This window comes from Telopea speciosissima, chromosome 2 (assembly GCF_018873765.1).
Source record: "Telopea speciosissima isolate NSW1024214 ecotype Mountain lineage chromosome 2, Tspe_v1, whole genome shotgun sequence".
NCBI lineage: Eukaryota > Viridiplantae > Streptophyta > Magnoliopsida > Proteales > Proteaceae > Telopea > Telopea speciosissima.
This window is the reverse complement of record NC_057917.1, coordinates 58,169,164-58,280,816: the sequence shown is the minus strand read 5'-3', so window position 1 is coordinate 58,280,816 and position 111,653 is coordinate 58,169,164. Positions and strand designations below refer to the sequence as shown.

General features: G+C 41.2%; 4 protein-coding genes across 7 annotated transcripts in view; 2 read left to right on the top strand and 2 right to left on the bottom strand.

Moving 5' to 3' along the window:
• Positions 1-1,265: 1,265 nt before the first annotated feature.
• On the bottom strand, positions 1,266-14,233 carry LOC122650921 (probable disease resistance protein At1g61300). The gene is made up of 4 exons (XM_043844282.1): positions 13,942-14,233; positions 2,413-2,856; positions 2,119-2,318; positions 1,266-1,850 (listed from the first exon to the last, which is right to left on the bottom strand). Exons 1-4 carry the CDS (start codon positions 14,231-14,233, stop codon positions 1,266-1,268), a joined length of 1,521 nt encoding a protein of 506 aa, XP_043700217.1.
• Positions 14,234-28,190: 13,957 nt separating this feature from the next.
• LOC122651441 (multicopper oxidase LPR1-like) lies at positions 28,191-32,671 on the top strand. Its single transcript, XM_043844824.1, has 3 exons — positions 28,191-28,425; positions 30,180-31,634; positions 32,585-32,671. Exons 1-3 carry the CDS (start codon positions 28,219-28,221, stop codon positions 32,636-32,638), a joined length of 1,716 nt encoding a protein of 571 aa, XP_043700759.1. The 5' UTR covers positions 28,191-28,218; the 3' UTR covers positions 32,639-32,671.
• A 2,667-nt stretch (positions 32,672-35,338) lies between these two features.
• LOC122651442 (pyridoxal kinase-like) lies at positions 35,339-100,156 on the bottom strand. Of its 2 annotated transcripts, XM_043844825.1 has the most exons (13): positions 100,125-100,156; positions 99,902-100,004; positions 99,456-99,549; positions 99,190-99,294; positions 92,223-92,306; positions 91,109-91,182; positions 88,924-88,988; positions 87,897-87,960; positions 71,685-71,750; positions 64,786-64,842; positions 38,702-38,746; positions 38,525-38,578; positions 35,339-35,479 (listed from the first exon to the last, which is right to left on the bottom strand). In XM_043844825.1, the coding sequence occupies exons 2-13, from the start codon at positions 99,977-99,979 to the stop codon at positions 35,339-35,341; spliced, it is 927 nt and encodes a 308-aa protein (XP_043700760.1). In that variant the 5' UTR covers positions 99,980-100,004; positions 100,125-100,156. The 2 variants fall into 2 exon arrangements, with proteins under 2 accessions (XP_043700760.1, XP_043700762.1); XM_043844827.1 differs by lacking the exons at positions 99,902-100,004; positions 100,125-100,156 and having other exon boundaries at positions 99,397-99,522.
• Positions 100,157-108,017: 7,861 nt separating this feature from the next.
• LOC122652806 (uncharacterized lipoprotein syc1174_c-like) overlaps positions 108,018-111,653 on the top strand; it is a 15,586-nt gene continuing 11,950 nt past the window's right edge. For 2 of the 3 annotated variants that reach the window (XM_043846668.1, XM_043846665.1), the window contains exons 1-5: positions 108,018-108,182; positions 108,367-108,501; positions 108,863-108,979; positions 109,089-109,220; positions 109,699-109,875. In XM_043846668.1, the coding sequence (XP_043702603.1) occupies positions 108,033-108,182; positions 108,367-108,501; positions 108,863-108,979; positions 109,089-109,220; positions 109,699-109,875 (711 nt within the window). In that variant the 5' untranslated portion in view covers positions 108,018-108,032. The remainder of the gene's footprint in view (positions 108,183-108,366; positions 108,502-108,862; positions 108,980-109,088; positions 109,221-109,698; positions 109,876-111,653) is intronic. The other variant, XM_043846667.1, reaches the window with a different exon arrangement.

Here is a 111,653-nt window from a genome sequence, read left to right as displayed (position 1 = left end):
TCATCAAAAACTCCCATGGTGGCATCAAAACTAAAGTTTATGAACCTGATATGAAGAAAATGTCTTTCAATTCTATTTATTCTGGATCTCCTCTTCGGATCTCTCGAAAAAGAAAAAGTAAAATTTTTGTCCAGTTTGGTGCACTCTGTCCAATAAAAACTTGTTAACTGTAAGATTGCACTCAAAATCTATCTTTAGTGATGTTCCAACCTAATTGAAACGGTTTGGCATATTTTTTGGTTTCTTGTCATTTCTCAAAATGGATTTGTATCAGAAAGAAGGTTGAGTAATTACAGAACAGATCAGGTGGTTCTGAAACAAGACACTCGACTTTAACAGGTTCAGGTTTTGGTGGAGGTAGGGATGATGGGGGCTCTTCCTGCACTTCTGGGGTTTTCTTATACTCTTAAGGGCATGACCGGTCATTTTGGGAGCAGCAATTAGATTGTTAACAACCTGCTAATAGTTTTAACAGGTGGTTCTGAAACAAGACACTCCACTTTAATAGCTTCAGGCTTTGGTCAACTCAAAATCCAAAATTGACCCAACATGCAGAGAAGCAGTATTTATGAACCAGGGGATTTAGTATTAAAACATGCCAACTGATCGATCTATGTTGATTAACCTAAATCTACTTATAAATCTTGGTTGTTTGAGGTGTCACAGCATATAAATTATAAATATACAATATAATGCCTCATTGACTCAAGGTAGACAAAGGAAAGCAAAAAAATAAAAATGAAATAACCAAAAGGTTTTCTTGTACTCTCTGCATCTTTGACATTTGGGAAAAAAATTTATTTAAGCTAAAACTTTGGAGTGTGAGCAAGAGAGACCCTAGAGGTTTACTTTTCTATAAAATTTCAGCTGCATTGGACTTGCCTCATGGAAGAAAAATATATATATGCTCAATAAATAAGTAAAGCTGAGAAGAGAGAGGGGGGAATGTAATTTATTGTTTAACAAGAATGAAGTACAATGAGATGTCTCTCCCAAGAGTTAAAAAAAATACAAAAAACGAATCACCCAATACACAAAGTAAAGTAACAGAGATGGAGTGAGGGGAGCACAGAACAGAGCAAGGACCTCAACCCAGAATTGGTTTCTCTCATGTGGAGCTCACAGAGAAGCTTGAATTTCCTCTTCAACGACCTTATCACCTACCATCCACTGTCCCTCCTCATCGATAACAAGTAACCCATCTGTGTTTCGTATTTGAAGAGGATCCTTCTTTAACCTTGGACAGTTTGTCATCCTCACTTCTCTTATAAGAGGGCAATGCAAGGCAAGATGTGGTTGCTACACAAGTCAGCTAGTGTTGGTAGGTCAAGTAGAACTAAAGACATCAGTTTTGGGAAGGGTGAGATGACTACTCCTCCATTATCAATATTACTCTTCCCTTCCAACTCCTCCCCAATTTCTTCCTCTGCTTCAATTATTACTTCCATTCTTTCACAACCAGAAACTAACATTGTCTCCAAGTTGTAGAGACATGGCATTCCCTTGGTGAAGACCATCTTCAATCTATTGCAATACTGTATATGTATCCATGATAGTTGACCAAAGCAATTTAGTGGTGGAAGACCAACATATAACTTTTCCAATTTGGGTAATCTTTCCAGGATTAATTCCTTAATAGAGGATGACCCTTGGTAGATGTCCTCTTCATCAAACACCTTCTCCAACTCCTCACAACCCATTATCATAACAGTCTCTTTAACATCAATAGGCACACATGTCAGACCTGGACAACCCACAATACTTAATAATTGTAGATTTTGAGATTCATTGAGAGCTAGTAGATTGTCTTGTTTCATTACTCTGCAATGCCTCAGCTCCAAGTCCTTCATCTTCTTGGCCAAAGGTTTGAACCAATCAGAAATAATGATATCTTGGAAGCAAATGGAAAGAGATGTTAAATTGGTCAAGTGAGACAACTCCCCCACATCAATGATGGAGGGTTGATGACTATCACTAGACCCACTTCTTCTCTCCTCCTCCTCCTCCTCAACCCTTTGTCCATCCCATTTTTCATCTTCATCACTACTCACCCACCCTCCATTTTATTTTACTCGCTCCAAGTCTCAAGTCCTCCAATTTGTGCAAACAAGAAATTACCCCCACTGGAATAGAAACGTTGGTCCTTTCCAAATCCAAGTACCTTAAATTGCTTTCACTTCCCACACATTCAGATCCAAGGATTTGCTGATCTAACTTTTCACAAAAATTTAAATCTAAAATTTGGAGTTGAAGCATTCCAAGTTCAGGCAACGCTCTCAAACTTGCACACCTTTGTAGCCTAAGCACCCGAAGATTGCCTAAACATGACAAGGAATTTGGAAGAAGTTCCAATTTATATGAGTGAGAAAGATCAAGTACGCTAAGATGATCCATGTGTTGCAAGAAATTTACTCCTCAATAGCAAAGTGGTTAGTTTTCGGCATGTCTCTCCCAACACTGGCAACTCCTTTATTATGGTATCTATTAGAGAAATCGTTGTTGTATCTACCCACTCAAGAGGCTGTGGTGCCTCTTTAACTGATTTACCAGTCCTTATCAAGAACTTGGGGCTACTATCCAAGTACTCTGAAGAAGTAATCCAATGTGCAAGCTCTCGCATCATATCATGCATCCTCGCACTACCTTTATACTCTCTATCTTCCAACATGTTAGCAATTTTCAAGCTCTCAATCAGATCCTCAACTTTATTCCTTGCAGCTTTCAAACTCCCTAATTTATCTGCTAATCCTTCTCTAATGCAATAATTTAAAATCTCATATTCCCCTATGTTATTGTTTTCAGGGAAACAAGCATAATAAAGAAATAGACTCCTAAGCATATCATTCTTCAATCTATCTGATACATCCAATATTCACAGGGCCAATCAACGATCGCCACGTGTCATAGACGACCCGCCCCATAGCCAAGGGGAACGAACCGGAGTCCCACACCATTCGGGCGGCCACTACTCGCGCGGCCACACATCCGGGCGCGGCCTCACCCAGCGCGGCCTCCTCACCGGGCGCGGCCTCCTCACAGCCTCACCCGGTGCGGCCTCACCCGAGCGCGGCCTCCTCACGGCCTCACCTAGGCGCGGCCTCACCCAGCGCGGCCTCCTCACGCCTCACCAGGCGCGGCCTCCTCACAGCCTCACCCGGCGCGGCCTCACCCAGCGCTGCCTCCTCACGGCCTCACCTAGGCGCGGCCTCACCCGGCGGCCTCCTCACGCCTCACCAGCGCGGCCTCACCCGGAGCGGCCTCCTCACGGCCTCACCTAGGCGCGGCCTCACCCAGCGCGGCCTCCTCACGCCTCACCAGCGCGGCCTCACCAGCGCGGCCTCCTCACCGGCGCGGCCTCACCCGCGACATCATGGGCACTGAGGTGGGGGCCACCCATCTACCACCCCGATCGTATCGCTAAGACTCATGTCACTACCAGGACTCTAGACCCTTAGAGGTCACGCTCATCCGACGGATTCAAGCACCAAGGGCGTTATCACCACACGCGGATATCTATCCACCAAGGATCCTGATGCCACCAGACACTCCTCCCGCGGGAGATGGCCAATCGAGATAGAGCCCCGCTACCCAGGGCCTCTATCCACTCAACGGCGCAATCGTCAATCAAACGGGGACTCTCCACACCGCCATATGTTACTATAAAAGGCAAGGTACACAACCCCATAGGGGACATCTAAACTCATACTGAATAATCACTATTCATCCGTTTGCGCCAGGGAGATCTAACTTTGGCATCGGAGAGCCCTAGGCCGGACCACACCGGTTCTCTCTGTGACCCCTTTGGTCCACTTGCAGGTGACGGCACTCGCAGACCGCTCGATGATTTCTTGACGCACAGCATTGGTGCCGTCTGTGGGAACGACGCTAGCCATTACAACTACTAGCTCGCTTCCATACTCATTCAATGGCACGAAGGAAGACTACCACCACCAACAACGGAGCAAGGAATGGATCACCACCCCGAGTGCTCTCGCCGCAGAGCCAACGACCAGGACCATGTCCCTCTCGGAGGAGGAGATCCCCTTAATGACCAGTTCGTGATCGCGAGCCCAACAATGACGAGGCCAACGATGTGGTGGTGGAGGTGACACCACCCCAATGCTCCACCCATGTGGGTCGATCAACGACTCGCAACGATAGATCCTCGATGAACAACGACTCTTTCAAGAATACCTGACGCAGCGTGCGACATCTCACCATCGGAGGACTTCACTCAAGCAGAAGGGTGGAGTCCATACCTCCACAAGAGCCAAACCCTAGGAGATCATCTCCCGTGGCGCGAGATCAAAGAGACTTGCGCGACAGCAACCCCCACTCCGCAGGGGAGCCTTCCCAGCATCCCGAGAGAACAAGAGACCTCTCGCCACGGTCGAACGTGGGAGGACGCCAACACCCAAGGCGAGGTGTCTAGCCCGCAGAGATCGGTCCGGAGGTCTCGTGTTCGACGGACGATCGGAAGAAAGTCACATACCACGACGAGCTGGACCTACAGAGAAGAAAGCCCTCACCTTCACGACAGGTTCATCACGGCATGACCATTCACCATCCCGCCAACACTCAAGGCGGGAGGGGACATCCGAGAGAGAACGTGAACGGGAGTCGCAGTACGTCCGGCTAGGCGTGGGGGCGAGACACGGACGAGGAGCTCGATCAAAGACTCCGCGACCTGAATGAGAAGTCGGAAGGGTTGAAGAAGCGGACCAAAGGCGAGACACATTCCATACCGGACAACACCCCTTCTCGCAGAGATCATGTCACCCACACTACCTTCCAGGTTTCGACTACCCACCTTTGAACTCTACAAAGTGGTACCATCCGACCCTAATGACCACATCAACTACTTTAATGGCATGATGACGCTGTATGGGGGTCGACGTGGTCTCCTGTCGGGCATTCCCGGCGCCCTCAAGGGAGCAGCCACATCATGGTTCTCCAGGCTACGACCGAGATCTATAGGCTTGTTCGCAGAGCTATGCGGCATTCGTCACCCGCTTCCTAAGCAGCGTCAAGCGAAGAAGACCACCGTCAATCTACTAAACGTGGTACGAACCCGGGAATCTCTCGGGGAATACGTTACCGGAGTTCACCAAGGAGTCCCTGGAGGTTCGAGACTTGGATGACCGGACACAGATATACAGCCCTAGCGGGAGGTATTAGGGACCTGGACTTGATCAAGGACCTGCACGTCATGAGACCAGGACTATGAAAGAGCTCCTGGAGCGGTGCAACGAGTTTGCAAATATGGCCGAGGTACTACAAGCTAGAACAAAAATAATCGAGGCCAAGCCACAGACAACAAGAGGTCGCACCGATGACCGCAATGAGAGTAAGAGGTCGAGGACAGGAGCGCCGACAAGAGAAGAGCGACCGCCCATCTAGGAGGACAGATACGCCCGTGAGAGAAGCTAGAGGGCAAGCACCCCGAGTTCACACCACCGAACACCACCAGGTCCCGGATACTCATGTAGATCCAGGACCGTGACCTACTCCATTGGCCACGACCCATGCTAGCAGCGCGCAGAGAAGCGAAACCCTAACAAATATTGTCTCTTCCACAAAGAGAATGGGCACGACACGAGGAGTGCTATCAATTGAAGAGAGATAGAACAACCGGTAAAAGCAGAAGCTTGAACAAGTATGTGAAGGGGAGACGTGACAACCGCTCAGGCCAAGGAGATAGAGGTCGCGACGGAGACAGAGTGGAGTCGAGACGAGAAGAAAGAAGAACGGATCGAGAGAGAGACCGCCCAAGGGACCTCCTATCCTCACCATACTTGGAGGACCAGGGCAAGAGTCCACCGAGAAAAGCTAAAGCTCATGCCAGGTTTGTGGGAGTGGCGAGAAGCCCAAAGAAGATAGCCAAGACCGAGGCGGTGATCTCCTTCTCGGATGAAGACCTGGAAGGACTAAACTTCCCGCATGAAGATGCCCTGGTAGTACAGAGAAGGTAGCCAATCGACCTGCATACACAGGGTACTGATAGACACAGGCGTCCGTTGGCGTACTCTCCTTGGGCCTATCGACAATCGAGTTCGGGGCGACCAGCTCAAACCGAGAGGCCCACTTATCTCCATGGATTCTCGGTGCCACCGCCTCCATCGAGGTACCATAGAGCTACCCGTCACCTTCGGGTACACCCTCAACAAGTAACCATCATGGTAAATTTCATGGTAGTCAAGTCCATGGTGTCCTTCAACGGCCTCTTAGGGCGACCATCACGATGACCCTTAGAGGAGTCATATCACCACTTCACCTGAAGATGAAGTTCCCCACCGAGAACGGGGTAGGCGAAGTCCGAGGAGATCGAAGAAAGCAAGGGAGTGCTACGCCACCTTCATGAAAAAGAATAATGGCAACACCCGTGGAATGGCACTCGCCTAGAGAGCATGATCGGTGACCAGAGAGATGAACTGACAGAGAGAAGGGGAAGGCCGTGGAAGACCTCATCCCATGGCCACTCAGCCAGATGACCCCTCCAAGGTCGTTCAGTCGGCTCGGCTAAGCAAGGAACGAAAGAAGAGCTTGGACACCTCCTCCAAGCGAACATAGATGTCTTCGCATGGTCGACCTCCGACATGCCAGGAATACCACGTTCCATAGCGGAACACCGACTACATGTTGACCCAACCAGAAGCCCGTTCAACGTGGCGGTGTAACTTCGCCCTCGACCGACAAGCAAATTAAGGAGGAGGTCGAGAAGTTAAGCCGATCGTGGTTCATTAGAAAGGAGAAGTTCCCAACCTGGCTCGCCAACGTGGTCATGGTACCAAAGCCAAGTGGGAAGTGGAGGATGTGTGTCGACTACACCGACCTAAACAAGGCATGCCCAAAAGATGAATACCCACTGCCCGGATCGACCCATCGATCGACGCCACCGCCGGCCATGAGATGCTGAGTTTCATGGACGCCTACTCCGGATACAACAGATCCTCATGTATGAGGATGATGAGTCTTACACCGCATTCCGGACGGACAAAGAGAACTACCGCTACAACGTCATGCCGTTCGGGTTAAAGAATGCAGGGCCACCTATCGAGAATGGTCAACAAGATGTTCGAGGAGCAGATCGGGGCGCAACATGGAAGTATATGTGGATGACATGCTCGTGAAAAGCGCCCACACCAACCAACACCGATCGACCTAGAGGAAGCATTCACGATCGATCGAGGAGGAACCGGATGAAGCTAAACCCCGCAAAGTGCGCCTTTGGTGTAACGTCGGGAAAATTCCTGGGTTCATGGTCTCAATCCGTGGAATAGAAGCCAACCCATCCAAGATCAAGGCCATCCAAGAGATGGCACCTCCTCGAACGGTCGGGAAGTGCAGAGGTTGAATGGAAGGGTTGCCGCCCTTTCCAGGTTTGTGTCACGATCGGTGATAAGTGCTTACCATTCTTCAAAACATTGAAGAACCTCCGAAGCCCTAAGGACTTCACATGGACGGAAGAGTGCCAAAAGGCGTTCGGAGAATTGAAGGAGTACCTAGAGAGCCCACCCTTGCTTGGGCGACCGGTACCTAACGAAGAGTTGCAGCTCTCGGCCGCCACCCCGTGCGGGTCAGTAGATCGCTAAAGGAAGAAGACAAAGTCCAGAGGCCGATCTACTACGTCGGCCATGTCCCGATCGATGCGAGACCAGTACACTAGGATCGAGAAGGTAGCCTATGCATTGGTAATGGCAGCCAGGAAGCTACGACCATACTTCCAAGCCCATACCATCACAATCCTCACGCACCTACCCTTGAAGAAGATATTGCACAAGCCGGACGTCTCCTGACGATTGATAGCATGGGCGGTGGAGTTAAGTGAGCATGACATCGAGTTCCAACCAAGGACAGCCATCAAAGGCCAGGCTCTTGCGATTTCATTGCGAGTGTACCCATCCGAGATCGAGTCACAAATAGGGGAGCCCAAAGAGAAGGATCACGGATCGTGGGACATGTTCGTGGACGGGTCGAGCAATGCGGCAGAAGCGGCGCCGCTCATATTAACCAGCCCCGAGAGATTTCGTATCCAATATGCTCTCCGATTCACCTTCCAAGCATCCAATAATGAAGCGAGTACGAGGCATTACTAGCTTGGACTCCGGGTGGCCAAAGCCATCCAAGTCACACACCTATCCACCCGGAGCGACTCCCACTCGTGGTGAATCGGTGAATGGGGAGTATGAGGCAAAAGATGAGAGGATGGCATCATACCTAGCACGCGCTCAAGCATTGATCGAGGGTTTTGAGAAGTTTGAGATGGTTCAAGTTCCCGTGGAGGAGAAAGCCGCGCGATGCCCTATCCAGGCTAGCCAATGAGGAACTCCGAAATTTGGCTAGCGTAGTCTATGTTGAGATCTGCATGAGCCAACGTATAAGGAAAAGCAGGTTAACGAGATCACGGAGGGACCTAGCTGGATGGACCCTCTACTCAACTACCTCGAACGATGTCTTACCGTAAGACAAGGCCGAAGCAAGGAAGATCGGGATGAGAGCTGCAAAGTACACCGTTCTAGACGGGCATCGTACAAGCGGGGGCAACAAAGACCACTACTCCGGTGCCTAGGACCCAAGGGGGCAGAGTACGCCCTAGCCGAAGTCCATGAGGGGATATGTGGAAGCCACATGGGGGACGAGCCCTAGCCTACAAAATCCTCCGCCAGGGGACTATACGGCCACGAATGCAAGAGGAGGCCATCCAATATGCCAAGAAGTGCGAGCAATGTCGTTGTTCGCCCCGCACTCCATCTACCCACCACCAAGCGACATCAATCCTCAACCCCATACCTTTTGCCATGTGGGGACTAGACATCTTAGGCAACTTCACCGTAGCACCAGGAAACAGAAAGTACCTGGTCGTCGCGATCGACTACTTCACCAAGTGGGTTAAGCTAAACCCTTGGCCAAGATAACGAGAGACAGAGATGGAGAAGTTCATCCGCGACGACGTCATCTACGAGTTCGGGTACCACGGATCCTCGTCTCAGATAATGGAAAACAATTCAACAACCCTAAATTCCAAGCATTCTGTCACCGCTACAACATCGACTATCGGCTCGTGTCGGTAGCATATCCACAGCCAATGGTCGTGGAGGTCACCAACGTAACGCTACCGGAAGGAGTCAAGAAAAGGCTAGAAGGAGCCAAAGGCAAGTGGGTAGAAGAACTACCAAGCGTCCGTGGGCATACCGGAACTACAAGACGGACGCCCACAGAGAGAGCCCATTCCGCCTAGCATATGGCATCAAGCATTGGCGCCGGTAGAGGTCTCAGCTATGTCCCATAGGGTTCTGCACTTCAATGAACGCACCTATGTCGACGATCGCGGCAAACCTAGACTTTATAGATGAGGTCCGCGAAAGAGCACTACTAAGGAACGCCGCCACCAAGAACGCATCGCCAGTGTACTATAACGCCAGGGTCAAGGAAAGGCTATTCCACCAGGGAGATTTAGTACTATGGAGGGCAAGTGCATCGCAGCCACGGAAGGCGGGAAGCTGTCACCCAACTCGGGAAGGACCCTACATAGTCTCCAAGCAAATACGCCAGGGACTTACCGCTTGAAGACTCCGGGCAAGAAGGTAGACCGTGCACTGGAACTCGGAACATCCAAGAAGTACTACCAGAGAGAAGCATAGTAGTAGTGGTAGTGATAATGAAGCGATGAGCGAGGGAGTAGCAGAGACGACATCAAGGACAATGTGAATTTCAGTCAAAATAAAGAAATGCTGCAAAAATACTTGTCTTCTCCTACCACTCAATCGAATCACGGCCACTACATTAAGGCAACATGCCAACATCGAGGCTTCGTGCCTAAGGCAACATGCCAACATTGAGGCTTTATGCCTAAGGCGATATGCCAACACTGAGGCTTCGTGCCTAAGGCGATATGCCAACACTGAGGCTTCGTGCCTAAGGCGATATGCCAACATCGAGGCTTCGTGCCTAAGGCGATATGCCAACACCGAGGCTTCGTGCCTAAGGCAACATGCCAACATTGAGGCTTTATGCCTAAGGCGATATGCCAACACCGAGGCTTCGTGCCTAAGGCAACATGCCAACATTGAGGCTTTATGCCTAAGGCGACATGCCAACATTGAGGCTTCATGCCTAAGGCGACATGCCAACCAACACCGAGGCTTCATGCCTAAGGCGATATGCCAACACCGAGGCTTCGTGCCTAAGGCGATATGCCAACACCGAGGCTTCGTGCCTAAGGCGACATGCCAATATTGAGGCTTTATGCCTAAGGCAACATGCCAACATTGAGGCTTTATGCCTAAGGCGATATGCCAACACCGAGGCTTCATGCCTAAGGCGATATGCCAACATTGAGGCTTTATGCCTAAGACAACATGCCAACACCGAGGCTTTATGCCTAAGGCGACATGCCAACATTGAGGCTTCATGCCTAAGGCGACATGCCAACACCGAGGCGTCGCCTAAGCCAACATGCCAACACCAAGCTTCATGCCTAAGGCGCCATGCCACCGCTGAGGCTCTACGCCTAAGGCGTTAACCCCAAGGTCGAGGATCACCAAGGCATGACGTCACTACCAAAATCCGAGGACTATCAAGGGTCGAGAGCATCAACGCGCAAACAATCACTAAGAGACAAGGCAATCAAAGAAAAGCAAAAGCGATCACATAGAAAAGTCATAGTAGTTACAACTCAAGTTCAAAAAAAAAAAAAAAGGAAAAAGGTTGAGACGTCTACAGGATCGGGACGACCGTAAGGTCAAGGGATCACAGAGTGGTGGGTCACCTCCGACCCAGCTAAAGACATCATGTCCGCCTCGAGGACGCACAAGCCCACCCCTCGGGCAGGGCAGCCTCCACCTCTAACACCGGAGCGCTCTCACCACGCCTACACCGGAAGTGCCACACCCACAGCGCCTCAAGTCCGGACGCGTATCCACCGCATAGATCGACCGACCAATCGGATGACATATACATTCAAATACCAACATGTCAATCAAGTACAAAAGACAATACTATTACCAGGACTCGCTTCGAGAGACAGAAGGCCTTGAGTCCAACTCGGGACGTGGAACGGATCGCGACCCAGGCACGGCTGAGGGAGTCACCCTCAAAATCACTCACCAAGCCCCGATTAACCCTCTTGAGGTCAATAACTTCCCTAACATCCGTAATGGGCATCGGGGACACGGGACCGTGGCAAAAAGAAGCGATCCCTTCAATACTTCACGTGACTAGTGATCCCCGTGAGAAGCTCCACAGAGGCATAGGACCCCTTGAGCACGCGGCGAGCAAAGTGATAGCATCCATGGTTCCCCTTCTTCAACGATAAAAGTGGGAGAACAGGGGAACAAGGCGCACGCCCTAGGCGGGCGAAGAAGACATAGAAACCCAAGATCACCCTCCAAGAGTTGGGCAACACCGCCCAGGGGTGAGGTGCCAATGCTCTAACACCAACTCGACAAAGCGAGGGATAGGAAGGCGAAGGCCCCGGAGGAAAAATGAACGGTAGAGGCGAGATCTCCCCAAGACGATGAGAGAAGGCATACTCGCTAGGCCCGGGGCACGCAACATGACCTCGGCGGGAATATGAAACTCCTCACGGAGGGAAACCAAGTCGAGGGTGACAAGATGCTAGCAACGGGCCTAACCTATCGCCAGGACCGGCTGAGGATGCCGCCCGAGGGTCGACGATCCCTACGGGGACCGGAGACACTAGAAGGTCCCACTCGTCCATCGATCACTAGGGAGGGGATAGAGGGCGAGTACCCACCGAAGAAGGCGATCCGGGGAACGCTCCTCTGAAGATCCAACCCCGATCGGCAGGCCAAGGTCACCCGGAACATGAAGGACAAGAGGGGAACGAACTACTTACTCGAGAAAGCAATCTCCCGGCGGCAAGAAAATGAAAGGAATGTCACCCGCAAAATATAAACAAGCAGATCCATCACATACAAGAGAAAGAACAGGAAGAAGAGCGAGGGTCCATCACACCCACGCCGCGCCACCATAGGCGCGGCATCACCGGCAAGGCGCGGCCACACCCAAGCATGGCCACCTAGGCGCGGCCAGCCAGCGGCCACCCTCGCAAGGCGCAGCCACACCCACAGCCCGGCCACACCCGCAGCGTGGCCTCACCGAGGCGCGGCACCCGCAGTGCGGCCTCACCACGGCCACATCCGCAGGCGCAGCCTCACCGCGGCCACGCCGCGCAGTGTGCGTCACCTCGGCCACACCAGCGAGCGCGCCTCACCGCGGCCACACCCGCTCGGGCGCGGCCTCACCGCGGTCACACCCACGGCGCGGCCTCACCGCGCCACACCGCAAGCGCGCCTCGAGGAGACACCCTACAAAAAAAAAAAAAAAAAAGGGGTGGGGATCGATTTACCTCGAAAAAAGTGACCGCATGAAAGGACAAGCACACGGCGATGACGTAGCCACACCACGAGGCACAATCAAGGGATAGAGGTCACAAGAGCCAAGGCACTCAAGTCAAGCACCACTCAAGCTTTCCAAGCAAACCAAGGCACCAAGGGCACCAAGAGAACACAACCCAAACACAAGGACCCAAAATCAAGCAAAGTGGATACTAGTGGAGGTGACCCAAAAACAAGCACATGGTGGGCACCAAAAAGAGGACAAAAGACAAAAAGGGGGAATTAAAGGAGAACATAAGGGGAGACAAAAAGTAAGAAAGAGAAATGAGAAGTGAAAGAAGAAGGGAGAGGAAGGAACATATACCCACAAAAAACAAAAAGAAAAAGTGTAGGAGGTAAGGTTTGAACCCCCAACCTCTCCTACCTCATTAGTGGATTTACGGGCAAACCCCACAGGGAAAGTTTATTCGCAGCGGACCCCTCACTATGCAAAGACACCTACTCTCTTGGACATCCTATCCCAAGAGAGTGGGGGCAAATGATACATCCAATATTCACAGGGCCAATCAACGATCGCCACGTGTCATAGACGACCCGCCCATAGCCAAGGGGAACGATCGAGTCCCAAGACCATTCGGGGCGGCCACTACTCGGCGCGGCCACACATCCGGCGTGGCCTCACCTGGCACGGCCTCCTCACCGGGCGCGCCTCCTCACGCCTCACCACCAGCGCCTCCTCACGGCCTCACCTAGGCGCGGCCTCCTCACGGCCTCACCTAGGCACGGCCTCCTCACGGCCTCACCTAGGCACGGCCTCACCCAGCGCGCCTCCTCACCAGGGGCGCGGCCTCCTCACGCCTCACCAGGCGCGGCCTCCTCACGCCTCACCCAGCGCGCGCCTCCTCACGGCCTCACCTAGGCGCGGCCTCACCCAGCGCGGCCTCCTCACCGGGGCGCGCCTCACCCAGTGCGGCCTCACACAGCGCGGCCTCCTCACGGCCTCACCTAGGCGCGGCCTCACCCAGCGCGGCCTCCTCACGCCTCACCCAGCGCGGCCTCCTCACCGGGCGCGGCCTCACCTTGCCCAAGATCATGGGCACCAAGTGGGGGCCACCCATCTACGACCCCGATCGTATCGCTAAGACTCATGTCACTACCAGGACTCTAGACCCTTAGAGGTCACGTCATCCGCACGATTCAAGCACCAAGGACGTTATCACCACACGTGGATATCTATCCACCAAGGATCCCGATGCCACCAGACACTCCCTCCCGCGGGAGATGGCCAATCGGATAGAGCCCCGTTACCCAGGGCCTCTATCCACTCAACGGCACAATCGTCAATCAAACGGGGACTCTCCACACCGCCATATGCTACTATAAAAGGCAAAGGTACACAACCCCATAGGGGACATCTAAACTCATACTGAATAATCACTATTCATCCTGCTTGCGCCAGAGATCTAACTTTGGCATCGGAGAGCCCTAGGCCGGACCACACCGGTTCTCTCGTGACCCCTTTGGTCCACTTGCAGTGACGGCACTCGCAGGACCGCTCGACAATTTCTTGACGCAACACTATCAAAACTGAACTTTAAAGGAACTAGTACTTCATCTATCATACCTCGGAGCTCTGTCGTTGATTGCTCTATTTCCCTTGCAGTATTCTTCCACACCCCAACTCCATGTTGATTTGTCATTGCACGAGCAACAGTGACAATTGCGAGGGGAAGACCCTTACACCTTTCAACAATTTTTCTAACAGAACATTTTATATTATCGGCAGCAACATGTTCACCAACTACTTCAACGAAGAGGCCCCAAGACTCGGCTTCTGATAATTGCTGAACTTTTATTCTTTTCCAAGAACCCATATCTTGAATCCGGCTTGATGAGAGAATTGAAGCTATTGATGAATCAAAGAAAGGGAGTCAATGAAGAACATCAAAGAAAATTGAAGAACAATGGCTATGACTTTGTGAACTAGAGGCTTTATTGAAGTGATTTTTCGATTTGTTATTTTTTTTATCTTCCCTTGAGTGATTTAAATCAATAATAATAATAATAATAAAGACTTCTCAAGTTGTTATTTTATAATGCATCAAGAAAAAAATATAATAAAACTTATATGATTCTATCATGGGATCTAAAAGATAAGAGCCGCTCCTTCCATGACTTCAAGTTTGAGATTTATGTAATATTCTCAAAGAAATATAAAAATAAAATAAAAAATAAGACTAGTACCAAATACCAATAACGATTTCTACCCAAAAAAACAAAAAACCAATTACGCCAAAAGCCATCAATTGCTCCCCCTTGAAAGCCAAATATAGCACATCGTTGCTTCCTGAATTGAAATGGGATCCATGGAATCGGATCCAAATCTGTCGATTCCTAGTCAATTTCTTTATAATCTATCCTGAATAGTACCGATTCGTGGGCTGATTCTTGATTTCTGAATCAATTTGATTTTTATAATAAAATAGCTTAGATTTTCGATTGCTGAATCGATTCAGGCGGATTCGATTCCCAATTACTGAACCGATTCAGATCGATTCAGATCCAATTCGAATCAAAATCCTCTCTGACCGATTCCGTTCCTCTTTTCAAGTTTTAACTTTGAAAACCTCGACTAAAAGGAATGGGGGAGGGGAGGTCAAAAGGAATGCCTTATGGCACAAATGTGAAAAAGAGTCGATCTGTTGACCACCTAGGGCTTGCTCTCTACTATTTCTAATTACTTACTAAAGCAATTTATGTTTTTTTTATTTCATTTATTCATAGAATAGTGATGTGACCGTGCGACACCGCCATATGCGACTTCGACATGGGTAATACTTTTAGCAAAATTTTTTGATAAGTAATTATATTAAAAAAACATAAAAAAGAAAAATTAAATATACAAAAAACCAAGAAGCCACGTTGAACCCCTTTAAAATATGCTTAAAGAGTGAAATGAGAGGCCCCTAATAAAAATAGAACATGCCCCACATCAACAAAAGAGTCAAAAATAAGAAAATTACAACCGATGATAGATACAGAAATCAACATCTCCTTAACCAATTTATAAAGTTCCTTTGCGAAGTCAAGTCTTCCTTTTTGCATTGTTGGTGATACCCCCTATGTATGACTTTTTTTTTTAAAAGACCATGAAATTATTTAAATCTCTGGTTTTCACAATTTAATGTTTGTAAAAAGTCCTTCAACAAGAATGTGTGGGACCAAACCCCCTTGTTTTTGCTGGCTTGGAGGAGAGCCGAATTGGAATGTGTGCACATGACAGATCCATAGTTGAAAAAATGTTTTTTCGACTTTGATTCACCTATTTTAAAAACTGATTGAATCGGGCGAATCATGTTTTTCTTTTTTATTATTTTTTTAATTATATATTCCTTTTTATCTTTCTTCAACTGAGGAAATAGGTAACACAGTAAGAACAAAAAAAGAAGCGAATATTGAAAATAAAAAATAACAATTATAGGGTTTTGTTTAATTGTAGATCCAACTTATGGTCTATGAATAGTACATGACCCAATAAAAGTAAAACCAGACTAGACGAGTTTCACATGACTCAAGCAAAAACACCAAGTCAATAAAAACTCATAATGACTCAGACCTAATCTGGACATTTCTTATACTTGGGTGAGTTATCATGACTCATGACCAGGTTTCATATTTTTTTTTTTTTTACTCAGACTCGAGTGACTCGTTCAAGTCAAACCCTAGTTTTCAAACTGTTGTGATGAGACCCATGCTTATTTGAATCTCGAAACAAAAGCCACAAAAACCACAAGCCAAAGGCCAAAAGCCTAAGAATCCATTCACTAGATATTAACAATAGACAAATAACACATCATACTTCCATGTGGCACTATACTAACACACTGTGTGGTTATCCATAGATATCATATGAACTTGCTCATACTGATGAAAAACCTTTTTCCCTCTATTATTCTACATTTGGATAATTTCTAAAGTCAATAATTCCAAAATAAAAAATATTTCCCAACTTATTATTTTTTAATTTTTTAATAAAATATAAATAAACCTTCTGAGATTCCATCATGGGATCATAAGACTTTCATTATCTTAAGTTGAGGATTTAAATAATTCATGTCCTTTCAACAAAAAATAAAAAATCACACAAGGCCGTCACCTGCAATGCCACTAATTCATGTATTTTTTTGCAAATAAATATATGTATTTTCTTAATGCATAGCATATAGCAATCTTTCATCAATGGTTCTCAATTGTTGTTTCCAAATTAGAATGCAAGGGATGACTTGTTGGATTGGGTTCTTCTCTTGGAGGGTATCACCCAATGAGTGCTGAATGAGGTATTCAACGGTTGGGTTGTGCCGGACATATCCCTACGTACGTGTGTTCAATCAGTCGTTAAGATGTGTATGGCACAGTCTAACCGTTGGATGCCTCATTGAACAATCATTGGGTGATGCCCTCCAAAGAGAGGAGCCGAATCCTGACTTGTTTAGGTTATGCCAACTGAGCATGTATGGTAAACCAACACCGTATACCTAATTAACAGGTATGAGGCTGCAGCAAGAAGATAGATATGAAATCATTAAAAAATAACAAAGTGGAGTGGGTATGCAAAAAGACACCCAATTACCTACCACTGTATTCCTTTTCTAGCAAAACTCAAGACCCCGGGCGGCCCTCACTTTTCTTAATGAAAATAAAATAGACTGGAGATTAAGAGTGTGACATCCCATTTGTAATATTAAATGGCGGAGACAGAACCTAACTATTTGTTCATTGATATGATTTCTGCAAACAACCGCTAGCTTGTTTGATTGGTGGCTTGTCGAGTGCATTCCCCTCTTTCCCCCCCCCCCAGGTCAGGAGGTCAAGGTATCGATTCTGCTAGATTGTATATTATATCAAAAAGGCATCTTCTTACTAAACCCAACCTCCTATACTTTAATAGGTAGGGACTGCAACAGGGTTGGGTGGCCGAGTTTTCTAAAACTCCAATCAGGGGCCATGGTCTGATATTTAAAGTTTATAATATATATAGTATATCAATATATATTTTACAGTATAACTTAAAGTCCGGCCGGCCTACCCCGAGGCCTCAACCCTGACCCGACCTAACCCTGACTCAGGGCAAGAAATTTTCAGAACTGACCCGCCCTCAGGGTCAGAAATCTCAGCTCAGAACCTGTTCAGACACAGGGCAGGTTCGGGCCAACAAGGCCAAACTTGCACCCCTATTAACAAGTATAAGGTGACAAGCTTGCATAAGAGCTTACCTTTTGTAATATGATCTCCAAATGTCAAGTAATTATTTGAGATTTTTTGATAATGTTAATTTTGTTTGGAAAACTTGGATAGTTAGAGAAATGGTAAAGAAATTCTCTAAGTGATGTGCGATACAATTGAGATCAAAAAAACAAATTTGACATGTGGTGTATCAATAGAATTCTCTTTGATCATACGATATTTTCATTTTTTTTTTTTCTTTTAATATTTTTTTAACCCTCTCCTTGTAAGACTAGAGATTTAGGGAGCGTGGGGATGAATGAATATTGTTTTCAATAGATTTAGGCAGCGTTTGGTATGCATTCTAAGCGGATTTCACATTCTCAGATGATAAAATAGTTGTTTTTATTGTTTGGGAATGCGTAATCGACCTAGAATGCATACCAAACACAGCTATAGGTTTTTTTTTTTGCCTTTCCCAGATGGCGAGGACACATGTTTCTCTGGGCCATGCAAGGTATCTTTGGAGCAGATTTATAGCTGAGGCTTAAATTTTGTGGACTTGCTTATACATAAAACCTTTTTTCTTCTCTATAATTCAACTAATTCAGCAAAAAATAAAAAAAAAAATAACGATTATGGAGGTTTATATATAAGGTTTAGCATCTTTTTTTTTTTTCTTTTTTCATGTACTGTTCACCTGCTTGGGCCAAGCGTACGCATGCTATAATGGGACATTATGTCCACAGGTTTTAACATTACATAGTTTTTTGTCTAATTTTATTGAGAATGGATCTAATATATGGGCTAAAAAAAACACTCTTTGAGTTTTATTTTTTATTTTTTGGTAAACTCTCTTGGAGTTTTATTAACAGGTACTTCGGCCTTCATACTGATTAAGGACCATTTAATTGAGATTTTTGAATTTTTACCAAAAGAATAAAAAAAATGAGATTTTTGAATAATGGAACCAATGGTATCGTTTAATAATTAATTGGTCATGGTTTCCATATATATAACTATATGATGGATTAGTTAATTGGTCAGTTCTATTCATGGCCTCAAGAGTCGGAACCAATTTCGATCCAGATTCCAGACCGGTTAACTGGAATCTGACCACCTTTTAGTTTCTATTTCTATTTGTTTTATTTAATTTTTAATTCTCTCCTCATAAGGTTATATGTGTTTTGAAGATGAGTTTTGACCGTGAATAGATAAATATAAGATAGGAGCAGCCAGAAGTCAAATTTCAAGACCTAATTCCATTAAGGGTGCATCTGTTTGTAATCATATTTTTTTATCCTTGGAAACATGAGGTGTCAATTATTTAAGGTGTCTAAATATGTAATTTTAACAGCCCTATCCTGTCATCAAGCGTCGTGGCTTCGCCCTCGATACTCTCACTGGCTCGCACACAGCTCCTTCCCTACCCCGACACTCGTCTCCCTCTCTCTCTGAGTCTCTCTGCTCTCTCATGTTTTTGCTCCCTGGAATTCTTCTCACTTTCTCTGTCTACATCCATGGTCCTCTTGCTCTATACCTCTATTTCATCGTATCCTTCGCCTCATCTCTCTGACCTCTCTCTGTCTCTCTCTCTCTCTCTCTGTGGTTATTGGGAAAGAATATTTGTCCCTGTACCTAGAGTCCAGATCGAGGTGGCCAGGGGGCCGGTACACAGCACAGATAGGAGACCCATAGTCCAGGGAGAGACTATGGCGGAACACCGCCAAGGATGCCTCCAACGCCTACGACTGTGCTGCTCATGCCATGCGAGGCCTCAAGGTCCATACCAACTTCGTCTACCCGGCCTCCTAGGCACTCGCAAAACGTATCTTCGTCCGACTAATCTAATAACGAGCAATGAGCAAGTACCTATGGACTATCCGGTCATGTCTGAAAAATGCTACAAGAGTTAATTCAGATCCCTGAGCTTCTTGATATCTGCAGAGCGCTTGAACTCCACCGCGATTGAAATCGTAGCTAGGTTTGCATTCAGAAATAGGAACAGATGAAACTGTGTACTTTGGTGTGGAGTTTTTTTATTCCCGAGTTCATTTTTTTTTATTTTTTCTGTTCGTATCCTCCCTTATAGTTCTACCTCAGTGCTGGCTTCTATTGTCAGATGCAAGATCGATAGGGGAAATCAATCTCCTAAATTGATTCGAGGAGATCGAATACCATGAGGCCCCATTGATGGGTGGAGGAAGCCTGGGCCCGGTGGCCCACGGGATCGGTTTCTTATTTCCAAACCCTTGTAGTCCTTCTTTGATGGTTATTTCAGTTCAAAAAAGAAAAAGAAAAACTTTCAGTAATCCATGAATCTAGTACTTAACCAGTATAGTGAGTATGAATTAGTGTTGCCAAGACTTCTCATGTGTAAGAGGAATGCAATTTTATCTGGTTTGACTTTAGGGTTCATCTTCCCCAAATGGTTTAGGGTTTGAAAAATCTTAAACCATTTGGGGAAGATAAAGGTAATTTGGTTATTTTATTCTTTAATTTTGGTGGATTTTTATTAGAAGGGCATTTTAGTTATTAGATTCCCTGAAACTAACGTCTAACCCAAATTAACAGACTGGACCAAAGTGCTATTGTTTTGAAAGTAGGGGTAATTTGCAATTAGAAAAGGTTTAAGGAGCATTTGAACAAATGGGCATTTTCAGGAGGGCATTTGTTATAAACCCATAATTTAACATATAGAAAAGGGAAATTCTCTATGGTCTATGGTATCTGTTGATGGCAAACGTATTGTGCCTAGTAATAGAGTGATTGGGGAGATTCCAAACACAAGATATCTAGGAAATGGTCTTGATTAGCTATGTGAAGTATTCTAGACTCATTTAATCATAAGGCTTCCCATGCAATGTTATTTTTCTCTTTGAATAATCCATTTCTTTTTTATAAGGAGTATAATTTTACAACATAATTTCAGCCCAATCCGACCAATCATGTTGCAGATATTTGTGTCATCCATAGATTCTATAATGAACTTCTAGAATGTACTTTTTCCTTCCTATTTCATGGGTTTACCTACTCTCAAGGGCATCTTGTGGCCTTGTGGGGGGACATAGCCATCATGTTAGGGAGAATATTAAGAAGTGGAAGCAGCAAAAAGTTCTTTGAAAATCCCACATGGGCCTTCCTATCAAATCCATATAATTGTATCACATAGAAGATAATGTGAGAATAATGATGGGTAAAAAGATAAGATATGGGCTGGCCCATCTACACTTTACACTTCTCAAAGGCTAGTCTTAGAAGATGAACTACTAACAATTGTAGAATGCCATGAGCATAGCAGGGTTTAGAAACCCGGAATCGGGACTCGAAATGTGAGTGAAGGAAAAGTACATTCATCTAGGGTCATAAATACTCTGCCCCTACAGTATGAAGTCGATAGTACACTACCACCACCCCAACGAGTCAGCTTAGTTGGCAAAAGACCAACTCCTCAAATAAGAGGTCATGAGTTCAAACCACATTGGGGCCTATCCCGGACCAGGATCCTCTGCAGTACCGCTGGGGGGCGCACACCCGACGGTACTGCAAAGGATTTTTATCTAGCCTATCCCCATCTCCTATCCCCCCACCCTATTAAAGCTCTCCAATTCCAAAAAGATAGTACACTACCACTATTCAATACCATCCACACATCATCCAAACCTAATCCCTTGACCGTGGTTAAAGGTATACCGCCTCTTAAAATTTCTATGGAGAAGAAAAAAAGCATTCAATATATTCTTTCTTAGACAGAATTTCCCTTCACCCATGATTCTTTCACCCACTTTTTTTCTTTACCAAAAGCAGATTTTTAAGGCTCTTAATCATTTAGTTAAGGAAGAAGACCCAAAAGATAAAGGGATATAATTCCATTGATTAAAGTCATCACAAAGCTAATTAAGGAATACTTTATAGCTAGAATTCATGGGCAAAAGCTTTTTCTCCTTGAGCAAACACAATATTCTTTACTGCTTGATAGTCAGGATGAGGTCCACCATAATCTAAATGGACTCTACAACAACACCTCATAATGCACCACTTACTTACTAACTTGGCCCAGCCCAAACAGGTTGGTTGGTGATGAAAATGTCAACTTCATAGATTTCTATGAGCCTTACGATGAGCCTTACATTCCAATCATTTATCTGAAAAATAATTTTTGGGTCGGTGTCCATGTGCGTGGGGTCAATGAAAGCATGTGCGTTAGCATCATGGAAGTGGAATTTTCATCTTTCATGGGGGGCAGGACAGTCATTTTGCCCTCTCTATATCTGGGTGTGGGTGATACAATCCCCCACAAAGAACGTTTCTCCATAATTTTTTATTTTTATCCTTCACCCAAGGTTTTAGTATCGGTCTTCGTTGATACCGATATTAATCTAGATACAGATTGGCCTAATTTGAATGCACGCATCCACCTATTTTTATTTTTTCTTTTTTTTGGTATCATGTTGGTAATAGGTCGGCCACCGCTCTGACTGCATGCAGCAGTTAACCTCCATCACAGTGGTCAACTGGCTTGAGACGTCAAAGTTTACAGTTCACCCCAGCTCGTGACCACTGAGCCAACCCCTTGGGAAGAAATCCTCTCCAACAAGCATCTGATGGATGGAGGAATTCGGGGTGCGTGCTAAGATGCTCCCAGCCATTGGATGCACACTAGAGAGAATCCGGGTCTAACCTCTTGGGTTATGAGATCCTTTCTTGAAGTGTATCAAATCTCAAAATAAAATGATATGGCAATTGCAACTCAACCAACTTAATACAAAGGAAAATGAGTAAACATGGAAGGAGAGGAGACCCTAGTACTATAATGAGATTGAGTTGAAGACTTATTAGGTACTTGACCGATATGCTAAAACCTCCAAAGTTGATGGAACACGTTGAATCAATCCCTTTAACCTATTAGGTTGGTCCAATCTAGTGTATGTACACTAGGTCGAGCCCCATTAGACACATAACAAGACCTAGGGTCACGAGTTTTGATTAACAATGAGACTAAAATCCCTAGTGAGAAGCAATTGGGGATATTGATTACTAAAACAATGCCATCTACTCATTATGTGAGGGAGTGTATAAGAAGAAATTTTCACTTCGGCATAGGATACCATATGAGTGTCCATGACTTTTCGTGGATTTCATAGTAGTTTCAGCAGAGATTCCTACTGGATATTCTGATATATTTAATCAAACACCATGCATGCATGCATGGTGTACAATTTGTCTGCCTGCCACTCTTTATGAGTGCGCATCGTTTTCATTTTCCTTCTTCTTCTTTCTTCATTCTTCTCTTTTTGGGTTTCGTCGTTTCCTTTTTGCCTTTTTATCAGATTCCTTAGACCAGTTCTCCTACATCTTTTCCAATTCTTCTTTTGTATGTAAAGATGAGCTTGAGAGATTCCCCCCCCCCCCCCCTTCCTTTTTATGAGATCGCTGGGCTACCATTTTAAAACATGGCAATAGTCTTATCGAGTTGGGTGTAGTTTCAATCCAAGATTAATTATGTGAGAATCGTTTGAGGTGGCACGGTCATGTCCAACGAAGGTCTAGAAATGTCCTAATAAAAAGAAGTGATTTGATTCAGATTGAAAACCTAAATTAATCATAGGAGAATTACAAATGAGTGGCGTCCATTCATTCTTAGGGTTAACCTCATTCCACTCTTATTCAAAATGGAATCTTAATATAATTTCCAAATAACAAATAGAAATTATTTATATTAAAAAATTATGAAAAATTACGTAGATCCACTAGATAAGAAAAAGTATTACAAAACAAGTAAGTTTCTTTTCTTATCTAATAGATCTAGAAAATTGACCTTATTTATCTCTAACTAAAAAATTCTTATCTAATAGTCGATCGAGAGATAGAGAGAGATGAATGGATGTGATAATGTTGTTATCTATTTTGTTGCTAGTGATGGAGCTCCAAACACCCTCATGCGTTGCTGCCTATGATTATATATTGCCTTCACTTTTAGAACATGAAAAATGAAGTCGGAGTATATGGGTTTTTCAGTAAAATCCCAGGGTATAAATATTTATTGTTTCTCACATCGGCAAATAATATTCACCTAGGGCCCCATTGCAACCACAACGGTGTTCTTGATATTGTGAAGATTTTACACGTATCAATTCTTCGATCTTGGATGACTTTATATACTTAGGTAGGCGTTTTTTACCTAACAACTTCAGTTTTTAGGGGCACGAGCACATCATTTTGTCCTTAACACGTGAAGGGGACTGTTGGGAGTAAGAAGTATTGGGAATTGCATGTCCAAGATTAGTAAACCGACCAGCCTTCAAGTTAGGCCGATATATGTACTTGGGAGGCATCTCCATTAGTGAACTTAAGCTTTTAAGTAGGAAACAGGAAAGCTACTACAGGTTATTCGTGGTAGTCGAAACAAGGAAGTAGAGAAGAACCGAGTTTCAGATTGTCTTCTAAACCCAAAATCTATTTTAAGAATACATACCAAACACTGCCTTAGTTTTTTACTTGATTGTTTTTTTCCCATAGATATCAGCAACAAATACTTCAGCTTCACCGGGATTCTAGTGGAATCCACCCCTACAAGAGATTTCAAATGGAATGCCAATATGGCAAGAGAGGTGGGTGGTTCTTTTCCAAGTCCACTTGGTCCAATTTCTAAAAACACTGATTACCATAACTCATAGAGAAATATTTATGCAATATGATCTTGTTAATTAAAATTATGGAAAAAAAGAACCCAATGGGAGGCGAAATATGACCTAGCAGTGTGGCCCATGCACATAGACAGAATGGGAGGCGAAATGACCGCCCTGCCCCAGTAATGCAAAAAATCTCATCCCTATTGATTCTATTGCGCATATTGTGATTCGCCCCAGCACTGGTGCAAGGACCACGCTGCCAGGCAGAGAACCCTCTCTCTAAACTAATAATATTCATAAGGGATAGGGTTTCCCACGCTGACAATGTGAGAAAGAATCTACACACTTCAACAATAGTTGTCTTGAAAAAATATCATTCATATGGGACTCACATATTCAAAATAAGAGCGAGAATAATAAAAAAACTCATGTGAGAGAATAATAATAAAAAAAGGTGGCTATCATTCACATGAGGTTATATATTCATAGTAAGAGAGAGGGAGAGAGAATAACTAAAGCCCCATGTAGGAGAGAAATTGATTCACTCATGAGTTTACAAAATTACTGTCAAACCCCTCCTGAAATTAAAAATGGGATGCTAATATATATTCATACATTCACTGACCCCAATGCTGATGTAGGACTTACACAACCAAACTGCAATCTCTTGTCCTATTCTTAAATCTTATCTTAAGTACGTAGTTTATTTTCTAGACCAACACATTACGTAATTACCCCTCGTCAAATCACCCAAAAAAAATAAGAAAAATACCCACCACAAAACAGACTAGCGGACTGCAATGGTTAGAAACTAACTATTCAACCCGTGATTGTCTGATTGATAAAACACTGCCCTTTTTGTTTTCTTGCGTTTTTGGGGAAACACAGAAACCTCACTTTAGTCCAAATCAGATAACGATGCTTCCTTCCAATTCTCACCAGCCTATGGTCCACACTACATACTTTTTTTTGTTTTTTGTTTGGTAAAGTCCACACTACATACTCAAACCGCCATTCCTCTGGGATCAGGGTTTTAAAACCCTCCAACGGATTACCGATTCGGATCGGAATCAGCTGGAATCGGTCCAATTAACCCTTGAAACAACTTGAAAAGATAGAAATAGAGGAATCTCGCCGTGAATATTCCGATTCAGAGCGGCAATATCAGTCTTAGTCGATTTACATACGAATTGACCGATTCCCCATCTGATTCACCGATTTTTGAAATCCTGTTTGATGTATATATTATAAAAAACACAAAGTGAAAACAATATTTTGAGCCATCTAAAAAGGGTCCTCTGGCAATCTCTCTCTGCATATATCTTTTTCTTCACATGATATGATTCCCTGTCTTTTCATATATACTAATCTAGCGTTGGGTTCCTCTGTAGCGCGACAGGGAATGTAGCGCACATTCAACGGCCCACAATGCTTAGGCACGTGACCCAACACCCCTCCATGTGTTTGTTTTCTACGGGTGAAGAAAAACTTTCGCCTATTTCCTTTATGGGAAAAAGAAGGATGTCAAGTTGTGACACGTACGCCTGACACAAGATGGATGAAATGATATGATTGCCCCACCCATGTTGGAAGCCTCTACGTGTGTTCTCATTGGCCCTGCTCTTGTGCAGGCCACACAGCTCGGTAGTGATCCCCTTCCTTTCTTTATTTGTATTAAACTTTGAATATGTAAGGTAAAATTAGCAAATATTATGCAAAAAAGATATTTTCTTTGACTAGTTCACTTGATTATACCATGGGGTAGGGTGATTTGGCCATTCCTAAAGTTTGGATATGTATAGAATCTTCTGGATTGGTTAAGTACTGTAAAATTCCAACTCCAAATTCAATCATTTACTTTTACATATATATTCCTTACTTGTCCAAACATTAAATACACTTTTCTAATAATTCTTCAATCTTTTAATACTTTAGCATGCAGTTGACTCCTTTTGAATTAAAACTTGACATATGAATAACCTACCACATAGCAGAAAATAGAAGTTTGTTCATTTACTTTTATAGAGGTGCCATAGAGAGAAACTACACTCTTATCAGACAAAATACCAAAGAAAGACAATTTGGGGGGTGTTTAAACTTTAAAGGAAAGAAAGACTATTTTTTAAGGCACTTATTTTTTTGATAATGGGAATGGAAGCCCAGAAACCTGATTGGATGGCCTCTCTTAATTAGCGTGGGCATCTTAGCCTTCTTATAGTGATGGATCCATTTTATGATTTTATGGAAGGGAGAAGATTCCCCACGATGCCAAAATGGGAAGAATTTGCATGCCACACTAACGAATATTGTTGTGACAAAGGTATCATCCACATGGGGCTCGCATATTCCAAATAGGAGACAGAAAATAATAAAAATACATGTGAAAGAGAAATTGCAATATTACTCGAGTGTCATGGGATCGGGCACCTCTCTTGTGAGCCTAGTGCCTAGGGAGTGCCAATGAGGCATCCAACGACACTAGGCTGTTGGGCATACAGGGATGTGAGCCTACGTGGGGCCCAACGCACATCCCGACGTGCCCAACAGCCCAGTGTCGTTGGATGACTCACTGGGCACTCCTTGGGCGTTGAAATCGCAGGAGAGGAGCCGAAACCAGCATCGTGGGAAAGTTTTATCTCTTGTGTAGAGACAGGGTCCCCATGACACCAATGTGGGGAGGAATATGCATGTCAGACCAATAGTTGTCCTGATAAAGGTATTACCATATGAGTTTGCATACTAAGCTAGTTACTAGGATAATTGAGTTTCCATACTAATATAGTTACTAGGATAATTGAGATAATTGATTCTCTCTTATCAATAACATAATCTTAGGAGTAATTCTTGGTGATTGACCCATGTAATCGGATGTAATCCTTTGTGTATATTGATACCTCAATATCAATGGAAAGTATCCCATTCAATCCAATATCCTTTGTGTTATATGATTGATATGGTATCAGTCTAACAGAATTTGGGCATGATTCTCTCTTATCAATAACATAATCTTAGGAGTAATTCTTGGTGATTGACCCATGTAATCTGATGTAATCTTTTGTGTATATTGATACCTCAATATCAATGGAAAGTACCTCATTCAATCCAATATCCATTGTGTTATAGGATTGATAATAGCGCACACATATTTAGTTAATAAATTATGGGAAAATTTTCCCTTGTTCAAGGTAAAGGGTTCCCACAATGTCAGTGGGGAGGGAACATCACACCAATGGCTGTTCTGAAAAAGTTATCATCCGCATGGGGTCTACATATATATTTAGATTTAGACTAAAAGAGAGAAAATAAGAAGAAAAAAAAAATCTAGGGAAAAGTATTATGGCGATACGCCCATGTGGGAAGGAAATCGGTATACTAAGACACATAAAAATGGAACCCACTCACTCTCTCCCCTCCGAAATGCCCCTTGTTTGAAGATTTGATATATAGAATCCTCTTACACCCGAATTAGTAGTCGATCGGGTGTTGAAGGGAACTCATGATCTCTCCCAAAAATCTATGTAGAGGGAAGTTGCAAACTGGCGTTGTGGAGAGGTTTTTCCTTTATCAATGGGAGAGGTTTTCGATGACGCGAATGTAAAAAAGAATCTGCACGTCACACCAATGACTGTTTTGAAAAAAGCATCATCCACGTGGAGGATGACCGACTAGATTATTTTTCAGAAATAAAGTTTAGTGTTGTGATGGGCTTTAAGATACCCAATACTTGATCCCTGGTTGGCCATTGAGGTAACCAAAGGTACTGGGAAACTAGTTTAGTGTTGCACAATAAAAGGAGAAAGAAAGAAAGAAAGAAAGATAGATAGAACTCACCTACTTATTCCTTTTCCACTCTTCCAGAATAATATCTTCCTAATCTTTCTTTTTCGTGGAATTTAGTTGTCTACAACTCTCCAAGACATATTTTCTCAGGTTTCTCTTCCTATCCTATTCTCTCTACACTCCAAGCCTCAAACGAAAAGAAGATTTTAGCTGAGAAACTAGCCATGGAGGTCTTTCTGTTTCTTTTCTTATCTTTAACTCTCTGGGGACCTGCAAACAGTGCGTGGTCTGATGACAAATTGATAAGCCCCTCTAGGTTGGAAATGTTTGTTGATGTGCTTCTTGACATGCCCAGAGTCCAAGGCTTCGACATTAGAAATGGTGTTCCTGTCCCCAAAACCCTCAAGATCGGCATGTACCCCAAAAGATGGGTGAGCAAACAAATCTTTCTGATTCTTGCTTCTTCTTCTTTTTCTTCTCTCTTATTGCTTCAATCTTCAAACATGTTTGATATTTTAATTTCATCTGGTCTTGGTTTCAAGTTCAAAAAAAAAAAAAGCTTTAACATGAGAACTCTGGTGTGGAGACCAAGAAGCATGAGATGAGCCTAGGGTTGTGTGTTGCTTTGTTCTATATGTCATGGAATCAGAATTGTTTAAAATATGCAATCACATGTGCACCCTGGCTTGTTTCAGTATCATTACTTGGCCTTTTTAATTTAGCTCTCTTTACTTTATTAGTGGAAAGCTAATGAAAAGTGACTTTTACCATGATGGCTTGTCTCATCTTTCTATTCCCTTTTTCTCTGATAGGGGGAGAAGGAGAAGGAGGAGAAGGAGGTATTAATTAAAATTCTCTGCAGCAGTATAGGCGGGGCGGCGGTGCATATCCGGCGGCACAGTAGAGGTTATTTGTTTCACCTGGCCTCTGCTGCGTCATCGGATGTTGCACCGCCAGATCCTGGGCAGCTTCCTTCAGTAGTTCAGTCCATCTCAGTTATGGCTTAGCTTTTGTATCAAAGATTTAAATTTTGCTGTGAAGGGTATAGGACCATAGTGGCTACTTGCTACTGCTTTTGCTTCTTTTCATCTCTGGCAGAGAACTAGTTTTCCATTACTTAGTAGCCTTGGTGACATAGAGCCAAGCAGGGCAGCAGAATGGGGGATTGAATTGCCATATTGGGATCTTACCACTGCACCACACATTTGGTTTGGCTAAGGCTGTCGATTAGATGGTTCTTAATCAAATCCGGTCCTAAGGGGTCAATCCTAGAACCGATTTGGACTATCCGGTTCTGGTTCGTTAACGGTTCTAGACCCTCAAACAAATCCAACATTCCTAGTAAATACCGCATAATCTTATTTAAGTATTAACTAGGATTAAATATGTATCTTAAATAGTCCTAGCGGTTCTGGGTCCAATTGGTTCCTTGTTGGTCTTTTGGTTCTAAAACTATTGTCGAGTTAAGAGTGGATTGAAGACCGAGTTGATAAGGGTTGTGTGGTTAGGAACAGTAGATGGATTTGTCCTTCCCAATCTAACCTGACTCAATCCATGTTTTCTTGCTCTTCTTATCCTCGGTTTATGTGGTGCTTTAGTGGTCAATATTCTTCACCCAAATTAGTTTGACTAAAATGTTGAAGAAGTGATTAACTTTGACTGGTAAATCGAAAAGAGAGAAAATAGGATAGGAAAGAAAGGGACTTCTTTTTTTTGTCATTCAAAGTTTTACTTAGTTGGATTCTCTTGTGATTCATAAATGTACTGGTACAAGTAGTTAAAGAATTAACCATTACTACTAATTTCTCTACTTAGCTATTAATTAACTACATCTCAAATAACTGTATTCCTATAACCAAGGACTCGGTTACATCTCACTCACTCAGTCTTTCCTTTCCTTTCCTTTCCTTTCCTTTCCCTTATCTCACCCTCATCCACTTCAACTGTATATCTCAGTTTCTTATCATTGATTGAGTTCTCTCTTATCACAACTATCTCTTACCCTTATCAACATCTAAGTGTACATACAGTGTAGTAACCTAAGATCAAGGAGTGAATCAACTCCATTCTCTTTTATAAATTCATAATCATACGGCAATACAAGACACATGCTTGAATACTCAAGTTATCCAGTCTTCTAATCTCAACTAACACTAAACAGTTTTACTTTCGGTTTTGCTTGTAGAAATTTCACATGGACTTACCTGCGACAAGAGTATTTGCCTACGGTACTACCAAGTTCACAGCAACGGTGCCTGGCCCGACAATCGAGGCTCTTCAGGGTATCAAAACCCATGTGACGTGGCAGAATCACCTTCCTCTAAAACACATCTTACCATGGGACCCCACCATCCCAACTGCCATACCCAACAACAAAGGTGTCCCTACGGTCGTCCACCTTCATGGTGGTATTGGTGAGCCTCAGAGCGATGGCAGTTCGAAAGCTTGGTTCACAGCTGGATTTAGAGATACGGGCCCCACCTGGTCCAAAAAGACTTATCGATACCACAATCTTCAACAACCGGGAAATCTATGGTACCATGATCATGCGATGGGGTTGACTAGAGTCAACCTTTTGGCTGGTCTGATTGGGGCCTACATCATCCGTCACCCTAAAATTGAAGCCCCACTTGGACTCCCTCAAGGAAATGAATTCGATCGTCCGTTAGTAGTCTTTGATCGTAGCTTCCGCACAGATGGCTCTCTGTACATGAACTCCACTGGAAACAACCCCTCCATACACCCACAGTGGCAACCGGAGTATTTCGGCGATATGATCATTGTGAACGGCAAAGCTTGGCCTCGTATGACGGTACGCCGTAGGAAGTACCGATTCCGTATTATCAATGCTAGCAATGCCCGATTCTTTAGATTCTTCCTCACCAATGGTATGAGATTTATCCACGTAGGATCTGATTCGGCGTATCTAGCACGACCAGTCATGGTGAAGAAGCTTCTCTTGGGCCCATCTGAAATTGCTGATGTCATTATTGACTTTTCAAATTCAACATCAGAGTGGGTAATCTTAGCCAATGATGCAGCATATCCATATCCATCAGGTGATCCGACGGATGAGATCAATGGGAAAGTAATGAAGTTTGTGATCAAAGGGCAGCGTGAGGTTGATATGTACCGTGTACCAGCGGAGTTGATCAAATATCCTGCTCCTGATGTATCCAGTGCTTCGACCACACGATACATCGTGATGTATGAGTACACGAGCAGCATCGATGAACCAACACATCTGTATATTAACGGTAGATCATATGAGGAGCCTGCAACTGAGATGCCAAGAGCTGGGTCCACTGAGATTTGGAACGTGATCAATCTGACGGAGGATAATCATCCGTTGCATATACATCTGGGATTGTTTGTAGTATTGAATCAGACGGAGCTGGTGAATGTTGACGAGTTTAGAGAGTGCATGATGAAGATGAATGATGCGGTCAAGTGCCAAGTGAGGAAGTATGCACGTGGCAAGCAGATAAGGGTGCCAACGCATGAGAGGGGATGGAAGAATGTGTTCAAGATGACACCAGGTTGTCTGACGAGGATCCTAATTAGATTCTCATATATCCATTCAAATGCATCTTATCCGTTCGATGCGACAGCAGAACCAGGCTACGTGTACCATTGCCATGTAAGTTCCTTGGTTCCTTTTTTTTTCTTTCACCAAAAACGTCCCCAGTCAGATGGGTTTGACCATCCAGATCATGGTTTTAAATCGGGAATCTGATCAGTGAATCGGTCGATTTCCACCACTCCTAATCATTGTTTCTTGAATTGGAATCGGTTCAGCGAAATCAACCGAATCCTGATCATTTTCTTTATAATTGATTTTTATCACCTCAAATCCGGTGCAACTGAAAGGTGCATCGGGCGGTGCACCTTATCGGGCGGATGTCCGACACGAGGCAGCTCGGACTTTCAACGATCTGAAACCAACATAGTCAATGAGCTCAAATCGTTAGATGTCCGAACTGCTATGTGTCATACATCTACACTAGCACTGCCACACTGCGGAGCTATAGGAAATTGGAGAGAATAATTTTCCGCATGTGCACCGTCCGATGGACCTTTTAGGTGCAATGGGCAGTGCACCGGACTTAAGAAGACAAAGAGCCCTTTATAATCCATCTTGAATCGGACTGATTCATGGGCCGAATCTCGATTCCTAAATCGATTCTGTTTTCACCATAATTTGGCTAGATTCTGATCTGAATCCTCTTTGATCGATTCCCAATTCTAAAAACCTTGATCTAGATCCCAGACCATGGTTTTAGGTATTAGTATAATCATGTCGGACATGATCGACACCAATGCTTAATCAATACAAATCTGCCGATACCATACTAAAACCCAATTCCTTTGTCATTTAAGGGGCAAAAGCCGCAAAATGGTAGGATAATGACCTATCAGTATTGGTGTCGGTGCGACCGATACCAATGCCGATACCGTGAATTAAAACCATGTCCTAGAAATCACATGAATTGATTACTAAACTAACATTAGGAATAAGAATACAAATAGGTATTGTTCTTTGAAAAACACTGGGGATTTAAGATATTTTCTCTTTCTCCTCATCAGCAGATACTGGATCATGAAGACAATGTGATGATGCGGCCTCTGAAGATCATCAGTTGAGTAGTTAGGTTAGGTAAATACCATGCATAGATATAGCCCGGAAAAGGGCCAAAAAACAAAAAAGAGTAATAGTATCATCAAACAGGCCGCCTTATTTATGAGTTTGGTTTCTCTGCACGTACGTGTGAGAAGCAACTACCTGTTCTAATTTTGCTATTTACAAGGAGAGGAGGATTATTTATGAAAATAAAAGAAACATATGATTGGCTTTGAGATGTACGTTCACCTGTATATACGTACAAATGATCCATGTTCCTTATGAGTTTATATGCTTTTTTTTTGGTTTAGGAGAAAGGAGGGTTCATGGACTAAGGTTGTCCCAACAGGGAGGAGGAGAAAAAGTGGCTCTTGTGTGGACAATGGTAATTCAATTCAAAATTGGATTTACAGTCATATAGAGGATACTATCATTATCACAGAACCATGAGCTTAATTAGTCATCTTTAGGGCTTGTAATGGGAAGGGTAGTAATATCAATTGATGAGCAACAAAGTCCATATCATGGAATTTGGCCTTGATTTTTTTTATATTTTTTTTGATAGGTAATTTGGCCTTGATTCCTTGACAAACTATGATATTTGTAAGATTATAAAGATCTATATAATTCAAGAGAGAACGATGGACATACAGCTCGTCTATATAGACATCATACACACCAAGAGGAGGAGAAGGGGTTTCGATTGATTATGAATTATATAAGGGGAGCCCATACATTAAATGAAGAAAGAGGAGAAAAAGATGTGAGAGAGCATGTATTAGGAGTTTTGAAGGTATCCTTCATTTTAGTTCAATTAGTTAGATGATACAAAGGACTCACATAACCCACATACAACACTTGCATAGTGGTTACAATAACTAATAGTAATGGATAATAACTTGTAATAACTACTAAGCTCAACACCCACCTTCCTACTAACTCGACATAACGAGCATTTTAATTTCATATATTACTACATATATAACCATCATAGTATCCTTACGTAAGTACTCCCCGATGCCCATGTATCTTAGCTACGCACCTAACAATCCTTCCCCTTCGAAATTGTCCTCATACTCAAGGACAAACCAAAGTGGTTGTTGTTAGAATGGCTAGATCATATAGGAAAATCTATTCAAATGATCAAAGGATCTTTTCCCCTAGGAATTATTCTTAGAAAAGCATGTGCACTAGAATAGCAGAACAGCATGAACTCACGCTCACCTTCCATTCCAATAAAACACTGATAATCCACCAAGTCTTGAAATCCCAACAACAACATTTGTAGGAGCTCCACCAAGAACCTTAAATGCAGATGCTTTTGCAAGGCAAACTCTGCCAACAGTTGGAACAAGGCCAATTAAAATCACGCCAAACCACACAAGTGAGTCATTCTGTGGATCTCTAGGAAGAGATTTCAATTCATCATTAATGTCGTTGAAATGGGGTAGCTCAAGTTGGTCCAGTTTGGGTAGCACTGGAATGGAGTGTCCAGTCCGAATAGACTCATTTTGACTGTTGTCGCCAACTACCAACTGGTCAAGGCTGAAGAACATCTGCTCAAGGTGGGTGAACATCATTCATAACTTCTCCTATTCAATGACAAGGGATATCAACTTTGCCTCCAACCTACTAAGCCTCTACTCCACCGCTCTAATAGTCTAACACCAAGTTGATACACACATCAATTGGGTACGTTTTCCTATCTTTATGAAGGGAAAATTCGAGCAAGAAAAAGAGAAATAATAGGAAAGATTAGTTAGGCTTAATTGAGGAAGCCTCGCCTCAATCTCTACGGAAAAAATTTAGAAGTTTTCAAGCTATCCTTTCCTTCATTGTAGTTCAATAAATAAGATAATACAAAACACTCCACCTCCCTACTAACTCGACTTAACTAACACCTTAATTCCTGACAACAAAAAAAACAAAAAAAAAAAAAAAAACACTTTAATTCCATATATTATGTTCCTACATAAATAACCCTCATATTATCCTTACGTAACTACTCCCCAATGCCCACGTATCTTAGCTACTAGGGACGTAACACCGTATGTATGATATAATTATGTACAATTAAATACTATATATATATATATATATATACATGGTTAGGCCGAACCTGAACCGACCACAGGCCTGGAAATTTTCCGATCTGCCACAGCCCAGGCCCTGTCGGGTTCAGGCGGGCTTGTGCAGGCTCGGACTCTCCAGTTAAACTTGAACCTCTAATAATAAACCATCCCGATTAGATGAAAATTTAAATTTCCCCAATAAGAAGAAATTTTTTCTTGGTCATTTTTTTTTTTAAAAAAAGAAAAAGAAAAATTTTCTTCTTAATATTGAAAACAAAAAAAGAGCAAGAAAATTTTTCTTATTTCCATTAATGGGAAAATTTTAATTTTCTTCTTAAAAAAGTAATAATAAGAAAATCCAAAGGCAGTCAAATTATTAACTTATAATAATTAATCACTCATCATTCCCTTTGTTTCCTATAAAAGTTTTGACAAAAAAAAGTCCCAACCTGACATTGATCACTAAGTAATTTTAAACCAGCACTTCTGGTCTCATGACTTAAGGATGATACTTGTTCGAGCTGTCCCGTACAACTTCATGAGAAAAAAGGGGGGGGGGGGGGATGAAGGAGATGAGCACCAGAAATGCATTGATGTGGAGTTCAGGCTTCCCCTCAGATGAGTGAGAAAAAAAACAAAAAAAAAGCTACCTCAATTATATATCTCTGCCTTGTAATTAACTTGTGGACTACGAATATCATCCTGGCTTTGAATTAACCTGATGTCTAAACTGCTTGATTGAGGATCAAATCCTGCGCTTTTGTAATCACTCACTGTCCTTTGCAACAGGGCCTGCAGTAAGTTAGTGATGATTATTAAAGTCTCAATAATGTTAGTTAAATAAAAGATGAGATCACACAGAACAACAATGTGCTATTTATGGGCAAGGGTTAAATAGCCAGCTGTCAAGCAAAGCATGGCCGAATACACTGCATATTGACCAGAATGACACCTGACAGTTTCATTGTCACCCAAAACAGATGTCACCCATGCTTGGTACAAAACTTGGCTGAGAGATTCTTGAATGGTAGAAATATGTAGATTGGGCTCACATATTTTGTGCCTATTTCAAGTAGAAGTCAGACCAAACTAGCAGATTTTCCATCACTTATTGAACTAGCAGATTAATCTTGACCTCGATAGCAAATATCACTCATCACATTGCAGTATTGAGCACAAACAACTGGCAAAGAGAATTATATGGAACCTTGATGTGCAGAAAATAAAGAGGAAAAATGAGTTTAGTAGAAGCAACATCTACTTACCAAAATTATCAAAAAAACAAATCCCTACCTGGCAATATTAACAGTCTACAAGAAACACCAAAGGCATCTTAATTCATAAGAAATCGAACATTGCACCAAACAGGTATCTGACAGTTCCTAATGCAGCTAAGATTTTCAATTGGGCCTAAGAAGACTATTTTGGCCCATGGATGTGTTTTATGGGTGTTGGGATTTTCTTATATTTGGGTTTATTGATGTAATGAGACTCTTTACAAGCCTCTGTTTGGGGTCTTAATTTTGTATATGTGATTAAGTATATTGATAAGATTGATTTGGTGTCTTAATTTTGTATATGGGATTTAAGTATATTGATAAGATTGTGTAGCTTGTTTTATTTTATTTTATAATTGTTCCAGATAGCTATCATTAGAAGTGGGCCGAGTCTGGCCTCAAGTTAGGATTAGGGAGTATTTTATTCTTTCTAAAGGTCTTATTTTATTGGTTTTGGATTATTACTTTAGGAAGTTTAGAATTTAGATTGAATAGAATTCTGGTTAGCAAGAAATCGCTGCTTGATTGTGTAGCCCCTGCACCATCGCAGGGGCCAATGAGAATGCACAGAGGCATCAGCACGGATGGGATTTTTTTTTTCAGGAGAGTCTGGGTGGTAATTTTGTGCGCTCCTGTTTTTGGGCGTAGGAGCCACGCAACCAAGCAGCGTTCTTTTCCCTTGTTCTTCTTTAAAGATTGTAAATCCATTCCCCCATGGAATTATTGAATGGAATACCGTTTTTTTTTTTGACAAGGTCGAGCGTGAGCCTTCCTCCCCCCCTCTATTGAGATCTTCTCTCTCTCTCTCTCTCCCCGCCTCCCTCTTCCCACGATCTCTTCTCTCTCCTCTCTGTTCTCTTTCCTCTGTCTTCCCCCTCTCATGATTCTGTTTTCCTGTTCTCTTTTTTTCCCCCCATCACATTGCGAACTCTCTCCTCTCATACGTGCGGCTTGCAGATCTCTCCTCCTCTTCTTCCTTCTACTTCTTCCCCCCCCCCCTCTTCTCCCCAACAATCAATCTCCCCTTACCCTTCTTGTATTCTCCCTTGTGATATTCTGTTTCTGGCACTGTTGGACAGCTATAAGTACTGGAACCAAGCTTCTCTGCTGTCAGAACTTTCTTTGAAACAGGTTTGTTCTTCATATTCTGTCAAGGCGTTTGCAAGGCTTTCACATTTACATCCTGGGAACTTGTACTGGAACCAAGCTTCTCTGCTGTCAGAACTTTCTTTGAAACAGGTTTGTTCTTCATATTCTGTCAAGGCATTTGCAAGGCTATCACATTTACATCCTGGGAACTTGTTTGCATCTGAGATTCAAACCCTTTGGATTCTCAGTTTGCATTAGTTCTGCCCCAAATGTTAAGGTATTATATGACCATTAATGGTAAGGTTTGCAATGGTATTTGAAAAAACTCAGGGTACCTGCGGGTGCCCACCCGGGTACCACATAAAATTATGAAGCCCCATAAATGTCTGTCGAGGGCTGGCTGGGAGGGTATGGTATTCAAATATTAAAAAGATCAGTTATGGCATTTCTGATACCCCACAAGAGCTTGTCCCATTGCCATCCATTTACCATGATTATATTAGGATTCCCAACCCAAATGAGCCCAAAATAAACGAAACAGAACCAGATCTAAGATCCAGAATTAGAAGAATAAAGGTAAAACAATCCAAGAACAGTTAGGCTCGTCTAGTGGAACTGCTAACTATAGTCTGATCTCTTTTAGTGTTGCTTGTCAGGTGGACCTACCAGTGGCTCTGGGCCCAACAAGCCAATTGACACTCTAACCTAAAATGGGGTCATCATCAATCCTTTTCTAAGATCTCTTGTGGAGTCTTTTTAATTACCATAAAGTGAGCAGCCATTACAGATTTTGCTAGTAAGGGGATCACTTCCCTGATGCCAAAAATGAAGGCAAAGCAGCAAGGATATAGCAGTCACTTTGAAGGGCACATATTCTTTACTATCAGTCCCGCAAAGGGGAGCTAGTGATTCAGTCAAAATTCTGCTACGGTTTTATGAAATTGAAACGTCGTTTTAATAGGAAAAGGAGTAAGAGCAACATGTTCTAAATTTAATGATGAAGGGTGGTGGTTTAAGGCTTGAAGCTCAAAGTTACAAGAGGTTTTAAATATTCAGCAAGCAATCACAAAAAACAGATCAAAGGTTATAGTTTGACTACAACTGAAAATTTTCAAAAGGGATTGAAGTAAAAGATGGGGCTGCTAGGGTACATAAGTTCTCTTAGCTAGCCTTGAAGGTAGCTTGAATTTCTCGAAACCGAGACCTACAAGTTTTGGGCTTTAAGCTCTGGGTATTAGGGTTTGAAGTTTCAAGTGAACCTCACAATTGCTTGAGAATCAATAATAGCAAACCCTGAATAAATAGAGAATTGGAAGGCAGAACAACAGCCACTTAACAGTAAACTATTAGCACTCAAATTGATTCATCATACACTAATGACATATGTATATAAACATATAAAATTCTGAATCCTTTTATGGTCATGTAAGTCAACACTACAAAGTAAAACCAGAAAAAATAGAAGACATACCTGCAAGCTAGATACTGCAAGTTCTGATGCTTTATCAAGGTTGTCTGGATATTTCTGAAAAGCCAAAATAAAATGCAATGAGAATATAAGCTTGCAAACAAGATATTTCACATTTTCAATATTAATGATTAGACTATGGCATGGTCAAGGCTGACAAGAAAATCAGAGAAGCCTTACATTGCTCCATCCCAGTAATAGTGCAGTAATTAGATCCCCTGTTCCCTACAATTATATCAGCAATATCCATCAGTAGAAAAGCACAATACCAACATTTTGCAAAAAAGATGAGCGACAAACATGAGAGATGACTCCTACTCCAATACACTTTTCCTATATATCAAGGAGAACATTAGCAAGTCAAAGTAGAAATACAAACGCATCTCATACATCACTTCAATCGATGGAGATATAAAATAGCAACAAAAATATGAGAAAGGTGATTAAAGTGGCACCCTAGGTGCAATGGCAGTTTCTTCTGTAGCTAATATCTGCCTAGGTGATAAACACAGTCCTTGCCAATTTTTTAGGTGACCACATAGGCTACCATGTAGTCATACAGGCATTTTTTTCCAGGGAAATTTCCAGGCATAAGAAAAGGTAATATTAATTAGTCATATATAAATCACTAAATGTTAAGGTGATTCTTACCCCCAAAAAAAAAAAATTTGTTAAGGGTGATTATACAAATTTGTAGGTTCATAACCTTGCACAGAAAACTATTTAATTTTCTGTTTCACTAATTGATGACTTGAAACCTATTTAATCATTTCATTAAGGCTCCGTTTGTTTCGACGTAAAATGCCTAGAAGTAAAATAAAGTACGGAGATATTTATTATTTTTTTTACTGTTTTTAGGCATAAAATAGTGGATCCCACTGTAGAACTACACACATTTTATTTACTTGTGATGAAACAATATCTATAGTTAAAATAAGTTTTTACTTCCATCTATTTTACATCGAAACAAATGGAGCCTTGGTAAATAGGTGAATTATTATTATTACAAAGGTCTGTTATTTTTTCGAATGTCACAAAGCAGCTTTTTTTCCACTTAGACAGAAGATATGTCTATTTTGACTGTTGGATTGAGAGGACATGGTCTAGATTAGCCACATATCATATTTCAGAGTCTAATTCAATCAAATACCCCCTTTGTATTGGCACACATCCTGTGTATGTCCATGCATGTGTACCAATATCTAGACATGACTATGCACTCTCCCAACTTTAAGCGGGAACGGACAGTTTAGATTAACAAAAATGTAAAAATGAATGGCTCAGATTTATCTTGTAATGTTCGGAAACAATTGTTACATGGAAAATTACCCTAATAAATATTTATTTTTCTAAAACTAAATGACCTCATTAGCAACATCCATAAGCATTTGATCTCAAGGTTATAATGCAAGATATGGATATTGAGGTATGACCATAAATGCATATCATCATCCACGACTATAATAATACAGTTGGAAAACCTGAGTTAGGATTAGAAACATGATGGGAGATTAACAAAGGGAATCGGAGAAGAGAATTTCCCCAACACACACTGAATGATGTGTGGTTGATCTGACATGCCAACAAAATGGAAAAGAGAAGATATTATATAGTAAATGAGGATTTTAATGGAGAGTACTAGGGTTGGTGGAAGAGGGCGGGTCTTGGTGCAACGGTAACGTTGCTCCATTGTGACCAAGTAGTCGTGGGTTCCAGTCTGGAAACAGCCTTTGCAAAAGCAAGGGTAAGGCTGCGTACATTATGAACTTCCCCAGACCCGCAGTGGCGGAAGCCTCGTGCACTGGGTACGCCCTACTAGGTTTGGTGGAGTATGGTGCAAGGGAGATGTGGTTTCAATTTGGGTTGAAGGGGTTAGAATAGGGGGTATGGTCAATTGGGTTTAAAAGGAAACACACCTGTACGTTGTAAAAACCAGAAGTGTAAACAGGGCATAGATAAGGAAATTTGGTTTTATGCCGGGGTTATAAGAAAATCAAAAAGAAAAAGAAAGAAGAACCCAGATTCCAAATGAACAAATTCAAACTCGAAAAGGATCTTTCTGATTCTCGAAGAATGAGGGGAAAAGGGATTGATCGAGAAAGATCTCTTGTTCTAATTAGAAGATCGTGATTGGATCCGCATATGTTTGGTAAAAAGAATAATCTTCTCCGTTGAGAATAATCAAAAAAAAATGGATTGTCTAGGCGTCCAGACGCCTTGGTCACCTAGTTGGTCTTGCCTTATTTTTTACCCTCTCCAATGCCTTAGGTCGCCTGGACACCGTGACAACTATGATAAGAATAGGGTGAATGAGTAGGTGATGAATAATACTTATGAACACTTCACAGTACCATGAAAAAGAATTTGAGTTTATGCTGCTAGATTTTGAAGAAAAATATGGAGATTCAAGCGGGGAGCACTAATAGGAATCTTCGCAAGTTTCAGTAATAAAAATTGACAAAAAGAATTTAGATTAAACTTAGATTGGTAGTACTCCTTGACCCACTACTAAGTGAGTTGATTAGCAAACAATAGTACTGTTGAGAACCGTGGGATTGGAATAATTTCTCTTCATATTAGGGTTTTGTGTATTTTACTAATTTTTCCCTAGTGGACTAGTTTGCCCTTAGGCTGTAATTCTCATTACAAATAAAGTAGACCTCTGTCATTAATGATGAGTAAATTATTCTCCTCACTCTGATTCTGAATTTGGTAGCAGAGTTCAAAACCCTAGAAAATCTTTTTGGTTTTTCACATCACTTTTCATTCCACCGCCTCCGCCACAACTTTGGAGGCTCAGCCTCCTTGTCTAGCATGGTAGACGATCACCAGTTCACCATACCATGCAATCTTGAGTTCTTTCCCTCTCTTGTGCGCCTTGACCAACGCGCCTTCGCCGCACACCTGACCGCCGCGACTCTCAACATACTACACCTCCACCACCGGCCCTCTTCCTTTGGCTGGTGCTGCCGCTGCGCCCTGTCGTTGCGCCGTTCTCCATTGCGACCCCAAGTTGCCATGCCTACACCGCCGGCCCTCCTCTGCCAGTGCTGCCGCCGCGACCTTAGATCGCCGCACCCCTCTTCTACTGGCTCTCTTTGCCCAGGCGCTGCCGGCACGACACACAGGTCGTTGTGCCGTCTTGCTGCGACCCTTGCTCCGGTTTATTTGGTGCTCAGGTAGCTCCCCTATCGTGTTTTACTATGGTGATGATAATGCAAGTGTCACCTCTACGGGTAATACCTCAATGCCCTCTCCTGGACGTACTGGTTCCTCTACTGGGCTTTCTAATACTCTTCAGCCTAGCCCTATCAAGTTAACTGGCCCAAATTATCTCACTTGGTCTCACACCTGCCTTCTCACTCTTCACGGAAACAGCTATGATGGCCTAGTTATAGGAGATACTCTTAAGCCTACCGATCCTAGAACAGCCATCACTTGGTCGTCGAATGATACTTTGGTAATGTCTTTTTTGATCAATTCCATGGATCCTTCGGTTAGCCCAAGTTTTGTTCTCTTCAATTCTACAAAGGACCTATGGGATGTTGTTTGCCAAAATTTATGAAATTTGCCGACAGGTTCGCAATACTTCCTAGAAGGAGCTATCTCTCACTGCCTATTACACTGCCCTGACAACACTTTGGCAGCAATTGGATTTTTATTATCCTGTTCTCATAGTCCACCCTAAGGATGCTGGTACATTCCAAAAGGAGAGAGAGAGAGATGCAACGCGTATATGATTTTTTTACTGGTCTCAACCCAAAGTATGACCAAGTTCGTGTGCAAATTTTAGGGCGTGAGACATTCCCTAGTCTACTTCAGGCTTACAATCTTGTTCAGTCAAAGGAACATCACCGCATTGGTTATGATGCCCTCTACTGTTCCAGTTTGTTCTGCCCTACTCACTACGCCTCCTGCATCTCTTCCTGTGGATTCCTCCAAGGCTCCTGCACGTGAACCTATCAAATGTAACTACTGTGGTCGACCCCGTCATCCACGGGAAAAATGTTGGAAGCTTCATGGGCGTCCCAAGAATGGGCGCAACCCTAAACCAACTAGCACTCGCTCCCAAGCTCACCTAATAGAGATGTCCGACACCAGCCCTGCACCACCTGCCATGACACCTTTCTTTGCTGATCAAATGGCAACTCTCCAAAAACTGGTGACTCAAATGACTACTAGCTCATCTTCTCCTATTTCTAACCTTGCTCAATCAAGTAATTTTCATGTTTCCTCCACGGGTCCTTTCTAGTTACTTGACTCTAGTGCTACTGACCATATGACTAGTGACTTCACAATCTTCCATACCTATTCTCCTTGTTCTGGGCGGGATAAGGTGTGTGTTGCCAATGGGTTTATGTCATCCATCTCCGGTAAAGGTTTAGTTTCTTGTGATTCCCATATTTCTCTTTCAAACGTTTTACATGTTCCCAAATTATGTGCCAATCTTTTATCTATTTATCGTCCCATCGGTGATTTAAATTGTTCTGTTCACTTTTCTCCACCCATTACTTATTTCAGGATCTGGTGACGGGCGCAACGATTGGGTATGGTTGGGTCCATGATGGTTCTATTTCTTGGAATCTCCATCAACTGTTCCGGTGCCCTCTTCTGCTCACACCGTTCGTTCTGAAAGTGCCTTGACAAAGCTCGTTCATTGGCATCGCCACTTGGGCCACCCTTCATTTCATATTTTAAGTTCTATGTTTCCTGATTTAGCTAGGATTTGTGGTTTGGAACAATTAAACTGTGATGTGTGTGAGTTTGCTAAACACACAAGGAATTCTTACCCTATTAGTGATAGTAACAGTGATGTTCCTTTTTCTATTTTGATATTTGGGGTCCCTCTAGGACCGTTGATCGCAATGGATGCCGTTGGTTCATTACTTTCATTGATAATTGTACTTGTCTCACACTCTCACAAGGGTTTATCTTCTCCATCACAAATCTGATGCTTTTTCATGTTCTAAGTCTTTTCATACTATGCTTCGTACTCAATTTAATGCTATTGTTAGGGTGCTTCATAGTGATACTGGTATATATGGACAATGCTTTTCAAGAATATCTCTCTTCCCATGGTATTCTCTCCCAAACTTCTTGTGTAAGAACCCCAGAACAAAATGGCATCCCTGAAAGGAAAAATCACCATCTCTTGGATGTGATCCGGGCTTTAATGTTTACAACTGGTGTTCCAAAAAGGTTTTGGGGAGATACGGTTCTCACTACTGCTTATCTCATTAATAGGGTTCCCGCCAGTGTTCTGAACTTAAAAACTCCTCTCTCTTTCCTTCCGGACCCTACCATTGCCTCTTCCCTTCCTCCCAAAATATTTGGGTGTGTTTACTTTGCACACAATTCATCTCCTTCTCGGTCCAAGTTGGATCCCCGTGCCCTTAGGTGTGCATCTTTCTTGGTTATTCGGCCTCCCAGAAGGGTTACAAATGTTATCACCCTCCTACCTGCCATCTCAGTGTCACCATGAATGTCACCTTTCATGAATCTGAACCATATTTCACGACACCTCTTTAGAGGGAGAGTCTTGAGGAAGAGGTGATATATACTACTGTCCCTATGGTTGTTGAAAATGATTTTCCAGTTGTTTCAAGGGAAATCTCTGGTCAGGGGGAGCCTATTACTGACAGCATTGAAAATACAAGTGCAACTGCTCCCGCTCCCCAAGATCTCAGAACCTACACTTGGACGAAATCCAAAAAGCAGGGTACCTTAAACAATCCACCATTACCCAATGTGGCGCCTCCACCAAATCCGCCTCCACAGTCATGTAATGATCCTCCTACTTATGATAATTTACCTGATTCTACTACTTCTTTACATGATGACTGCCCTATTGCTCTTAGGAAAGGTGTTCGTTCATGTACTCAACATCCCATTTCTCACTTTGTTTCTTATGAATCCTTGTCTCCCTCCTATCGGGCATTTGTTTCCTCCTTGTCTTCTGTGTCTATCTTACAGGATTGGAACGATGCCATTACAGATCCAAAGTGGAAAGCTGCCATGGAAGAAGAAATGCAGGCTTTGGAAAAAAATGGTACCTGGGAGCTTGTTCCTCGCCCTACAGGGAAGAATTTGGTTGGTTGTAAGTGGGTGTTCACAATCAGGCAGAAATCAAATGGCATGATTGAAAGATAACAAGGCTCGTCTGGTTGCAAAGGGATTCACCCAAACCTATGGGATAGACTATCAAGAGACCTTTGCTTTTGTAGCAAAGATGAATTTGGTCCATGCTTTACTCTCTTGTACAACTAATTTGGGCTGGGATCTTCAGCAACTGAATGTCAAAATATGCATTCCTAAATGGAGACCTAAAAGAAGTTTATATGGATCCACCTCCCGGCTTCTCTTTTCCTTCTGTTGTTGACCGTGTTTGCATGTAGAAGAAATCCCTGTATGGTCTCAAGCAATCAAGGTTCGAAAACTCGGGTCTCGATGCCAACTCGGACCCTTGAAAAACCGAGTCGAGTCGAGTCGAGATCTTGCCGAGTTGGTGCACTTTTTTTTTTCTTGACTCGAAGCCTCATCTTGGTGGGTTTTAGACCTAGTTTGGGTCTGAAACTTGGTATTCAGCCTATTTTAGGCCATTTAAACACAATGGCACTATCAGATTTTGCAAAAACAAAGTCCAAATAGGAGTTTTAGTTAGTGGGAAAGCAGGACAGACACTTATGCTAGAAACCAGGACAGACACACTTATTTATGCCTAATATCATTTAAGTAAATGCTTTTGTATTTGTAATTCATTTACTTAAGATATTATTCATAAATACGGAAATACCCCCCTATTTGAATCCAATAAAAATAGTTAAAAAATCAAATTTCAAAAGGAAAAAAAGTCAACCCCCCAGTTCAAGAACAAAAATTGGATTTTCGGCAGTAGGTGCAATTTTCAACTTTCTAATGTTGGGGTTTTTCTCAAATCTAAAAATTCCATAAATCTTATTATGGTAAAACATTGCTAAAAACCAAAAGTGCGGTAAAATATTCATTTGTTCTGATGTCCAAAAAACTATTTTCATTCAGAGGGATTTTGACAGCATTCGCGCACACCGAATTAAGTTTGACCGGTACATAACCCCTTTAATATAAATCAGATTTAAGCAATTCCAAAAGCTTTCCAACAAGTCCAAGATTGCTTAAATCTGATTTATATTGAAGGAGTTATGTACGTCAAACTTAATGCGTGTCGCAATGTCAAAAATCGCTTCCGAATGAAAATAGTTTTTTGGACATCAAAACAAATGAATATTTTACCGCACTTTTGGTTTTTAGCAATGTTTTACCATAATAAGATTTATGAAATTTTTAGATTTGAGAAAAACCCCAGCATTAGAAAGTTGAAAATTGCACCTACCGCCGAAAATCTAGTTTTAGTTCTTGAACTGGGGGGTTGACTTTTTTTCCTTTTGGAATTTGATTTTTTAACTATTTTTATTGGATTCAAATAGGGGGTATTTGCTTATTTATGAATATTATCTTAAGTAAATGAACTCATTTACTTAAATGATATTAGGCATAAATAAGTGTTTGTCTTGTCTGTCTTGGTTCCTGGCATAGATAAGTGTCTGTATACCAAGAATTTCCAGCAAGATCTCGAGATCTGGCACTCATATAAAAGACCTAGATGGGCATTTTCCTATGTCAAACCGAGATCTCGGCGAGATATTGATATTTTGAGACTAGTAGGCAGTCTCGTCTCGGGATTTCGAAAAATCGAGAAACTCGGCGAGATCTCACGAGTTCTTGAACTATGCAAGCAATCGCTCAGGGCGTGGTTTGGCCGGTTCCTAAAGGCTATGCAGAAATTTGGGTACAAACAAAGTCAAGCTGATCACACCTTGTTCATGAAAAGGAGTGATTTTCAGGTCACTGTTCTTATCGTCTATGTTGATGATATTGTCATAACTGGGAATAGTAATACTGAGATCTCCCATTTAAAGACCCTACTTGCTAAGGAGTTTGAAATTTGGGTTCTCTTCGAAACTTCCTGGGGATCGAAGTTGCAAGGTCAGACAAGGGCATTTTGATGTAAACTGGCTGTCTAAAACCAGCCGCATGTGTAGGGATTCTTCCCTACACCAGCATGAGTAGTCATTGGGTAGGTGTAGGGAAATCCCTACACTAGTAGTTAAAATCGTGGACTGAGTTAGGATTTTTAATTTGTTGTTTTTTTTTTTTAGTCAAGTTTGTATTTGAATTGTAATTCTAACAAGGATTCCTAGTGCAAGTTTGAATCCTAGTTAGTATTCCTATTTCCGTTATGAGTCCTAATTAAGTTTTGAGTCATAGTTAGAGTTTGAGTTCTGTCCAGCCATAAGGCTATATATATGTAAGAGCTCTTGAGAGCCTCCCACGATTTATGAATAAGAAAATTTGCTTTTATGCATTCACTGTTCTGAGATAGGCTGTGAAGGTGAGGCTGAGATAGCCTTCATTGTCTCTCTCATTCGAATACACTCAAGCTTGTTCAAGTTCTGCTACAGCCGAGTATTGAAGCCTTCAAGTACAATTGCTGGAATTTGTTGCTAGTCCCAGGATCCTTCATTCAGCAAGTAAGTAAACATCCCGAAACCCCAAACCCTTCTTCTTCTAATCCTCCAAACCTAACCCTAACATCTGCCCCATATCCGAACTCCATTCTCCATACCCTAAAACCTGCCCAGCCCAAACCACTTATCAAAATCCCATCTTTCCAGATTCGATCTTCTTCCCACACCCTAAGGGAAACTTGATTCTGGTTCCAACACTAGGTGATCACTCTAAACCCTAGTTTCTCCTACATTCTATTTTCCCAAAACCCAGAAGCCCCAAACCCTAATTTAAAAATCAGATATTGTTTACACACCCAACCTCCATAAAACATCTCAGGACCTTCATTGGAAGACTTCCCTTTACCAACTTAACCTAACCCTACCTTCAAACCCTAGATCAGCCCTAACCCTAATTTCAGAATTTCACCTATTTTAACCTAGCTGATTCCTCCAACCCTTAGCAGATCCTGGTCATTGGTTCTAGTTGGTATCCCAGCCATCTAGGATTACATTACATTTTCGTACCAGACCAGATATAACTTATCTCATACCAGACCAATTATTGCTTATGTTCTGGGCATTGTTAGTAGATTCCTCCATGATCCTAGGACATCCCATCTTGATGCAGTTCACCATAACCTGAGATACTTAAAATCTTCCCAAAGGAAGGGGATTCTTTTCTCTCGTAATGGTCACGTGAAGTTGGAAATTTTCACCGATGCTGATTGGGTCGGATCCATTGATGATAGGCGATCCACCTCTGGTTATTTTTCCTTCCTTGGTGCAAACCTTGTTACATGACATAGTAAGAAGCAGTCTGTTCTCTACCACTCCAGTGCAGAAGCTGAATTTCGTGCCATGGCACAAGGGATCTGCGAGCTAATGTGGCTTAAGAGTTTATTGGGTGATTTGGGAAATATCAGTGATGACCCTATGCGTCTCTATTGTGACAACAAGGCTTCTATTAGCATTGCTCACAACCCAGTCCAGCATGACCAGACTAAACATTTTGAGATTGATAGACACTTCATCAAAGAGAAGATGGAACAAGGAATCATATGCATCCCTTATGTCAGTTATGTTAATCAACTGGCTGATGTTTTTACCAAGGGCTTAAATTGTAATATGTTCCACCCACTAGTTTCCAAGTTGGCCATGTTTTTACCATCAAAAAAAAAAAAAAAGTTGGCCATGTTTGATATCTTCGCACCAACTCGAAGGGGAATGTTGAGAACCGTGAGATCAGAATAATTTCTCTTTACATTAGGGTTTTGTGTATTTTATTATAATTTCTCATTACATTAGGGTTTTATGTATTTTATTATTTTTCCCCAGTGGACTAGTTTGCCCTTAGGCTGTAATTCTCATTATAAATAAAGAGAACTTTTGTCATTAATGACAAGTCAATTATTCTCCTCACTCTGATTCTGAACTAAGCAGAAGAAAAATATTTATAAGCAAAAGCAGAACTTTATGTAAGCCCACCCTCACCTTTTCAAGCCTTATTCCCCCTAGTTTGGCTCGCTCTGTAAATAAAATTAAAAAACACAGAATCCAAGAAACACAGTATTGTTTCATAGACTTATTTATAATATCAAACTGATCAACTCAAAACCATAAACATGACTTGCTTATAATATAAAACTGATCAATTTAAAACCATAAACATGACCAAAACAAGAATTGAAATACCAAACTAAAACCTGGAACAGAACCAACGCAAAATCAGAAATACCTCCACTAACCTATGTTAAATAAAGTCGGGTAGCCCTCGAAATGCCACTTGGGTTTCCAACCCAAAACCTTAAGGCATTAGGTTGAGATGACCCAATGGTATATTGAGACACATCCAAAGTCCTAGATAACCGATGCAGGACCATACTTCTATAACTCCCAACATCTCAACAACCTAAAATAAGTTTATTTATTGAAAAGAAAGCTAATGACCAGATGGGTACACTATGCAAGTGCAAGAACTCCCAACTCCCAACCCCCAACCCCGTGTGTGTGCTTTCAAAAGGTCTTGGCTAGACACACAATTTCTCAAATATGGGTTCCTCTGATGAACTAAACCCCAAAACAAGAACAGATTCATTTGATATTGTGCACCAAAATGGAAAGTTCATTGGCATAGTAATGCAAAACCAGGGGGGATGGTCTGCTATGGTGGGCTTCACAGAGAGAGAGAGCAATAGAAGAGTTAGAGTTGCAGGGGGAGAAAAGAAATCACATTAGAAGAAGAGAGGGGGGGGGAAGACGAGTGATCGCATAAGAAGAAGAGCTGGGGGGGGGGGGGGAGAGTGCACACGCACACAGCCCTCAGTCTACTCAAACCATAAACTCAATTCATTCTTCAATTCTGTCCCTAATGATGGGGAATTACATCATTTATAAAGAGAAATAAAAGACTCCTAATTACTTCCTAAAACTTAGACTAACTAAAATAGAAACTCAATAAAACTCAAATTGGAAATTTCCCTATAAGTCTAATAGCTACCCCAAAATAAAAGATTGCATATCTTTCCCCAATAAAATAAATTCTAAATATCCTACTGAACCAGAACATGGTTGGGAAGCGGTTCATCTTGGTTTGGATCCCCAACTGGGTTTGGGTCGGTCCAAGGTAATGTATCTGCATCAATTCCCCCGGTGTTGAGAAAAACTCACCCACGAGTTTTGTAGAATGGTAGAAATAAAAGCTCACGAGCGGGGGGGGATTGGTTCCATGTTTGCAACTTGAAGAAAATCTAAAATATGAAGCTTTGGGGATGCATCCATGTCAGGGAAATCATGAGGAAGAACGAACTCATGATGCGGAATGACCTTCATTGCACTGGAGTCCGTCGTTACTTTATCCACGATCTGCACATCTTCCGTTTCCCTATTTGGTCTTCTGGTTGAGACTGTATCACTGGTGCTGCCTCTTTTGGCTTGGAACAAACATTGTCAACTAACCCATGAAGAATGAATGTCTGGGGCATGTGAAAAGGATGTAGGGTGCACAAGTTTCCATCACGATCAATGATGCCTTTTCGTTCTTCTAGCCATTCACGACCCAATTTAATAACACGCCGAGGAGAATCATACACTTCACAATGAGCACCATCACAATAATAAGAAATGGAGAATTCGACGAATACATAATCCTCAGAGTGAATAATGATCTGGTCGTTCTTGGATAACATCTCTACCACAGATTGTGAGACAAAATTGTTGCTTTGTCGTTCATCAATAAACAACATAGCAAGCTTTCCATTAGGCAACCGAACTCTGAACTTGAACACAAAAGAATCCATGGCCAGGGTTGTATTTGGAATCGGTATGGGTCCACACAAATAAGAGAATATGCAAAATAAGAGGTAATGGCAAAACAGTAAATAAAAGGGAAATTTTATGACAATAATGGCAGAACTGTAATTATGGGAAGTGCAACAACTAACACAAAAGGGAATGGAAATTCACGTATATGGTGAAGGGCAAACTGGGAAGTGGATGAATAACAGAATTAATAAAAGACTGAGGGGCAGTTTGGGACTAGAAAATAAGAAAAAGAGAAAAAGTGAGATCATGGTTAGGGAGGGGATTACCGTCTCCTACTTAGAGCCTGATTCCGTCGAACCAGAGAGGAAGAATGGAGGAGGCGCTGCGAGGAAGAAAGGGCTACACGACTTTGATGGACGCGACAATGCGAGGGAGCCAAGCGGGGATTTGAATCGCAAGAAGCTTCTGAAACAGGTATGTACTTTTTTTTTCTGCTTCTTGATTTCTCACTTCACTTCTTCTTTCTCTGTCTCGCACTCTCTCTGTTCTCTGCTTCTTTTTTTTGGTTCGGTTATGGCGGAACCAAGGAAGTGGGTGACAGTGGGTCTGGGATTATGCTCAGGGAATCGAAACGATGGAGTTGGGGAAAGGGATTTCTGCGGGAGAAGGATGACTGGATGGGGTTTTTTGTTTTTTTGTTTTGGTTGCTGTTACAGCGAGGAAGAAAGGGGTTGTTGCGGTTGGGGTTTCAGTGGAGTTGAACGAGAGGGGTGGGAGATGGAGAGTGACGCAGGGTTTTTTGTTTTTGGAATGGGAATCACGGGGGTTTGCTGTGGTTGATGGAAGGAGATGGGATGCTGGTATGACGGGTCGAACAGCAGTGCGGAGAAAAGAATACTGGGAAAAAGTAGAATGGAAAAAGAGAGATTGATAAACAAGGAGGTGGAATTTTTTTGTCTCTGATACCAGATATGCAGAACCAGGGGGGTGGTCTGCTATGGTGGGCTTCACAGAGAGAGCAATAGAAGAGTTAGAGTTGCAGGAGGAGAGAAGAAATCACATTAGAAGAAGAGAGGGGGGGGGGGAAGAAGAGTGATCGCATAAGAGGAAGAGGGGGGGCAGGAAGAGTGCACACGCACACAGCCCTCAGGCTACTCAATTCATTCTTCAATTCTGTCCCTAATGATGGGGAATTACATCATATATAAAGAGAAATATAAGACTCCTAATTACTTCCTAAAACTTAGACTAACTAAAATAGAAACTCAATAAAACTCAAATTGGAAATTTCCCTACAAGTCTAATAGCTACCCCAAAATAAAAGATTACATATCTTTCCCAAATAAAATAAATTCTAAATATTCTACTAAACCAGAACATGGTTGGGAAGCGGTTCATCTTGGTTTGGATCCCCAACTGGGTTTGGGTCGGTCCAAGGTAATGTATCTGCATCACATAGTCTTGGTATTGTAATGGACAAGCAAGGAACAAGTGAACAACATTGTAACTTTTTGGAGTAGTAGCATCATGATCCCTTGTGTTGGGGGTACATTGTCTTGTATCCCATCACTTGCTTTGTGGATTGATTCCGAAGGGCTGTTAAGAAGCTGATTCTTATTATGCCGGTGACTTAGACATACGGAGGTCTATTACAGGGTATGTGTTGACATTATCCAGTGGACCTATTTCGTGGAGGGCGATGCTTTAGTCCACAGTTGCATTGTCCACTATAGAGGCAGAGTACATGGCAGCGGTTGAGGCGGCCGAGGAAGGAGTTTGGTTGGCTGGATTCGTTCGTAAGTTGGGGTTGGAGCAAGGAGGGGCAGTGCTACACTGTGACAATCAAAGTGCCAAGCATCTTGCAAAGAATCAAGTGTTCCATGCAAGGACGAAGCATATAGATGTGAGGTTTCACAAGATCAAGGAGCTTATGTCAGAAGGCAGTATTCACTTGAGGAAAATTCATACTGACAACAATCCTGTAGCTATGCATACCAAGCTAGTCACCATAGAGAAGTTCAAGTCTTGTTTGGACTTGATCAATATTACTTGTTGTTGAAGGTGATGGACGCACCAGATGGGTGCGGATTTGTACCTCTATGGAGGTAAGGGGATGAAGGCATCTACAAGTTATCTTTACATGAGGCTCGACAGAATTCAAGCCAAGGTGGAGATTGTTGGGGGTACGATGTCTTGTATTCCATCACTTGGTTTGTGGGTTGATTCCAAAGGGCCGTTAAGAGGCCGTAGCCCTCAAGGACTATATGGGTATTACAGTAAAATTCCTGTATAGGGTTTCACTATAAATATGTAGCGAGGGTTCTTTCTCTGTAACAAAAATCTGAGAGAGGTGTGAGGACGAGTAGCTATAACCCTTTTCTCAATTAATAGTGAAACAAATCTCATCTCACCGTGGACGTAGGCAATATTGTCAAACCATGTAAATCCTCGTGTTCATTATGTATGTTGAATTCCGTGAATACTTGCTTGAGTCAGAGTGACTACAGACATCTTTATTTATAATGTAAAGAGGAACATTCTGGAATTGGTACAAGGACAAGATTACCCCTAGGACAATTCTACCCTTGAACCCATATTACAACACTCCCCCTCAAGTTGGAGCATACATGTCGAACATGCCCAACTTGCTAATTATAAGACAAAATAACTTACTACTAATTCCTTTGGTAAGGATATCAGCCAGTTGCTCACTGGACTGAATATATGGGATACAAATAATTCCTTGCTCCAACTTCTCCTTGATAAAATGCCGGTAAATTTCAACATATTAGGTACGATCATGCTGGACCGGATTGTGAGCAATACTGATTGCAGACTTGCTATCACAATAGAGTAGCATTGAAAGATCAGCATTCATACCCAAATCTTGAACAAGTCCCTTGAGCTAGAGAAGTACATAAATACCTTGTGCCATAGCCCTAAATTCGGCTTCAGGACTAGATCGGGCCACAACTGCATGTTTCTTGCTTCTCCAAGTAGTTAGATTTCCTCTAACAAATGTGCAATATCCAGATGTTGACTTCCTATCATCCGAACTTCCAGCCCAATCTACATCGGTGTATGCTTCTATCTGGAGATGACTATGAGGAGAATACAAGACTCCTTTTCTAGGAGATGACTCCAGGTACCAAAGTATTCTGTATGCTGCCTCCAAGTGTGAGGAGTGAGGATCATGCATGTATTGACTCACGACACTCACAGCAAATGTAATATCTAGTCGAGTATGTGAGAGATATATCAACCGGCTAACTAACCTCTGATAGCTACTCTTATCCACCAGGTCACCTTCCTTATTCTTCAAGTGTGTGTTGGGCTCAAGAGGGGTATCTACTGATTTACAACCAAGCATCCCTGTCTCACTCAACAAATCCGGGTATATTTTCTCTGGGAGAGAGATATGCCCTTGCTGAATAGGCAACCTCAATCCCCAAGAAATACCTTAACTTCCCCAAATCTTTGACTTCAAATTCAGTGCCCAGATAAGTCTTCAATTTCTAGATTTCCTATGCATCACTGCCCGTAATTACTATATCATCAACATAAACAATCACAATTGTCACTTGCTGTCCCACCTTTTTTACAAACAAGGTATGATCAGCATTGCTCTGCCTATACCCATATGCAATCATGGCCTTATCGAAGCGACCAAACCATGCCCTTGGTGACTGCTTTAGACCGTACAGGGCCTTCTTCAACTTGCATACCTTTCCCTGAGTTTCTGAAGAAGCAAAACCAGGAGGTATCTCCATGTAAACATCTTCTTCTAAGTCTCCATGTAGGAAGCCATTCTTCACATCGAGTTGTTGGAGATCCTAACCTTAATTCACAATAAAAGAAATGATGACTCGCACAGTATTCATCTTTGCTACAAGAGCAAAGGTCTCTTGATGGTCAATTCCTTGGGTTTGAGTGAACCCTTTGGCAACAAACCTTGCTTTATATCTTTCCACCGAGCCGTCTGATTTGTACTTCACAACAAATACCCATTTGCAGCCAACGGGTTTCTTTTCTGGTGGCGGATTTACCAAATCCCAGGTCTGGTTTTTCTCAAGGGCAAGCATTTCTTCATTCATCGCATCCTTCCATTTCTGTTCGGCTATTGCTTCCTGCCAATTGTTAGGGATGGTAACAGAGGATAACGAAGGCACAAAGGCATGGAATAAAGGAGTTGGAGAGTTGTATGACACAAAATTGGAAATAGGATGTTGTGTACAACTCTGCTTTGGTTTCCGAATAGCAATGGGTAAATTAAGACTGGAATCAGGAGGAAGCTTACCAGGAAGATGACTAAGAGTAGGACTTGGAGCAGGTGTCGATGACTGTGTAGAATCAGTGGTGGTGGTCTCTTTGTACCGAAGGCCATAAAAAGGAAAATCAGTTCCGCGAGAGTAAGTCTTCACATTATTCTCCCCTTTGACTGTTTGTTGCTGCTTATTCTGTCCCACTTCTTGTTCCTGACTTGTAATCCCATCTTCCAGTTCAACAGAAGCATCCTCTATGGTAGATATATCAATATCCAGAGAAGCAATCAACGGGACCTCTTCATCTCGTAGAAACTCCCCCTGTAGAGGTACCGGTTGTTTAAAGTAAGCTTCAGACTCCCAGAACACGACATCCATGGTGACAAACACTTTCCGTGTAAGAGGGTGATAGCATTTACACCCCTTATGGGTAGCTGAGTAGCCAAGAAAAAGACACCGCAGCCCTTTAGGTTCAACCTTGTCGTGAAAATGGTGATTCTGGGCAAACACCATACAACCAAAAACCTTGGGGGGGGGGGGCACAACAAACATGGATGTGCCCAACAAATGTCCAATGGGCAGTGATAGCCTAAGATGCGTGATGGAAGCCGATTGATAAGGTAAGTGGTTGTAAGGAATAAGGATGGCATCACCCCAGAAACGAGGACGAACATCCATATCGAACATGAGAGACTGCGCAACCTCTAATAAATGTCGATTCTTTCGTTTAGCAACCCCTTTCTGAGCAGGGGTATCCACACAAGAGGTCTGATGAATTATCCCATGAGTATCCAAATAGGAGCGGAAGGCACCATCCATGTATTCTTTTCCATTATCTGACCAGAGAACTTTCACCTTGGCATCGAACTGGGTCTGGACCATTTTATGAAATAGGGTGAAACAGGCGAAGACGTCACTCTTACTATGCATCAAGTAGACCCAAGTGATCCGACTAAAAGAATTAATAAAGGTGACAAACCATCGAAACCTATAAGTAAAAACACATCGGGCAAGGCCCTACACATCAGAATGTATCAAACCAAATGGACTCAAACTTCGATTAGAAGAAATAGGATAAACACTTCTAGTTTCCTTTGCCAAAGTGCGAGCATCACAAGAAAAATTATGTTTCTTACATCGTTTCAATAAATTAGGAAATAAATCAGATAAAACACCAATCGGGGGATGACTCAAACGACGATGCCAATTATTCAATTCAAACAATGCAGAATCAAAATTAGAAGACGCAAACTGTGATATCAAAGCTGCCCGGAAGATGTGTCCAAGCGAGTCACCATATCCCGTAGATTTTGTAATTCAGCCACAACTTGGGAAAGAGATTGGTCAGGTTGTTCTTCAGTAGATGCCTGATGAGCATGGGTGTTACTGGGCCGATTGGAACCACCATTCCTATGCATCTGTAGGGCGACCATGAAGCTTTCAACATCGGTCCTTAGTGTGGCATTCCTTCCCACAATGATTGCATTTAATAGGAGGGCGATCACCAAATGCTTGATTAGTAGTAGCATTACGGGAAGAATTGCCACGGGGAGACTGAGAATCGGAAATAAGGGCCGATCGTTCCTGAGTAACAGGATGAACCATGGCTGTACGCCAACTATCCTCGGCAGAAAGAATCACATAGGCCTGCTCAAGAGTCGGTAGAGGATCCCGATTGAGAATGTTGGTCCGGATCTGATCAAACTCAATATTGAGTCCAGCCAAGAAATCAAAAACACGCAAACCATCTTCCCACTTCCGGAAGGCCATTGCATCAACATCACAGGTAGCAGTGAAGGTGCCCAGAAAATCCAACTGCTGCCACATAATACACATGGTATTGTAATACTGAGAAAGGGGCAACTCCAACTGCTTAGTAGAATGGATCTTCTGACGGAGTTCATAGCATTGGGCGGCATCCCCAACCTGAGAATAGGTGTCCTGAGGTGTCTTCCATATTTTAGCAGCCGAATCAAGGAGAAGGTAACGCCCTGCAATATCTTGGTCCATGGAATTAACCAGATAGGACATGACCAAGAAATTGAAATTCATCCATCGATCCTGTGCAGAGCCAGCCTTGGTAGGCCTGACCTGAGTGCCCGTGATGTAGCCAGATAGACCACGGGAACCAATAGCGAACAAGCAAGAATGAGACCACAAAAGATAATTGATGCCATTTAATTTGATGAGGTTCACCTGAAAAGGAATAAAGTCACGTTGTGATGAACCATCAGAACCAGAGGAAGCAGAAGTAACCTCTAAAACGTCAGGCATGGTAACTGGTAAAAAATCACTGAAATCAAAAAATAAAGCCTCCAAAAAAAATCAGAACATAAGGAAGAAAAAGAACCCTCAGTGGGAGTCAACTCACCATCAAAGGTGGGGGAAAAAATACGGCAAAGGGAAAGAACCTCTCCCGAGAGGGCTGCGGGGCTGGTGGAGGTGGAGGTGGCGGAAGGTGGTGGAGGGGTCTACGGGGCCTGGCGGAGGTGGCGGTAGGTGGTGGAGGGGCCTGCCGGGGCTGACGAAAGGTGGAGGAGGGCTGGTGGTGGTAGCGGAAAGCCTAAAGGAGGCTGGCGGAGGTGATGCAGGTTCATCATAGAAATTGGCTTATTTCTTTAGAAATAGGCCTAGGGTTGGGTAATATACATGTTGGGCCTTTGTTCCTAAGGGTTTTCTATATATTAGGCCACTTTAATGAGCCTAAACTAGGGGTATATAGGTTGCATACGGGATTAGCCCAATACTTAGTTTATTTTTATGTTTTTTAATTAAACCGGTTCAAATTGGTTGCATCCAATTGGTACAATTTAAGTGATCATGTGACTTGGTTAAGTGGTCATGTAATGTAAGTTGGGCTGGATTAGGACTCTACAAGTCCAGCCATGGAATAAGCCTGTTTTTGCCTTTTCTGCTCCTCTAATTGCTTTCTCTAGGAAACTCAAAAATGTTAAGGCTGCTCTTAAAGATTGGAACATCAAAGTTTTTGGCAACATTTCTCATCAAGTCTTGGAGTGTAAGGAAAGGCTTGCTGCCATACAGGCCAGTCTTCAATCTGATTTCCTTAATGCTTCCTTGGCCATTGAAGAAAAAGAAGTCTCCTCTCAGCTCTCCTCCTTGCTGGCTAGGGAAGAAAGTTTTCTTAAGCAAAAATCTAGGATCACTTGGCTGGATTTGGGAGATTCAAACACGGCCTACTTCCATCGAACGGTGAAAGCTAGGCTTAACACAAACTCCATTATTCAGCTCGCCTGGCCGGATGGATCCTTAGTCAACTCGTGAAAGATATTAAAGATTTGTGATTCAGCACTTCCGAGCCTCTTTTCTAGTCCTCGGAGAGTCTTGCCCCCATTCCGGACCAGTTGCTCAACAAGTTTATTGGCCAGGCCTCCCTTGATTCTTTGAGTTCTATTCCTAAAGAAGAGGAAATAGTGGAAGCTATTCACTCTCTCAAGGTCAATGGTGCTCCGGGCCCGGATGGCTTTAGCATGGGGTTTTTCTTAGCCGCTTGGAATATCATCAAATCTGATCTTGTAGCTGCCATCGAAAGCTTCTTCCTTAATCCTAGTCAAATTACTGGGATCAACAATACTTTTCTTTGCCTCATCCCCAAAAAGGAAGGTGCTATTGCCATGAACGATTTTAGGCCCATTGCCCTATGCAATCTCCTCTACAAGTTCATAGCAAAGATTCTTGCTCGTAGGCTCAAAGGTGTTGTGGATGTCTTGGTCAGTGACAATCAAACAGCCTTCATCCCTGGCAGGAATATCTCGGACAACATTCTTTTATGCAATGATTTAATTCGAGGGTTTGATCGAAAAAATCACTCTCCCTCCTTCCTCTTGAAGATTGACATTCACAAGGCTTTTGACTCTCTTAGGTGGGAATTTATTACTCAGGTGATGACTAAGATGGGATTCCCTCTGCCTTTTGTAAATTGGGTTAACTCCTGCATTTCTTCCCCCAAGTTCTCGGTGCTGGTAAATGGTAGCTCAGCGGGTTATTTTGGTGCTTCTGTGGGGATTCGCCAAGGCTGCCCCCTATCTCCCTACCTGTTCACCTTGGCTTTGGAAGTCCTATCCAGAGAGATTCAGACTTGTACTGATCAGCAGATTATTTTGCCAATGCCCAAGTGTAAAGCCATTAAGCTCACTCATCTGGCCTTTGCAGACGATTTGATGATATTCTCAAAGGCCACAGTCACCTCTCTTCAGTGCATTTTAAGTTGCCTTCAGCATTTCCATGAGCGCTCGGGTCTCAGCATCAACCCCTCAAAGTCTCTTATTTTTTTGGCTGGAGTCTCAGAGGTTCTGAAAACAGTTCTACTTGCCAGATCTGGATTCCTAGAGGGCAAGCTTCCAGTCAAGTACTTGGGTATCCCCCTGATCTCGGCCAGGCTTACTGCTCCCCATTGCACTCCTATGCTTGATTTGATCAGAAAAAGGCTTCAACTTTGGAAAAGCAAACTTCTCTCCTATGCGGGCAAGTTAATCCTTATCAAATCAGTTTTGGAGTCATCTTATATCTATTGGTCTGGGATTTATGGGCTACCTCAGGCCACCATCAAGTCCTTAGAAACTCTCATGGCCTCCTTTCTCTAGAAGGGCAATGATTCCTCTAAATTTCTCCATCCCATAAGCTGGGCCGCTGTATGCCTCCCTAAGAAGGAAGGTGGGTTGGGCATCCGAAGAATAAAAGAGGTGAACACTGCGGGTGTCATCAAGCTTATTTGGAAGATTGCTTCCAAGAAGAAAAGCATCTGGGTTGACTGGATTTATTCAGGTCCTCTTCGAAATGACTCTATCTGGACGGCTACCCCTTCCTCTGATGCTTCTTGGGTCTAGCGCAAAATTCTTGCTAGCCGACACCTTGTGCTTCGGGTCATTCGGTCCCAGGTTGGTGATGGTCTCTCCACTTACCTTTGGCTGGACAATTGGCACCCTTCGGGGATTCTTCTCCATCAAGTCACTCCCCGCTCCATTTATGCAATGGGTCTTCACAGGCTATCTTCGGTTGCTGATATTCTTGATCAGGATGGCTGGGCTCCCCCCCCCCCTCTGGCAACTCTCTTAGCCTTATTTGGAGTGAGCTCCCCTCTATTCCAAGAAGGCCTACTGCCCGAGGAGATTGTGTTCTTTGGATATCAAACAGATCTGGCCTTTTCTCTTCTAAGGAAGCTTGGAACTACATACGTTTGAAAGGCCAGTTGGTACCTTGGCGCAAGCTTCTTTGGTTCAAGCACCACATTCCTCGCCACTGTTTTTTTGGAGGGTTTTCAACAACGTCTCCCAACCCAAGATTTTCTTGAAGCCGCCGATCCAAGTCTCTTCTCTTGCTGCCTTTCTTTGGAACAATGTTGAAGACTTGACTCACCTTTTCTTTGAGTGCCCTACATTGCTTGCTATTTAGAAAGGCATCCTCCTCAAGTGCTGGCCGGTCCGTAGAAGAATTCTCCCTTTCTCTAGAGAGTGGATTTGGGTTGATATGACCTTCGCTAGCTACTCTATTTGTGATGTGGTAGGGAAGCTGGCTTTCTGTGCCACTATCAACCATATTTGGATGGAGTGTAATATCAGGAAATGGTCCTCCAATTCTCGTCCTTACCAAAAGATTTGGGATTCCATCTCCTTTGAGATTAAAGCAAAGTTATCGCTTGTCCCCCCCTCTAGTTGTTTAGACTCCCCAAGGAACAGGCTCATTGTTGACTCCTGGGGCCTCTCTAATGTTTCTCTTGTTTCTTCAGCCTCTCCTAGCTAAGGCTTTGGCTGTTTGTGTTTTTCTTGCCCCTAGGGGCCCTCTGTAATTCTTTTCTTCTCTTCGGTAATGAAATTATTTATTCACCCAAAAAAAAAAAATCCAGCCATGTTTTGAGTCTATTTCTTTTAGTATTTTAGTTTCCTAGTTAGCTTAAGTTACCTAATAGGTTAAGGATTGGGTTAGGCCTTTCCTTTTTAGTGTAGGAGTCTAATTTTGAGTCTTTTATATAAGGTTGTAAGGGGGCCAAGTATTGAATACGAATTTGATTAATAAAGAATATTGTTTTGCTGCTGTCTTTGCTGCTGCTGCTTCTCTCTTCAGAGACTGTCTTGTGTGTCATATCAAGACCCCTCCCTTGTGAGTAATATCAAGGTTGAAGGACTGGAATCCCCAGTGACTCCTTGCATCTTGTAGATCGGGAGGTCCTCTCTTAGCTTTTCTTTAATCTGCTACTGTTGGAGATCGGTGTTAATTCAAGTAGTTTTATAATTCTGCAATTTAATTCCTCTTCTTAATCCTCCACTTAACCCTAATCGATTCCCATAACCCTAGCCTCACTCTAAAATCTGTCCAGGCTTGTCCCTCCATTCGATCTCAGTTGCAGCCCAATCTGTCCATCAAAACCCTAAATCTAATTCTGCCCTAATTAGCCTAAGCTGTCCCAATCGGCCAGCCTTGTTTGGTGATCCTATTACCCTGGTTCCTAGTGGGACTACTCCTACCTAAGACTACATTAGGAGGTGGCTGTCCTTAGGGCAGAATCACGAAGAAGAGAGAGAGAAAAAGGAAAAAAATTTTAATTCCCATATTCCCGGAATATTTTTGGCTCTGATACCATGTTGAACTCCATGAATATTGGCTTGAGTCAGAGTGACTACAGCCATCTTTATTTATAATGTAAAAAAGGAACATTCTAGAATTGGTATAAGGACAAAATTACCCCTAGGACAATTCTACCCTTGAACCCATATTACAACAGTGTGATTGTTGTTTGCGATTTCCATTCTTTTCTACATCATGTTAGGATTCGTTTTCAACAACCTTGGACACGATAGAGATGACAACTTCAGCCCGCCAAAATTTCATCTCCCTCCATCTCTTATTTCTAAATAGAACATGAATCCTAGCATCGTTAACCCTATGTTTCAGCAGAAGAACCTATCTTCTTTAGGTTTTACTCCAAAAATTACCTGGACCATTCTCTTAACCCATTCATTCATTCTCATTTGCAGGTATTGAAAGATTATCTTATTAAACCAGTGGTTACCTAATCTAGATACCATCATGTTGTATATATATATATATATATATATATATATATATATATATTTATATTTATACACATGTGACATGTGTGTCCATCACATCCATTTCAATAAAGATTGAGTTTATTAATTTGCATTGATATTATATGTTCGATGGTTGCCTCAAGTATGACCTTAAAGTGTTAACAACTAGGGACAGCATTGGGCATTCTAATCTTACAGTTGTCACAAGGTTTACTCTTGCAATGTGATGCAGAATATAAGTATGAGCATTCTTACGGTATGTGTGTCCAATGTGATCATTCGAGATTCCTGCATGGAATACTTCCGGTTGTTTGCGCAACAAGAATCTCTTATAGTTGTTTTGTCCTTATACTAAGAGGTCCTTACCATTGCAATTGTGCATTTCGCGTATGTGGTGTACATGTACCAAAGGTTGATGCCTACACTGGCTACATATCGATGTGCTCGTTGTACAGTGATCCACTATAGATGGAAGAGATGCTCAACAAGGTATCCACTTCCCGAAGAGGAGAACATCTGGAGAGAGTTGTCAAACTGTGATTGGACAAAAACTCCGGTACTGGTGGCAGTTCTGTAAATTATCTACAAATTGTTTTAAAATATTATTATAAATATATAATTATAATTTTTATATATTTTTATGTCCAATCACCGGTTAAGACTCTGATATTTGCTGTTTGACGGATTAGGGTTTTTGGCGATATCCATCTCCATACCTGAAACCGAAAGCCCGGTGATGCAGATTTATCACCAAACTGGGCTTCTTTTATTAGGAATAAGTCTAGGGTTGGGTTACATACATGTTGGGCCTTTGATCCCATGGGTTTCTAATGTAATAGGCCACTTTTATGGGCCTAAAATATGGGTAAATAGGTTGCATACGGGATTAGCTCCCATACTTAGTTTTATTTCCATACTTAGCTTTTTATTTGGTATTTTAAATTGAACCGGTTCAACCAATGATTCAATTTAAGTGATTTTATTAGTTTTTCTTTTAGTTGTTTAGTTGGGCTGGATTAGGACACTATGTTGAGTCTATTTCAGTTTCCTAGTCAGTTTAAGTTAGCTAATAGGTTAAGGATTGGGTTAAGGCCATTCCTTTTTAGTGTCTAAGTCTATTTTTGATTCTTCTATATAAGTTTGTAAGGGAGGCCAGCATTACATACGAATTTTGATTAATAAAAACTCAGCTTTATGCTTGCTGCCTTTGTTGCTGCCTTTGCTCCATCGTGAGTGTGCCTTGTGAGTAATATCAAGGTGAAGGGATTGGTGGATCTCCAATCGACTCCTTGCATCGTGAAGATTGGGAGGGCTGCTACTTATCTCCTTGCATCGTGAAGATCGGGAGACCCCATTGTTCATCTTCAAAGCTGTTGCCATTGAAGACCTGCAACAAGTAAGAAATTCTGCAACTATTCTTCTTCCTTCTAGAAGGTCACATACAAGGTGATTTTTGAGATCTACCAAACCACCCATCCGATTGGACTCAGATTTTCACCATACCTCTATTAACCCTAATTTGGGAAGTGATTCAAATTTGACCTAATTCCTGTGGCCTGATTTGAATATATTCTCACATTTCCCATTCTGCCCCTACCTCCATTAAAGCACAGTTTCAGACCTTCAACCATACTCGATTCTGATTTCATGCTCAGAATAAGTAGTTGATTTCATGACATGTTAATTCTGGAATTAGTAACCTAATCATATCTCTAAACCCTAGAATCCCCTTCTCCTACCTCCATTAGGAATTGTCTCAAATAACCTTATCTTGCTGCCCAACTCACCTAACCTACTTCCATTCACTCAAGCATCATAAAACCTATACCATTAGACTTCCCTACACCTGCCCATCATTACTATATAAGACAACCCTAACCTAAACCTAACTTTAACCCTAATTTTGACCTAAAACTCAAGTTTCACCCATTCGGATGACCTGTTCAGATTAGATCCTGGTTGAACTGGCTCCTAGTAGGTCTCCTACCTATCTAGGACTACATTACCCGGTATGTGATGTTGTTTAGTGGAGGGACTAATATGTAATGAAAGTTTCTATCTCTTGGGGTTAAATGGTTATATTTCACATGGATTGTCCTTATGTGTAATAATAGACAAGTTGTGAGAATACCCTTTTGGATCACAACACTTAGCCCAATAAAAACCATTCGATTAAAAGACGCTCTATTGTAAATATGATGGATATGACAAACCCTAGTCCCTAATGAATTAAGAATTCAGAATTGAGTGAGGATTACAGAGAGAGAGGAAGAGATAGTGTCTTCTCCATTAGGATTTCACCATTGAAGGAGCTTCTTCCATCGGGCGGTGACGGGTACAACTGCTGCATTCCATTGGAGGATTTTCCTTCGTGAATCTCAAGCTAACTCTAACCCTTCTCTGTTGTTTTGTTGTTCTGCATACCATAACGTGCACAAAGATCGTTTCCGTCGGTAAAAAGTTTGTTCGGACACTTCCGCTGCCATCACATTATAGTTAAGGACAACCAAAATATATCAAACTTGGAGATATACCCCAGTCCAGTCAGTCATAACTAAAAGTTCTAAAAGGCTCACTCTTATCAACCTTATTTTCTTCATGATATATTTCAACCAAGACTTCTAATATAGCCAAAGAGAAAAAACAATGAATATAATTAAAACCTCTCCCACGTCAAATCACCTTCTCCAGTCAAATTTCATCAAGTGGAAATAGTATCAAGCATATATAAATCTTTAGAAACTTAAAAAGAACCATAACTTGTCCATTGATGTGGAAGAAAGAAAATTTGAGACCCAGAAACAGATCAACTATGAGCCATTCCAAGCATAAGCTAAAAGCTCTAGAAAAGTGATTATTATTAAGCCCGCTTTCTCCTAAATAGTAGTAAGTGAAGGATTTGATAAAAACTAATTGAGGCACAGAATTTTGGCTTTTCCCATAAACAGAAATGCATACTATTCCCCCACCATACAAAAAAATAACGAGTGATGTGATACAATCATGCTATCAAGAGTTCAATCCAGTTCATCCAGAAACAAAAAAGATAATAGTTACTATTTAAAATTACATGTAAATCTCTAGCAACCCAAAGAATCACAAGTTGTTGACAAAAAGAGACAGACACTTTTAGGCAATCAACAGCATACCGCAAAAAGAGCAGGAATCTTTCGTATCACAATCTTGAATTGCTCAGGATGTTGACCCTACAATAATCATGTAGTAGAATGAAATTTTGATACATAATCATTACTGATGGATCAATGGTACTTACATTCATATGTAACAATATATATATATATATATATATTTATTTATTTATTTATTTATTTATATCAATTATGAGAGAATCAATTTCAGATAAACTTTCATTACAAGACATCTGTTATCTTTGGAGTCCAAACAAAGAAATCATGATTTCCAATTATTCATAGTTCATTTGGAAATGTTTATGAAATACAGGCATAAGTGATGCAGAAAAATCACCTAAATGGGATTGTTTTATTATAAATAAGCTTTGGGTTGGTTATGTATGTGTTGGGCCTTTGATCCAATGTGTTTTCATTGTAATGGGCCACTTTAATGGGCTTATAATACCCAGCACACGAGGCTCCCGCCACTGCGGGGTCTGGGGAGGGTCATAATGTACACAGCCTTAACCCCGCTTTGCGGAGAGGCTATTTCCATCCAAGGTACTAAAACTCGGGTCTCGATACCAACTCGGCTCTTGGAAAAACCAAGACAAGTCGAGATCTCGGCCGAGTTGGTGCATTTTTTTTTTCCCAACTCGAAGCCTCAACTTTGGGTCAACCCGAGATCTGGACCCAAGATCTCGCCGAGATATGTCGAGTTTTGGCAAGTTAGGTAAGGTATTTAAGTGGTAGGTGGGGTAAAAAAAGGGTCGAAACCGAGATCCAAACCGAGATCTGAGATCTCGCCGAGATATTGCACTTTTGAGACTCGCAAGTAGTCTCGTCTCTGCTTTTCCAAAAACCAAGAAACTCGGCGAGATCTCGGCAAGATCTCGCGACTTCTCGATCTATGTTTCCAGCTACTCGAACCCATAACCACTTGGTCACAATGGAGCAACCTTACCGTTGCACAAATATTTGGCAGAAGCTAGACCTATGACATTAGTTAAGTGTCTTTATTTCTTTATTTTACTTGTTAGTAAGTGTTTTAGTTACGCTGGATTAGGATTCTATAAGTTCAGTTCTGTTCTGAGTCAGTTTCCTTCATCATTCTCGCTTCCTAGTCAGTTTACGTTACCTTATTAGTTAAGGATTGGTTTAGGCCTTTTCCCTTTTAGTGTGAGTCTTGTGACAAACCCAAGATTCTAGTACCTGCAATAGAATAGAGAGAGAGAGAGAGGAGAGAGAGAGAGATGTGCAGAGAACCACGATAGGCTCAGCTTAGGATCTATCGTGGTCTCTTCCCCTTTAGTTATAATCTGCATAACTTACAAGCATAGCGTAGTCTAAATAGGAAACATAGTCTGAATAGGAAACTACTAACTCCTAACTCCTACTAACAACCAAAGACTTAAAGTAATAAGGAAACCACGATAAGGGCACTCCCCCTATCGTAGTGCATATCTTAACATGTCTGTTTTGAGTCTTCTGTATAAGTTTGTAAGGGGGTCCAGCCTTGTACATGAATTTGATTAATGAGATTTTAACTTGAGCATTTTCTTTATTCTGTGAGATTTATATTTGTTGGGAGATGCAGTGTAATATGGTGGGATGCTTAGTCATATCTTCTTCTTCTTCTTCTTCTTCTTCTAAACTCATTTTCATTGTTCAAGTCCCAGCAATCAGGTCAGCTCTGCAACTTTTATTTCCTGCATATAGTATTTGATAGAATCTGAGTTTAGAACGAGGCCCTGCTCAATATTTCTTTCTCAAATCAGATCTGATTTCATTTATTGTTTGACTCTAAAAAATCAAGTCTTTAAACTACGTTTCAGGTTTCCTACTCTTCATATTCTTCAATATTGAATTTTTTACCAGAGTTTCAGATCTACATCTACAACAATCGCACTTCATGCTTCATTGATTTATGACTTCAAAATTTCATCTTTGAGCTGGTTTTAAGGAATCCTGTTCTTAGTAGGATTTCCTGAAATCTTCATTAGAACTCTAATTTAGATGTCAAATTCAGATTGATATTTTTGATACTGTTCCTGAGGTTTATTGCTGTTTTGACAATCTGTTTAACATCAGTTTGGGTCTTTAAGATTCTGGTTTCATTTACTGTTCTAGAATCCTAAATCTGGAATCCTATTTTCAGTAGGATTCTCTCATATTTCCAGATCAGACCATCAGACTGGTCCCAAGTTTTGATATCATATCTCCTTCCCAAATAGAGGGCTTGACCACTCTTTTGACCTTATCAGAATCCTTGATCTTCTGATGTCTTAAATGTTCTACATCTGGTCTTGTCTCTCACTGCAATTCTGGTTTTCAACTTAGGCTTCTAGAATCCATCAATTGGTATCAAAGCTATGGATGTTAGTAGTTCCAACACCTCAAGCCAAACCAATGACTCTGCTGTTCAAGTGATTGAGATATTGAAACAGTTGAATGAACGCTCAACAAGGATGATGCGACATATTGATTCTGCACCTACATATTATGCACTCCCTAGGACTGATATTATTTCAAAGAAGATGGAAGCCAGAAGTTCCTTACTTTAAAGATACGACAGTCCCATGGTTATTCCTTTTCTCTAGAGGAATATTTTGACTGGTGATGCAGGCTGGATTTCACTTCTGATCAATTTATAATACAGCCTCATTGTGGAAGTGACAGATTAGGAGAATCGAACACATACTCTTCAAGGCGTATGGGAGTATTGACTCGAACACAAAGATAGAAATGAAAGCAACAAAGAAAGCTACAACTTTTCGACTTCGAGGGTATAGTGAAACTCTTCCAGGTTTCAAGGGGTTGAAACTCTTCAAGTTTTCGATAACAAACTCATATAAAAGTAATTCAAAATATCAAATCTTCACCTTTACAATAAGCCAATAAGCATAGCTCTTCAAATTTATAGAAAACTAAACAAACCCTAATCAACATCAAGCATTCATCTAATTAAGTTCCTACGGCTGAGATTGCATAGAGATGGATCCAAGGTAACCTTTACTAAGGTAGGTTCCTAGGCACAAATGAGTTACCAAAATTAAACCATGACTAAGTAGGGAAAAAATAAATTAAAAATGGTGTCCTTTTCATCCTCGTAGTTGGCGACTTCTTGGCTCATAGAATATTTCACAATTAAAGTAAATAAATAGTGAAGGAGGTTCCCTCAGAATTCAGCTATTCCATGCTCCCAAAATCGTCCAGCTTGGGGGTGCCTCCATGTTTAGTGATTTCTTCTTCAAGTCAATCACTTCAAAAGATAGAACAAGGGAAAGATCATCTTCAATTTAAGGTTGGCTCCATGTGGGCCTTATTACGCTTAGGCCTCCTAATTTCGAAATCCAATATAGCCACCCTCATATTTTATGAAGGCCCAAGGGTAGCGAAGCCCACATGGAGCCACATGAAACAATCCAACCAAGCCCAAGACCAAGTGGCAGCTCATCAAACTCGGTTCTGACATGCCCCTTGCACCAATGATGATTCAGCCCATTGATGAGGTTGCCACATCATCAATGACTTCTAGAAACTCCTTGTTTCAGTTACAGCAAGTCTTGAGAAGCAAAGTAGGGGTCATGATTTGGGGATTGGGAGAGATTTGGCTGCACCAAAATAGGAAATCCATTCCCGTACCAATTTGCACTATTGAGAGGTCTTGGAGATTGTCCAAATTCCAAACTGTCCAACCTTCCATATCTATAAGACTATAATTTGGAAAGTCAATCATGAGGGATACCAATTTTGGAGAGTTGCTCGGCAAAGGAGATTGAGGGATATAGGGAGATATTCCTTCTTTATGGAAGTTGTCGACTCTTGAAGCCAACACTTGGCCAGACAACTTGGACAGCACAATGCTCACGATTTAGGAGTCCTCACAGCCCAAAGACCCTACGAGGTGATGAGAATCAACTAAGATCCTATCTTAAGACTATAATTTGGAAAGTCAATCTTGAGGGATACCAATTTTGAAGAGTTGCTCGGCAAAGGAGAATGAGGGATATAGGGAGATATTCCTTTTTTATGGAAGTTGTCGGCTCTTGAAGCCAACACTTGGCCACACAACTTGGACAGCACATTGCTCACGATTTAGGAGTCCTCGCAGCCCAAAGACCCTACGAGGTGATGAGAATCAACTAAGATCCTATCTTCCCCACTTTAGAACCACGCAAGAAATTTCTCTTCGCTTTCCATTTTAATAGTTTCATTTCAATTTCATATATAATATATGAAATTGTCTAACCAAGAAAGAAAGCATTTCAAGTATAACCCAGTAGCAAATCAGGGACTCGATTACTGATTGTCAAAAATTTCACTTGGAAAGGTATATGCACGTCTCTAGCAGCTAGCACGTTAATCGTAAAAGTCACTTTACAGAGTATACCTCTCTCCTTCCCTATTTTTATGGAATGAAGTCAACTAAATGAGACACCTAGCATTGGACAATTTGGAGTCTCTCCCTTCCTTGTTTGCTTTATTTTAGAAAGCCTCTCTTAGGCTTAACGAATTTAGGAGAAGGAGCCAACCTTAAATTGAAGATGATCTTTCCCTTGTTTTATTTCTGGGAAGTGATTGACTTGAATAAGAAATCGCCAACCCCCAAGCTGGATGATTTTGAGGAGAGTGAGTGTGATGGTTTTGGGAGCATGGAATAGCCGAATACCGAGGGAACCTCTTTCCCTATTTATTTACTTTAATAGTGGAATGTTCTTTGAGCCAAGAATTTGCCAACTACAAGGATCATAAGGACACCAATTTTTTATATTCTTCCCTACTTAGTCTTGGTTTATTTTTGGTAACTCTTTTGTGCCAAGGAACCTACCTTAGTAAAGGTTACCTAGGATAGGTTTATTGTCTCTATGCAATCTCCTCCGTTGGAAGTTAATTAGATGGACGGTTAAGATTGATTAGGATTTGTTTAGGTTTTTAGTTTTCTATAAATTTGAAGAACTATTCTCATTGCAAAGGTGAAGAATTTGATATATTGAATTACTCATATTTGAGTTTTTTTTTGTTGAAACCTCGAAGAGTTTCAATCCAAACCTTGAAGAGTCAACCCCTTGAAACTGAAGAGTTTCACTACAATGGCTCAAAGACTATAATCTTAACATCCATGAGCTGCCAAAGTTCCATTATGGTTTATAGACGGACGTTCACCACATAATGTTGAATTCTCCACTTTGCAAAATCAAGGCCGAGTTTCTTTAATCCGGGAAGAATTGATGCATAAATCACCAAAATGAGCTTATTTGATTAGAAATAAGCTTTGTGTTGGTTTATGTATGCGTTGGGTCTTTGATCCAAGGTGTTTTCATTGTAACGGGCCTAGAATATTGGGTAGAAGCTAGGCCTACGAAACTAGTTTAATGTCTTTATTTCTTTATTTTAATTGTTATTAAGTGTTTTAGTTAGGATGGATTAGGATTCTATAAGAAATCCTGTTTTGAGTCAATTTCCTTCATCATTCTCATTTCCTAATCAATTGTTTCCTTATTAGTTAAGGATTGGTTAGGCCTATTCATTTTTAGTGTGAGTCTGTTTTGAGTCTTGTATATAAGTTTGTAAGGGCGTCCAGCCTTATACACAAATTTGATTTACAGGATTTTGACTCAAGCCTTTTCTTTATTCTGTGAGATTCAGATTTGTTGCAAGATGCAGTGAACTGGTGGGATGCATAGTCATATCTTCAAGTTCTGGCAATCAGGTCAGCTCTGCAACTTTTATTTCCTGCATATAGTATTTGATATAATCTGAGTTCTGAACCAGTCCCTGCTCAGTATTTCTTTCTCAAACCAGATCTGAGTTCAATTATTGTTTAACTCTAAAAACTCAAGTCTTTAAACTGTTTTCAGGTTTTCCTACTCTTCATAGTACTTCTTAAATCTTGAATTTTAGACCTGAGTTTTCAGATGTGCTATACAACAATCGCGAGTGCTTCATTGATTCGTGGCTTCAAAATTTCATTGTCCTGTAAGAGTAAGGATAGTGGGTTATTTAAGCAGACCTTAAAATTAAGTAACTCTCCCTTGTATTAGCTTGATCTTTTATGTCAGTTCACAATCCACAAGTCTAGTTGGTATTATGCACATTTATTGCGACAACAATAGGCAAACTGTAAGATCAAATCCATTAGAAACTAAATTCTAAGTTGAAACAAATTAAAACCAACTAAAAAAGCAATTCAAAATATTGCATGTTTTAGTGTCTTTCAGTCAGCAAAAGATGGTTCTAGACAATCAGATCCCATTAAATGATATTAACTTAAAATATATATGGCTGCTTTAAACATGCTTATATGTAGCATTCAAGATACCCCTTTCATCTCTTTCTTATGCTCTAGTACATCTTAAAGGTCAAATAACACAAGGCATCCAAGTAAAATTGAAATTTTGACCTATATGTGAAATGAAAGTACATATGAGGCACATCTAAAATGTAGAAAATTGATTTAACATTCAATGAGAAACATATACAGGTTACCAATTAAATTACAACACCAACTAGTCAAAAAGCGAAATTATGCCAAGAAAAATTATGTACATTTAGATATAATAGGACCACAGTGTGACAGTAAACATGCCTATTCCCATTAATTATGTCAGTACAGCAAGCCTGAAAAGAATGGCATTTACATATATGGGAGTGGGAGGTGCAGAGGGCTAAGATCAACAGTGAAATAACAAAGGTTGTGCGCTGAATAAATGAATAATCATAAGATGAGTTTCCTATTGTTTTAGGAGTCATGATCACACAAATTTTCAAGTTTGTGTTTAAACAACATTTGATCACTACATTCAAACTTAGGAAGGTCCAATATCTCAGGAGGTTCTTCTCCTTGTAATTCGTCTGAATGAATTTCCTTGCAAGGCAGAAACTCAAAAACAATAGTTCTTCCTTTCAATGTGTACCTTTGATTTTTTATGACTTCCAATGAGAAGTAAACTTTCCCCAATATGTACACCCGTTATCACAACCTGAAATTATAATTCAAATATTACAATAAAAAAGAGTAACAATGACTAGATTTTAGAATTGTCTACAAAATAAATTATACACAATGCAGCTTTTAGATCAAATATGCTTTGTGAAGAAAAGGTGTTTAAGGACAAATCTAACAAGGTGATTTGTTAATGCAATCTGAAAATCTAGACTTGGATCTTAAATGCAAGCAAGCCCAATAATCAAAAACTTTGATCAGATCTGAGATATAGAAAGCAACTAAGTTGTTAAGGGAAGAAATCAGATCGATGGAAGGGGAAGGAAGAGAGATGAAATCAATCTTCTTGGAAGGAAGAAGAGAGAAGAGAAGAAATCAGGTTGGGGATACCAATCCCGTATGCACCGCTCAACAGCACTAAAACTCATAGAAAAAATCATATTCTTTACTTAAATCATCTCGAATTGATGGGGGATGTATTACATATATATCTATATATATATATATAGAGAGAGAGAGAGAGACCTTCTAAAATTCCTAAGTGGACTCATAAAAGGACTCCTAATCACTCTAATATAGTCAATAAGGTAAATAAACTTAAAACAGAACTCCATAGCTATTAAGGGTGTGTATGGCAACGTTTCTATTCCAAATTAGTGTTTCTTCAACCTTGCAAGTCTCTACATCTGCTCCTTTCACTGCTCCTTGGGTTATTGACTCTGGCGCCAATAATCATATGACTAGTATGTTCTGGTGTTATGATTCCTACTTTGTGTGTTCTAGTAAGGATAAGGTTAGGGTCATTGAAGGTTCCTTTCCTCCATTTCTAGTAAGGACAATGTCCATGTTACTTCTTCTATTTCCCGTGACTCTGTTCTTCATGTCCCGAACTTTGCCACAAATCTCTTATTTGTGAACCACTTAACCAAACCATTTAATTAGTGTCACTTATTTACCTTCACGTGGTCTTTTTCAGGGTGTAGTGATAAAGAGGATTATTGGCAACGGACGTGAGGAGAAAGGATTCAACCTTCTTGAACCCCGCACACCTGTTTTGCCCACAGCTCAGTCCTATGTGTGTGGACATAGTGATAGCTGTACTGTGGATTTTGTGACGCTTTGGCATCAATGTTTAGACCATCCATCTTTTGTTATTATGAAAAAAACATTACCATACTTGTTTTCTTCTTTTTCTTTTTCCTATGTTTTTCAATGTAAACCATGTATGTTTGCTAAACATTGTCGTTCTTCTTATCCCTACTATGATAATAGATCCATTGTTCCTTTTCATAATGTTTGGGGACTTGTTCCCACTATTTATTTGGTTATCGTTATTTTGTTCCATTTGTTGATGATTATTCCCAGTCCACAACCTTTTTGATGAAACCTAAGAGTGATGTCTATGCTGCCTTCAAAAATTTTTATCAAATGATTTGTACTCAATTTGATACTAGAATTAAAATTTTTTGTTCTAATAAAGGGGGGAGTACATGTATGATGGACTTAACAACAGCTGCCTAGTGCAGTTGGTGAGCTGTGGTGCTTCATGCCCATGCTCACCAGGAGGTCTCGAGTTCGAGTCTCCTGGTTGTTACCTTACCCCCTCCCCAGTCCCCCCCTCCTTAAAAATTTAAAAAAAAAAACATGTATTGTGGACTCCAAAACATTTTTACCGATATAGGCATTATCCAACAGCTTGCTTGTGTTGACACACCCCAACAGAATGGGGTAGCTGAGAGGAAAAATCGTTGAAAGTCAATAGGAGTCTACCAGTTGGCATGCATGTCCCTAAGACCTTTTGGTCTGATGCCCCTCTTGATGTTGTCTTCTTAATCAACTGTGTAATCTGTAGAAATAAGAGAAGTAAAAGGAGAAGAAGAAGAAGAATTGCAGCCGTAATAGTTAGGTTTCATTAACGAGGGAAAAACAAAATATAAAGAGCATTAGGAGCAGATTTGGAATAACAAAATAAAAGGCACACAAAACCTAGACCCATAGATGGGCCCACACAACACTTCTAACACTCCCCCTCAAGTTGGAGCATATATGTTAATCATGCCCAACTTGTTACAAATATAATCAATCCGCCCACTACCCAAAGGCTTAGTAAACACATCTGCAAGCTATTCTCCGATTCTAACATGACTTGAAAGGACAAGACCACTTTGCATTTTCTCACGAACAAAATGACAATCAATCTCAATATGCTTCGTCCTCTCATGAAACACAGGATTTGAAGCAATATGAACGGCCGCCTGATTATCACACCACAATTGCATGGGAACCGAGGGTATAAAACCCAACTCAGATAAGTAGATAACAACTGCTGTATCCACATCAACTCACAGGTCAAATGTGCCATAGCTCTATATTCTGATTCAGCACTGGAGCGGGCTACAACACTTTGTATCTTGCTTTTCCAAGACACAAGATTTTCTCCAACAAAAGTACAATATCCTGTAGTCAATCTCCTATCAACTGGAGAACCTACCCAATCAGCACCAGAAAATCCCTCAACTCTGTTATGACCATGATTTTGATACACTACTCCTCTACCTGGAGCCTACTTGAGGTATCGTAGCACACGGATAACAGCATTCCAATGAGTAGTCTGGGGGGAAGAAAGAAACATACTCGCCATACTAACAGGAAAAGAAATATCTGGTCGGGTAACTGTTAAATAGTTCAACTAACCCACCAGTCTTCTATATCTCTCTGGATCGTCAAGAACATCTCCTCCTTTCAGCAGTGAGCTTCACATTGTGATCCATAGGAGAATCAATAGGTTTGGACCCAAGCATACCTGTCTCAGTAAGTAAATTCAGCACATATTTTCGCTGTGACAAAAAAACTCCCTTCTTGGATTGAGCCACTTCCATTCCCAAGAAATACTTCAATTTCCCCAATTCTTTAGTCTGAAATTTTTGTTGAAGATATGACTTCAAATCCATAATACCTGTTGAATCATCACCAGTAATGATAATTTCATCCACATACACAATCAGGGAAAATTCTTTCCAGCACTTTAGTGTCTATAAAAGAAAGAATGGTCACCCCCACCTAGATAGACCAAACTCAAGAACAACCTCAGTAAATCGACCAAACCACGCACAAGGGGACTGTTTTAGCCCATATAAAGATTTTTTCAGTTTACAAACCATACCAGAGTCCCCCTGAGCAACAAACCCGGGAGGTTGCTCCATATACACCTCTTCCTGCAAAGTACCATGCAAAAATGCATTCTTGCCATCGAGCTGAAACAAAGGCCAATGATTGGATGCAACAAGAGATATCGAAATACAAACCGAAGCAAGTTTGGCAATAGGGGAGAAAGTATCTAAATAATCAACACCATACACCTGAGTATAACCCTTCGCCACCAGTCTTGCTTTCAAACGAGCAAGAGAACCATCAGGATTCACCTTCACAGCATACACCCATCTACAACCAATAGCAGTCTTGCCTGAGGGAAATGGTACAAGTTCCCAAGTTTGATTGACCTCTAAAGTCGATAATTCTTCCTCTATAGCTGTCCTCCATCCAGGCCTAGATAATGCCTCTTTCACAGACTTGGTAAGGGCATGAGCATCAACAGTAGACAAAAAAGAATGAAAAGGAGAAGACAAACCAGATTAAGAAACACAATTGGAAATAGAATGTTGAGTACAGCTACCAGTACCTTTCCATTTAGCAATGGGAAGATCAAGATCAAAAATAATAGGATCAGCTAAAGGAGGGCCTTCAATAGGATTTGCAGCAGAAGAAGATGGGGGCAGAATCCATGAGCACAGGGGGGGGGGTATCAGCTACCCTCGGCTGACGAGTATAAACATGAATAACTGGAGGACGAGAAACAGCAGCTGGCTGAGTAGGGCCTTGTGACAAAGGGGGCTGAATAATATGAATAAGGAAATCATCATCCAACTCAGAAGCATTTATCTGTGCAGCATGATAAGGGGTGGACTCAAAGAATGACACATCAGCCGTGACAAAATACTTATGCAAAACAGGAGAGTAACAACGATACCCTTCTGGGTACGAGAATAACCAAGAAAAATACATTTAATAGCTTTGGGATCCAACTTTGATAAACCAGGCCGATGGTTACGAATGAAACAAACACACCCAAAAATACGAAGAGGTAATGAAAACCAAGGCTCTTTAGGAAACAACAAGGAATTAGGGATGCCACCCTTCAAAACAGAGGAGGGCATATGATTAATAAGATAATTAGCTGTCATCACAGCATCAGCCCAAAACATTTTTGGAACATGCGTTTCAAATAACATGGAACAGGCAACTTAAAGTAAATGTCGATTCTTCCTTTCAGCCACACCATTTTGTTGAGGTGTGCCCGAACAAGAAGATTGATGAATCATACCATGCTAAACCATAAATGCAAAAAATGATGAAGAAAAGTGTTCTTTGGCATTATCACTACGCAAAATTTTCAAACACCAAATTGAGTACGAATTTCAGAAACAAAAGCACAAAAAATAGAAAATAACTCGGAACGGTTTTTCATTAAATATAACCAAGTAACTCTGGAGTGGTAATCAACGAAAGTAACAATATATTTAAAACCCAATTTGGAAGTAACAGGACATGGGCCCCATACATCAGAATGGACTAAAGAAAAAGGACTAGCTGAACGCTTATAGATTCTAGGAGGATAACTCACACAATGGAGTTGCCCAAACTGACACGATTCACACTCAATCATAGTTTAAAATCTCGCGATATCTCGGTATCTCGGGCTGATCGAGATGGCCGAAATATCCAAAATATACCGAAATATCGCCGAAATATGGTATTTTTCTGCCGTATTTCGGCACTCCATCTCGGTGGGTTTTTGGCCATATCAAGGCCTAATACTTCATGTACACTCTTATTTAAGCTAAATAAACACATTTAAGCCTTCATATTGCAAAAAAAATGAACTCAAAGTGGTGTTTTGAGTTTGCACCCTTGATTGACAGTATACGGTCGCTGACCCTGATGTATAAATAGTTAAATACACATTGATTAGGTACTAAAAGACATAAAAAATTTAAACAAAGTAATGAAACAAAAATAACTCATAGGTCATAACTCATAACTCATAAACTCCATAATAGTCAATAGTTCAATACTCAATAGTCAATACTCATTACTCAATAGTCAATACACAAAGTCACAAGTTCACTCACAGGAGTGCAAAACTCACAAGGAATATCACGAAATATCGTCGAAATATCACGAAATATCACCGAAATATGAACTTTTTCCATTTCACCTTGCCATTTCGTCTCGATACTGTCGAGATTTCCGAAATATCCCAATATATCAGCGATATTTCGCGAAATCTTGAACCATGCACTCAATACTAGAAACTAAAGTAAAACTAGGGATCCAATCTTTTAAGACTTTCCAATGATGGATGACCAAACCGACAGTGAATTTGATGACGAGAAGCCATACTAGAACATGCAACCAAACCCGAACCATCAAGTAAATACAGCCCCCCTGACTCTCGTTCTCTACCAATCATCCTCTTCGTAGCAAGATCCTGGAAAACACAAGAGTCAGGGTAAAAGGTCACTGAACAATTTAGGACTTTGATTAACTTACTAACAGACATGAGATTAAAAGGAAAGTTCGGAAGATAAAGAACAGGAGGCAAGGACAGAGATGAGCTAGGACAAACAGTACCAGTGCCTTTAACCTTTGCTAAGGACCCATCGGCTAAACTGACACTGGAAGATGATGGGGACAACAGAAAAAAATACCTGACACTCCCGACATGTGATCTGATGCCCCTGAATCAATAATCCAGGGACGAGATGTAGCGGAGAGACATGCAGTGGCATTACCTGTCTTAACCAAAGTAGCAGTGGAAAAAGTAGGTTGTGAAATCTGGAACTGGTTGTACCATGCATACTCTTCATCAGACATAACAATCACCTTTCCCTCAGAAGGTTGGGACTGAGGGACTGAATCACTACTAGCAGTTGAGTTTGCAAACTGCTGCTGTCCAGGCTTCCCATGAAGCTTGCAGCAAAATCTCTTAATGGGCCAGGTTGACCACAATGATGACAAGTTCGGACAGTGCTCTATCCATCAGAAGAGGCATTAGACTGCCCATAACCTTGGCTGTTACCTTGCTGAATTGGTCCTCTCCCTGTACCACGACCAGACCCATGGCCACGAGTGCCCCCACGGTAGCCACCACTACCAGCCCTAGTTTGTGCAACTAGAGCTGAACTGTTAACTGCTGATGTCACGAGAGCTCTCATGAGATACGCGAAGGACCCTGGCAAACGTATCCGTGAGAGAGGCAATGTTCTCACTACCAATAATCTGAGATCTGATGTACTCATATTCCTGCCCAAGTCCTCCCAAAAATCCCATAACAGCCAATTGTTCTCTTTGAATTTGCATCTGCTTCACATCCGAGGAGATAGGAAGAAGGGCATTCAATTCTTCAAACATACACTTAAAATTAGCAAAGTACTGGGTGATGGAATGCCCCTTCCGTTCAGTTCTATAAAACTCCTGTGATAGATCATAAATTCTTGCCAGAATATTTTGGCCAGGATAGAGTACGCCTAAATAACCCCATAAATCTTTCACAGTGTCAATGTGAGTAACCAAGTTCACAACATGGTTCTCCATCATGTTCAACATCTGAACAAGAATCCTTGCGTCAACAGTTTCCCATGTTTCATCCATTGGTGTGGGGCCTGTCAAGTGTAACTGTTGATTCCGGCACATCAAAACAAGTTTCACAATTTTCCGCCATTGCTGAAAATTGGTAACACCTTCTAGTTTCTTCTCTGTGATTCGATTGGAAGAGGAAGACACCACCTTAGTGACCACGGCACTACTTTTTCTTCATCACCCATGATGACCCTTTGAAGATGGGATCCAAAATTTGACAAATAACTTCAAGTAAACCACTAAAGAAAAGTAAGAATCTCACCTCAATATATGCTGCCACCAATTGAACCACCAAAGGAAGCAAAAACCACACTCAAATCTCCAACGAAAGCAAGAACACCAAAAAATCGATGAAACTTCTATCAAACCAGCATACAGCCCTCACGACTTCAAAGAAAATTGATGAAACTTCTATCAAGCATAGAAGAACTTCCCAAAAATATCATACCAGCAATATGGCACTCGATTGCCAATCAATCATCCACAACCATCATCACAAACACACCAAAAATCACCAAAAAATCTGTTGTGATTTGAAGGAAAGCAGATTCACATCATGTACACCCAATCCCCAATCAACAATCACCAATAAAATCGCAGGGGTGAAAGATCACTCCCTTCTCCTTGATCGTGACCCTCTGTGAAGGCTAACCAGAAATCGCAAAAGAGAAGGGAAAGGGAAAAGAAGAAAAGGAAAAGGGAGGAAGAAACACGAAAAGAGCTTGTGCAGGCCTACAGCTCTGATACCATGTAATCTGTAGAAATAAGCGATGCCATAATAGTCAGGTTTCATTAATGAGGGAAAAACAAAATATAAAGAGGGCTAGGGGCAGATATGGGTCTAGGTTTTGTGTGGCTTTTATTTTGATCCTCCATTTCTGTTTGATGTCGGGAAACATAAAGAAGTGGATGTTGTCGATATTTTTGATCATTCAAGTGTTGGTTCTAGTAATGAGAAGGAGTTACTTGTGTATAGAAGAAAGGGAACGAAGATCAGTCAAGAGTCCTCTTTGGATCCACATCCTGCAATCCACCTTCCTTAGTCAGGTAACATTCATTCCCTTCCTTTTGAATTAGATCTTCCTATTGCTATTCGAAAGGGAAAGAGAGCTTGCACTAATCCTCTAGCCTAGTTTGTTTCCCATGATGCTCTCACTTTTCAGATGTTGCCTTTTTTGTTGCTCTTTCCTCCACCTCCATTCCTAAGAATGTCACTGAGGCCATATTTGACCCAAAGTGGAAGGAAGCTATGTCTGAGTATATGATGGCACTTGAGAACAATGTTCTAAAACTCGACCGAAACCTGTCGAAACCACCGAGTTAACTCGGTTTCGCAGGTTTCCGAGACGAGTTGAAGGGTGATTTTAAAAAATCTAGGGTTTCGACCGAAATTCGATGGTTTTGACCAGTTTCGACCGAGATGTTGGTAATTTCGCAAGTTTCGACACTTATGCCCATCGAAACTTGGGGAAACCTAGCTCGAAACCAGTAGAGATACTTAAGTATGCCAGTAACCAAGCTAGAAACCAAGACAGACACTTATTTATGCCTAAGATCATCTAAGTAAATGTTTTTGTATTTGTATTTCATTTACTTAAGATATTATTCATAAATAAGCAAATACCCCCCCCCCCTTTTTTAATCCAATAAAAATAGTTAAAAAAATCAAATTCCAAAAGGAAAAAAAGTCAATCCCCCAGTTCAAGAACAAAAACTGGATTTTCGGCGGTAGGTGCAATTTGCAACTTTCTAATGTTGAGGTTTTTCTCAAATCTAAAAATTCCATAAATCTTAATATGGTAAAACATTGCTAAAACCCAAAAGTGCGGTAAAATATTCATTTGTTTTGATGTACAAAAAAATATTTTCATTCAGAGCCATTTTGACAGCATTTGCTCACACCAAATTAAGTTTGACCGGTACATAACTCCTTCAATATAAACCAGATTTAAGCAATCTTGTACTTGTTGGAAAGCTGTTAAAACAAAGCTTTGTAACAAATCCAAGATTGCATAAATCTGATTTATATTGAAGGTGTTAAGTTCCGGTCAAACCTTACTCGATACCATGTCCAAGAACAATATACAATATCAAACTTGGATCAAAACCACAGGTATTATTTCAATGTTCTCTATGTGAAACTAATGCATGGATTGGATTTAAAATGTCAAAAATAGGCAGCACAACAAGAATCAGGGCAAAAAAATAACTTATGGGCCTCGAAACCAAGGTTCGAGTTAGCCTAGAGAAAGTTCCAAGTTTCGACCGAGATATGGTCGAAACCGAGACGAACTCGATTTCTGGATGGTCGAAACCTAGTTGAAACCCAAGTTTTAGAACCTTTCTTGAGAAGAACTGTACTTGGAAACTGGTTGATCTTCCTAGGGAAGGGTTCCAATTGGATGTAGATGGGTCTACATAATCAAGTACCAATCTGATAGTGTTGTTCAAAGATATAAGGCCGGGTTGGTGGCCAAAGGAAATAGTTAGGTGTATGGGATTGATTATTAGGAGACTTTTGCTCATGTGGCTAAACACAACTCAATAAGAGTTCTATAATCATAGGCGAACAATAGAGATTGGCCACTGTATCAGTTGAATGTGAATAATATTTTCTTCTATGGTGACTTAGAAGAGGAAGTGTACATGCAAACTCCACCCGGCTTCAAGTTCCTTTCAGCTAAAGGGAAAGTGTCTCCTCAAAAAGGCAGTATATGGCCTCAAACAGTCCCCGAAGGCTTGGTTTGAGAGGTTTAAATAGGCCATCTGAAGAATGGGTCTTCCCATAGTCAAGCTGACCACACTTTATTTACTTGGTGAGGTGTGGTACCATCACAACCCATATCATCTATGTGAATGACATTAAAATGACTAGAAATGAATGGGTTGAGATAATTTGTCTAAAGTCCTACTTGGCTCAACAGTTTAAGAGTAAAAATCTTGGACCCTTGAAGTATTCCTTGGGGATTGGAATGTCAAGGTCTAGGTAGGGAATAAATATCTGCCAAAGGAAGTTTGTGCTGGATTTGTTGAAAGAAATAAGAATGTTGGGTTGCAAACCAGCAAACTCTCATATCAAACAAAATCACAAACTTAGAGAAGACTGTGGTTCATCCATTATTGATGCAGGGAAATACCAGAGACTAGTGGAGAAGCTGATCTACCACTCTTTGACTCGCCCAGACATCAGCAATATAGTTAGGGTGGTGTATCAGTTTATGCATGCCCTCAAGAATGAGCACTTGGATGTTATATATCGTATCCTCACATACTTGAAGTCCCTAGGAAAAAGACTATTACATGCCAGGCACAACCATCTGAGGATATAGGGCTACACTAATACCGAATGGGCTGGTTCAGCTTCTAACAGACGGTCTACATCAGGCTATTGTACATTTATGGGTGGTAACCTGGTCATATGGAGGGGCAAAAAAACAACATGTAGTGGCTCGATCCAGTGCAGAGGCAGAGTTTAGGGCTATGGCTCATGGAGTATGTAAACTCCTATGGTTGAGAAGGCTGGTCCAAGAGCTCGTGTTTGATACTAAAGCACCTATAAGACTCTATTGGGATAACAAGTTTACAATATGTATACCCCACAACCCTATGGACCGAAATTTCATCAAAGAGAAGATTAACTTTGGCTACATATGCACCCCTTTTGTGAGAATAGGTGATCAGTTAGCTGACATCTTCACCAAAGGGTTCATTCCTCATCAATTCAATCAATACCCTTCTATGCAAGCTGGGAATTTATGACATTTATTCTCCAGCTTAAGGAGTGTTAAAATTCATGTAATAAGGGTACTTTAGGTACAGGCTATTATGCTGTAATGTGTTTTTTGTAAATATAAGTGAAGAAGAAGAGAGGAGAAGGAAGGAAAGAAGCTGCAGAATTGGGGCTGCAGTCGTTAGTTTGACTGCACCCAAAACAATATATTAAATAGGGTAAAACAAAATAAACCAAGGACAAAAATACCCCTCATTAGAGGAATCATGAATAGGGGCTGACGCTAGCTCCCTATTCACGACTCCTCCCCCTTACTCCTAACACTCCCCCTCAAGCTGGAGCATAGATGTTAATCATGCCCAACTTGGTACAAATATAATTTACTCTCATACTTCCCAAAGGCTTGGTGAACAAATCGCAGTCGCTCCCATGCAAATATGACGAGGAGAAATAATCCCTTCTGCAGCTTCTCACGAACAAAATGACAATCAACCTCAATGTGTTTCGTTCTCTCCTGAAACACAGGATTCTCAGAAATATGAATAGCCGCCTGACTGTCACACCACAACAGCATAGGAGAATCATCACCAAATCCAAGCTCAGTCATCAACTGTTTAATCCACATTAGTTCACAAGTACCATGAGCCATACCCGATACTCCGACTCTGCACTAGATCGAGCTACTACAGTCTATTTCTTGCTCTTCCATGAAACTAGGTTCACTCCAACAAAGACACAATAGCCCGAAGTAGACTTTCGATCAATAGGAGATCCTGCCCAATCTGCATCAGTAAATCCATCAATCCTTCTATGACCATGATTAGAGTATAAGAGACCACGCCCTAGATCCTTCTTAATATATCGCAACACCCTTGTAACTGCCTCCCAATGAGCTGTCCGAGGCGCGGACATAAATTGACTCAGCACACTGGCAGGAAAAGAGATGTCAGGTCTAGTCACAGTCAAATAGTTGAGTTTCCTTACAAGCCTTCGATACTTCTCTGGATCATCCAGAGCATCCCCATCCTCTGCCATAAGTTTCACATTTGGATCCATAGGAGTATCCAAAGGCCTAGATCCCAGTAATCCTGTCTCTGAAAGTAAATCAAGCACATACTTCTGCTGTGAGAGCGAAATCCCTTTCGTTGATTGAGCTACCTCAATACCCAAGAAATACTTCAGTCGTCCTAGGTCCTTAGTCTGGAATTGCTGTCCCAAATATGTCTTCAAGTTCTCAATACCTGAAGAGTCATCCCCTGTGATAACAATATCATCTACATAAACTACCAAAAATATCTTCCCTGCATCTGACTGCCTGAAAAATACTGAGTGATCACTCTCAGACCGAGTCAAACCAAACTCCAGCACAACATCTGTAAAATGGCCAAACCACGCTCGCGGTGACTGTTTCAACCCATACAAAGATTTCCTCAATTTACACACCTTACCAGACTCCCCCTGAGAAACAAAACCAGGAGGTTGCTCCATATAGACCTCCTCAAAGAGGTCCCCATGCAAAAATGCATTCTTGACGTCTAGCTGAAACAACGGCCAGTGATTTATAGCAGCCAACGAAATCAAAATGCAGACAGAAGTAAGTTTTGCAACCGAAGAGAAAGTATCCAGCTAGTCCACACCATAGACCTGGGCCTAGCCTTTAGCAACCAAACGGGCCTTCAACCGAGCCACAGACCCATCAGGATTAACCTTCACCACAAATATCCAACGACAACCAATAGCAAACTTACCAGAGGGTAAAGAAACAAGATCCCATGTCTGATTGTCCTTCAAAGCAGATAACTCCTCAGTCATGGCAGCCCTCCACCCAGGGTGAGCCAAGGCCTCTACCACGGACTTAGGAATAGGATAACAGTCAATAGTAGACAAACAAGCAACAAAAGAAGAGGATAAATGAGCATAGGACACAAAACGATTAATAGGGTGTTGGGTACAACTCCGAACCCCCTTACGGGTAGCAATAGGAACATCAAGATCAGAAATAGGAGGTACAGTAGCAGAGGAGGAAGTACCTGAAGGGGGATCTGAAGGCGAGGAGGACGTGGTAGATGGTACTGCCTGGGTACTGTATCTCTCCATAGGTGTAATGCGATGTGTCGGCGGATTGGGTGGGCGACGACGAAAAACAGCCAGTGGTTGTGTTGGAGGTGGCACTGGAGGCAAAGGATCCTGCACAGGAGAAGAAGTATCGACAACATAAAGAGGGAGATCATCGTCCAACTCTGAAGCAGGTAGCGAGGATGCAACAAATGGAGTAGATTCAAAGAAGGAGACATCAGCGGTAACAAAGTACTTTCTTAAATCAAAAGAATAACAACGGTAACCCTTTTGAGTTTTAGAATACCCCACGAAAAGACATTTAAGAGCTCTAGGATCCAACTTAGAGCGACCAGGACGATGATCCCAAATAAAACAAACACACCCAAAAACACGTGGTCGTAAGACAAACAATGGATGGGAAGGGAACAACAAAGAATATGGAATACCACCACCCAAAACAGAAGAAGGCATGCGGTTAATAAGATAACACGCAGTCAAAACAGCATCAGCCCAAAAAATGTTAGCCACTTTCATCTCAAATAAAAGAGATCGAGTAACCTCCATCAAATGTCTGTTCTTCCTCTCGGCTACACCATTTTGTTGAGGTGTATCCGCACAGGAGGACTGATGAATGATCCCATGCTGAACCATCAACTCATTAAAGGGAGCAGAAAAATATTCTTTGGCATTGTCACTTCGAAGAACTTTCAAAGAAGTAGTAAATTGATTCTGAATTTCAAGCACAAAAGTACAGAAAATGGAAAACAATTCAGAACGATCTTTCATTAAATAAATCCAGGTAACTCTGGAAAAGTCATCTACAAAAGTGACAAAGTAACGAAAACCCAACATAGAAGTAATAGGACACGGACCCCACACATCAGAATGAACTAAAGAAAAGGGTTGGACAGCCCTGTTATTGACTCGAGGGGGATAACTTACACGGTGAAGTTTCCCAAACTGACAAGACTCGCACTGTAAACTAGACAAGGACTGAAACCGACTATCTAAAATCTTCAAACTCTGCAATGAAGGATGACCCAAACGACAATGAATCTGATGAGGAAGTGCAACACTCGAACACACCACAGTGGATGTGTCGTCAAGAAGATACAGTTCCCCAGATACGCGACCTCTACCAATCGTCTTCCTCGAATGGAGATCTTGAAACTCACAATAATCAGGAAAAAAGGTAACAGAACAATTGTTAGCTTTGGTAAATTATCGAACAGATAATAAATTAAAAGGAAATTTGGGTATGTAAGAAACGAAGGACAACAACAAAGAGGGGGTAACTTGCATAGTGCCTGTACCCCGAACTTTAGCAAGAGATCCATCGGCTAACACAACACTGGAAGAAGATTCACGAAATGAAGAAAAAATACCTGATGCTCCAGTCATATGGTCCGAAGCACCTGAATCAATGATCCAGGGACAAGAAGTAGATGATAGGCATGCAATAGCATTACCTGGCTGTACTAGGGTAGCAGTGGAGAACTGAGATGACTAAGAATTCTGAAATTCAGTAAATCGCTCATAATCTTCATCAGACATAGTCACTGTTTTACCCTCAGGCTTGGAAGGAGGGGTAACCACCAGATCACTGCTGGATGAATTTGCAAACTGAGGTGGTTTACCATGAAGCTTCCAACAAAAGCGCTGAATGTGACCAGCTTTGCCACAATGATGACAAGTGCGCACCTGTCCTAAAGTCTCTAAAGTACCGGATGTGGGTGCTTTACTATTCCTTGACCCACGACCACGGCTACCACCACTGCTGCCCATACCTGTCCCCCCACTGGACCCACGGTTGGGAAAGGCTGCAAGTGCTGAACTCTTATTACCATGGGTGGAATCTTGGCTGTTCTCACGAGAAACCCGTAAAAGTCGAGAAAAAGCTTTTGGAAGTGTGGTGACTCTATCCCCACCGAGGATTTGAGACTGTTCTGGCTCAAATTTCTTTTCAAACTCCACCCAAAAATACCATAACAGCCAGCTGTTCTCGCTGTTGCTGCATCTCTTTCACATCAGACGTGATAGGAAGAATGGAATTCAGCTCCTCATATAGTCGCTTGAATTCCGCAAAATATTGGGTTACAGTCAGAGTCTTCTGATCCACTTTATAAAAAGCTTGGGACAAGTCATAAATCCGAGACAAGTTGTCCTTCCCAGAATAGAGGACATTCAAGTATTCTCATAAATCCTTTACTATGTCAATGTGAGTAACCAGATCTGCAATCTGATTATCCATTGAGTTCAACATCTGACTCAATATTCTTGCATCCACCGTATCCCATGTCGTGTCTCCTTCAGGCTTTGGCTTTGTGAGATGATCTTGTTGATCACGCCCCGTCAAGGCCAATCGAACTACCTTTTTCCATTGCTGAAAATTAGAAATCCCTTCAAGTTTCCTTTCGGTAATGCAATGAGAAGAGGAGGACAGTTCAGTCACAGTAGTCTTTGCATCATCCATGCTTAAACAAATTGAATCTTCACGGAGAAGTCACGGACAGAGTGAAACTGATGGACAGCAAACACTGCTGAAATTACAAACAGTTCCGAAACTGTAGGACAGCAAGGTGATATGATCTTCAATCAATCACAACCAACAAACACCAGCCAGCAACAAACATTCACCACCAATAACTCGATCCAAATCCAAAAAAAAAAACACACCACCTGAATCGATCTCAAACTTGGCACATACCAAAAACCGAGACCTCGTTCTTTTGTATAGTCATGAACTAGTCTCAAATAAAACCACAAAACTGCAGCAAAGGGTGCTGCATCCCCTTTAAGATAAGATCACGAGAAGTCCCAAAACCTTAAGTCTTCAAAGCCGCAAGCTTATTCAAATCAAAACACAGGAACAGAGAAAGGATTAAGGATGAATGATCGACCCCTACAGTCCTAGCTCTGATACCATGTAAATATAGGTGAAGAAGAAGAGAGGAGAAGGAAGGAAAGAAGCTGCAGTCGTTAGTTTGACTGCACCCAAAACAATATATTAAATAGGGTAAAACAAAATAAACCAAGGACAAAAATACCCCTCATTAGAGGAATCGTGAATAGGGGCTGACACTAGCTCCCTATTCATGACTCCTCCCCCTTACTCCTAACATTTTTCAATTTTTTTTTTTCCCTTTTGCTTCCCTTGGCTATCTTATATTAGCATGGGGGGTAAGGATGTAATTTCCCTTGTTAAGTTAAAAGTGAATCAAGATAGGGAAGAGAGAGTATTCTCTTATAACCTTTGATTTACAACTGTCATACTGTACTTATACTTTCATGAGAACCCCCAGTATCAGAAAAGTCAAAAGCTTTCTCTTGTCATATAATTGTGAATTCCAAAGATTAAACAAGTCATCAAAATTAGACAGGAAAAATCAGATGGAAACAGATTCTTCGTTGAAGCCAAATATTTGATGGTAGGAAACGACCAAGTGTGACTTAGTTTGTTAGAAGTGCCACAACTAATGGTAATATTCCTAATAAACAACAATCAAATTAGATGACCTTCTGCTGTTCCATACTTATGTTTTAAAAAATAAAGAATGAATAAAGATGTAAATATTAAATAGAATATTCAACATCCAATTAAAAGAAGTGTGTATCATTCTAGACAAGATTCCCTTTTGTTGTTTTAATAATTTCAGAAAAGTCCTGGCATAAAGAGATTTATATTCATTATCAAACCTTGGAAGGTCCAGCAGCATGAAGAATGTTACAAGCTTCCAACCCATCTCTTTCAGAAGTAATCCTGTACATATACAACGATAATCTTGAGCAGACGCAAGAACAAAATTTGGTAAGGCAATAGATGGAATAACTGAGAACCAACATTTTCCTATGGATTAAAATACAATGTGAACTCCACAAAGAACTGTCTGATACAATGGCAAACGAATATTTTGTGCAAGATGGAACAACTTTACGAGTGGCAAATGGCACCAACACTAAAGAGAAGGTTAAAATCTTTGATAGTGGAGGAAATATTTAGCTACTGGAAGTTATTGAAATTCTGGGGAAATTTCATGAAAATGTCTCTAAATGGTTGGAAATTTGTTAAGATAAGGGAAAGCTTCTCGCTTTGGGGTTCATCAAAAGTATAAAAACATCTATGCATGTCAAATTAACAGATGAATAAATCAACGCATTGCATGCAAGCAATCATAGTATACTTCCCAAACAATTAAACATTGAATCTAGATCATGATGTTCTGATACAAAAGTTTCATATCAGGCTTTAGAAACATAATGTTGCTGGATACTGTCTACCACTATGGATATAGATGTGTCCATAAAATGTATACATAATCCAAACTAATTTATATACTCATCATATTAAATCTTAGTTATGTTCAAACTTAAGTTTTATTATATAAATTAACCAGATATTCCAAGACAATATATTATTTGACGTAGAAAATAACACCAACATAAAAAAATATATATACGGACTAAAACATTACATAGACCAATAAATAGGATCATTAAACATCTCCACTATTATTGGTAGCAAAATATCTGAAGGATAAATAACAGCCACAATCACTGTGCTATAAAATCCTTATAACTGATGTATGCTTTTAATAGTATCATTTAACATTAGCTATTAGTGGAAAGGAATTCCTCGAACAAAGTGTATGAAAATGGGATAAAACACAGAACAATCATTGCTTGTGCATGGGGAAAATATAATATCAATACTTGTAAATAGTACCTGAATCCTGTCAGTAATTCTGCTTCAAATTGGTTAGGAGTCAACATTGAAGCCACAGGAACAACCTAAACACAAAATGTTACAAGTCACAGAACCACAAAATTAATTTCAACAATGATAACTGAATTCTTATGAACTTTGCAACAAGCTGTGTTGGTGTACTATTGGAGAATCATTCATGTCTAGAACTCACTGCCTGAAACAACCCTTGCAGTGCACTGCCATCCTCAAAATCCTCATATGGCATTTCAGAAAAATCTCAGAAAAAAAAAGGGATACAACTATCTGTAATCTTTTATCATTGGGAAAAGGTATCCAACACAGTCAAGGTGTCAAATATCGGTATCAGGCAGTATTTTGGAAAGCTGGTTCTAAGAGAAGTATCGCCGTATCGGAGAGACGCTAGATACACTTTAATACACATGGATTTGTTTATGATACATACAAATCTAGTGTTTTTAATCATTGTACACTATAACTAAGCAATAAATAATAATAGCCAACTAATATCAGGCAAGGATTTAAGTATCGCTATTGGGGTATTGGGAATCATATCGGAGGGTGGTTTTAAGAGACATATTCTACCGTATCGTAGTTTATCGGAGAGATGCAAGATACACTAAAGACACGCATGGAAAATGGTCAAGAAATGCATGGGTGTGCATCTTATACATATAAAATATAGTTTTGAAACATAAAACTCCTTATTATGCAATATGTAAATATGTATCAGCTTGATGCAAGGATTTGAGTCGTACTTACATAATCTACTGATGCATAACCCCCCCCCCCCAAAAAAAAAAGGAAGAAATCTGCAACTTTACCACTTTTTTGCCCAAATCTATTTTGATCCATGATTTGAGCATTGTACATCCCCAAAATTCATTGAAATGGTGAAGATTAGGGTCACTTTGTATGTTAGATGGTTTCCTCCAACTCATATTGAAGAGAAAAACAAATTTTCAAGGCCTTCAGCTGCTCTCATATTTGCATCTCACTCACGGTTTCTGTTTTGCAGGTTTAAAGGAGGCGTATCAAGTGTATCTTACCGGTACCGGACCGTATCAGACTTGTGTCGGTAAAAAATTCAAAGCACAGACTGATACACTCTATACATAGTTTTGTACATAAAAAGGAAAACATTATTGAGAAGAGCCAAAAAAAAACCCCTTCCAATGTCAAATTTAATACCCATTGGTTGGTACCAGCCAGACACTACCAGTAACACTGAAGAGCCCTAAGACTTTGGATGCACAGCTGAATATTGATCATCCAATCCATATGACTCTGGAGTATATCTCCATACTGAATCTCTGCACATACACATAGGCAAGGTCATGATTACTGACCATAATCATAACCAAGGTTCCTGAATATATGGCAGTTAGAGGTATGGCCAGACTTTTTTTTTTTGGGGTGGGGGTTGGGGGTGGGGAGGTCTAGCCTATTAATAAAGTCGGGAATAGGAGTTTTTTTTTCCTGCTGGGGGTTGGAGTAGAAAGGAAGGCTTTCTCCCCAATTCATACCTTTGCTTTCTCTTTTCTGTAATCTTTTTTTTCTCCTATATAACCTCCATTAAAATGTTATGGTTGAAGAGGGATCCATATAGTCAAACCCCAAATTTGAGAAGAATTTCAAATGATTGACAGTGCCAATTTCAGCTCATAGATACACCGTGGATAATTAGGTATCCCACCCATAATTGTCCACGGTGCACCTATAAGTTTTTCATTGCCACCCAATTCAATTATGAATTAAATAAGGTCTTATAAATTCCTTATAAAAATAGAGAAGTGTCAAGAGTAAAATATGAAACCAGGGAAGATAATTCCTAATGCAAATAGAGCATCTACACAGAATAATATTAGTTAGCAAATCAGAAACAACTTTAACAGCATATATGGCCTTCAACAGAATTGGCAGAACATGATTTAGAGTAGGCAACACCAAATATTTGGAATGAAGCTTAGTATATTCTCATAATTAATATTACAAAGCTGAAAGAATTTGAGATAAGGAAACAACAAGAATTTTTACCCATGGAAAAAGAAAATAAGACATTCTTCACTCTTAAATTGAAATTCACATGTTATGACTTAACTCATCAAGAAAGGGGGGAAAAAGCAGCAATAGAAACAGAAAAAATGCAAAGGTAAAAAGACAATGGAGAAATGAAAACACTTACTCTCTCTCGATAAACAGATACAAGCTCTTCAGGGACATAAAGCTTTCCTTCATCACCCATAACTGGATCACAAACTAGAAATGAAAACCCCCTTTTAGTTACAAGATTATAACCTTTGCACTTACATCATCAACTGATTTTTCTCTGAAAAACTGTTCAGATGTTAGTTAGAACTACCACTAACCAAAATGACAAAGCAGATAAAAATGTAGTTGTGAACTTCATGACTTTCTACAGTATTGATACAGAGAAAAACATGTCACAGGCCAATTTTGTTTTTTTCCTGCTTGTGCAACACACTTGAAATACTTTCTGGAGTAGGTGTTTGTGTCATTAACTGGGATTTACTTATTAGATGTGTGGATAGCTAAGTATAAACAGGACTAAATAAATAAAAAGATTATAATAGCCATATTACTAACTTCTATGATCCACTCAGATTAAAATTAAGCGCTCGCACTGTCGGTTTAGCTGTATTGATAGGAGTCATGGTAGTTAGTTTCACTTTGGAAGATTCTGTAATGGAGGCGGGAACTCTCTTGTAGAGCTTTTTATTCATATATTGGCATGCGTGGAAGTGCACCTACTCTCTTCTCTTTTACTTTGTTTTCGATGGAAGTTGAAGACGGTCTTCTTCCTATTTCTTTTTTTTTCCCAAACTGGGGATCATTTTGCTGATCGATAGAACAAAACTGTATTACAAAAATAATACTAAAGAACACAAACTACAAAGCAGAAGTAGACTAGGAGCCCACATCCACACCAAAATGTGACCATACTAGCCACAGCGCATGGAAAAATTATTCAGAATGAAAGTAGATCATAGCTTTTCACCTTATTAGTTATTACACCACCTTAACTGAACTGCTAAATGATAAACTTTACAAAATCCTAGTACTGTAGGAGTCCTAAAACTTGGTCATTGTTGGAGTCCATTCCTCATCCAGGCCCCAAAATTAATAAGAAATTTCTCTACTCAGTGTCTGTAGAAAGAACATAACTTGAGGGGCCTAGATTGCCCAGTACAAACTCATTATCACTTTTAAGGTAGGGACATACTCCAATTTTTCTCAATGGAAGGACAATTGTGAGGCGAATGTTTAAATCTACTTACCATACATAAGTTTGGGATTGACTGAACGCAGTTTATGAACAACTTGCAATACAGTTTCTAGAAAAGAAACTGAACCAATATAACCTGCAAATATGCCAAATCAGAATCAAAACAAGAAACGAAAAGTAAAGCTTCAAATCAAAATTATAATAGCTACAGAAATTAGACGACAAAGCCCAGATTCACAAGCCAGATTCAGAAACCTCACACTTCAAGTCTTCAACAAAGAACTTAAATACCTACCTTTCCACCTGTGCTTCTGAATGCACAAGAAACTAGAAAATCCAGGGAAATGATTTATCAATAAAATTTGAGAGAAATAGATGATGTGGAAAGCTGCCTCTGGAATGTTGTGTATGAATAACAAAAGTTTTTGAGTTCTATGACTAAAATAAAAAAAGCAATAGTAAATTTAAGAAAAATACCTTCCGCTTAATATGTATATGTATTATGTATTACCATTAGGGGCTGAAAAGTCCTACCAATATAGCAATTGTCATAATTACAACTATTAAGGAAAATCTTGAGTGTATTGAAATGTGCTGTAACATGGGTATAAGGGTAGAATTGTCCTAGAGCCAGTACTGTACTTGTACCTATTCTATTCTAATATAAATAATGCCTAGGCCTCTGTCAATTGACAAGCTATCATTCCCCAAATCACAACATGGTATCAAAGCAAGGATCCACCTTGAGATCCAAACCCTAATCCCAAAACTGCGCAACTCCTAGCATCGGCATCCCCCTCCTCTTCTCCTCTTCCTCTCGCCTTCTTTTTCTTTTGCTTCTCCCTTCCTCTCGATCTCCTCTCTTTCTCGATTTTCTCTTCCATCAAACCGATAGAGAGAGAGATCCATCCCTTGGTGGTAGAGTTGCTTCCCACCGAGGGTCCTGCCCTTTATTCATCCCTCCTACCTTTCTTAGATATGGTTTGAGGGATCCTATATTTGATCGTTTGTTATTCGTGGAGAAGATTTGATGCTGCAGTACTTTTTTCAGGCCATCCGAGTTTGTTCAGGTTGCTACCCTTACTGTAGCATGTGTTAGAAGTTCTTTTCTTTCAAATCTTCTCTTTTAAAGTTTTGATTGACTTGAGATCAGCAGCCATGTCTGACAACACGACCGCATCCATTGGAACTGATGGAATGGATCTTAGTGGCTTTCCTTCATTCCCTGTTAGCTCTATCAAGTTGGATGGGAGTAATTACTTGATGTGGTCTGGATCCTGCTTCTTGTCTATTGAATCCCATGGTTTTTCCGGGATTTAACAGGTGAATCTAAGAAGCCTATTAATGCTGGTCCTTCTTTGAAAATGGCATTCCTTATCAATTCAATGCAACCTAATATTGCACAGCTTAACCGTTATTAGATACCGCTGCAAAGATTTGGAAGGCTGCCAAGGACAAATATTCTCAAGTTGGGAATGACGCCTTAGGTTTATGAACTAAGGAAGAAAATACATGAAACCAAACAGAAGGAGATGTCATTATCTCAATACTACTCTGAGTTACATGGTATATGGCAGGAGTTGGATTTCTATGAAGACTTTCAAGCCACTTGTTCTGCAGATGCTACTAGTTTCAAGAGGCGCGAAGACAAACTTCGTGTTTATGATCTCTAAGCACGTCTCAATGTGAGGTACGACCAGATACGTGCTCATGTTCTAAACCGTGATCCTTTTCCTTCTCTAGAACAATCAGGGATACTACTCTGAGTTACGTGGTACATGGCAGGAGTTGGATTTCTATGAAGACTTTCAAGCCACTTGTTTTGCAGATGCTACTAGTTTCAAGAGGCGCGAAGACAAACTTCGTGTTTATGATTTCTTAGCACGTCTCAATGCGAGGTGCGATCAGATACGTGCTCATGTTCTCAGCCGTGATCCTTTTCCTTCTCTAGAACAATCAGGGATACTACTCTGAATTAAGTGGTATATGGCAGGAGTTGGATTTGTATGAAGACTTTCAAACCACTTGTTCTGCAGATGCTACTAGTTTCAAGAGGTGCAAAGACAAACTTCGTGTTTATGATTTCTTAGCACATCTCAATGTGAGGTACGATCAGATACGTGCTCATGTTCTCAGTCGTGATCCTTTTCCTTCTCTGGAACAATCATATGCTATAGATCAGTTAGAAGATAGTCATCATACTGCCATGCTTCAACCCATATACCAGGAGCAATCAGCTCTATATTTAGGCTCTGGATCACAGTCTCGAGATGGTTTCACATGTTCTAGCGATCGTTCTTCCACTGACAAGGAAGCTGTGAAGTGTGATTATTGTGGTAAAGAGTGTCATACCAACTCCATGGTTGTCCCACTAATTCTTCCTGTAGCCGTGGTAGGGGGTGATCCAACCAGTCCCATGCACGCCATACTGAGACATCTGATGTTGCCCCAATGGGTGCTTCTTTATCTCAGGACGAGTTGCAACTTCTCATGCGTCTGATGACAACTAAGTTAGAGCTCTTTTCCTCATCTTCACCATTCGCTGCCTCTGCTACTATTGTGCCAGTCCCATCGACCCCAATTTTGCTCACTCAGGTATTTCTTTCAGTGGTCACTGCGCCTCAGTTGTATCCATCCCTTAGATAATGGACTCGGGGGCCACTGACCATATGACTGGGTCTTCCAATTAATTTTCTTCCTACTCTTTGGGTTCAGATAAAGACAGAGTTAGGGTTGTTGATGGTACTCTCTCCACTATCTCTAGAATGTGCTCCATCCAGTGCTCTTCTTTGTTATCCTTATCTTCTGTGTTACATGTTCCCAATTACTCTATTAATCTTCTATTAGTAGTCTTACACATGATTTGAATTGTAGGGTCACTTTTTTTCCTTCTCACTGTATCTTTCAGGACTTGGCGACGGGGAAAACGATTGGCAATGGTGAACTGCATGGTGGCTTATACTTGATTGACAATGGTATTACTTCCACTTCTATCATTAGCACACAAGCTCATCAATCTGATTCATCCTCCTCTGGTCTGTCCGAGTTGCACCTTTGGCATAGGCATCTTGGTCATCCTCCTTTTAGTACTTTAGTTAAAGTTTCTCCTAGTTTAGTTCAACTCTGTAATCAAAATAGTTTCTTTTGTGATGCTTGTGTTTTTGCCTCGCAAACATGTCTACTCCTTTTCATTTAATACATTCTAATGTGTGAGGCCCTACCCATTGTGTTTCTATTTCTGGTTATCGTTGGTTTGTTACTTATATTGACTGCCACACTCGCACTACTTGGGTCTATTGATTACACCATAAAAATGAAGCTTTTCACTATATTCAATTGTTTCACCACATGGTTCAGTCCAATTTGATGCAAAGATTAAAATCCTTCACAATGATAATGGCAAGAAATTTATGGAAGGTCCCTTCCAATCATACCTTGCTGATCAAGGCATCCTTCATCAAACCAGTTGTGTTGATACCCCTGCTCAGAATGGTGTTGTCGAACGCAAAAAATGGGCACTTGTTAGAAGTGGCAAGGTCCCTTATGTTTGCTATGAATGTACCTGCCCGTTTTTGTAGTGAGGCTATTCTCATTACTACCTACTTTATTAATAGGATGCCTACTGGCGTTTTACATTTTCACTGTCCCCTTGATGTGCTTTTAGGCTCCTCATCCTTCATTGGAACCTTTAGCTGTGTTTGCTTTGCCCGTAATCATCACCTTCATGGGAAACTTGATCCCCGAAGTCTCAAGTATATTTTCCTTGGCTATTCCGCTACGCAGAAAGGTTAGAAGTGTTACCATCCTCCTCCTCATCGTGTTTTGGTATCCATTGATGTTGTTTTTCATGAGTCTGAAGCCTATTATTCTTTATCGGCACCTCTTCAGGGGGAAGTGTTCTTTATGAGAAAGATGTGTCGTTTGTTGCTCCTCTTGATATTCTTCAGGCTGAAGATACTACTACTATTGAAGAAGATAATGTCGTCGAGAAGGAGAATCTTTCTGTTCAGGGGCAGACTAGACCTCTACAGGTGTATGTTTGTACATCTATTTGTTGTCCTCAAAGGAAGCAAGTAGATACCACCACCATTGTGTCACGCCAACCCGTCAACCTCTGACCCAGGTTTTACTCCACCTTCTAGTAATCTCTTTTCTCCTAATGATAGTGATTCTTCTATTGACTTACCTATTGTTGTTCGAAAGGGAATTAGATCTTGCACTCAACACCCTATCTCTAATGTTGTTTCATATAAATCTCTTTCGCCTTCCTACTATGCTATTGTATCTTTCTTGTCTTCCGTTTCCCTTGTTTAGAATTAGCAAGAGGCACTAGCAAATTCTCGTTGGAAAAATGCTATGCTTGAAGAGATGAGGGCACTTGGAGTTTGTTTCTCTTCCTCAAACAAAGAAGCCTATGGGGTGCAAGTGGGTATTTATAGTTAAATAGAAAGTGGATGGAACAGTGGACAGATACAAAGCCAGGCTGATTGCCAAAGGCTTTACCCAGACCTATGGGATAGATTACCAGGAGACTTTTGCTCCGGTTGCGAAGATGAATACTATCAGAGTTATCCTCTCCTATGCAGTCAACTTTGGATGGGAACTGCAACAATTGGATGCGAAAAATGCATTCCTCCTTGGTGAGCTTGAGGAAGAAGTCTATATGGAGATTCCTCCTAGTTTTTCTTCCAAGGAAACACAAAGAAAAGTTTGCAAATTGAAGCGGGCATTATATGGACTGAAGCAGTCTCCCAGGGCTTGGTTTAGTTATTTCCACAAGGCTATGATTTTAGTTGGATATAGGCAAAGCAACGCTGATCATACTTTGTTCATCAAAAAATCAAGTGATTACGTTACTATTCTTAGTGTAAATGTTGATCATATTGTTGTCACTGGAAGTGATCCCACTGAAATATCTCTTCTCAAGGCCTATTTGGGAAAGGAATTTGAGATTAAAGATCTGGAAAAGCTTTGGTATTTCCTTGGTACTAAGGTTGCTCACTCCACTCGTGATATCTTCTTGTCTCAAAGGAAGTATACCCTTGATCTCTTATCAGCTCTTGAGGCTAATGCGCATCTCAATAGTAAGGCCAAACCAAGCTCGGCCCTGATTGACCCTGAATATCTTGGCCCATTGAGTTGTGGTTCTAACAAAGCCCAGCCCACTTAACAAAGCTCAGGCTATAAAAAAAAGGGCATTTTTCACAGAGGGGTTGTTTCAAGATTTGAACCCATGACCACTTGGTCACAATAAAGCAACCTTGACTGTTGCACCAAGGCCCACCTTCTTTATATTTTATAAATATGTATATCTATATAATACAAGGTCTGGCTGGCCTTGCCAAGGTCGAGGCCTCAACCCAGACCCAGCCCGGCCCCCTGTCAAAGCCATGCAAATATCAAACCCAACCCGACCCTTGCTTATCCCCAAGTCCGACCCAACCCTGTTCGAGCTCAAGGCAGGTTTGGGCGGGCTCAGGCTGGCAGGGTTTTTTCTGACACCCCTATTAGTTGGGAGATTAATCTATCTTTCACATACTCGGACAAACATTGCTTATGCTTTAAGTTTGGTCAGCCAATATATGCATTATCCTTATTCTACATATTCAGAAGTTGGGTTTTGGACCTTCGTTAACTAAAGTAAGCTCCAGGGTAAGGTGTGCTTTTTTCTTCCCATGATCACATTCGTGTAAAGATTTTATTGATGATGATTGGGCTGGTTCTCCTGATGACCGACGGTCTACATTCAATTACTGTACCTTTGTTGGTGGTAACCTTGCTACCTGGCGTACCAAGAAACAATTTTTGGTAGCTCAATCTAGCGCTGAAGTAGAGTTTTGTGCTACGGCCCATGGTATTTTGTGAGTTACTATGGCTTCAGAGTCTTCTCCAGGATCTCGGTGTTGCAATTGACGTCCCTATGATGTTATATTGTGATAGAAAATCAGCCATCAGCATTGCTCATAACCCTTTTCAGCATGATAGAATGAAGCATGTACAGATTGATTGTCATTTCATCAAAGAAAAGTTGGAGTAGGGTGTTATTTATGTTACTTTTGTTACGTCTGGTGATCAGTTAGCTGATGTTTTTACTAAGGGTCTTAGTAATAGGGTTTTTCATCCAATTGTACGCAAGTTGGGCATGTTTGATATCTATGCACCAACCTGAGGGGGAGTGTTGTAATATGGGTATAAGGGTAGAATTGTCCTAGGAACAGTACTATACTTGTACCTATTCTATTCTATTATAAATAAAACATAGGCCTCTGTCAATTGACAAGCCATCATTCCCCGAATCACAACAAAATAAAACATACACTTATGGTCACACTTGATTCACATCATGCCCAAAGTGTCAATATTCAGGTCTCTCATAGACTTCTGAAAATTAGAGAACATTTCGACAAAGACTTAGGACAAGGGACTGCATTGTGCCTAACATTATAACATTTGGTTCACTAAAGCAAGGTAGTTTAGGAGTGGTTTGCTAGGTCAAATTGCATTTGGAGAATACGATGTTATGCTAGTCCTTTTCATCACTAAGGACTGAAGGCTGGTCTGCCATAGGAATGCTGCCAAACAGGCCCTGAGCACCCACCATGACCCCAGTAACATACTAAATCTCTAGAATGCATAAAATATGAGTTAAAAGAACAACCAACATGCTTGTTATTGGTGTACCTCATGTTCACAAAATCACAAGTTATTGATTCCAAGTTACTACAAGACCAGTGGATAATTTCAATTTTCACATCAAATTGATTGTTTTAAAAGAAGCACAGAAATAGATGGAAGAACAAACAGTCTCATTGTGTTCTTGCCATCCTAAACTGCTAGCACAAGGGCTTCACATTCTGTAATTACTGAATGCAAAAGATATGGTTGTCATCATTCATCAACGATGACATGCATTTTGGAGAATAAGAAGCCTTCTACTTCTCATTCTATTTCATCCTTCCAATTCAAATATAGCAGCAAACATGACCAACAACAAACAATGCCCCAAAGCCAAAAATTACCTGTCAATAAATGAGTGTAGTACAGAAAATTATTAGCTTCGAGGCCTTCAATTAGATCCCACAGTTGTTGCCCATTCAACACTTGCCCTTTAAACGTTGGGCATCCTACAAATATCCCTTTGTTTAATTAGACCATGACCTGCAATACATCCAAGCAAGGATTTCATGCAGCCATGAACTTATATAGATCGACAGATAAGCTTGCACCGTATATTAGGCCTCTCATGTTTTAGGCTGTTGGAACTAAGTGATATAAAGTTGCTTGCCTGTGTGGCTAGAGAACTGCACTGAGTTGATTGGATCCACGTCGTAGCCCAGTAGTTGTAGAGGAAACACAGCTGATTTGTTGCCAACATACCCCTAAGAGGAACAACCCAATCATTATACCATCCATATAAATAAGAGCTGCGTACCCTATATTTTTTCCTACACTCACCGCCTCACAAGGTATATTTCTAGCAAATAAGTCCACACTACTCACACCGCCACCCCCCAAAAAAAAACATAGCTTTATCGATAAAAATAGCCAAATTCATTAAGACCATGTGGGTTGGAAAGTTGATGAACAAGATGAAATATTCATAAATGATCCAAATAAGAAAAGATGCATGAAAGTTTTCGATATACTAATGCTCCAATTGTTGCGAGAAGTAAATACTCTAAACAAACTACTGATAAAAAGAGAATAATAGTAAATAGGGACGATGAATACCTGAACTGTATGAGACTGAATGCTGAGAACTCGACCTGTTTCGGAAGGCAGAGCTAAAGAAAGGATCGGCAGCGCCATTGACGATAGCTTCGAGCTCCACGACCTACGAAAGCGAATTGATTTTAAGAACATTAACCTTTGAATTTCAAAAGTGAGGAGAAATATACAGAGGAACCCAAGAAAAGGGAATTCAAATTCCCCGGGAGGAGGAGGGTGGGTATACCTGAAGATCTTCACTTCTCGGAGTCGTCCCGGCTTGGGACTGGCTCGGAGCAGAGGATTTATGAAATTCATAGTAAACTGTAAACAATCGCTCCAATCGGTAATATAGAGGTTCAAATCATTAAGAGGTCTCTGACATTTCCCGTTCCAATACCTTTTTTTTGTTAATTGAAATTCCAATACCTTTTTTCCTCTATCGTCCACCTGTCCTAAGTAACTTTACTCTTTCTTATTCTAATCGAATTGGTAGGTGGACCGACTTTCTCCTTGGGTGCTCTTTGTGATATTTCTTTCCACTCTCAATTTTCAATCGCTTTCCATTAGCTTGTTTTTTCTCTCCTTTTTGCATCTTCCACTGTGTGCTTTCCAGTGTGAGCTTGTACTCTACCTACTATGTAGATTACTTGCTTCGACACTTCTTTTCCCTTCTTTCTTTGCGCTTGAACTAGGGGTTTAGTTCGTGCCCTTCTCTCTCGGCTCTTTTAGGTGTGATTGAGCTTGCCTGGTGCTCTTTCTCAGCTCTTTTGCGCCTTCCCCTTGCCTTTCCTTTCATTTCTCTTGGGTTGTATTTATATCGAATAATTATCACCTCCAATTCGCTGGCACCTCTAATTCCTTTAATATGGGGGACTGGACCCATCTTAGGCAGTGTTTTCGAGCAAGGGGTAAAATGATTATTTCCACCCCCATGTGAGGAATTTGAAGAATTGGAAGGGATAATGATTCAGTTATATCCGGCCATGGTAAAATTTATAGAGGTAATTCTTCCCAGCATGATGGTCAAATATCTCCAGTCCAAGGCTCTCACTTTACGGGTGACAGGTATTATCGATCGTCGCCGATGAATAGGAGATATCATCCTCCTCCTACTTGAAGGATTCATTCGCACAGACCTTCTTTCTCCTCTGAGGCTGCTTCAAGGGGATCCAATTCTCGGTTTAAGAGATCGTCTGTAGCTAACACCAAGGCTCACTATGGTTATGTTGTGGGCTTTCCACGACCACACAGAGATACATTGGTGATTTACTTACAGTCTTCCTGGGCATCTTATGGAGCAACTTATATTTGTTGCAATGATAATAGTACTTTCTATGTAGAATTTGACTCACTCGAGAGTTGCAATTGTGTTTTCTCTCTCTCCGTGGTGGTGTGATAAGAGGCTCCTCCAATTATCCATGATTTATTCGCCTATGAGGGGGAAGCTTTACCCGTTTGGGTTCACATTCAATGTGTACCTATGGATTGTTTCAATGAGGACCTGCTTAAACAAGTTGTCTCGAGTGCGGGGAAGTTGGTTGAGGTTCACCCCACCCTGATCGTCTAAGTCTCACTCCGGACATAGCGCATGTCAAAATTATTTTCAAGAAAAAAATACATGTTTGCATTTCTTCTAAAATTCGTAACTCCTTAGGTATTGCTTTTCTTGTTAAGCTTGAATTTGAACTATTCTCTGTTGCTTGCGATATGCTCACATTTTTCATGATCTTTTACATTGCCCTTCTCTTAAGGACCCTTCTGCATCTTGCCTCCCACCCTCGGGTTTCTTTGATGATGCAATTATTGACCTCCATTTTAGGCTTCTCTCCTTTGGGTTATTTTCCGACTTCTTTTGAACCTTTATTGGAGGCCGTTTCTGCTATGGATTCCGACACTGAAGAGGTGATTTTTCCTTCTCTTCTCCTTCTTTGGAAGAGATCAGACCTTCTGTCTCTAGATTTACTTGGTCCAATAGGCAAAGTCCTACTAGACTTGTTAAGGAATGCCTTGACAGGGCGTTTGCTTCCCCTGAATGGTTTTCTTCTTTTCCTTTTGTTGTCTTAAAACTTCTAGTCTCGGATCACAATCCCATTTTAGTTAACATTTCTACTTCTTACACATCTTTTAAGAAACTATTCCATTTTCAAGAGGCATGGACTTTCAATGCTGAATTTCTACCTTTCTGCAATTCATCTTGGAACAATTTTGGTGGAGATTCCCTTACTTCTAAATTGGCTTGCATGGCAAGACTTTTTCAACGTTGGAATCGGCATACTTTTGGTAGAATTGACAATCACAGATCTAATATGTTGTCCTCTTATTCTTCTTTGGAGGACATCACTCCCCCCCCCCCCCCCCCGCACCCTTCTGATGATTTGGTTAATCTGTCATCTCATATTGATTGGTTTCAAAAGGTTGAGGAGATTTTTTTGTTACAAAAATCTAGACATTAGCATATCAAGGACAGTGATCAGAACACCAGATATTATCACACATTAGAAAAAGGGGTATCCAATATATTTTTAATGATGATGGTTTTAGGTTGGATAACCCTGTTGATATTGCTCAAGAATTTATTTCCCATCTTAGAGGTATTTTCATGACCTTGAATCCTTTGGATGCTTCTTTTGTGGAATCTTTACTTGGTCTTGTCCTATCTATTGATGGTAGGATTTTTCTATGTCATCCTCCTACCTGTGATGAATTACAAAAAAACAGTTTTTTCATTGGGTTCCCTTAAAGTTCCTAGGTTTGATGGTTTTCAAGCTTGTTTCTACTAAAAAATTTTGGGACCTAGTTGCACTTTACGTGTTTAATTTTGTTTTAAATTTTTTCAATGAGAATGCCCTTCTTTTGGAGTAAACCATACCTTGCTCTGTCTTATTCCAAAAAAGGAGGATGCTTCTAGAATCTTGAATTTTAGGCCAATTAGCCTTTGCAATGTCTCTTATAAAATAATTGCCAAACTTCTAGCGTCTAGGCTTAAGATTTTTCTATGTTCTTTCATTTCACCTTTCCAAGCTGCTTTCATCCCTAGAAGGCAATTTACTGACAATATTATCACTACCCAAGAAGTTTTTCAGTTCTTGTCTCACAATAAAGGAAAGATTGGTTATGTGGTTATTAAACTTGACATGTCAAAAGCCTATGATAGGGTGGAATGGTGTTTGTTGATTAATTTATTTAGGAAAATTATCAGCGCCACCCCCTGACGTTTGCCTATATTTTAAGGTACACCCACTAACTACCATAATATCAGCGCCACCCCTTGCTTTACCAAACTAATTCCACAAAGTCCCCCTACTGTTAGTTAAAAGTTGTTAAGTGGTGATGTCAGCTATTTAATATTTTTTAAAAAGACAATTCTACCCTTCTTAGTTGGCAAAGTACCTAATCTACCCTTTCAATTAAAACACCCACAAACCCTTTTCTTCCTCACACTCACTGCCAACCTTGGAGAATCCACCGTAACATCTTCCTCACCCCGGATCGCACATCCTTCTTCTCCGACCAAGCTCGAGTTGTAGAGGCGAATTCTCTCTCCAAGACTCAGTCTCACTTGATCACAAGCTCGAGTTGCACTGGTGAGCCCCCTTCTTCTTCTCGTCTATTTCCGATTGAGCCCCCGTCCTCTTCTCTAACTCCTCTATCAACAAACCTTACATAGCAAGCCATATTTCTTAAAACAAGTCATTAGAGGTGGTGAGATGGAGAGAGAAATAATGAAACTTCCTTGGTTGCCTTGTCTTCTTCTACTTCACTTTTGAGTTTCTATTGAAGCCCTAGCTCTGCTCCTCTGTCAGTTCAGATCCCGGTAATTTCTCGCCAGAGCTTCGTTTCTGATTCATTTAATACTCGTTGTCAATGAGAGATGCGTATCTACAGTACTGATTAGATGGGAGAATCAGGAGCTTTATGTGGTTGAAATGTTCACATACCCTTTTACCCCCTTCCACCTCCTCCTCACCGTCTGTCGGGCCTTAATTAGCAAAGTTGCATCAAGAACACCAGGCCTGTCGGTAGCAGCAAGCACGATTATGCCGCTGTTGCTGGAGAAGCCGTCCATCTCCGTCAACAGCTGGTTAATGGTCTGCTCCCTCTCATCGTTCCCACCTTCGAGCCCAACCCCATGTTGCTTCCACAGTTCAAGCACTCCAGGATAAACTGCCTGAAGATTAAGAAGCTGAAGCTCAAATTTCTTCTACCAAATCCTCAAGTGCAACAAGAGTGGTGATACAGTCATTCCAATTCGTATTAAGAATTTGGTGTATTTGTAACATTTGTCTCTCAATAGCAAATACCCTGCATGACATGTTAACTGAGTGTGTGCACTTCTGGGTGGGTGCCCATAGCATCCATATATTAATGGAAAAAGTATGCTATGAATTCCATAATTTGTAAGAAATTTCAAATTCAGATTCCAGTTGAGATGCTGACTTTTTATAGCCCAGGGAATAAAGACATTGGATAATAACTCTAACAAATTCAGGTTTCCTAATTAAACCTTTTGAACCGAGCAGCAGAGGTAATACCCCTTTTCGATGAGAGATGCGTCTCTGCCCAAGCAGAAACCTTCTAAGAAAGCTGTCTGGTCTGGAACCAGAATTGTGGAAGTGGTTTTCTGGTTTTGCTTTCGGTTTGTTGGTGTTACTATTTTTGCTCCTATTGTTCTATTTAGGGATGGGAGTGAGTGGCAGGGACGGGTGGTGGTGGGGGAGAGCAGTGGGGAGTGGGGAGTGGGGAGTGGGGAGTGGGAGTGGAGGTAGCGTAGCAAGGCCGTGGTGGCTGAAAATGAGTGGGGGCGGAAGTTGAGGTGGAGGTGGAGGATGAGATGGGGAGGGTAAAATAGGAAATTTGTTTAGGAATAGGTTTTTTTTTGTCTTTACAATAAAGGGTATATTGGTAAAAAAAAATTCATATGATAACCATTCAAAAATGGGTAATGGTTGATCTTATGGTAGTTAGTGGGTGTGCCTTAAAATATTGGCAAACGTCAGGGGGTGGCGCTGATAATTTCCCTTTTATTTAATGTTTTGGGGTTTGGACATGAATGGGGTAATCTTATCCACAATCTTATTTGAAACCCTTCTTTTTCCATTAAATTGAAAGGAAGTCCCTTTGGTTTTTTCACTAGGTCCCATGGTATTTGCTAAGGTTGTCCCCTTAGTCCTTACCTTTTCCTTTTGATTATGGAAGTCTTATCAAGAATGCTCACGGCTTATAGGGATTTGGGGATGTTATGGGGAATCAAACCTGTCAGATCAACCCTTGAAATATCATATCTTTTGTTTGCTGATAATACCTTTGTGTTTTCTAGAGCAACTGATAATGATATTATGACCATAAAGGCAGTTCTTAATATTTTTTCTGATCTTTCTAGTCAGGAAATTAATTTTGGAAAGAGTGACATGTTCGTTAGTAAAAATGTTTCTCCCTCTGACAAAATCAGACTTTGTTCAATTATTGGAATCTCTAATGAACAACCCAATGCAACCTATTTGGGCACCAATCTTCTTCCAATGCATTCTAAAGCAAAGGAACTAGGAGGAATTGTGAACAGGTTAAAATCAAAACTCTCTATTTGGAAGGCTAATCATCTTTCTTTTGCAGGTTGTAAGATCCTTATCCAGTTTGTGTTAAGTTCCATACCTGCTTACCTCATGCCTTCCTTTTTGTTTCCTATTAAAATATGCAAAGGTATTGATTAAGTTAACCTTAATTTTTGGAATGGTAGTACTAATGGTTGTAAAAAGGGTCATTTGATATTATGGGATAAGATTTGTTCACCTACTCATTTAGGAGACCTAAGAATCAGGAAAATAGAAACTCATAACAAATCTTTAATTCTCAAGCTTGGATGGAAACTTTTGAACTAACCAGAGGACCTTTGGGCTAAGGTTTTATGCACTAAGTATTTCCCTAATTCTTCGATTTTCAATCATAGAGTTATGAGGAAAAAAGGTTCTTGGTCTTGGAATTAGCATCGCCAATATGCTCCCCACTCTAAAACAAAGGGGCTTTCGTTAAGTGGGAAATGGGTGTTCTGCTTTCTTTTGGAATGATTCTTGGGTTAATTCCATTCCTGGCTTTAGTCTTACACATGTTAACGAAGATCCTTCTCGGGATGATTTAATCTGTAATTTGGTTGACCATCATGGGTTAACTTCCCCAGTTGTGGTAAATGTGCTTCCCAATTGCTATGCTGCTTATGTGTCTAATATTGTGCTTACAAATAGGGAAGATCTCTCAATTTCCAAATCAGGTAGGTTTTGTACCAAGGCTGTTGCAAGGTTTTTTAATAACTAATTTAGGTTCTAATTTGCAAACTAAGCACTTTTCTTGATGGTGTTTCCTTTGAAAAATTCCTATACACCCCAAGTTTAAATTATTTTTATGGCGTGTCTTACATGTAGGGATTCCTGTTAAAGCGACCATCTCGAAATGGGCTCATATCGACTCTCATTGTGTTCTTTGTGAATCTAATTGTGAATCCCTATGGCATCTGTTTATTTCATGTAACTGGATTAAGCATATCTGGGTGGCGGGCCCATTGTGATGGAAAACTGAATATCTCTCCCACTCCTCCTTGATTCGGCTATGTGATTCCCTTCTATGTGGGAAGTTTTGTGACAAAAATACTTCTAGATGGTTTTTTTTTCCTGTTTTTATAATAACTTGTTATTTCATTTGGCATCTTAGGAACAAGGTCATACACAATGCGGTTAAGCTTCATCCAATGTAGGTTTTGTCCAATATCCCAAAATGACTTTTCGATCTCAAAATCTCCCCTAACCCAGATATTTTTTATGGTTCCATTGTGACTAATCTTGTTTTTTCTCCCTTCGCTTACATCACAAATATGCCTACATATCATTATCCTATTCTCATGTGCGCAGGTTCTGTAATATCCAATATAGACAGATCAGAGTGGGTATTTTCCATTTTGTTTCATGGTGAACTTAAACTAATAGCTGCTGGTTTTTTGGGGACTAACAATGTTTTGGAGACAAAACTTTTTGGAATGCTTCAAGGTTTAAAGTATGTTCATGATTTTCATATCAAGGAAGTTTGGTTTAACCCAAAGGAGCTTGTAGATATGGTCAAGAATCCAATGGCTGCGGTGCGATCTTTACCACTGTTACCTATGCTACTTAATGCTAACAAAGAACTGGGGCATCTTCCTGTGATTTCCATTACGAATGGTCATGTCCGTGACTTATTTTCTTTCCTAACTCATTATGTATCTACTAGGAAGACCCATTTTTGTATTAAAGACAATATTGTACAAACTATTCTTTCTTTAGCTTAATATATATTTTTCTTTTGCCATTAAAAAAAAAGTATAGGCTCCGATTGGTTGCAAGGGGAATTAAAGGGAAGGGAAGGAAAAATTTTCAAACGTATAAAAAACCCTTTCGTAATCATTACCCCATGTGATTGTATAAACTACTTAAATTTCTTACCATATTTAGTAATGATATCTTTTACATGTAATATTTATTCTACATTTTAAATCAAAGGGAATTGGATGCAAAGTAAAGTAGAATTTAATAACCAAATATAAAATGATTTGGAGTTAGTGATATTGTCACATGTGGTAATGATTACATAAATTTCATTTTTAAGTATGAAAATTTCACTTTCCTTCTCTTTAATTTCCCTTGCAGCCAAACGGAGCCATAGAGAAAAGATTTCCACGCCAACAGTGTCATTTTCAAAAATCGGAATTGCCAAATGGGATCAATACAATCAATTTGAGAGATGCTTTTCTATGCTTTCACATCTTCATGGGCTGCCACGGTCAATCAAGGCCACCCCGGTCCAATCAGGGTCTATTAGAGTTGGGCTGTGCTGGGTTGGGCTTAGTCCGATAGAAATGGGCCTAGACTGAGATATCCAAATCCGACTTAGGGTTGGAGTGGGCCTGAGCTGAGTTAAGAGACCTTGGTATTAGTCTAAGGTTTTAAAATACCCGGCCCATTCACCCCCCCTAAATCACAGCTTATTTCCGATTTTTGAAACAGTGGCCGGAACCTCGGGGAGGCGATTCGATCCCTAGTCTTAGCTACACGGATAAAGGACAGAACCTTATCAACGGACGAAGGGCAAAGAAAAGGGCGGGAGGGACTGGTGGTTGCCTAAACTCGAAAGGATGGCACTCCATCTCCATCTCTGCAGCTCGTTTTCAGGCCAGGAACTTGTGTTGGGCCGTCGTTGGAAACACTCCTTCCCCAAGAAGACCACCCAATCACCCAATCAATTGTCGATATCGTGTGGAACTTTTCCTTTCTCTAACACCAAGGTCTGTTTCTACTTTCTGTTAAAAAAGAAAGTTTTAGATTTCTCCGCTTTGCTCAAGGCCGTTTGCTTGCTTTCTTCAGCTGAAATCAAATGCGTACTAGATAGAAGAAGATATCATTATTAGCATTAGAGTAGTGTTCTGATTTGGTGCTTCTTCTGTGTGGTATTGTTTGGAATCTTTGCAGTTCCGCAGGCCTTACACTAGCGTGATGATCGTCCCGACGGGTGTTGGAGCTTCCATTGGTGGATTTGCTGGCGACGCTCTCCCCGTCGCTCGAACCCTCGCTTCCGTTGTCGATTGCCTCATTTCACACCCTAATGTATGACCTCTCTCTCTCTCCCTCTCTCCCTCTCTCGGCATGCTCTAACTTCAGTGATGGAATGGCTTCCGTCACTGGAACACGTATGGTATCCAGGTTTGCATTCACAATCAAACTATATAGACATTGGGCAGTTGTTGTCCGCCCCAGTTCAGGTCGTTCAGGGATCTGGTTCTATAATATACTCTGCTCCGGTTTTTTCAAATATCCCATAATAGTATAACTGTTGTAGTTAACCTGCTATTGTCAAGGCCAATCACATCGATGATTAAACTGTTGACCACATCGTTTTGTGCAGAATTTAGTTATCAATTTCTTTTGAGTTCAAACTTCACCCACTGGAAAGAAGTAAAACTTACAGGTGCTTAATGCAGCAATGCTCTACTGGCCCTTGCCGAATGTGCTATACGTGGAAGGTCACGCACTTGATCGGTTCGCACAAGGGTCTTGGGCACTCCAACCCATCCACCGAAATAAGGTTTGCTTCATCCTTCTGACTGTAATAACCGTCTTCACTTCATGCCATGCGCTTATCCCAAATTGCATGACATGTAGCATGTAATCAGATCCAAATTTATGACATGAAGCAGGTGGGTCTGGTGCTTGATGCTGGAATAGAGGAGGAGCTACGAATTCGCCACTTGCAAGTAGCTGATGCAACAAGGGCTTCCCTTGGATTGCCTGTTGTGGAGTATGTTGTCACTGACACACCTCTACAGGTATCTTCTTCTTGCCTTCGAATTGGGATTTCCCCTAAAAAGCGTAATACAGTATGTAGCTCATAATCTTGTTGACATTTCATTCATGTTAGAAACTACCATTATTTTTGAAAGTCATTTATTTGTGAAATGTATAATAGTCTGAAGATTCTCTAGGGTGTATGCCATGCCCGCTATGTAATAATGCTTGAGCCAAATATTTAATTTTATTACTGCTTTAAATTTGAAATGTTAACACTGTACATTTTCCAATTTGATTTTAACTGAAAGGTACTTACTCTTAGAGGTTCTGTACTGGACTCTGAATGTAAAACATAAGCAATGCCGTGTCTCCCTTCCTTCATTACTGAGTTGTTTTACAAATGGATTATGCTATTTTCAATACCAATATGTTTTAAGAGCTTGCAAGCATCCGTGGACCATGAAGATTTGTATGGTTAGGCTCCTCTTGCAGGCTAAGTTCTAAAATCTTTAGCAGGTTGAGAAATGGGTTGATCATAGGTCCGGCCAATCAACGGGAAGGATTCGGCATCCTGATTCACTTTTGAGGGCTGTACATACTTTAGTCAACCACTCGCAAGTAAATGCAATTGCAGTTGTGGGACGCTTTCCAGATGATGATGTCAAAGAGATGGAAGACTATCGACAGGGAAAGGTGTGGCACAGAATATTTAATGATTATTTCTCACTTGGTTACTTGTCTATTTTGGAAGATAGCATCTCCATAACCATTCCTTTGAAATGTTTACAAAGATCTTGAATTAGCATAGCTGTATAATATGATCCAATAATTTCTGACAAATATCTATGGGCTTACTCATTTCTTTTTCTTGGGGGGGGGGGGGGCGATTGCCATGTGTTAACAAAACAGGAATTTCGTGAATGGCTTGAATGATCAATGAGATCAGTCAAGCTCTCTATTTATAGTAATAATAATAAAAGAGATTACACAGGGAAACATTGTTCATGATACTGTTCACGTGAATAGTGTCACAGCCCAAATTACAATTCTACCATTGTTCAAAAGTACATAAATAAAATACCAAAAACACCCTTATAATATCGGGTAACACATCTCAACACTCCCCTTCAAGTTGGGGCATAGATATCACACATGCCCAACTTGACTAGACTAGGATAAAACAACTTCCCACTCAATCCTTTGGTGAAGACATCAGCCAGTTGATCTCTAGACTTCACAAAAGGGATACAAATCTGCCCACTCTCTAACTTCTCCTTGATGAAGTGTCTGTCAATTTCCACATGTTTGGTACGGTCATGCTTGCACTGGATTGTGGGCAATGCTAATTCTTGCTTTGTTGTCACAAGACAACATCATTGGAAGATGAAGCGAACCACGGATATCAAGGAGTAAACTCGAAGCCACGGTAACTCACATATGCCCTGGGCCATAGCACGGAATTCACAAAGCATAGATCTTGCCACAACATTTTGCTTTTACTCCGCCATGTGACCGATTTCCTCCAACAAAAGTACAATAGCCGGAGGTAGATTTCTGTCGTGGTTACCACCCCGATCTGTAAGCCTCAATGCGAAAGATGGTCATGAGGAGACAAAAGGATCCCCTTTCCTGGAGTTGACTTCAAGTAATGGAGAATACGAAGAACAACAGCCATGTGAGTGGAATAAGGATCATGCATGAACTGGCTCACAAGACTCACAAGAATGGCAATATCCGTGCGGTGTGGGAGAGATAAATCACTGCGCACCAATCGTTGATATCTGCCCTTATCAACAGGTTCACCATCCTTCTCTTGCAGACGGGTAGTAGCTTCCAAGGGAGTGTCACAAGGATGACAACCAAGCAAACCAGTCTCGGATAGTAAATCTAGAACATACTTTCTCTGAGAGAGAAAGATGCCTTTTGGAGAACGGGCAACTTCAATCCCAAGAAAATATCTTAGCTATCCTAGATCTTTTATGTCAAATTCCCGTCCCAAGAAAGCCTTCAGGTGAGAAACTTCATCTGTATCATTACTAGTCACAACTATGTCATCAACATAAACTATGAGAAGAGGGACCTTTTCTCCCTTTCGCTTGATGAACAGAGTGTGATCAGCATTACTCTGTTTGTATCCACAGGAGACCATGGCTTTATGAAACCTACCAAACCATGCCCGTGGAGATTGCTTCAACCCATAGAGTGCCCTTTTGAGCCTACAAACTTTCCCATGGGTCTTGTTAGAGGAAAAACCCGGAGGAACATCCATATAAACCTCCTCTTCCAACTCCCAATGAAGAAATGCATTTTTTACATCCAACTACTGTAGGTCCCAGCCAAAGTTGACAGCACAAAACAGTAAGACCCGGACAGTGTTCAACTTTGCAACAGGGGAAAATGTCTCCTGGTAGCCAATCCCATAAGTCTGAGTGAAGTCTCTGGCTACAAGCCTGGCTTTATATCTATCCACT

Coding starts and splice junctions, on each gene's coding strand:
- LOC122651441 (XM_043844824.1), top strand. CDS start 28,219: ATGGAGGTCTTTCTGTTTCTTTTCTTATCTTTAACTCTCTGGGGACCT. Junction 28,426..30,179: donor GCATGTACCCCAAAAGATGG/GTGAGCAAACAA, acceptor TTTTGCTTGTAG/AAATTTCACATGGACTTACC. Junction 31,635..32,584: donor GCTACGTGTACCATTGCCAT/GTAAGTTCCTTG, acceptor CCTCATCAGCAG/ATACTGGATCATGAAGACAA.
- LOC122650921 (XM_043844282.1), bottom strand. CDS start 14,233: ATGGGTTCTTGGAAAAGAATAAAAGTTCAGCAATTATCAGAAGCCGAG. Junction 2,857..13,941: donor TCCTTTAAAGTTCAGTTTTG/ATAGTGTTGCGT, acceptor TGGATGTATCAG/ATAGATTGAAGAATGATATG. Junction 2,319..2,412: donor AACCACTTTGCTATTGAGGA/GTAAATTTCTTG, acceptor TGTCATGTTTAG/GCAATCTTCGGGTGCTTAGG.
- LOC122651442 (XM_043844825.1), bottom strand. CDS start 99,979: ATGGCGCTGCCGATCCTTTCTTTAGCTCTGCCTTCCGAAACAGGTCGA. Junction 92,307..99,189: donor CTACACTCATTTATTGACAG/GTAATTTTTGGC, acceptor GCATATTTGCAG/GTTATATTGGTTCAGTTTCT. Junction 91,183..92,222: donor CAATCCCAAACTTATGTATG/GTAAGTAGATTT, acceptor TTTCATTTCTAG/TTTGTGATCCAGTTATGGGT.